The 104801-nt window shown below is 44.6% G+C and overlaps 1 protein-coding gene across 3 annotated transcripts; it reads right to left on the bottom strand.

Annotated features, from left to right (window-relative positions):
* Window positions 1–28465: 28465 nt before the first annotated feature.
* On the bottom strand, window positions 28466–83947 carry ARHGEF37 (Rho guanine nucleotide exchange factor 37). 3 transcript variants are annotated; one of them, XM_055428917.2, is made up of 13 exons: window positions 83660–83947; window positions 67389–67585; window positions 65204–65327; window positions 57900–58047; window positions 50555–50754; window positions 49035–49165; window positions 46098–46202; window positions 44144–44254; window positions 43163–43492; window positions 39114–39242; window positions 35487–35682; window positions 33845–34002; window positions 28466–30953 (listed from the first exon to the last, which is right to left on the bottom strand). In XM_055428917.2, exons 2-13 carry the CDS (start codon window positions 67572–67574, stop codon window positions 30744–30746), a joined length of 2028 nt encoding a protein of 675 aa, XP_055284892.2. In that variant the 5' UTR covers window positions 67575–67585; window positions 83660–83947; the 3' UTR covers window positions 28466–30743. The 3 variants fall into 3 exon arrangements, with proteins under 3 accessions (XP_055284892.2, XP_055284893.2, XP_055284891.2); XM_055428918.2 differs by lacking the exon at window positions 83660–83947 and adding an exon at window positions 83433–83620; XM_055428916.2 differs by lacking the exon at window positions 83660–83947 and adding an exon at window positions 83088–83186.
* Window positions 83948–104801: the final 20854 nt, after the last annotated feature.

Here is a 104801-nt window from a genome sequence, read left to right on the forward strand (position 1 = left end):
CATGAGTTCGAACTCTGGGTTGGGAAGATCCCTTGGAGTAGGAAATGGCAACCCACTCCAGTAATTTTCCCTGGAGAATGTTATGGACAGAAGAGCCTGGCAGGCTACAGTCCATGGAGCCGCAAAGAGTCAGAGAAGATTGAGCTCATGAGCATCTTGCTGCTGCTGCTGCTGCTAAGTCACTTCAGTCGTGTCCGACTCTGTGCGACCCCATAGACGGAAGCCCACCAGGCTCCCCTATCCCTGGGATTCTCCAGGCAAGAACACTGGAGTGGGTTGCCATTTCCTTCTCCAATGCATGAAAGTGAAAAGTGAAAGTGAAGTCGCTCAGTCGTGTTGGACTCTTCGCGACCCCATGGACTGTAACCTACCAGGCTCCTCTGTCCATGGGATTTTCCAGGCAAGAGTACTGGAGTGGGTTGCCATTGCCTTCTCCGCATGAGCATCTTAGGTTTGCTGTTTATCTTGACAAAAAGTCAACCAGCAGTTCCAAATGTATCTCTGCATGCAACCCCAGCAGAGAGACAACATCTCTTCTGCCATAACTCCAGCAAAAATCAAGGGTGACATTCATTAGCTTGACCTGGGTCACATGCCCATCTCTGAACCAATCACCATGAGCAGGAAAATGGAGTATTCTGATTGGCCAAGCATGAATCATACATTCAATCTGGAACCTAAACTAATGATACATGAACTGAACATAAAGGATTCCCTAAATAAAACAGGGGCCTTAATTCTGGAAGAAGGTGTCAGCCTAAAAACAAAACTCATGAGAGTTTAGTTCAGAGACAAGGTATTTAATTAGGGCCAAAGAACTGCAATTCGGGGTACACAGATTTAGATAGAAAAAAATTAATGTCCTCATGATAGGAAAGGGTCTCAGGATGTTTATGGGGAAAAAGAGAGATAGATGAGGTAAGCTTTTTTTTAAGAAGAGTTTTAAGAAGAGTTTACTGGTGCAAGTCAAGGTAATTGATCAGGTGAAGTGTTCATTGATAAAAGATGAGGTAAATCTAGATTTGTATTAATACTTCACTGGTCAGGTGAAGCAGTCACTAGGTGAAAGTTCATTGATGGATCGTTTCAACAGGACATTCTGGTTTTTCTGCTGATTTGGAATGTTGGGGGTTTTGTCCAGTTCAGAAGTACAGAAAACAAGACATGAAAGGCAGTTCCTCTGGAATGACTGCTTCAGCTTTATTTTATATGGCTCCAACTCATGTCATCTTTCATAGAGGAATGAGGACAAGAGGTGACCTTGTTTTGTCCCTGTTTGAGACACCCCTGTGGCCAGATGTCCCTGGAACTAAGGTACTCAGTCCCCTGAGCATCTGTCCAGTTCTGCTGCAGCCCCCACAGCTCGGTCCTCGGGCAGGGGATTCCAGCAGTGCTGGACAGCAGGTGGGAAGAGTCTCTCCCCCCAGACAGCTATGACACCACAGATGGCACTTGCTGAGAAAGCAGTGCTGGGGAGAATCAGGCACAGCTGGTTTGCACAAGCCCCCAGCCAGATCCCCATAGCATCCTTCAAGAGAGTCTGTAAATGACAAAAAATGGGGAATCTTATCAGGGGAGGGAAGTAGGGAGATGCTAAAATGCCTCTAGCACTCCAGAAAGCTAGGACTTCTCAACCACAGTGCCCAAAGCCCCTGGGTTGCTGGCAGCCTTGGACTGCCAGCATTCGGGACGGTGCTCCTGCTCACTCTTGCTCTTCTCCCTCCCTTCTTCCCCGGCTATCCTCCGCCCCCACCCCAGCACCTTATGAACTATGCAGGCCTGTGAGTGCACTGTTTCCCTCCTGACTTGCGTCTCCTGGGCCCTTGTATTCATTAGGCAGCTCAGCACCTGTTGTGGGCCACATTCTGCACCAACTGCTGCAGTGAGTCCCTGGATGTACCCCACAGCTTCTAGGAACACACAGTTCTAGAAAGTGTGCATTCTTTACTTTTAATTGCACAAGTTAACATGACTCTTGACTCCACCCTCCTCAGCCACTTGTCTCCACTCTCCCCAGCCAGTCACTCCCTCCAAGAAGCCTCAGTTATACATTTGAGGTCTATCTGTTGAAACATTTTTCTACATACGTATGTCATAATATGTTCACTTGCAGAAGCATAAGCTAGGCCAGAAGTTAGTATTTTTTGTTTTGGTGACTATTAAAAATTAGGTTCAGGGATGTCCCTGGTGGTCCAGTGGCTAAGACTCCACACTCCCAACGCAGGGGACCTGGGTTCAACCCCTGGTCAGGGAACTAGATTCCACACGTCACATCTAAGAGTTTGCATGCTGCAACTAAAATCCCCCACACCAAAATGAAGCTCAAAGACCCCAAGTGCCACAGCTAAAAGAAAAAAAGCTTTGGCAAAGCCAAAGAAATAAATATTAGCGGGGGGGAAAGGTTTAAAAGGGTTTACCTTGAAAAGTCTCCCTCCAACCCCATCCCCCAGCCAGGGATGAGCAATCCCTTTTCAGAGCAGCCAGCCAGGTCATCGGTTTCCAGTGCTTCCTTCCAGATAAACTAGGCCGGAAGTCAACAAATCTTGTCTGGAAAGGACCAGATGATAAATATTTTAGGTTTTGTGAGCTTATGGTTTCTGTCACAACTACCCAACTCTGCCAGTGTATTGAGAAAGCAACCATATACAATACACTAATTCATGAGCATGGCCATGTGCCAATAAAGCTTTATTTGTGAACATTGAAACTTGAATTTCATATCTTTTTTGTGTATGGTGAAATAATATTCTTCTTTTGATTGTTTTTCAACTGTTGAAAAATCTAAACATCATTCTTAGCTTGGCTGTACCAAGGTAGGCAGCAGGCTGGATTTGGCCTGTGGACTGTAGTTTGCTGCTGCTGCTGCTAAGTCACTTCAGTCGTGTCCGACTCTATGTGACCCCATAGATGGAAGCCCACCAGGCTCCCCTGCCCCTGGGATTCTCCAGGCAAGAACACTGGAGTGGGTTGCCATTTCCTTCTCCAATGTGTGAAAGTGAAAAGTGAAAGTGAAGTCGCTCAGTCGTATCTGACCCTTAGTGACCCCATGGACTGCAGCCTACCAGGCTCCTCCATCCATGGGATTTTCTAGGCAAGAGTACTGGAGTGGCTTGCCATTGCGTTCTCTGGGTAGTTTGCTAACCCTGGTCTATTCACAAAAAAACACACAAGTTCCCATAAACATTCTTTCTCCTCTTTTTTACTTAAGGGTGCATGCTATACACACTGTTACGTACATTGATTTTCTCACTTGGTGATACATCATTTTTTAAAATACAATTTTATTTATTTATTTATCAGCTGCTGGGTCTTTGTTGCTGTGAGGGCTTTTCTCTAGTTGCGAGCAGGGAGGGGCTACCGTCTAGTTACAGTACATAGGCTTCTCATTGCAGTGGCTTTTCTTTTTGCGGAGCACAGGCTCAGCAGTTGTGGCATGTGGGATCTTCCTGTATTAGGGATCAAACCCGTGGCTCCTGCACTGGCAGGCAGATTCTTTACCACTGCACTAAAGAGAAGTCCCGTTACACATCTTAAAGATCATGCCATATCAGTTCATATAGAACTTCATTTTTGCCTTTGGCATAGTATTACATTTTATTCCATGGTGGTACATTTACAGTAATTTTCTTATTGATGCATCAGTTCAGTTCAGTTCAGTCGCTCAGTCGTGTCCGACTCTCTGTGACCCCATGAATCACAGCACGCCAGGCCTCCCTGTCCATCACCGACTCCCGGAGTTCACTCAAACTCATGTCCACAGAGTCGGTGATGTCATCCAGCCATCTCATTCTCTGTCGTCCCCATCCCCTCCCGCCCCCAATCCCTCCCAGCATCAGAGACTTTTCCAGTGAGTCAACTCGTTGCATGAGGTGGCCAAAGTATTGGAGTTTCAGTTTTAGCATCAGTCCTTCCAATGAACACCCAGGATTGATCTCTAGAATGGACTGGTCGAATCTTCTTGCATATTTAGGTTATTTTCTTTTACTATTTTAGACAAAATTTCATTGAAAAAGTTTGTATTTATTTGTATGTGTGGGCATTTTGAGCTTTATTGAGATACAATCCACACATCATACAACTCATCCATTTTAAGTGTACAATTAAATGGCTTTTAGTATATTTACAGAGCTGTGCACACAGCAGTGCATTCAATTTTAGAACCTTGCCATTACCCTAAAATAAATCCCTTACTCTTTAGCTGTCATCCCCTACAAAGTCCTAGGCAACCACTTAACTACTTTTTGTCTCTCTGGATTTGCCTATTTGGAATATTTATACGGAATCATAAAATATTGATCTTTTGCAACTTAGCACAAAGTTTTCAAGGTTAATCCATGTTTTAGCATGTTATTGGTATTTCATTGCTATTTATGGCAGAATAATATTCTATTGTATGGCTATACCACATTTTACTTATCCATTCATCAGCTTTAGGGTATTTCAATTGTTTCCACTTTGGGACTATTACGAATAATGCTGCTATGAACATTTGTGTACACATTTTTTTGTGAACGTTTGCTTCCATTTGGGCTTCCCAAGTAGTGCTAGTGGTAAAAACCCATCTGCCAATGCAGGAGATGCCAGAGACACGGGTTCGATCCCTGGGTCAGGAAGATCCCCTGGAGAAGGAAATGGCAACCCACTCCAGGACGCTTGCCTGGAAAATTCCATGGACAGAGGAGCCTGGTGGGCTACCACCCATGGGAGCACCATTTTATATTCCCACCAGCAGCACCTGAAGATTTCAATTTCTCCACAGTCTTGCCAACATTTGCAACATCTGTCTTTTTTACTACAGCTATCCCCGGGGATGTGAAGCAGTATCTCATTGTATTGCTTACATTTTTTAAAGCCAAGTATATTGTTCTGAGATTTTAAAAATGTATTTCTATATCTTAAGCTTCACTCCCCCCCCATATATACGTGTAGATCTTCTTTGTGGTTGTTAAATGCTAGGTAGTATGCCAGAGAAAAACTGGAACCCAGCTCAGTCATTCCCTCCTGATGGCTATCAAGGCTGTTTCCAACTTTTTATCAGTACAAACAGCACAGCGATGCACATTCTTGTTTTACATCCTTGTGCAGAGAGTTAGCATTTCTTGAGGACAGTCTTTGAAGTGGAATTGCTGGATGAAGAAGTATGAACATGTGAATTTTTTTAAATGTTAAAAACTATCCTCTGGAAAAACTCTACCAATTAACATTCTACCAATAGTGTATGAGAGTGTTCATTTCACTACATCCATGCCAGCCCTGGATATTACCCCTTTCACTGGTGCCGCATCTAGTTTTCATTTACATTTCTCTCATCAATGTGAGGTTGACTACAGGGCCATATCCCAACTGTGGTTTTCCTCCTCTTTGGCACCAAAGTGCTGCCTGTTCATCTCTGTTTTCCATGCTGCCAGCGCAGAGTTGAATGCAGCACCTACTGATAAATGTTGGAGTCAGGCACTGTGATTTTTGCAGTCCTATCTGACAAAAATGTGTTCTGAGACCATACAAAATTTTACAGTGTTTTAGTTCGCCAAGATTTCATTGCAGATGTTAGAGCTTCTATCTGTGCTGTGCTGTCTTCTAAGCCTTAAAGAAATCAGGAATCCTTGACTCCTGGTCTAGAGTGTAATTTTTTAGTGAACAGCAGAACAACTTGAATACCTGGTCAGGCTGGAACATGGGAGTATTTCAAAACAGGTCCCAGGATCCTGAGGAACAAGAAAACTCTTTGGCTAGAAACCTCCTGATACCATCATTCAAATGGAATGAAAAAAACCTTAGGGGTCATTTAAAGCTATCTTATTTGTACAAATCAGGAGACCGAGGCTAGAGAAGTGATTTGCTCCAGGTCACATAACTAGTCAAGAACAGAGCTGTGAGTGCAGCCGAGATTCTGATTCCAGGCCAGGGCTCTTTCCTCAAAACATGTGGAATCAGAGAATTCACATCTAAACCCCTTCTGAAGCTCTTCTGCTCCTAATTAAAGAGCATGACCTTTCTCAAAGCAGCACAGAGCGGGGATTAAGGGCCCTGGTTTTTGAAACAGTTATAGATTTAAATCCCAGCACAGCCACCAAGGTCTAGTAACTTTGCTCTTTGATCCTTAGTGTCTTCTTCTTTAACAGTTAATACTACCTTCTTCAAGGATTATATTTGTAGTTATTATTATCTACCTTACAGGACCACATCAGATTTTGTTGTTCCGTTGCTCAGTTATGTCTGACTCTGTTACCCCATGGACTGCAGCATGCCAGGCTTCCCTATCCTTCTCCAACTCCCAGAGGTTGCTCAAGCTCATGTCCATAGTGTCAGTGATGTCATCCAACCATCTCATCCTCTGTCGTCCCCTTCTCCTCCTACCTTCAATCTTTCCCAGCTTTTTCTAATGAGTCAGCTCTTTGCATCACGTGGCCAAAATATTGGCGCTTCAGCTTCAGCAGCAGTCCTTCCAATGAATATTCAGGACTGATTTCTTTTAAGATTGACTGGTTTGATCTCCTTGCAGTCCAAGGGACTCTCAAGTCTTCTCCAACACCACAACTCAAAAGCATCATTTCTTCGACGCTCAGCTTTCTTTATGATCCAGCTCTCACATCCCTACATGACTTCTGGAAAAACCAAAGCTTTGACTAGACAGATCTTTGTTGGCAAAGTAATGCCTCTGTTTTTTTAATATGCTGTCTAGGTTGGTCATATATTTTCTTCCAAGGAGCAAAAATCTTTTAATTTCATGGCTGCAGTTACCATCTGCAGTGACTTTGGAGCCCCCCAAAATAAAGTCTGTCACTGTTTCCATTGTTTCCCCATCTATTTGCCATGAAGTGATGGGACCAGATGCCATGATCTTAATTTTTTGAATGTTGAGTTTTAAACCAGCTTTTTCATTCTTCTCTTTCACCTTCTTCAAGAAGCTCTTTAGTTCCTCTTCACTTTCTGCCATAAGGGTGGTGTCATCTGCATATCTGAGGTTATTGATATTTCTCCCAGAAATCTTAATTCCAGGTTGTGCTTCATCCAGCCTGGCATTTCACATGAATATAAGTTAAATAAAAAGGGTGACAAGATGCACTCCTTTCTAAATTTGGAACCAGTCCATTGTTCCATGTCCAGTTCTAACTATTGCTTCTTGATCAGGATACAGGTTTCTCGGGGGCAAGTAAGGTGGTCTGGTATTCCCATCTCTTTAATAATTTTCCACAGCTTGTTGTGATCCACACAGTCAAAGACTTTGGCATAGTCGATAAAGCAGAAGTAGATGTTTTTCTCGAATTCTCTTGCCTTTTCTATGATCCAACGGATGTTGGCAATTTGATCTCTGGTTCCTTTGTCTTTTCTAAATCCAGTTTGAACATCTGGAAGCTCTTGGTTCACATACTATTGAAGCCTGGCTTGGAGAATTTTGAGCATTACTTTGCTAGCATGAGTGCAATTTAAATGAGCCTAATTCAGTAAGCACTCATTAAACTGTGCCTTTAATTTTTCCCCTCTAACTGCCTCCTCTCTTGGGTGATTCGGCTATGAGGATATAAAGACTAATTTATCATAGCATAAGGAATTCCTGGTTCAGACTGCATGCAGTTGGGTGGATCGTGTGTCCCCACTTTGTTATTTCATCTGGGTTGGCTTGAGTTGCCACCCCCCCAAGTCATTCCTTTATTAAACCAAGGACTGTCCACATCCTTGTTTATCTCCACTGTATAAATTAGAAGGAGCTGAGAACAGTGGTTTGGTTCGGTTTTGATCTCAGTGGTTTGTCAACCTTCACTGCTGTTAGAATCATTTGGGAGCATTACAAAAGCACCAGAGATGAACCCCATTCCTTCACTTACCCCTTATCCTGATCAGACTGGGAGTAGGACCCAGGAGGCTTAAAAGTTCCCCTGATGATTCTCATTGAAGTCAGGCTGGAGAGCTACTGTTCTACATGAGTGCTTCTCAACTTTAACATCCATCTGAGTCACCTATAGAGCTGGGCCCCTCCTAGTCAGTAGGTCTGGAGTGGAGTCTATGAATTTGCGGTTCTTACAAGTTTCCACGTAATGTGGCTGCTACCAATCTGGGGAACAGTGCTTTTTATTTTCTGTTAATTATTTATTTATTTTTGGCTGTGCTCGGTGTTCACTGCTGCAAGGGCTTTTCTCTAGTCATAGTGAGCAGGGGCTACTCTTCGTTGCAGAGCATGGGCTTCTCCTTGCAGTGACTCTGGTTACACAGCACTGGCTCCAGTGCGTATGGGCTTTGGTGGATGTGGCCCATGGGCTCCGTAGTTGCACTTCTCGGGCTCGAGAGCACATGTTCAATAGTTGTGGTGCACAAGCTCAGTTGCTCCACGGCATGTCTAATCTTCTCAGAACAGGAACTGGACCCATGTCTCCTACATTGGTAAGTGGATTCTTTACCACTGAGCCACCAGGGGCGCCCTGGGGAACACTCTTTGATAACTGCTGATCTAGATGAACCTGAATGGACCTTTGGGATTTTTTTCCTTCCTAGCATCATTTTCCACTCTGGTAAGAGCTTCATGACTTGCCTTTAGTAAACTTTGCATCCTCATATCTTAGGCCACAGAGGTAAGTGGCTTCCCAACTTCAGGGGCAAGAACATGACCAAGTCTGGCCCAGTAAACAGAATCTACACCCTGGCTCCAGCGAGTGATTGGTTCAGCAATGGGCATGACAATTAACAGTCAAATGAGAGTCAGCCCTGGTACTTTTGCTGGAATCCTTGGGAAGAAGTGCTAAGCTGGTAAGATGGAAGCCTGGGGCTATTGGGGAAGAACCTGCCCAAGGATAAAGCAGGCAAAAGAGAGCAGAAGAGACCAAGTCCTGATGATAACCTTCTTATCCCCTGGATCCAGCCAAGCCTGAATTCAGACCTAAATATTTCAGTTATCTGGGTCAATAAATTCCCTTTTGGTACATCACAGGGAATATAACCAATATTTTATAATAATTTCAAGTGGAGTATAATATATAAAAATATCAAATGTTGTGTATATGAAACTAATATAACATTGTAAATCAACTACATTTCAATAAATAAATTCTCTTTTTAGCTTAGGCCAGTTTGAGGTGGGTTTTGTCATGTGCAATTCAAGAAGTGCTGGGAATTACTTGGTGGTCCAGTGGTTAGGACTCTGTGCTTTCACTGTCAAGGGCCTGGTTTTGATCCCTGGTTGGGGAACTAAGATCCCGAAAGCCATGCAGCTTAGCATAAAATAGAAGTCCTGCCTACATGGAATATCTAAAGTGCCTTCCCAGCCAGAGACTGGGTGGGACTCCAGGCTCTATCCTGGTTGCTGCTCCCATTAGGCAATGATCTTCCAAAAGCCCCCAGAAGGGAGCAGCAGAACTGGAGAGGTCATTTGGTGCCATTGTCCTCCTTGTTTCTGTGGGGAGACCTGGGGCACAAGGAGGGGTGAGGTCGTGTCCTGAGTCATGCATACAACAAAGCCGAAAGGATATCAGATCTTGGCTCTGTCAATAAATCCACCCAAACCAGTGGGTGATAACAGCCACCAGTGTGATGCCAAAACACTGACAAGTCTCCTTCTCAAGGACACCCACACAGGGACTGAGGCTCCTCCTTCAGCATGACAAACAGCGTTACTGTGTCTCAGTTTCTCTAAGTGCAATTGCATAAACACAGAGGTTAATTCTATTGTTCTTAATAAAATGGAGTTTATGGAAATAGGGAATTTTTTTTCAGGGGAAAAATATGAGCAAAAAGAGGAAAATAAAACCCCCAGTAATCTCACCACTTGTGCTAACATTGACAACAATTGGGGAACATGTTCCTTTGTGTTTGTTTGCTTTATCTATAAAGATTTACATCAGGTAAGGTGGAGACTGGCCCTGAGAGACCCAAACTACCTTCAATCAGGAATGAATTGGGGTGAGTCTTATAAGTGAAAGAGGAGGAGATTTCTTCCAGTCTTGAGGGTTGTATCAGACAGGGTTCTTCATGTAAGCACCAGAAATGAGAGAGAAGGGGATTCTTTTGGAAGACCAACGGGAGCTTACATAATTGATAAAAGACTAGGTAAGTAGACTTGGGTCAGCAGGAGTTAAGGAAACTCTGAAGGTCAAGAAGAAGAAAGTAGGAAAACCGTCATTCACTTGATAGGGACATAGGTCAGGATACTATCAGTGATCCACAATGGCGATTGCCACAAAGGGAATGACCAGAAACCATTCCTCTGTCCTTGCCAAAGTCCTGAGGAAAGAGCACTTGAGATCACATGTTCCCCGCTAGTTCACCCAGGTGAAAAGAGGAGGGACCTGATCTCTTTGACTTCAACTGGAAGAGGCCAGCAGGGGAAGGAAGGATTCAAGAAGTACTGCTCTCCCAAAATAGTCAGGGAGGGACAATTTTCCTTAATGAAACTAGGGTGTCCTTAGGTAACCAAAAGTTACCCACTAGAGAGCTAGAGAGGGCAAGAGCTTGGGGGCTGCTGCTTCTAGGGCCAGTTTATCACTGATGCTGCAAATCAGTCCCAACCCACTACCCCAGCACACTGTTGACATACCTGGGAAATAAAGCAACCATGTTTGAGTGTAGGTGGAAATAAAGAGTCATAACATTGGGTGTCCAGGCTATGTGTCATGGAGTGTGTGCAAGAAAAGTTTCTTCCTTTTCCCAAATCCCTGTGGGAAGCACCTGCAGGACCAGTGAGATGGAATTTGCCTCCATCAGTGAAGTGGTTTCCTTAGAGGGCAGTGGCTGTACCTGGTGCTGGGTATTTGTTGACTGTGTCTCCAGGCTCTGGAGATGTGTTAGAGGAGCACTGACTGTAGGCAACACAGCCTCCCGTTTTTAACAGTGTCCCATGTGGCAGAATTCAGCAACTGCAGGATACACAACTGTCAGGCTTCCAGGTTTTTCTCCTTCAGGAGATGACAACAAGAACTGCCCCTTTGGACTAAGTAACCGCTCTGAGAGTTATCCTGGAAGGGAGGACCCCATGTTGGGGAGACAGTCATTCTCAGAAGAGATGAGATGGGAACTCAAGTCATTCAGTTTTAGTAATAAAAGTCACATGACATAGCATCATCCTCCACGAAACCCAATTCACCAAGATCCTTCTGGTACTGATCTCCTACTGGCTACAACCTATCCAGCTCTCTCTGACTCTGTCTTGCAGTTTTCCATCATACATGACCACGGGGATAGCATGCATCTGCTTACCCATTGTCTTGCTCAAGTTCAGACATATGTGCTAACTTGCATCAGTTATGTCCAACTGTTTGCAGCCCCATGGACTATAGCCTACCAGGCTCCTCTGTCTGTGGGATTCTCCAGGCAAGAATACTGGAGTGGGTTGCCATTTCCTTCTTCAGGGCATCTTCCCAACCCAGGAACCAAACCTGCATCTCGTATGTCTCCTGCATTGGCAGGCAGGTTCTTTACCACTAGTGCCAGCTGGGAAACCTATGTTGCTATCATTTCCTTGTCAAAGAGGGACTTAAGGGGCTTACTGAAGGGAAGTGAAGGTACTGGACCCCTGACATTCAATGTCCCCTTTATTTCTGTGGGTGGTTTTTTGGAGACTCACATTGCACTGGAAGTTTGGCGTCTTGATCCTTGTTTCTAGCTTGGCTATTAACTTGCTGTGTGATCTTGAGCAAGTTGCTGGAGCCTTCTGAACTCTGCATCCTTTCTTAAGCAAGTAACTTTCACATTGCCCACTTCAGGGGCTGTTCATTGGTTTCGAAGAAGTTAACGTTGCAGAAACTTAGAAAAGACAAAACAAATAAGTATTAACAACAAGTGATATGGGGAGATTTTCTGCTGCAGTACTGGCTTTTCTGTGTCTGCAGAGCTAAGGAAACAGGAAATAGGATTTTGGTTCAGAAAAACAGCTGTTGAGGGATATTTCTGTGTGTTGGTGTACATGTGTTTGAATCTCTCCCTGATTCATATTTCTCTCCAGGTGCTCCTCTGTCTCTCTCTCTCCCCTTCCCCCACTCCTTCCGGACCTTTTCCCAGTCTTACACCGGCCAGAGCTGAAGTGTTATTATGAGTGATAGTCCCCTTTAAATAAGGTCTGTCCTGCCTAATGGTTGCAGTAGTCTAAATCAACCCAAGTCAAAACAGTCTCTGGGCTTTTCTGGCTCAGACTTGAAAGACAGAGCTTCTCAGTCTCTTGCAAATCCTAGTTAAACAGGACCTCAGTGGCAGATCAGGGCCGAGGAACCCCAGGCTGCTGTACTAGGCTCCTGGGGATTGGGGTGAAGAGACAGGAGGGGGAGGGGAATTTGCCAGCACTTGGAGACTGACAGCTTCAGGCCAAGGTAGACAGCACTAATGCCACCAGTCAGCTCAGTCGTGTCCGACTCTTTTCGACTTCACTTCACTTTGTCTTGATCCCAGAGGCTCTAGAGGCAGCAAGCAGGCAGAGGCCAGTGGGTGGGCAGGAGGCAGGGCTGACTGGTGGTATCAGTGCAGTCTACCTTGGCCTGAAGCTGTCAGTCTCCAAGTGCTGGCAAATTCCCCTCCCTCTCCTGTCTCTTCACCCCAATCCCCAGGAGCCTACCTGGGTGCAAATCCTGATTCCCCCCACCTACTCAGTGTGTAACCTTGGGCAAGTCATCATTAACCTCTACGAATTGGGTTTCTTTGTCTGGGAAATGAAGATGAAAAGAGGTAAGGTGTAAGGACCAGGTTGAACAATAGTATAGCATAGAGCAGGAGTCAGCCAATTATGGGCTGCCTACCAAATCTGGCTCACTCCCTATTTTTGTATGACCCTGCAAGCTAAGAATTTGTGTTTGTGTGTGTTCAGTCATTTCAGCAGTGTCCTACTCTTTGCGACCCCATGAACTATAGCCCTCCAGGCTCCTTTGTCCATGGGATTATCCAGGCAAGAATATGGGAAGGGGTTGCCATTATTTCTAAATGACTTGGTGGGGGGGGGGGACAAAAGAAAAGGTAATATTTCCTGACATTGAACATGATATGAAATGCAAACTTCAGTGTCTCTAAAGAAAGTTTTATTGGCACACAGTCACGCCCATTCATTTATGTCCAGGACAACAGAACTGAGTCACTGGAACAGGGAGTGTATGTGATACTCAATGCCTAAAGTACCATCTGGCCCTTTACAGAAGTGTGCCTTCCCTTGGCACAGGTTTAAGAGTACAAACTACCTGGGTTCAAATCTCTGTTCTGTCATTTCCTAATTTTGTAATTCTGGGAAGGTCACTTAATTCATATGTGCCACAATTTCTTCTTCTTTAAAATGCAACTAACAATTGTGATTAGAGGTTGTTTTCAGGATGAAATGAGTTAATATTTGTAAAGCCCCAGGACCAATGTCTACATGCAGTAATATGTAAACAAACATACAAGATCATGTATATGAGGAATTAAGCAATGATTTTGTGTTTTGGATTTGGTTGGAAGGAAAATCAGAATGGTGGCTTTATCCATGATACTGTCCTGGGCAACAGTTTTTTTTTTTTTCGGTCAGAAACCTCAATGAAGAGGTAAGACCGTGGAATGCATGGAGGGTATGGTTGGGAGTGAGTGGGGAAGAATGGAATTGGATTCCTAGAGACCCTGTCAGGAGCAAATGTATGGACTATACAGATAACAATTGGAGGGCAAAGCCTGTGTGTGGCTGATTACTCTACAGATACTGATGTGTGTTTTATCGTTTTTGTTTTTTGGGTTTTTTTTTTTTTTGCTGCTATTGAATATTAAAAAGAATGAGAGCTGGTTTCTTATCTGCTCCTTGATCACTTCACCTCTTCAAGAGCACAAGATTTTTTATTCATGTAGTCTTAAAAAGAAATGAAAGCGGGGAGGCAGTTCTGCCAAGATGGGAGAGGGTTTGGAAGACTTGAGGTGACTGAGGAGACATGACCTGGTAGCAGCACATATAATATCCATTTTAATACAAAGCAAAATGTGCTACACTAAAGAGAGTACAGTGTCTGGCCACATTAATAGAAGTAGGTATGGTAGAAAGAGGGGAGTTATATCCTTCTCCCTACTCTGAGCAGCCCATTTCCTACCCTGGGCAATTTAAGAGAGATTAGAATAGATGGGAATCCACCTGCCAATGCAAGGGACACAGGTTTGATCCCTGGTCCGGGAAGATTCCACATGTCACGAGGCAACTAAGGCTGTGCACCACAGATACTGAGCTCATGCTCTAGGGCCCTTGAGCCATGACTGCTGAGCCCGAGTGCTGCCACTGCTGAGGCCCGTGTGCCTGGAGCCAGTGCTCCAGTGCCCCACAACAAGAGAAGCCATTGCCATGCAAAGACCATGCGCCACAACAAAGAGTAGCCCCACTCACCACAACTAGAGAAACCCTGTGTGCAGCACAGCCAAAATAGATAAATAAACAGAAGCGCTGCCTACATTCGTTGGTATCCCCCACCGTCTTGTCAGTTGCACTGGGTTTCTCCCTACTCTCATCATCCCTGGTGCATAGGAGCAGTTGGTAAATGCCAGTAGCTCCCGTCTTCCAAACATTCTCAGTTATGTGGAACTCACCCACTCTTTCCTGTGGAAGGCAGGCCTGGAGGATGAATCCCACTGCAGATCAAGAATTCTACTTTATCAGCAGCTACAAAGACATTAACCTGATCCCCCGGGCTGGGGTGGGGATTGGCGGTGGGTGGGGGAGGCGGGGGGGCGGGGGAGGGTTGGTCAAAGTTTAGCTTGTTGGCAACTCTTGGAATCACCTGGCCTCAGGAAGTCCTGTGCTCCCCAGTGGTCTCAGAGGCTGAGTGGCCCACCTCAAAGTCTTCAATGACCTCTGCCATGTGTCTATAGCCTAATTTCCCAGCCTTATCTCCCATTACTCCCCTCTATACTTGCATGACTCAGCCAAAGGAGAGCACAGTTCAGCTTTTTCAAAAGCACATGCTATATTAGTTGCTTTTTGGTTGCGAGGGGCAGAACGCCAACTCAGACTGGGTTGACCGAGAAAGGAAGACTCATTGGCTCATGTGACCGAGATGTACAGGGCTGTCTGGCATCAGGCCCAGTTGGATCCAGCACCTTAGGATCTCTCTATCTCATTCTCTCGGCTCAGTGTGAGCTTCATTTGCATACCAACTTTCCCTTAGGAAGTTGTAAAATGGTTACTGAAAGCTCCAGGCTCAAATCTGGAACTCAACAACCCTAGTATAAATAGAATTTCACTCCCCCAAGAGTTTAAGCTCAAGGCTCAGGACGTGGCTCTCAGAAAACAGACTGGGGTTATTGTCCATCCTAAAGCAAGTCCTGTGGCAAAAGGCATTGAACAGTGATTGAACAGGCTCAAGTCACATGCCCCAGGATGAAAGGGAAAAGACCCCGTTAACAGTTGAGGGTGGACTTCCCTGGTGGTCCAATGATTAAGATTTCACCTTCCAATATAAGCATTACAGGTTCAATCCCTGGTCAGGGAGCAAAGTTCCTACACACCTCTCAGCCAAAAGTAAATAAAAAAGAGTTAGGGGTACAGTGAGAGTCAGTGTTGCTTGCACCCATGATTTGAGAGTGCGAAAGGGTGATCCTTAAAGACAGTGTGCATTCAGTGCCTCAGAGAAGGGTAAATGGGTGATGGGCAGGCAGGAGCACAGGCCCACAACCACACGTGCTGTACCACCCCTCCTGGCAACCTAGTGAGCTGGCATTAGTCTGACAGACAGCAAGGGAAGTAAAGCCAGGACGAGCACCTCTGGAAATTGGCAGGAAAGTCCTGTGTTTCTTTAGGACACCTTGCTGGCTCTGGGAGGGGACTGGAGGGGAGGATGAGGAAGCCATGGGTAGGATTTTGAAATCTGAAAGCCAACCTTCCTGCAAAGATCATGACTAATGAAAAGAAAGATGCCTCTGGAGCCTGGGCCCAGAATCAGGGAGGAAAATCCAGGGAATTGAGGAGGAATCGTGGAGAAAACACTACCCAACACACTTCCTCCCCTTCCATCCTTCTTGAAGAGCCCTCTACTGTTTAGGTGTCCACTCAGCCCAGACTCGGGTTGCACTGTGATTGGTCCAAGCCTATCACGATGCCCCACCCTTCTTGCCAACAACTGAACTAAATCTGAATGTGTGATGTAATTCTGACCAATGACCATTTTCTTTACAGACAAAAAGAAACACATAGGAAGACTCAGACCATCTCCCTGTGCTGGACATTGTCACGTTTGGAAGTGCAGCAGCTATCTTGTAACCAAGAGGAGTCAGACTGAAGGCCTTGTGACTCCTGAAGAAGACAGATAAGAGAAATGGAAAGAACCTGAACCTTTGCTTATGACACTGAGCCCCTAAATTAATCAATCCTGGAATCATCCTACTTTGAACTTCTTAGAGGGTAGTATAATAAATTATCCTTGTTGCTCAGGCCCATCACATTGGCATCCTCTCTTACTGTGGCCACAGGACACTAAGTGACTCAGATAGGCTCTGCTTATTGAAAGAGCTTCTGAAGAGAGAGGACATTTCCAACACTGGGTGTGGAGGCTCTAAGCATGTTGCACAGCTTCTCTGGGACATGTAGAGTAGTAGAAAAAGGATGTACTTCAGAGACTAATATGCCTAGACCTGTTACTTACTAGCTGTGTGCCCTTGAATACATTCATTCACCACCTCGCTAGGCCTCAGAGTTTTCATTTGTAAAATGGGAAGAATAACATCAAATTGTTGTGAGGGTCAACACCATATACAGAGTTCTGACATACAAATATAATGGCCACATATGGAAGGATCACTTCTGTCTGTACATCATTAGACAAGGATCTCAATGATGTCCACACAATAATTGATAAAGTGGTGACACTTCATCAGAACCTCCTCAGAATCTTCTTGAAGAATCCAGATTCCTGGACTCCATCAATGGGAATCAAGAGTCAATAGATCTGAGGTGGATTCTGTGTATTAGTCTGGACTCTTTCCATCACAAATATCAAAAACCCAACTCAAAGTGACTGAAGCAAAAGCAAAAAAAAAAAAAAGGAGAAAGAAAATGAAAAAAGAAAAGAGCAGTTTATTGGCTCATGCATTTGAATAGCCCAGAGGAATAAACTTCAGACATGGCTGGATCTAGGTGTTCATAACATGCTATGAGCTCACTCTCTCTCTCTTCTGTCATACCTTGTCACAATTTACCTCTGTGTTGATTTCATTGTTAGCCAGCAGTTCCAGTCTGACAGCTACGAGCCTAGAGCCTCTAAAAAAGAGCATCTTTTCCCCTACAGCTCTGCCAAAATCCTGGGGCTGCCCACTCCAGCTTAGTTAAGACCCCTAGGCGGATTACTCTGTGATTGGCCCAGCCTGGGGAACATGCTCACCCCTGGAGACCACCCAAACTCCGTGGGGCTATGGGAGGCAACAATAGCTCTCTAAGGTAACATAGGGGCTCTTTTCAGAAGAATAGGAAATGGGTGTTGAGCAGATGAACATGCTACAGACCTCACAACCTGTCTTTTTTACCAAGTCGCCTGGTTGATTCTGATGCACAGGCAGGTTTGGGAATGACTGCTGGACAGATCACTGGTTTTAGGACTCACTAGGGTCGATGGACATGAGTTTGAGTGAACTCCGCGAGTTGGTGATGGACAGGGAGGCCTGGCATGCTGTGATTCATGGGGTCGCAAAGAGTCGGACACGACTGAGCGACTGAACTGAACTGAACTGAGGGCCATGGAAGGCAAGAAGGTAGGGGGAAAAGGGGACGACAGAGGACAAGATGGTTGGATGGCATGACTGATTCAATGGACATGAGTTTGAGCAAACTCCGGGAAATAGGACTGGAAAACCTGGCATGCTGTAATCTGTGGGGTCATAAAGAGACAGACACGACTGAGCAACTGGACAACAGAGCCACGGAATCCCTCTCTTCCTAGAAAATCTTAAACAGAAGCAGATAAACAAAATAGACCCCAAAGTGGTCCTGTCCTGGTGGAAGGACAGGTTTGGGGGCCTTCTATCATTCCCTAAGCAGCCCCTAAAGCCCCCTGAAAGCTCCCTTCTTTCATTGTTCGCTGAGGTCCCTTTCACTGTATTCTCCAGTCCTGCATTTGGTGCAGTGGACCGGGTGGGGTGGGGTGAAATCTCAAAGAGCTCACCTAAGCTGTCCGTGCTTCCAGCCCCCACCTGTGCCTCAGCAGTCAGTGCCAGAGGAGTAAATAGGGCCAGGAGGGGCCAGCGGCTGACTTAGGAGGTGCGTCAGACATGCCACATCGGATGCTTCTAGCTTTGAAAGCCCATCCTGGCCCGAGGCCAAATGGCTTCCAGGGCTCTGCAGAGCGCTGGGCCCTGGGGCTGCGTGGGCGTTGATGACCCGCCTGTCTGCCAGTGACAGAGGGGATGGCGGCAGCGCTGTGTCCGCGGTGGCAGGAGGAGACGCTGCGGGGACACACTGGCTGGGGAGACGTGGCGGGGGATGAAGTCAATTTCACACTTTATTAGTCAGTCTGGGGCCAACTGAGGCCATCCTGAAACTGGGCTGAGGCCCCAATTGTCCCTCCTCCCTTTGCCAGCAAGGAAGGCCTTTATCGCCTGAAACTCTTCTTGTTGAAGGAGCAGTATATTTTTTCTCCTCAAAACCCCACAGCATGCAAACAAGGAGCTGGAATCCCTTTTGTTCTGCAAGAGACCAAGGCAGAGGGGTGAACAAATCCAGTGTGTGTGTGTGTGTGTGTGTGTGTGTGTGTGGAGAGAGAGAGAGATGTGAAGCAGGGGATGTTGAACCATGTTGTTTATTCACTTATGCAGTCATCCATTACCTATTCAACAGATTTGCATTGAGAGCCTACTATGTGCCAGCAAACTGAGGCCAGTACTCGGTACAATGAAACAGAAGGGAATCCTCACTCATTACCCAGATTTCACTGAGCACCAACCAGGTACCTGACCCCAGGCCAAGCTCTGGGGATGCAGTGCGAATAGGCAGACAGCCGTTCCCTCTTGGAGCAAAGGAGAGGCCCTCAGGTAAAAAGCCATTTCAATAGAGAGGGATAAGGACCAAATAGAGGCATCCAAAGGAAGAGCACCTAAACCAAGAAAGGAAGGCTTCCTGGAAGAATTGACACGCCACTGAGATTTGAAAGATGATTTGGTAGGAGGAGAGGGGAATGGGAAAGGGTGCACCACTCAGGCGAAGGAGTGAGTGCGAAGGGGGCCGGAGAGAGCAATGTGGATTGAGCTCAGCCAGGGCACAGAGTTCAAGGAGGAGAAGGGGTGGACGGGGGCCAGACCATGAAGCTGACTCTGGTGGTGGCTTTGTGAAGGAGGTCCCAGCCTGGGGGTTTGCTAGCAGTGGGGATGGTCAGAAGTGGGTGTCTTTGGGAAGTCTGAAGGACAACATGCTCTGGAGGGGGCGTTCTCTACAGAGGTCAGAGGTTGAGTACAGGGGACAAAGACTGCACTGGCGGTCAGATGCAGCTAAACTCAGAGCCTGTTCAGAGCACCTGTGTGACCTTCAGCAAGTACCTGTGCCTCCTTCATAAAACGGGACTCCATACCCATCCAATGAGATGGCAGTGCATGAAAAGGCAGGTACACAGGGTACCTGTCAGGGACATGAAGGCGCTTACGAAGAGAATGGGAAGAACTCAAAAGTCAGTCCACACGAAGACATCTCAGTGTGAGCCTGTCTGCTTTCTGCCTTCTTCAAAGCAATCACAGATCCAATGTTCTTCTTTATAAACCAGGGTTGAGATCCTAGCTCTGGACCTCTCTCTGTGGCTTTTCTTATAGCCTCAATTTCCTTGTCTGTAAAAACAACCAACTTAGTAGGCTGTTGTGGGGATGGCCTGAGAAGATGTGTGTAACTTGCTTAACACAATGCTTGGTACATAGTAGGTGCTGAATAAACAGTCATTAGGGTTCTCATTAATATTCTCCATTCTTATCATCACTCTCACAGGAACCATGAGGACTTCCTTTGTACCAGATCCTGTGTTGGGCATCAGAGATGAGCTGAAAATAATAAAGACGTCTGTAAATATTAATTAAATGCTTATCTGATCTAATGACTTCTTATGTGTGTGTATAGAGACATTAATTAATTAAGTCCCTATATCAACCCTATGCTGTAGCTACTATTATTGTCAACACCATTTTACAGAAGCGGAAACTGAGCTCAGGGTAACTGGGAACTTTCCCCAAAGTCACACCATGGGCGAGGAAAGTTGGATTTGAGCCTGTCTAGTTTGGCTCCTGAATCCACACATAATGCCAACCTGCCCCTTGAGGGTCAGCAGTCCAGTGAGCCACTCAGGACCCCTTTGATTATGGGTGAGAGCTGCTCCACACAGTGGTCAAGCACTGCCTGGGTTTGAAGCCCAGAGTCTGCGTGAACATGAGCACATTATTTAACTTCTCTGTTCCTCTGTAGAGCAAGCGACGGTAACACCCTCATAGAAGTGTGTGAGGTGACAGTCTAAAAGAGACAGTGCCTCCAAAGAGCTTGGCCCAGTGCCTGCGCACACGAGTGCTCGAGAATGTTGGCTATTATTTTGAAGCAAAAGGAGAATTTATGGGTACCTGTAAGCAAACAAGCGACAGGAGGGACGGGGCGGCACTGACTGGGTGGGTCGCTGTGAGACGCGCACACCATCAGAGGGTGTCTGCTGGTCTACTGTGACCCTTGTCTCTCTCGCTCCCTCATTCTCTATTGCTGTCCTGTTCTGCCTTTGTCTGGCTCTCTCCCCCTCCCCCACCCTCTCTCCTGTCTCATTTTCTCTCTTCTCTTCACATACCGGTTTCATTCTATTGGGACCATATTCCCAAGATGTGGGACCATGAGACTCAAGCAGGGTTGCCAGTTAAATTCAGGGCACCTAGTTAAATCTGAATTTCAGATAAACTATGAATAATTTTTTTAGTACAAGCATGCTCCATGTGGGACATACTAAAGACTATTTGGATTTAGGACTGAATAAGATGGATAAAAGGGCCTCCCAGGTACCTCGGGGGTAAAGAATCTGCTACCAACGCAAGAAACACAGGAGGTGCGGGTTTGGTCCCTGGGTCAAGAAGATCCCCTGGAGAAGGAAATGGCAACCCACTCCAGCATTCTTGCCTGAACAATCCCATGGACAGAGGAGCCTGGTGGGCCACCGTTCATGGGGTCACAAAGATATGAGTGAGCAACTGAGCATGCATACATGCAAGATGGATAAAATCCTTAACTTTCAGGAGCTTACTTTCTAATGAGGAAAGCAAACAACAAACAGATAAACAAGAAAATAAGAGGGAGGGGCACGATCTATTACGACAGGAAGACAGGGAGATGAATAATGAGTGTTGGGGTCAGGGTGCAGAGGGTTGGAGACTACCCAGATGGAGTGGTCAGTGAAGGCATTGCTGAGGAGCTGCCCTGTGTGGCAAGAAGCCAGCCAAGGGCAGATCTGGGACAAGAGTGTCCCAGGGAAGGGAAAGGCCAGTGCAGAGTCCCTGAGTCAGGAAGGAGCTTAGAGTAATTGAGGAATAGAAGGAAGAAAGCAAGTGTTGGCTGAATTACAGTGATCACGGTGGAGGGTGGTACATGATGCTGTGGGAGGAAGGCAGGGTCCGTTATGCAGGGCCAGTTAGGTCTGAGTAAGGAGTTTGGGTCTTGTCTGGATTTAAGCACGGGCGTGACATTCTCTAGTTTTCCGAAGGATCACTTTGTTCTATGGAGAGTGGGTGAGGGGGCAACACAGGGGTGGGGATCGAGAGAGTGTCAAGGGGCTCCTTCAGGAGCTCAGGCGAGACAGGAGGGATGGAGGGGCTGGAGAGGGGAAAAGTAGTCCGGCTGGGAAGGTTCTGGAAGTAAAGTTGACAGGCTTTGCTGAAGGACTGCATATAGAGGGCTGAGAGGAAGAGAGGAAGTGGAGTGAATCCTGGGATTTTGGCATGAACAACTGAGAGAAGACTGCAGGAAGAGTGTTTCTGGGCTCACGGTGGCAGATTAGGTATTTGTTGGCACTGTCCCTTATAGGTGCCTAGGGAAGTGTGACAGGCTGTTAGGGGAGAAACAGATACAATTCAAATTCCACAGTCAATTTTATTAAACATAATATATCACATGCATATTGTAATACACGAAGAAAGACAAAAGGCACATGGGAAAAGTGCCTTTTCACAAAACTGTGAAAAGTAAATCTGGACCAAGTGCTTTTGGTGGAAAATCCCATGGATGGAGGAGCCTGGCAGGCTATAGTCCCATGGGGTCACAGAGAGTCCGACATGACTGAGCGATTTCATTTTGTGCTTTTTCAGGTGGGGATGGGGACACATGACTCCTAAGGGGAAGTGCCATGCCTTGGAATCTCTGGCTTGGGAGGGGGTGTGGGGAGCGGGGTAGTGTAAAGGGGAAGAAGATAGATGTTAAGATTTTTCCAGTTGTGGACATGTCATTATGTTTGTTAGTTTGGTTTTTAATGTTTGCTGCTCTGCCTCATAACAGAGAAAAGAATTTGAGAAAAAAATATTTAGAAATGTGGCAGGGAACAAAAGTCAGGAGAAAGTATATTCACAAAGGCATATCAGCAAGGCTGTCTCCACTGCTCCGCCTGGGCTCTGAGGGAGCTTCCTGAGAGGGTGAAGTAATCCAAGATGTCGAGCTTTAATCACCACGGATTATCCAAGGATATGGTCACATTATGCTCCCAGGGGGACAACCTTTGGCCTCTTAAGTCATCCACTTGCTTTCAGTTTGGAAAGAGCTCACGCAGTGAAGGGGTATGTTTTAGAGCCTGAGGTGGTGAAGGGTCAGTAACACAGACGTTAGAGCAAAGGTTGAATGTACTCAGAGCGTTAGACCAGAGAAGATTCGGGTTGGGGTCACGGTGGGCAAACCTTGGGAAGAATCCTTTGGAGGGGGTGGAAGCCAGCAAAACTGGCTGTGTCTTTGAGGATCATTCAAGCAGTGTTCATATGTCACAGACACAGTGCTTGCTAACGCCTCCATGAAAGATCCCATCTCGACATTCCAACAACCCTTTGAGGTAGGACTGTTTCCTGGTTTACCACAAAGAGGAAAGTGAGGTTTTAGGGAGATGAAGTAACTTGTTCAATGAGGTCACACAGCTGGTGGGTGTGGAGTCGGGATTTGAATTTGGATGTTTTGCAAGGTGAAGTCTGGGCTCCTGACCCCCACGGCCTCTTTGTCCCATACCCTCTCCATCCCAGCCCCTTGCCCATGGCAAACCATCTTGTCCCTTAGGTTCAATCCTGTCCTCAGACAGGAGTTTCCAGCCACTCTGGCCCCTTGGGCTCCAAATGAAGTCCCTCATGCCCAGTGCTGGGTCCTGCCCCCTGCCATTTCCTGATTTTACTGGACCTGATTGCTAAGTCCCCAGGGCCGAGTACTTGAACTTCAACCCAAAGACTGGTACCCCCTCTCTGACCTGGCCTTGATATCTTTCCTGTCTGAACATGAGGTGATACTTGTCCTTAAGTGCCCCCATTGCAGTTCTGGACACCTACTATCTGTCCCCGTATCTCTGGGGCGTGTGTCCTGGGATCACAGTGATCTCCCAACCTCACAACTTGTCACCCGACTTGACCCTCTTCCTGGCTCTGGCAACTGGGACTGTGTTGCCAGCCCCAGCCCCGCTCCAGGGGAGAGGCCTGGGTTTCACTGCAAACTAGGCACCAGCCTATTCCATGGAATGCCTACAGAATAAGGTCCACAGAGGCTGGTTGCTGTTCAGATTTGTAGGAGTTATTTTTTGTTTTTTATTTTTCTTTAGTTTGCAGATCTTGAGAGCTTCCTATGTGCCAGCACTGGATTAATCATGTAAAGTGGATTCCCTCACATCACCCTCAAACAGCCCTCTGAGACATGAACAGAAGCTGTGGTGATTGCTATTACTGTACTGGCCTTTTCCCAGGCCAGAGACTCTGCTAATGTGCCCAGAATCACCGAGACCCCTGAATCAAGACAAGCAGGCTCTTCTCTGGCCAGAAGCCCCACCTCCAGTTCCTATCTCACTGCCTTTCCCGAGCCTGGGCCAGACTCGAGGCCCTGTGACTAGAAGGAGGTGACCCCCTCCTCCACGATGCAGCCTGGTTCTGCTCTCACACAGTGACCCATGGGTCTCCTCTGGACCCTGTAGGAACAGCTTCAGCTGCCCCAAACAAGGGTTGATCTGCAGATTCTCACAGACACTGACCCTGAGCCTGACCCACTCAGCTGCTGTCTACAGCTGAACACTCTTCCAAGAGCTCTGGGTGGGGAGGGCCTGACTGTTCCCTGACCCAGGGAAGGTGCAGCAGACTTGGTGATGTTCCCAATCTCCTCTGAAGGCTGGGCACCCTGAGGGGCAGAGGTACCTGGGAGCCCTAGCTCCACTATCCACCACCTCCCTGTACCCTTAGCACTAAGCCACACAAGAGTCATTGTCCAGTCAGAAAGAGAACCACTCTATGACTTGTGAACAGAGGGACATAGGAAGGGAGTTACACAGGTTAAAGAAGATCCTATAAGCACCACAGGGATTAACAATAGCAAAAAGACACTCCAGTCTCTAGGTTGGAGGAACGCAGGGAAGCGGCAATGTTACTAGTGCTGGTATCTGAAGCTATCTGACAGAAACTGGAAGCACAGCCAGGCCTTCCCAAGGCCAAGAGGGAAGGGACATCCAGCAGAGGCTGGAACCATGGAGGAGACCAGCCAAGGCAGAGATGCAGCCTGAAACTGACAGAGGGAGAAATACCCTAGACTTCTCCTCGCCTCCTTCCTGCCAGTGTCTCCCATTGGCCAAACATACCAGAAAATCAGAGGTCAGAGGAGCCTGGGAAATGTAGTTCTCTGTAGTACACAGCAGAGCTGGTCAGGGAATAAATGTGAGAGCAAGCAAGCAAATGACTTAACCTCTGGAGATGTGAGCTCATAAGGGGTGGATGCAACTCCTGAACCCGCTCTGGCCTCAATTTTTCTGAGGCTCAAGGCTGTTCCAAACCTTCAGCCACTGAGCTCCCTTCCAACGCATAGGCCTCAAGGTTGCCCAGACCCCTGATGACAGATGCATGGGTCCAAGGCAGGGAACCCAGAACCACCACCCTGAGGTGCCCTGGAAGCATGGGAGCTGCCTGAGACCTGACAGAATAGCATTCACTAGTGCTGCTGCTGCTAAGTCACTTCAGTCACATCCGACTCTGTGCGACCCCATAGACGGCAGCCCACGAGGCTCCCCCGTCCCTGGGATTCTCCAGGCAAGAACACTGGAGTGGGCCTGAGCCCAGCATAAATCAGAGCCCACAAGGACAAATCTAATCTCCCCCTCTCTTTGTTCCTGAATCTGCTGCTGGAACCTCCAGCAAGAAGCTTTGGTCCCCAAAGCTGCTGGGTCTCCTGGGAACACCCTGAGAAGATGCTTCTGGATGCAAAGGGCCCTAAGCCTATGAGCAGAGTCCTGCTTCAGTGCACCTGCATGCCTGATTATCGCCTGAATCCCTGAATCGCTGCCTGACTTGTCCTGATGCAGTGAACTGCAGAAAGTCCTATCACCGTGGAGAGACAGGAGAATCTAGGACACTCCTGCCCGTGACTGGGATTGCCCTGGATGGGAATGCTGCCCACCCTGACCCAGATGCAGCACCAGGGATCCAGAACAGGGGAAGTCCCAAGAATGCTTTTGGGGTGTAACAGCAGCCTCTGAGCGAAGGGCTGGAACCAGTCTCCACCAGGCCCATACGAGCAGGGGGCTTCATTTACATGAGGGAGTGGCCAGGCCTCGTCACCAGCCCCTATACTGAGAGAAAGACAGGCCCTGCAAACCTTCCTCCAAATGCCACATCATCTCCCCTCACGTCCCCATAATAATGATAAGTATGTTTATTGAGTGCTAATGAGCCGGGCCCTGGCTCATTTTTTCCTCAAAAGAACCCTGTGAAACAGGTCCTATGGAGATCCTCACGGATGGTCAGAAAATATGGCCCACAATCTAACAGAAGTTTGATGACAACAATAGTAACAATAGCATAAAAGAGAACGATGCTCCCCAGCGATCCAAGGAAGGAAAATTAATGTCTAATGAAGTAGTGAGTGAAGTGGAGACACATGAAGGGCTTTCACAGGAAATAGACATGAAGCTAATTCTTCAGAGGAGATTCTTCACCAGGGCAGCCAACCCACACTCTGGCAGAAGATGGACTGGGGGAGGGGGGACCTTCTGTGACCCGCATAATCTCCACACAGAAGAGTTCACATCAAAAAATAAAACCCTGGTACTTGGATTCTCTCAAAAATTCAGGATGCCTGGCATCACTCGGCCCTCATTCTGATGTGGCAACACTGGCCGAAGCAGAGCAGCTGCAAGCTCCTGTAGCTGGAGTGTGCTCGCGCTGGTCTATCATAGTTCCTGCCACCCCCTAGGGTCTTTCACCTGACCCTTCCTTCCATTTGCACCTCCTGCCCGGCAGCCTCTGTATTTCAATCTGACAGGGGGCGCTTCCAGGCCCAATCTCAGCTGATAGAGCCCTGCTGCCACCTAGTGGTCAGAGTTCACAAGTTCCCTCACTACCCAGCTGTGATCCACCACCGTTCACTAGCGTTTCATTCAATCTTCTCACTTAACCTGCAAGAAGAGGAATTGTACACACTTTACAGATGAGAAAAACATCTGGGACACTCATGCCCATGTCTAGGATTGCCCCGAATGGGAAAGGTGCCCACCCTGACTCAGAAAAAGGAAGTTCAAAAATTACTGATAAGAAAAACAGAAGACCAAGGGGCAGGCTGGGGACCCTCATCAAACTTCTTCACATGCAGAAACTTGTAGTAAATGAGTTTGCTACTTGCCTATGGCCAGGTAGGCCCTGAACTCAGGGGTTTTAAGGCCAAGTGCTGGACACTTATACCACAATACTGCTTCCCTGGGCCTGAGAAGTCTTCCCTTTCCCCTTCCCCAATCCTGTGTGCTTAATCACTCAGTTGTGTCCGACTCTTTGAGACCCTATGGACTGTAACCTGCCAGGATTCTCTGTCCATGGAATTCTCCAGGCAAGAACACTGACGTGGGTAGCCATGCCCTTCTCCAGGGGATCTTCCCAACCCAGGAATTGAACACAGGTCTCCCGCAATGCAGGCAGATTCTTTACCACTGAGGTACCAGGGAAGCCTGGTGGCTCAGACAGCTCCCCAATCCTACTTATCCACAAACCCAGCACCAGTCCCATTTCCTCCAGAAAGTCTCCCTGACCCCCTCAGCATCCCCAAAGCTCCTCCTTGTCTGAACATCTAGAAGACAGGGCCATAACAGCTTCTGGGGCTGATAGTATTCTGCCTTGTGGTGCCAGGTAACTGCTTGATGCTCATATGTCCTTTATAGCTGGATGGGAGATACCTGGAGGCAGGCTTTGGTGTTCTGATCCCATCTGGGCGTTATCTGAGCAACGTGTATTGAACATTTATAACTTGAGGCATGTGACAGATGCTTAGGGAGATCCAGGGATGAACTAGAACTTGCATCCTAAACCACAATCCCAGGTGTGTCACTCTTCTGCTTGAAACCCTTTAGAGCCCCCTGACTGCCTTCACAATAAACCCCAAAGCTCCTTACCATGCACGGCTCACTAAGCCATCTCCCACCACACCCACCACCCCTACACACACCATGTGTTAAAGCCTTACAGCATTTCAGTTCCCTGATGAGCCATACTTGCTCTTATCTCTGGACGTTTGCACATGCCCTCCCTCCCACCTTCATCTATTCCATTTCCAGTCAGCTTGGATATCACTTTTTTCAGGAAGCCCTCCTTAGCCACCAAGTCTAAGTCAGCAGCTGGCCTCCCCCTGGGCTCTGGTGGCACCTGTTATCACCTGTAACAACTAACACTGCGTAACTGTTGCCTGGCCTGCCTCCTTCATCAGACTATAGGCTTTGGGAGGGCAGGGTCCCGATCTTGGACTTCTCACTGCATCCCCAACAGCCAAGGCCGACTCCTGGAGGCACTGAAGATACGCAGTAGACACTCATTGAACGAACACAGGAATAAATGAGGTGCCATTTTTATACAAAGCAAGTGTCTAGTGAACAAAGGTCACAGTGACTGGCCCTCCAATGGTTAGAGGCACACAAATTTCAGCGACATTTCATCTTTAAGACCTTTATTCCCAGTAGTTGACATCAGTTATTCACCAAGTTAGAACTCACCACATTAACCAAGACTTTGCTCATCTTTTTGAGCATTGAGATACTGTAATCTGGTCCCCATGTTTAAAACTAGGTTGGCGCCCAAAAAGTTAAACTTCATTGCAGGGAGCAAGAGGCACCCTCATGTATCCGTCTCCAACCCTTGGAAGTGTTGTTCAAGTCACAGGCAAATACCTTTGCGAGTCTATGTGATGGCCCAGCATTGAAATAAATAAGACACAGTGCAATGGTCCTAGGCATCTGGAGGGGAAAGGCACATTACACTGAGGCCCCTGGAGAAAGTTCAGGCCGTTCTCCATATTCTCAGTTGTGCATTTCCTCACCCTTCAGTGACTTTTAATCTCATCCCCTGGTATGAAAAACCACAACCCATGTGGTACTGAATACATTTTTATTTTCCTTTTGTGAGACAGATTTGGTTCCAAGTATATTTCGGCTTTCTCCCTTATGCCTACAAGAACACCCAGTTTTGTTCAGGTCCCTTTTAATGGCACTTGATAAATATACATTCTAGGACCTGAAAGAACAGGCTGTCCTGTTTCAAACCTCCTCTCAAGCTACCTGTTTAAAGCATCTCAGCAAGTATAAAGTTCGGATGGGGCACATCCTAGGTCAGAGCTTATGACCATTTCTGACCTCAGGTCTATCTCAACCAGCACTGTGTGTCCAGGGCAGAGATCTCCAACCCCGGCCACACACTGGAAGTACTTGAGGAGCTCTCTGATTTCCTGAGGTTTGGCCACACTCCAGACAAATTGCATCAGCATCTCTGAGTGGGAACCTTGCTTCAGTCATAGTTGAAAGCCGCCCCTGTGCAAAAACTAGGCTCTCAAAAGTACTGTAGAACCACACTGGTTCTGCCACAACTGGACTTCCTATTTTATTGCCTGCTCTCCTGTGCTTCTTGTTTGCATCAGAAATCTGAGCAGGGAAGACAAAGGAAAATGAGTCGTGAGCATCTTAGTTTTGTGCTGGGTGAAAGGTTGTGGGGACTGAGTTTCTCTTGCATTATGTATGCAGCCTTCATGCTTTCACAAGCCCAGAGGAGGTAAGTTGCAGACTATCTGACACAGACATGTATACACTTATTAACAGCTCTCCAACAACCAGAACGAACAGTTTTAGGCACTACAGTTATAATACAGAGATGTTCTTGGAATTAAGTCTAAACTGCCACCTGTTTTTACACATAATTCTAAAGTGGATTTGTTCTGAAATTTGTCATTTGTTTTAAAAGGTACACTGAATCACCTTATCTCTTTCTTGTGAATCTTGCAACTTATCTGAGTCCAAAGCGACAACTTAGAAATGATGATTCAACAGCTGCTGCACCCAAATTTACCCCGGTAGTCTTCCTTGAATAGGAACTCTTTTGAGAGGCTTCAATTTCTAGGTTCTAGAAAGGGATGACAATTAATGTGATCTCACCAAGTTCAAAAGTTTGGTTACCTAGAATGCAGCATGGGGAGGGATCCTGGGTTTAAAGGAAAGAATGCCACACTGATTATTACTGTTGGTCAGGGGCATGGGCATGGAGCGTGGCCAGTTGATGCCTGGGGCCATCCTGAGGCCCTTCCTGCACACTCTGAAATTTTACATTTATGTCACACTTCATGATTCACAAGGAGCTTCCACAATTTTGGCATCTCCTCATTCTCATCACAAGCCTGAGTTAGGTCTTAACAGATGTGAAAACTGAGTTGTGTCCTGTGTCTGAGGTTCCACAGCCAACTGACATCACCTCCACTGTGACCTCCAGGCCCTCAGCACCCTCCTGAAACCACCGGGGGTTCCCCTGGCTCCCCTTCTTCCAAAAATAGGAAACCAAGTCATTACCCACCCACCAGGTTACCTGTTTCACAGTTTCCTCTGTGATTTGCATGGCCCTTTGTCCCCTAGTCCAGAGAACACAGAAGCAGTGTACAACTGCTGCCAACCTAACACACACCTCAACTGTACAACTTCACACACCCCACCTAACACACCCTCAAAAACCCCTCTCCCCTGGAGCAGCCTCTGCATGTGCCTACACACATTCCAGAATCGTGACTTGCTCACACCCACTCCAGGCCCAGCCAAAAAAGACTCTTGGGAACCTTTCTACTGCCCTGACAAGCCCTCACTCCCTGCTAGAGAGGGCTTCTGTGTGTTCACTGCCCAAGGTAATTCAGCTCCAACTGTGGAGAAATAAAAGCCAACTGGTTGGCTGTAGTGTCTCTGTATCACAGGAAGGAAGTGAGCTGTCAGGCCAGGCAGTTCTGAACTCTCCAGGGGCCCTCCATGCAACCACACAGCACACAGCTAATGCTCATCTAGGTGACCCACTCCCGCGGATAGGCCGGGGCAGGAGCACAGCTAAGACTGGCCACAAGCAAGTCCTGGCGCATCAGCTGGGAGCTGCCATCCAGGGTGCCGTGACTCAGATTGGAACGCCCTCTCCAGGCAGACATAATGAGCTGCCCTGGTTTGGCCTTTCACGCCTACCCACACCAGGCATTCCGCAAGGCTCATCTCCCTCTTCTGGCAACCTTCTCCGTGCCCTTCACCCCACCCTGACCTGATCTCCCCATTCACCCCCATGTTCTCTTTGCTTCTTTTCCTTCCCAGGGTCACAGCCTCTAACCCTCTTGAAACATGGACTTCAAGGAGGGCACCCTAAGAAAGCAAATTCCAGCCCCACGGCGCTGGACTTGGGGCCCTGGCCAGGAAGCTGGAAGGCACGTAGCCCCTCTGTCCGTTCACTTCCACGAGGCTCCATTCTGGGTTCCCCTTCTTGTCCTGGGCCTCCAGCACAGTCACCCGCTGGCCCGCCTCCAGACTCACTTCATGGCTGCTTCTGGCCACGAAGGGGTACATGGCCACCACCTGAAACACATGGGGAATGATACAGAGGTGGTCAGGGTGAGAAGACGGACAAGCCCAACCCAGAGAGGCTGTTTACCCTCTTCCCCGACACCTGACTCAGCGGCTGGGCAGTCACCGCCTCCCAAATGCATCCTTTGTCCAAAGATGTCAGCTACTTCCACTCTGCTAATACCTACTGGATGGCAGGCTCTTTGCCTGGTTTTGATTTTCACAGTTCTATAATTCTATTTCCTCCTTCTTTCAGATAAAGAAATGGAGACTCAGAGATGTCAAGGAACTAATTCAAAATCACACAGCAGTGAAGCTGACCTGTCTGACCTCAGGAGGGGTGGTCTCAGTCCACTGCTGCCATCCTACTGAGCAGAAGACTCAGAGCCCCTTCCTCACAACCCTCCTTAGATCCAAGGGTGTCATCTGTCCAGGCCAATTTCCCAGCTTGGTGTAGAGACAGGAAGGATGGTTGGGCAACTTTGTTACTTTTTAGGGAAAGGGTCCCCCAAAAAAGACAATCATGGAGGGGAGGGCACTTAGGATGATATTTTACCTCCCTGGGCCTCAGTTTCATCATCTGTAAAATGGAAGTATGATATCTTTCCCTCCAGGTAATGGTGGGAACTTAATGAATGAATGCCTGTGCCTGGTACATAGTAAGGGCTCAACAAATGCAGGCTGCTTTGTTAATAATATTACTATTATTTTGGCCATGCCATGCAGCTTAAGGGATCTCAGTTCCCTGATGAGAGATGGAACCCAGGCCTCACGAGTGAAAGTGCCGAGTTCTAACCACGGGACAACCAGGGAATTCCCTGCTTCGGTTATTTTTACCATGACTTGTTTTTTTGGCTGCACTGGGTCTTTGTTGCTGTGGTTTTCTCTAGTTGCTTTGCTTCTCTAGTTGTGGTGTGTGGGCTTCTCTTGTTGCAGAGCACGGGCTCTAGGATGTGCAGGCTTCGGTGGTGTGGCTCCCAAGCTCCAGAGCACAGGCTCAACAGCTGTGGTGCATGGGCTCAGTTACCTCATGGCACGTGGGATCTTCCCGGATCAGGGGTCAAACCCGTGTCTTCCGCATTGGCAGGCGGATTCTTTACCACTGAGCCACTAGGGAAGCCCCTAGCATGACTTTTATCACTATGGGCCAGGAACAGTCAGAGGCAACAGGGGACTGGAATGACCCCATGTGAGTCCCACTGAGCAGACCCACAAACAAAGAGGAAGCAGCTGATGTCTCTGGGCTGATGGACAGCTGAACTCTCCACATGAGCCCCTTGGTGGGGGTTCTGGGGACACCATCCACACTGGCTGGCGATGCGGTTGAGTTGGGTGGCCAGCCTCCCTTGTGGGACCCTTGTGAGTCCTTTGCCGATGGGTGGGTGTGTCCAGCTGGAAGCAGCCCTGGTGTAGCACTTCTAGCTAATTCTCCTGGCACTGGCCTGAGAACCTTCTCAGCATGTGCCAGAGCTGTACATCACAGCTTCCACGGGCTCTATGCAGCCCTCCCTCAGCCCACTCCAGGCTCCCCGGCTATTCACTGCAAGCCTCTGGGCCCCTGCCCCTGGGCCTGGGTCCTTTCTGCTGCTCATTCATCACCTGTGAAGCTCCTCCTCCATAACAGTGCGTGCTGCCTCCATTTACTTACACTCCCATGTGCCAGCCGCTAACTACCTCAATCAACTCAGCAACCCCACTAACCTTCTTCCCCCTAGGATTTGGCTCTGCAAAGCCTTCCCATCGCTTTTTTGCTTTGAGATATAATTCACATACATATATTCCACCCTTTCAAAGTGTACAATTCAGTAGTTTTTAGTATGTTCTCAAGGTTGTGCCACCACCATCACTATCTAATTCCAGAACATCTTCATTACCCCAAAAAGAGACCCTAGATCGCTTAACAGTCACTTTCCACTCCCCTTGCCCTGAGCCCCTGGCAACCACTGGTCTACTTTCTGTCCCAATGTAACTGTCTATCCTACACATTTTGAATAGAGAATCACACGTTACATGGTCTTCTGTATCGAGCTACGTGTGGTAGCATGTGCCAGAACGTCATTCTTTCTCTTGCCTGAATAATATTTGAAATTGCATGGATATGCCAGATTTTGTTTATTCTTTTATCAGTTGATAGACATAGGGTGTTTCCACTTAGGGACTGTTATGAATAATGCTGCGATGAACATGCATGCACAAGTTTCCCATGGTTTTTTGAGAAAGACCGACACCTTTGCCAAAGCCACAGGCCCCAGTGGCTGGCCCCACCTCACCTCTTCAACAGCACCTCACTGCCCCTACCTTGCTGGCTCCACTCAGTTCCTTACTAACCGTGTCCTCCCCAGCCCTGGGCCTTTGCATTTGCTGGACACGTTTCCAGAGAAGCTCTTCCCATTCACACCCCTTTATCCAATTACTTCCTATTCATCCTTTGAATCTGATCAAAAGCATGCTTCTTTTCAGAAAAACCTTCCCTCATCCTATTCCTCACTTAAGGCTCTGGCACCTATCACTAATAGAACTTTAAGATCATTGATATGATTATTTTATTAATCACTGTTTCCCCTACCTCCTAGATTATAAATTTGAGGAAGGCAAGGGCCAAGGCTGACCTCTGCTCATCACTGTATCTCTCATCCAACACAGTGCCTGGTGTATACTGAATAATTAATGCATGACTAAATGAATGAATGAAATAATCCCACGTGCTGTGCTTACTGGACAGTAAAGCTCTGCTCTTGACATGGCAGGGACGAGAGTCTCCTTTCTCCAAGTACATGCCTGGCCAGGACACTGGTGTGGCCACTGACCAAGGCCCTGGCCCCTCCACAGGGTAGTAACTCCTCCTGACAGGATGAAAATCAAAGCCCCGCTCCAGATGGCCCCCACCGCTCTCCTAGGCTCACCTGGGTCACAGTTGGGACAGAGGGGACTGGGGCTGAGGTAGGCTCTGGTGTCTGATGTTGGGAGTCTCTGTGAGGCCTCGCCTGCCCTCTGAGCTCCTCCTCACCGGAGACCACATGGTACACCTCCAGCTTTCCAGCTGGCACGTATCCTCGATGTCCTGCGGGACATACAGAATGTTATCTGGCTGTGGATCACCCCTTTCAGTGGCAGAGGAAGTCACCGCCATTCATGGATGTGACTGCCTCCAATACAGCTTCTCAGCACTACAGTGGACCTTGAAAAGTCATCTCAGAACCTCACAAAACCTCTCACCCCACCCTGCTCTCACTCTTTCTAGCTTCTGCTTGTTTACCCCAGTGACAGGATGCTCACTGCCCACAGAGGCAACCCAGCTCATTTGGAACAGCTCTGGCAGAGACAAAAAGTTCTTCCCTGGACTGGAATGAAAACTGTTTTCCTGGTATTGGCACCTCTGGTCCCCTGTCCAAGCAAGGCTACTCCTCACTGCAGGACTGCCTTCCCAGGAGGCAGAAATTGCCTTTCCCTTCTCCAAGTGCCCCCAATCCCTTCTTGTAACAGCTACCCGAGGGGTGTTCTGGCTGCTGTTACTGTGAACGGCCGTCACCTTCTGAGAGCTTGCCTGGTGCTGAACCGCACTGGACCACCTAGTCTTCACATCAGTTCTCAAGGTCAGTTTTGTTATTTCCATTTTATTGCTGAACCAACAGGGCTCAGAGAGGCTCCATAACTCCTCTGGGATCATGCAGTTAGTAAAGTGCTGAGTTGGGATCCAAACCTGGTCTTCTTGACTCCAGGGGCCTTGTTTTAATCCTCATTCAGCTCAAGTTTTTCAACTTGAGTCCAGAGTTTCCCCTTTTATGATTTTTACCAGATCTGTACCGTCTTAATTTTTTAATAAACTTACCTTTTAAAACTTAGTGTTGTACTATACATTAATAACAATGAATAAAATCATGGGTTTCTATACTAGTTATATTTTTTCTAATGTACATTAAAATACTGAATTAAAGTATCTGAAATGGGGAAAAACTGTCTGCAGACCCCCTCCCAATATCCTGTGTAACCGTCATCTGTGGATCACATGCCCCTCTGTGGAAGACACTGGACATGCTGGGGCATCTCGTCCTGGGTTCATGGTGCCCCTTGCTTCCTGTCCTGCTGCCTCCTGGGGCCCCAAATCTGAGCAGCACACCAGGGACCTGACCAGAGCAGAGGGAGCAGGATAACATCAACTTCATTCTCGATGTCAGACTTCTGTCCCCACAGTTGGGATCCAACTGTTCCTTCTCCACATATCGCCATTCTTCAAGGTGATCCACAGAACTATGTCTACACCAGTGACTTGTGAGGTCCCCCAGGCAGAGTCCTCACGAGTCTTTGCCTTTCTTACACAGCACCAAGCACAAAGCAGGTGCTTGATACGGATGTTGCAACATAAGACAACTTCTCTTTATGGCATCTCATACACCACACTAAGCTGGCTATGTCCCCAAGCCCTCCATGTTCACCTGTGTTCATTCCCATCCTGGATCACCCACAAGAGTGCCCGTGTCTCCCCACTGGCTCTCATTGGGTGGTTTTCCCAAAGGGCGGGGAAGTGCCCCCTGAAGTCCCATGTACCTCCGGTGTCCACCAGCCATCGGCTGCTGTTGCCTTTGGTGTCCTTGTTTTGAAGGAGGGCTACGATGTGGCCCCGCGGCAGGGTCAGGTCCAGAGTCCCAGCCCCGCTGATGTTGCTTGTCACCTGGTACAGCTTTCCCGGGCCATACCTGCTCAGGAGCGCCTGCACCTGGCGTTCAGCCCCTGGAAGGAGTGGCTGGGAAAGGGAGAGAGACAGACACCTGTGCTGGAGCTGGAGGATTAAAGCTAACACCAGTGCTGGCCAACATGCTGACAGCCAGGAGTCCTGGGTCAAGTCCACCTCTGCTCCCCATAGACCCATCCCAGTCAGGGCAACAGCCTCCTCAATAACAAATGGACGGATCAGATGAGAAACACATGCTGTTAGTATCCAAAGGTATTTCAGGAGAAATGCATTCAGAAGAAAAGCATTTTAGAAGAAGCTTCTAAAATCCTTCTCTGGTCTAAATTTCTTGGGATTTCTAAAATCCTAAGTTAGTTTCTGAATCTCCCAGTTACAGAACTCCAGGACTGGGCCCTAAATTCTGCCCAAAGCATTAAGCTAAGCTGTCCCACAGGAAAATGCCTTACACACATCTTTCAACACCAGTGAGCAAGGCTATGAGTATCATGTCAGCACCAGCCCTTACTCACCTGGGATCTTAAATAGCCAGCACAGGGCTGACACACGTAGACCCCTCACACATGAGTGAACAAAGGAAATTCAGTGTTTTATTCCATTGGTTTTGAGTCCACAAGCCTTTATTGAGCCCCCTACCATTTACAAGGCATGGTAAGCCTCGTGAATGACAACAGAGTTTTCCTTAATGGAAATTGCCATCTAACCAAGGAGAATGATTCAGTGCACTTTCAGAGCATCTAGAAACTTGGCACTGTCTTTGTTTTTCATTCACTGATTCCAACTAAAGCATTAACAAGAAGGGACCCAGGAGATTGTCCCCTTTTGTAAAACAAAGAAGCTAAAAATATTGAATATAGATTTATTATATATTCTCTCTCACTAGATATACATGGATGGACATATATTCACTATACTCTATATGGCTATTTCCAGGAGGAGAGGTGCTAGGTGTAGGGAGGTAGGCAGAGATGCCCTTCAGGGACACTTGGGCATGGACTCTGCCATCTCCCTTACCTCCAACAGGTTCCTGAATCAGGATCAAGAACCAGGAGAATCCCAGGTTTCTAAACAGGCCCTCAAACAAAAGTGTAGAGACAGAGTAGCTCTTTTTCAGAATGGTGATGTTAATGCAAGTATGGGGTAGCAAACGTTTGTCTTCTTTCTCAAGTCTCTGCCCCTCCCTGTGTGAAGAACAGCAGCACTCTCTGGAGGCACTGGGGAGGCCTGCAAAGATTGCACTGGTACTCTCATGTCCTGGGGGGTGACCCCACTCCTCTGGGATCTGTTCAGTTCAGTTCAGTCGCTCAGTCGTGTCCGACTCTTTGTGACCCCATGAATCACAGCACGCCAGGCCTCCCTGTCCATCACCAACTCCCGGAGTTCACTCAAACTCATGTCCATCTAGTCGGTGATGCCATCCAGCCATCTCATTCTCTGTCATCCCCTTCTCCTCCTGCCCTCAATCCTTCCCAGCATCAGTCTTTTCCAGTGAGTCAACTCGTCGCATGATCTGTACCCGGAGCCAAATAAGTCAGGAATTTATAGGAAGGTGTGTGTCTGTGTATCTGTGTGTGTATGTTGCAGGGGTACATGAGGGGAGAGATGGGGAAGCTGGGGATGGGGCTGGGGTCATGGGAGTTCCTTCTCTTCCTACCAATTTGCAGCACACCAGGACTATGATGTTCCCATTTCTTTCTATTTTTAGGTATCTTCTCTTCTTTTTCCTGCAATCACCATGGCTTGCTTTCCCAATAAGAAAAAATGTTATTTTGTCTTAAGTAGAAAAAGATAGCGGTTTCCATGGTTCATCTGAGTGGCCGCCCGGTTCTTTATTTCCTTCACCCTTCCTCCCCTCGGGTCACAGGGCCCGTATAACAACCCCAACGAGTCCTCTGCTGGGCGTCTCAGTGTGGGCAACAAAGTGGGGAGAGCTCACTCCAGAAGGAGGCCACCCCACTTGAAGTGCACACACCCCTCTGATGCTCTTTGATGTCCTCTATGCTCTGGTCAGGTGCAAAGGCCACCTGTCTCTGCCCAGGTCTTCTGGGCTCCTTTAATGTTCCCCCATGTCTCTTGGGCCCCCTTCTCCCTTTGGGGGAATCTTGGACCTGTCTCCTGACCCTCACTTCACATCTCATATGTGACTGAATACAGTTTCAGTTTTCTCAAACCCAGGTTTCATCATACTCTGAGAGCCCCTTTACCCTTCAGTTACTTCAGTTACTAAAACATACATGATATTTTATATATTCTTTTCAAAATGTTTTAAAGTTTATATATCTTTTTAAAATTGTTCAGTTCAGTTCAGTCACTTAGTCGTGTCCAACTCTTTGCGACCCCATGAACCACAGCACGCCAGGCCTCCCTGTCCATCACCAACTCCCGGAGTTCACTCAAACTCATGTCCATCGAGTCAGTGATGCCATCCAGCCATCTCATTCTCTGTCGTCCCCGTCTCCTCCTACCCCCAATCCCTCCCAGCATCAGAGTCTTTTCCAGTGAGTCAACTCGTCGCATGAGGTGGCCAAAGTATTGGAGTTTCAGCTTCAGCATCAGTCCTTCCAATGAACACCCAGGATTGATCTTTAGAACAGACTGGTTGGATTTCCTTGCAGTCGAAGGGACTCTCAAGAGCCTTCTCCAGCACCACAGTTCAAAAGCATCAATTCTTCGGCTCTCAGCTTTCTTCACAGTCCAACTCTCACATCCATACATGATTATTAGGCTGATTTTATTTTTTTTATGGTTTTGTCTTTTTGTTTAATTGGAAGATAATTGCTTGATAATTTTGTGTTGATTTTTGCCATACAAAAATGTGTATCAGCTGTAAGTCTGCATATATTCCCTCTTTCTTGAGTCTCCCTCCCACCATGCCCATCCTACTCCATTATTTTATATATTCTTGAAGAATTCTTCAAGTGGACTCCAAGATACCCTTTCATTATATCATAGAGGAAAACTATTTTACCCCCCAAAAAAGCCTTTGGCCAGCCAAAGTTCTGTCAACCACAATGCAGCTGAAACAGTCTTTTGCAGTTAAAATTTTCATAGCAAAAAGAAAATCTAAATTACTTCTAATTCAAACATTTTATTTATCCTGAATGCTCGTATTTGAAGCAAGTTCTATGAGAGAGTGGTGAAGAAACAAGATTAATTTTGCTGAAAAATCTGAAGAAGTTGGAGGTTTCAGGGTGTTATTGCTTGTCTGTTATGATGTCATTAAGAGCAAAATGCTTAGGTTATCTTCTTAACCTGCTTTTATACTTATCAACTATGAAGAGAATGTGTGTGTGTGAGAGAGACAGAGAGATTTCCACCCCACCCCCACCCCCAGGTCACAGAAAGGAGAGAGGGAAAGGCAGCGTGTTTCTGGGGTCACAGGGAACAACTGCGAAAAGAAAAGGGGAAGGAAATAGGGGGCTGACCTCACCCCACTGGCAGGTGAAGGACTGGACAGTCTTTGAGGGGGAAGGAGGGACACTTACCTGTGTGGTGGGAGGTGGCAGCACTTTCTCGAAGTTCTCTTGAAAGGAGTGAAGCTGGTGACTGGTCTGGCTTAGTGCATCCTCCACTAGCTTCCTGAAGGCCGGCTCAGACATGTGGTGGTGGGGGAGCTGCGGGGCACAGACACTGTCACCAGAGCCCTCCTTAGCAGAGAGGAGACCTCTCTGTCAGGGAGACCCTGACAGCCACACTCCTGCCCCAGCTGTGTTAGGATAGGCCTTTATGTCTTTGTCCTGGTTTGGCCTGGGTACTGCCCCACCTTCCTTTAAGAAAGCATCCCTCTACAGGGGTCCAGTGGTATTGTTCCTTCTGGTCCCTGGCCACAGGACTGGCAGTCACAGCATTCCTTTTCTTATCTACCGTGATTGGTCAAGAAGTGAACAATGGACTAGAGCAAGGCCAATCAGAATCTTCCCATCAGATTTAGTACATGAAGGCTGAGAGTGATAGGATGAGTCTTCTTTTAGATCCTGAAATGTTAAGGTAAACACTTGGAGCTGTTGAGAGCCACTCTCTCCCACCTTGCAGAAAACGCCTGCTTGACAATAAAGCCAAACCAGAGAGGGAAACAGCCAGGAGATGCAGTGAAAGCCAGAGCCTCAACAACATTGTTTGTTGGGTCTCCCAGTTATATAATTGTATAATATGTTCTTTATGTCTAAGCTGGTTTGGAGCCTAAGGAGTTCTGAATAATGCTCCATCCTGGGACCTTGGCCCTCCTGGGCAACTCTTGCATTTTCATCAGACAGTCTAGAAGTGACCAAGGCCCCACAGCTAACAGAGACATGTCCTCTCTGTTGGTCACCAAAACCACCAGGGCCTTTCTTCTGCCCCAAGGATGCAGAGGGATTGAGATTCTACCATGTGGGCCTTTCCCAGGTTCCAGAGGACTGTCCAGGAGAATGGGACATGGGACACAGACAGGAAGCTGTATTCAATCATTAACAGGCCCTAAGATTCTATATTACAAGATCAATCAAGAAATGCCCTCTTTCTGGGATTTCCATGGTGGTCCAGTGGTTAAGACTCAGTGCAGAGGACACAAGTTCAGTCTCTGTTTGGGGAACCCAAATGCCACACAGCACATAGTCAAAAAAAGAAAAAAAGAAATCCCTCTTTCTGCTCTTATGAAGCTGACCTCCTCACTACAGTATCCTAGGATACTCCCGAGCCTTTCATGCTGCTGCTGCTGCTGCTAAGTCGCTTCAGTCGTGTCCGACTCTGTGCGACCCCAAAGATGGCAGCCCACCAGCCTCCCCCGTCCCTGGGATTCTCCAGGCAAAAACAATGGAGTGGGTTGCCATTTCCTTCTCCGACGTGTGAAAGTGAAGCCGCTCAGTCGTGTCTGACTCTTCGCGACCCCATGGACTGCGGCCTACCAGGCTCCTCCGTCTATGGGATTTTCCAGGCAAGAGTACTGGAGTGGGTTGCCATTGCCTTCTCCGCCAGCCCTTCATAGAGGGTCTGGCTGCCCCAGACAGAAGACTAGAGGGTGAGAAGAGAATGAGAAGATTATCTGATCAGATTTACCCTCTGCCTTCAGGAAAGAGAAATGCTTCTTTTTGCAATGGTTTGGGCTTAATTCAAAAACAGTGTCTAAGGACAGAACTCTGTACTAAATGCTGTGAGGGCCAAAAAGAAGAGAAGCTTAATGAGGGGAAACAGCTTCATCCATCACCCCAGCAGGATGCAGGCTCTGATAAGAGCTTAGGAGAAGCATATCCTGAAGGCTGCTGGAGTACAGAGGATGGGGAGATGGGTTCTCCCCCTGGAGAAAGGGGATTCTGAGAGCTTCATGGAGAAATTCATTTGTCCCTTCTTTGTGGAGGTCCTACAACATGTCAGGCACTGTGAAAGGTATGGCGGAGACGGGGAGGGACATTCTAGGCTGAAGAAGGAATCTATGCAAAGTGGCTGTGATCATACTCAGAAGTGGTGGGAGGCTACAGCCGCCGAGTGAGACTATGGGCTGGGAAGGTAGTGGTAAGGGTTCAGTTCAGTTCAGTTGCTCAGTCGTGTCCGACTCTTTGTGACACCATGGACTGCAGCACGCCAGGATTCCCTGTCCATCACCAACTCACGAAGCTTGCTCAAAATTGTCCATCGACGGGGTGATGCCATCCAACCACCTCATCCTCTGTCATCCCCTTCTCCTGCTACCTGAAATCTTTCCCAGCATCGGGGTCTTTTCAAGTGAGTCAGTTCTTTGCATCAGGTGGCCAAAGTTATTGGAGTTTCAGCTTCAGCATCAGTCCTTCCAACAAATATTCAGGGTTGATTTTCTTTAGGATGGACTGGTTGGATCTCTTTGCAGTCCAAGGGACTGTCAAGAGTCTTCTCCAACACCACAGTTCAAAAGCATAAATTCTTCAGTGCTCAGCTTTCTTTATAGTACAACTCTCACATCCATACATGACTACTGGAAACACCACAGGCTTTGACTATATGGACCTTTGTTGACAAAGTAATGTCTCTGCTTTTTAATATGCTGTCTAGGTTGGTCATAGCTTTTCTTCCAAGGAGCAAGAGTCTTTTAATTTCATCTTTTAATTAATGGCTGAAGTCACCATCTGCACTGATTCTGGAGTCCCAGAAAATAAAGTCTATCTATCACTGTTTCCATTGTTTCCCCATCTATTTGCCATGAAGTGATGGAACCAGATGCCATGATCTTAGTTTTCTGAATGTTGAGTTTTAAGGCAGCTTTTTCACTCTCCTCTTTCCCTTTCATCAAAAGGTTCCCCAGTTCCTCTTCACTTTCTGCCATAAGGGTGGTATCATCTGCATATCTGAGGTTATTGATATTTCTCCTGGCAATCTTGATTCCAGCTTGTACTTCATCCAGTCCGGCATTTCACATGAGGTGTTCTGCACATAAGTTAAATAAGCAGGGTGACAATATACAGCCTTTACATACTCCTTTCCCAATTTGGAAGCAGTCCATTGTTCCATGTTTGGTTTTAACTGTTGCTGCTTCTTGACAGATTTCTCAGGAGGCAGGTAAGGTAGTCTGGTATTTCCATCTCTTTAAGAATTTTCCACAGTTTGTTGTGATCCACACAGTCAAAGTGGTATCACACTGTGATAAGGGTAGGGGGTGGAAAATTTCAGCGGGATTTTTATGCAATAAACTGGATGGAGAAAGCTGAGCTGGGGTACAGGAGGCACAGGAAGCACCATGTGGAACCAGCAACACTGACACTTCTGCAGAGCTTAGATCCACAGGCCACTGAGCTCTGATGTTGATATCAGAGAGAAACTGAAGAACAGTTGAGTGTTCTTTCCTATACCAACCCCAGTCTTCAAAATTCTAAAATCAAAGTTTACACTTGGAGATTTGTTTAAACCTCTCTGTGCCCTATTTATGCTTTCAGCAGATGGCTGTTTTTAACAGCCTGTCGGGCACTGTGGTTCAGGCTCTAGAGTTCACCTGCCAGGATTTAAATTTAGCCATGAGCTATACGGCTTGGGCAAGCTGCTTAACATCTGTGGTCCCAGCTTCCTTTTGAAATGAGAATAATAACAAGACCTACTCTGTGGAGTTATAGTGAGGATTAAGTGAGACAATATATGGAAAGTGTTCCAAACCCAGTGCACAGTAAGGGCTCACAGGGAGGCAGCTGCTAGAAGTAGTAGCAGGGGCAGGTACACCAGCTTGAAGCATTTGCTCCTGACTAATGTAGAAGGGGCCCTGTCTCTTGCCACCTGCTTCTAATACACTCCAGAGAATGGCCCCAAGGCCTGTTATTTTCCCAGGCGAGCCTCCTGTGTTTCTGAGTCCCAGAGCCTACAAGTGGCCTAGAGTCCCAGTTCTAAACTACCCTTGCTTCCATGGTCTGACTCTAATAATGGAGGGAGAATAGGCATGAGAGAGATCCACAAGGTCCCCATGGCCTCCTCCTGAGCACCTGGTAGCCTGTTTGGGAAGCCCAATTTCACTCCACCCCTGCCCCTTCAAACAACCCGCTGAAGGGATGAGAAGGCCCAGCCAGGCAATTTCCCAGACTCACCCCAGTCCCAGAGGCCTTACCTGGGCCAAGCTGTCCTCTGCCCTCTGCAGCACTTGCTTTGCAAGGTCCCGCTGGAGAGTTACAAATGTGCATAGGATCTGGCTGAGCCACCGCATGGCTAGCTGGTTAAACTGTGGGAGTTCAGCCACGAGCAGGGAGTTGAGTGCCTGGTACGTGTGCCGGGCTGCCTCCTCCTCGTAGGTCACGCTGCCCACATCCAACAGCTTCTCTTCCACCCTCTCAAAGTCCAGTAGTTTGTCCAGACGCTTCTTGATCAGGTTCTGAGGGCCTGCCAAGGCTTTGGCCAGGCTGCACAATGGCTGCCACACCTGGGCTTCCAGTTGCTGCTTCTGTGGGGAGAGGTGAGCTTGGGAGTTGAAGAAGGAAGTGACAGAGGGTGGCCACAGGAAGAAGGAGCTTTGGAAGGAGGCTCCAGGGCCACTCTCACCGAACAGCTGTGACCTCTAGCACTATATCTAACCTTTCTGGACCTCACGATGCCCACCTGAGAAATGGGGACAATGCATGTAACAAGCTTAGCAGAGTGCCCACAATAAGTATTCAATATATGTCATTTCTTAATATGGTTACTGTGCAGAGATGTTTAAAAAATTTTGTATAGGGTGGTGATCAAAACCATAGTCCTTGGGGCTAAGATCCTAGCTTGCCATTGATCATCTGAATAACCTGGGAGGTCACCCTCTCTTAGCCTCATCTGAAGAATGGAGTTATTAACAGTATTTACCCTGTAAGCTATGTTGTGAGGATTAAATGAGTAAAGAATGTAAAGACTTTAGCACAGTGCCTGGCAGATAACATGGCTCCATAAACATTAGCTGGCCCTATTTTTATCAGGAAAATGCACTAATAATAATCTCCACCCTACTGACTACCCAGGACAGTTAAGGATGTAACCATTGAGGAAAGGGCCTCACTTCTAAATATTATTCTTATAGATTCTGCCACCTGCCTGAAAAAAAGAAGGGAGAAGTTCCACTCACAAACTCTGGGAAGACCTGGAGCTGCAGGTCTGTTGCCAGGTAACAGTACTGTACCACAGGTCCCCCGGGGATTTCCAGATTGCAGTCCTGGGGCCGGAAGCGGAGGAAAGCCTAGATGGGGGTCAAAGGAGAGCCAATCACAGCCCACTGAGGGCATCTCACACCTGAAAGCCCCTCCACGGCATCCCGGAAGAAGTTGCCCAGGCTGTTGGCACACTCTCCAAGAGTCTGCACACAGCTAATCTATCCTTGCACAGTTTGGGCGATCAGAACGCTCTTTCTCCAGGCCCACATCTTTCTCCCTATTCCAATGTCGCCTCCAGTTCACACACTTCTCATTATCACCTTTGTGAATTTTTTTTCTGCCATGTCTCCTCCTCGTGTTCTAATAATACTTTTCCTTAAATCAACCTAGCATCCCTATGTAAATCAGTGCATTAAAACAAACAAAAAACAACTTATGGGAAATTCCCTGGTAGTCTAGTGGTTAGGAGTCCGTGCTTTCACTGCTGAGGGCCCAGGTTCAATCCTTGATCAGGAAACTAAGATCCCACAAGCTGCATGGCATGGCCAAAAAAATAACACTTTATGAAACTTCCATAAAGGAAAAGCCAGTAATAATTGCCATAAATAAGCATGTTAAGAATAACTGCTATAAAAACAATGCTATTAAATTCTGTCTGGGCGTCATGGCCAGCTGAAGGCTTCCAGCCTGAGACTGGTTCTGCTGGTTTATTTACATGCCAGCAAAAGAGGCTTTTCCTGGACTCTGAAGATTAAAAGACAGAGTCAATTTCTTGCTATGGGATTTCATGTCAACACTGTATCTGTCATGTAAATCCTGCATTCAGGGCAACGCAGCCTTAATGCTTCTAAGTATCTGTTCTTCTCTGCAAAGCCAGAAGTGTCTCTTGGGGGCTTCTGGTTTCTCTCTCTCAAGGCCCCTCCATTCTTTCTCTGAGGGCCTTCCCCTTCTCACTCACTGTGCTGTTATCTTTCTGTGGGGGCTGGGGCAAGATGGAGCAGGAATAAGCAGGGAGTGTGCCCCACACAGTAAAGCACAGAGCTACAACCTCTCTCCTACACACTTCCAATAATGCCACCCCAAATCCTATTATCCAAAGAGCCTGTTCTCATCTGACTGAGCTGGTCTGTGCAAATGGATGTGACTGAGAACAAAACCATCCAAAAGGGACAGAGTGGATGGAATGAGTCAGCAGCGATGACAAGAACGAAGTGGGAATTTGGGTGCAAGGAAAGTGATGTGCTGGTTGGGAATGCAAACTGGTGTCCCCGTGGGCTGAATCTGGCTTGCAAAAATGTATTTTCTTGGGCCCACATAACATTTAGATTTTTATTTAATTAGTTGCTCACGTGGACACATCATGAGATTTCACCTAAAGGTCTCAATTTTCAGTTTTCTTCTTCCTTAAAATCAGAACTGGCAGCATTGGGTCCACACTCCCATGCAGCAACAACTCCCGTGAGACAGGGCATTTAATTTAATTTTATTCATTTATGCATTTGTTCAGTCATTCAAACTCCAAATATTATTACATATTGAATTTGACCATAAAAGTCTCATAAACAGACAATAGGGCTATACACCTATACACTTCAGTCAATAATATTACCTGTCTGGTCCCCTTGAGCACCTGTGTTTGTCACTCGTGCTCTAGCACCGGTCTAGCAGGGTCCTTCCAGAGGACTCTGTTTCCAGTGAATTTGACTCTGCCCAGTGGGAACCCCAGTCCCTGAACACTCAATGAACTCAGAAGTCGCCCCAGCCAGATAACCTCTGGATTAAGGAGTGCTTGCCCATGGCCCTTCCCTGGCCTCCAACCAGCAACTGTTATGGTCTCTTCCATGGTCTCGGGGGTTTGTTCAATGGGCCCTACGTACCTGCCCAGGTATCCCAGCCCCCTTCCCCCATTATTTACCACAGGGCCCTCACCTCCAAATTATCCAGGTAAGCAGCCACATTGCTCTTCAGCTCGGTCACACACAGCGACACCCAGTGGAACCTCTCTTCCAAGTCATCAAATTCCTTGTCTTCCATCTGAGAGTAAAGTTATGCTTATAAGGGCGGAGAACATCCACGTGGGGGCAGTGTACACCTCTGTCCCAAGTGCTTGCTAGGAACCACACACAGACACACTTTTCCACAGACCCACGCATCAGAGCCATTCTCCAGTTCCCAAACTGAGTGGGATGGTTACAGGCAGTGAGTGCGGCTTAGTGGTTTTGTATTCAGACCATGGACTCAGACACATGAGCCCTGGTTCACTTGCTTCCTGTCTGTGTGAACTTAGGCAATTGTTTTGCCCTCTTGGAGCCTGTTTCCACATCTGCAACATGGGGATAATATGAACATTTACTTTATTGTGTGGAACCATTAATGCCTGGTTCAGAGTAAGTACTCAGTCAAACTAAGTTTCTGCTGCTGCTACTGCTGCTAAGTCACTTCAGTCGTGTCCGACTCTGTGTGACCCCATAGACGGAAGCCCACCAGGCTCCCCCGTCCCTGGGATTCTCCAGGCAAGAACACTGGAGTGGGTTGCCATTTCCTTCTCCAATGTGTGGAAGTGGAAAGTGAAAAGTGAAAGTGAAGTCGCTCAGTCGTGTCCGACCCTTAGCGACCCCACGGACTGCAGCCTACCAGGCTCCTCCATCCATGGGATTTTCTAGGCAATAGTACTGGAGTGGCTTGCCATTGCCTAGTAGCTATTTAAGGCTGGTTCCTTGCCCAGGCCCAGACATAAGTTCTCCTATCTGTATCTAGGGGCTTTGCTGGTGGCTCTGAGGTAACGAATCTGCCTGCAGGGCAGGAGACATAGGAGATTCAGGTTTGATTCCTGGGTCAGGAAGATCCCTTGGAGGAGGAAATGGCAATCCATTCTATAATTCTTGCCCGGAGAATCCCACTGACAGAGAAGCCTGGTGGGCTACAGTCCATAAGGTCGAAAAGATAAAACTAAGTGACTGAAAACACACACACACCTGTATCAAGAGGCCCCGGAGGAAGAGCAGCACAAGGTGCAGAGGAGAAAGCCCCACCCTGGCTCTTCAGAACCAAGTGGAGGGACTGCCCTGACTTCCAGTGCAGGGGTGTGGGTTTGATTCCTGATTAGGAAGCATCACTACGAACAAAGCTAGTGGAGGCGATGGAATTCCAGTTTAGCTATTTCAAATCCTAAAAGATGACACTGTTAAAGTGCTGCACTCAATATGCCAGCACATTTGGAAAACAGCAGTGGCCACAGGACTGGAAAAGGTCAGTTGTCATTCCAATCCCAAAGAAAGGTAATGCCAAAGAATGTTCAAACTACCATACAATTGCACTCATCTTACAGGCTAGCAAAGTAATGCTCAAAATTCTCCAAGCCAGGCTTCAACAGTACATGAACCGTGAACTTCCAGATGTTCAAGTTGGATTTAGAAAAGGCAGAGGAACCAGAGACCAAATTGCCAACATCTGTTGGATTATCGAAAAAGCAAGAGAGTTTCAGAAAAACATCTACTTCTGCTTTATTGACTACGCCAAAGCCTTCAACTGTGTGGATCACAACAAACTGTGGAAAATTCTTAAAGAAAAAGGAATAGCAGACCACTTGACCTGCCTCCTGAGAAATCTGTATGCAGTTAAAGAAGCAACAGTTAGAACTGGACATGGAACAACAGACTGGTTCCAAATTGGGAAAGGAATACATCAAGGCTGTATATTGTCACCCTGCTTATTTAACTTATATGCAGAGTACATCATGAGGAACGCTGGGCTGGAGGAAGCACAAGCTGGAATCAAGATCGTCGGGAGAAATATCAATAACCTCAGATATGCAGATGACACCACCCTTATGCCAGAAAGTGAAGAAGAACTAAAGAGCCTCTTGATGAAAGTGAAAGAGGAGAGTGAAAAAGCTGGCTTAAAACTCAACATTCAGAAAACTAAGATCATGGCATCCGGTCCCATTACTTCATGGCAAATAGATGGGGAAACAATGGAAATAGGGACAGACTTTATTTTGGGGGCTCCAAAATCACTGCAGATGGTGATTGCAGCCATGAAATTAAAAGATACTTGCTCTTTGGAAGAAAAGTTATGACCAACCTAGACAGCATATTAAAAAGCAGAGACATTACTTTGCCAACAAAGGTCCATCTAGTCAAAGCTATGGTTTTTCCAGTAGCCATGTATGGATGTGAGAGTTGGACTATAAAGAAAGCTGAGCACTGAAGAATTTATGCTTTTGAACTGTGATGCTGGAGAAGACTCTAGAGAGTCCCTTGAACTGCAAGGAGATCCAACCAGTCCATCCTAAAGATCAGTCCTGGGTGTTCATTGGAAGGACTGATGTTGAAGCTGAAACTCCAATACTTCGGCCACCTGATGCAAATAACTGACTCATTTGAAAAGACCCTGATGCTGGGAAAGATTGAAAGAGGGAGGAGAAAGGGACGACAGAGGATGAGACGGTTGGATAGCATCACTGACTCAATGGGCATGAGTTTGAGTAAACTCCGGAAGTTAGTGATGGACAGGAAGGCCTGGTGTGCTGCAGTCCATGCAGTTGCAAAGAGTCAGACACAACTGAGCGACTGAACTAAACTGAACAGGAAGCTAAGATCCCACATGCCTTGTGGCCAAAATGCCAGGACATAAAACATAAACAATATTGAAACAAATTCAAAGACTTTAAAAATGGTCCAAAGCAAAAAATATTTAAAAAACCAGCAAACCTTAAACAAAAGAATCAAGTGAGGGTGCCTACTCTGCCCCTTCCTGGCCTCAAGTCTCCTCATCTCTGAAAGCAATCTAAGACTCCGCCTCACCACCACAGTCTTGCCCCTTGGGATGGCTGGCATGCAACCCTTCCTCCAGTCCACTGCTCACCCTGGGAACAAGCCCCGCCTCCTGCTTCAGCAGCTGGCTCAGCCGGGTGGTCTTCTTGGAGAGGGTGTGTGTATTGATGCGAGCCAGTCGCTCCCGGAGGCTCAGCGGCTCCACCTTGGTGTACTTGGAGGCTGCACCAACAGAGGAAAAGGAGGGCACAGGGACCAGAGCCGACCCGGGAGAGTAAGAGACCCTGACATCCCAGCTGGGCACCTCTTGGGCCCTTTTCTCAAGCATCAGGGTCTCACCGATTAGAATGGCAAATCTTGGAGGTAAAACACAGGGTTCAGAGACCAGCTTGATTTCTTGCGCCTCAGTTTCCTCATTCGTAAATGAGGCCAGCCACTTCCCAGGATTGCTGGGAGACCAAGATGATGGAAATGAAGCAAATGACTTAAGCTCTCATTTTACCCAACTGTGAAATGAGACTAACAGTGCCAACCTCAGGACTATTGTAAGGATCAAACAAAATAATAAGTGAAAAAAACAAGTCATAGCTAGCCCTCAGTAAACATTAGCTAAATTATCGTTACTATACTGTCTTGGGGCTTCCCTGGTGGCTCAGAGGCTGAAGCCTCTGCCTCCAATGCAGGAGACCTGGGTTCGATCCCTGGGTCGGGAAGATCCCCTGGAGGAGGAAATGGTAACCCACTCCAGTATTCTTGCCTGGAGAATCCCATGGACAGAGAAGCCTGGTAGGCTACAGTCCACGGGGTCGCAAAGAGTCGGACACGACTGAGCGACTGAACGGAACGGAACGGAACGGATACTGTCTTAGTTGTGGAAGTTTTTCCTCTACCTAGGACACCGTGACACTCTGCAGACCTTTCTGTTTTAGCAACTTGAGAGGCAACAAGCTCCGCACTTTCTCCTCCTACCCTCATCCCTGAAACCTACACAGCTCTTTGCCTCCCAGTCTCCTTAGTATAGTAGCCATGTGGTTTGGATAAGAATGATTTCACTTTAGTTCAGGGAGTGGTTGCTGACTGTTATAAGCCAATTCACACGATCCCCACTCCTCTACCACACTGACAGGTTCAAAGAAAGGCTTACAACCCAGGCATAAGCCCATCAGTTCATGGCATACCCCTAACCATGGCAATTGGTTCAGAGTGAGCATATGACTCAAATAAATTCTATTAGAATGAAGCTCCAATTTAGTGTTTACAGCTAAGCGGAGAAAGGGTCCATGTTCTCCTGGAAGGTGTGGTGTTCAGATGTGAGTCTTAGGACAGCAATAGCCCCTTACTGTTATGAGGGAGGCCGGTTTAAAGATGCAAGTGACACATAGTGAAGGTCAGAGACAAGAGAATTATAGGGAAATGACACCAGCTCCCAGACTAAATTCTACTTAAAGCCCACATTACCTCTGGACTCGTAGGTTACTTAAAGCCCACATTACCTCTGGACTCGTAGGTTACTTAAACCTTCACTTTACTAGTGAAGCCAGTTTGAGGTGAGTGTTTTGTTAACTAGAAGCATTCTCACTAATGTATTGACTAAATGCCCCAAGTCCTTACCCAGTTCTTTGCGCCTCTTGTACTCATTGATGTTGGTGACCACATCCTGGAGGGCAGAGGTAGCCCTCTGAAGGACAGCGTAGGCACTGGCATCAGGGAATGTGTTCTCCAGAATTTTCTGCAGCAGCAGTGGGTATTTGGTAATCCTCTGCAGAGGAATTACCAGCAAGAAACTGAGGCCTGAAGGTCCAGCTTGCGGCCTGGGGGAGAAGGCTGGTGTTAAGTAGGTTAAGTCCACCCTTGGGGGCACCAAGGGGCCTGGGGTCTAGTCCCAGCTCTGCTATTTAACTCGCTGTGTGATCTCAGGCAAGTCGCCCTCTTTCGGGGGTCCTCAGTTTCCTCATCGGGTGCTGCCAGTTCTCATTTTACTCTTTTCCTCGGCTTTCCATATGTACTAAATCCAAAGGTCAGTTCTCTGTCCTCAGCTTACTCGGTCTCTCAACAGCAGACAGCAGACCATTCCCTCTTTCTCAAAACACTTTCTTCTTTTGGCCCCGGAGATGCCCTTTGTCCTGCTTCTCTCACCCCACAGGCCACTCTCCTGGCCTCCTCTGCTGGCTTCTCTCCAATGCTGGAGTGCCCCAGGGCTTCCTCTCTCCACTCACTCTCTTCCTGAGCTCCTTTAGTCCTATGGCTTTAAACACATGGCAACCCCAGATCTCCACTTCTTTCTTCTGTCCAGAGCTCCAGACTCACAGAGTCAACTAGCCTACTTGAGATCTCCACTTGGGTATGTCTCAAGCACAACTCCATCTGCTGGACATGCACATGGTATTTCATTTTAAAAAATGGTCCTGCTGCTTCAAAAAAGAAGCACTTTTAAAATCACAGGAACTTGGGAAATCCCTGGTGGTTTGATGGTCAGGATTCAGCGCTTCCACTGCTGTAGGCCCAGGTTTAATCCCCAGGGGAAGAACTAAGATCTCAAAAGCCTTGGGGCACAGCCCCCTCCAAACTTTTTTTAATCATGGGAATTTAATCTTTAGAGAGGCATGTAAAGTATTTAAGGGTAAAGACTCATAGTATCTGTAATTTCCTTTAAATTACTTGGTATAAAATTAGATGCAGCAAACAGAAGGCATTTATACTTGCTCACTTCACGTGCTGGGTATGTGTGTTCATTACATTATTCTATTTTTCCATAGGGCTTGAAAATTTTAATTTGAAAAAGGAAAATACAAAACATAGGAACGAATAGTGTCAAGGTCCCTTCCAGATGTACCATTTGATGCATAAATGATTATTTCTAGCCCCCTTTCTGATGATGTCTGGAAGTTGCAGAAAGAGTGCCCAAGGCAATGGCATCTGGGACAAGGCTCCAACAGTCTTTCTTTGATCATGACCAGTAGCCCTCAGACCCATCTTCTGAGAAACACACGAGGGTTTCAAACATCAATGTCTAAGCATGACTCCTCCACGAAGACTCACAAATACCTCTCATGACTATTATCTGACCTCCTCTCTACAGTACCTTTGCCTCTTGCTCTTCTTCCTATTGAAAAAACCTCCAGACTAAATGTCCAGGAAAGATCAGCCATAAGGCCTGGAACAGACAGAGCAGGTGGAAACTACCTCCTCCCTCCCATTAACTGCAGGCGGTTGGAACGCAGGGGTTGAACTATCTGTCAGAATATGCCTGTGCTGACCATCTGCTCTCACTAAGGGTTTCCTAGCGCCTGGCTGACTGTGGGCAGGAGAGGTGGAAACAGTGGTCAGATATTTGCAAAACTCTGTCCTCTGGGCTTACTTTTCATGGGAAAAGGACAATTACCTCATGGGGACAACTATTGCCTCACAAATCAGAGATGACAGAAGGCAGGGAGCCTTCAAAGAGATGATTACATCTCTTCTCCACAATCATCAAGAACTACAGAATTACAGCAACCTCTTTCTTTACAGCCTTTCTAAAGTAATTTGGAGAAAACTCTTTATGTAGCCTATCAGATGGGCAATAAAAATTAAAAGACTTGGGACTTCCCTGGTAGTTTAGTGGTTAAGACTATGTGTTCCCAATGCAGGGGGTATGGGTGCAGTCCTGACTGAAGAACTAAGATCTTGCACGCTACAAGGTGTGGCAAAAAAAAAAAAAATTGGAAGACTCACCCAGAGTTGGATGAATATGGGGAAACCAGCCCTCCTACATTCTCTTGGTGGAAGTATCAGTTGGTGGGATCTTTTTAGAGAGTAATTTAGCAATTTGTGAAATATACAATTCCCTCAATCCTACTACAGAAATCTACCCACAGAAATATTAACTCAAGTGAGCAGGGATAAAGGCAGAAGTTATTCAGCAACTCTGTGACAGTAAAATTTGGGAAACAACTCAAATATCCATCAACAGGGGATGAGCTGACTATAAGCTGCCCTGGAAAAGAACCCTATGTAGCCATTAAAGAACAACATGGTTAAAAAAAAAAAAAGGAATATGGTAAAATAATTTGTGGCTATGGTTAAGTGAAAAAACAAGTCCTAGAATGTAGGGTAGGAGTCCCTTAAAAATTCATTAATTAATTCATTCTTTATATTTATCTGTCCATCCATCCAACATCTAGACTTTCCCATGGAAAGTCTATTTCTTACCTGTCTGTAAATATAAAGAATCAAATTTGGATGGAACATGTTAACTACTGGGGGAGGCATGGGAAACAGGAAAGCAAGGGGAATGGACTTATACTTTTTACTTTATATAATCTGTGTATTGTTTGAAATTTCCTTTTTTCAATAAGTATGTCACTTTCATACTTAAATAAAAAATGCCAATAAAGCAAAACAGATTATGTGTCTTCTCCCAACACTCTACCTAAGTTGTTGTGGAACGGTGGACTGATCCACCTCTCCTCCCCACTGAAAGCCGTGCCATTAAACTGGCCTCCCTAAGGCAAAGCTTCCTGTGACTGCAACGACAAGCCTCTGATTTCAGTGGCCGCCAGGTGAGAAGCGCTGCCTTAAGATCTAGGATAAACTAAACACCTCACCAACTCACCCACCCAAATAAAAAGTGGGAGGTAGCCTATATTTTGGAATCACAAAGATCTAATGAGATGGTGCCATTTATCGTCTCTGGATATCCAGCTGGTGTGATCCTAGTCAGCTAGGCTCCAGAAAGAGCCCCATGATCATCAGCACAGAAAGCCAGGATGACTGTTTCAGGAGGGAGGTGATTAATAGTTCCAGAGCAGCATACATAGTAGGAGCCCCTTAAAATTCATTCTATCCATCCACCCACCCACCATCCAATGTCTATACTTTCCCGTAGGAAGTCTATTTTCTGTCTTCCTATAAATACACAGAGTAAAACTGGGATGACCGAAAGGATGTCACTCCTGCTGCAACATTAGACCAGAGGATTTCATTGAGGGCAATCTTAAAACCTGCAGGCTATGGGGTGCTGCAGGCATTTAGTGGACAGGCTCCCAGGGAAGCAGAATATCCTGCAAGGACAGTCTTGCATTATGAAAAATTGTTCTACGTTTCATATGCCCCTCTCAACATTCAGAGACTAAACGAATGCCTTGAAACAGGCTGCAATTTCAAGAACTGAGATATTTTTGTGACACCTGGACTCCATCCAGTCACATATCTTCACAATCGGAATTACTATGATACTACCTTTTGTAAATACGACACAGGCCATCTGTAAGAACATCATTCATTTTCTCTGCCTCCCAGTATATAATATTATCCCTACTTCAATTATGTTGTTTCCTTCTTTCTCTTATCATACACAAGGAAGTTAAGTTTGTGTCATTCCAGGGTACACATATTCTCTGCTCTTTTGGTTTTCTGTACTTTGTGTACAGAATGTCTTCTGACTCTTTTTCGCTTATAAGCATGTGATTGCTAGTGTAGCGGTGCCCAAGCATTTGCATACATTGCATTATACATATTACATATGTAATACATATTACATTATTAGAAATTATTTTCCTTTTATTTCTCCTTTAATTATAGCTAAGCCATTATGTTTGCTAAGTCACTTCAGTCGTGTCCGACTCTGTGTGACCCCATAGACGGAAGAACACCAGGCTCCCCCATCCCTGGGATTCTCCAGGCAAGAACACCGGAGTGGGTTGCCATTTCCTTCTCCAATGTGTGAAAGTGAAAAGTGAAAGTGAAGTCGCTCAGTGGTGTCCGACCCTTAGAGACCCCACGGACTGCAGCCGACCAGGCTCCTCCATCCATGGGATTTTCTAGCAAGAGTACTGGAGTGGCTTGCCATTGCCTTCTCCAAAGCCATTATGTTTATTTTTTTCAATTATGTATATGGGCAGGAGAATCTTTCTCAGAATGTAACTCAGGATAATAAATTTATTATAAAAAGAGAGCACTGGGACTGAAGGAGCAGAGAACCACAGTGTGGTCTCAGGGAAGCATAATCCCTTCCTAACCAAGATAACTACCATAGCTGGGAATTACTGACTATTACCTGTATACAATAAGTCTACATCCCCATGAGCTGTTGCTTTTACTCCCACTCTACGTGTAGGGAAACTAGGTTCTGAGACACTAAATGGCAAATAAAGAGCAGAGAGCTCAATTCGTTGCCAGGCTGCCTGGCACCAAAGCCCATGAGAAATGCCTGGCCTAGTTGGGAAAGACCGGAGTGCAGAAGATGTGACAAAGAGCAGCCTCTGTGCCAACTAGGGCCCCCTACACAGTGCTTCTAACATATCTGAACTAGATGCCAATATTTAACACTGGGGAGACTTACATCAAAGCTTCTGGTTTCTCTTGAAAGATCAGAGGATCTGGCCACAGTGGAATCATAGTTCTACACAGCAACTGAGGTTTACAAAAAAATGGCTGCAATTACTTTACTCTCTGTATCTATACCCTTTGAATATGACTTTGAAGCTTCTCCCACCAAGAAGTGGGGACTATTTTTTCACCTCCAGAGCCTGGCACAGCATGCCAATTCTAAGCCAAGATCTCAAAAGGCAGAGCTGAGTCAGCTCATGTGTCCCACGTTCATAGGAAAGTCCAGCCAACATCAGCAAAGCTGACCTATGGTTGATCACAGACATGTGAGGGAGTTCAGGAAAGACTAGAAAAATCATTTACTGAGTCCAGCTAAATTGTTAACATGCATAAATGTGACCTTGAAAAATATTTGCTTTAAACAAATTTTGGAGATGATTTATATTTTAAACCACTATATTTGGGGTGATATGCTATAGCAAAAGCTACTTGATACAACAGTGATCTGCTGAGGCTGGGCTGCAGCTGCACTCTATACAGGGACTGCTGGCTCCCTTTTGTCTCACAGCTGGCGTCCTGCTTCCCTCATTTCTGTTACTTGCCTCACTCCTGTAGAAATGTATTTAGTGACCCTTACAAAGGAGATGGCAACCCACTCCAGTACTCTTGCCTGGAAAATCCCATCGACGGAGGAGCTTGGTTAAGCTACAGTGTGTGGGGTCGCAAAGAGTCGGACATGACTGAGCGACTTCACCTCCAAAGCCTAAGTTTGTAAGATCCATGAAGGGATCAAAGGAATCAAAGAAGAAAATGAAAGTAGGCTTTTTTGAAGGCTGGGAGGGGCTAGGACATGGCTACTTCAAAAGAAGGCTTCAAGGAGCACAAGGGTTAAGGATAAGATAAGGGAGAGAAGGAAAAGAGATAGGAGGAAGCTCCACATGAGATAATGCTAGCTTTAAAGACCAAAATCTACACTCTTTCTCTTGGGTGTAAACAGGAAATGCCTAAGTAAGATGAAATGACAATAATAACCTCTGTTCCTCCTACACTATTCTGATTTCCAGAAGATGGCCTTCATCTATCTTCATTTGGTAAGCTTGGGGAAGATATAAGTTTTTTTTTTTTTTTGACCATGCTGTATGGCATGTAGCTTCTTAATTCTCCAACCAGGAATTGAACCTGTGCCCCCTGCATTGGGAACACGAAGTCTTAACCACCAGACCGCCAAGGAAGTCCTAAGATAAGTCTTTTTAAATATATGATGATCCGCTTTAATCATAAGAAGATAAATACAAAATGAAACATTACTGAGATGCCATTTTTCACCTATCTCAGTCATAAATACTCTGAAGTTTCACAATGTACTCTGGGGGGAAACACCCTTATATTTGTTCACGGGAATATCAACTGGTATTACCTTTACAGTAAGAAATTTTGCCATATTATCAAAATTATTAACACATACTTCCTTTAATCTAGCAATTTCATATCTGGAATTTTAACTTGTAGACGCTTTTATTTGCACCTCAGTAAAATAACATATGTTCGTGAATAATCACATAGCATTATCTATAATGCTACAAAGAATAGAAACAAACAAATATCCATCAATAGAGAGCAGTTAAATAAACTGTGGAACAACCACATGGTAGAGGAATACATAGCCATTCAAAGGGTCATACGTATATGTATTGAATTGGAAAGACCTCCAAGATATAAGTGAAAAAAATGATAAACTTTTATAAGATGGGAAAATAAGAGTATATATTTATATTTACTTGTATAGGTATACAGGAACTCTACAAAGATCCATAAGGAATTTAAAAGTGGTTACCTTGACTTTTCAGGTAGTAGCAGGAATTGGATGGATGAAGGGACAGGGTGGGGGAGATTTTTTGCTTTTACTGTTTAAATTCGGATGTTTTAAAGCTTTTAAACTGTGTAACTGCTACCTGTTCAAAATTTTAATTTAAAAAAGTTATTCTCTACATATCTCTACCCCGAGCTCCCATTCACTGGTGCCATATCTGGGCTGCGAGCCCTCCCAAGGCAGTTCTGATCCTTTACTCCAGCCATCTGTAGAGAGGTCTCCTCAGATGATACAAGCCTGCTTCCTGCCACTGCTGCTTACAGCACATGGTTCCCACCATCTCACTGCCCTCCCTATGGTGGGCACAAGTGCTCTTCACCAAATGTTTCTGCTTTTCCACCTCTGAACACATGGCTAGAAGGCATGCCCTGGCCTCCTGGTAATGGATAAAGTCAGGTGATTAGTTCTGGACTCTGAATTATAAGAAGCAATGGATATTACTTCTGGCCTGGAACATTTAGTAACCAGTGTGAGACCCTCCAGAGTTCTTTGTTCCTTGCCAAGTTACCGGCCATGTTCCAGACAGTGGCTGGTGTCAGCTTGAGTTCCAGAGTGAGCATGACACTGGGAAGAAGCCCAAGTTAGCCCACATTGGAGCATAAGGAAGGTGGAAACCTCATTGGTTGAAACCACTAAAAGAGTTGGGGGTTGTTTGTCTCTGCAGCATAGCCTAGCCTAGCCTGACTAGGACACTCCTGAAACAGTGTGAGCAGCCCCAAGCCAGGGTGAGACTTTAACAGCCCCTGACCTCGGCATCGTAGGGATCATTCTACTCACAGCACTGCCTCAATGATGCCCTGGATCTCCCGCTGCAGCTCTGGCTCCTTCCGGTAGGTCTCTACCAGCAGCAAGGCCTGTTCGTAGCTGGCACAGTACACCTTATAGACTTGCTCCAACTCCTCTTGGAATTCCAGGAATGCATTACCTGACAGTGAAAAGGCAACAAGTTCTCAAAAGCATTTCTGCATGTCCTCTTGCTGAGAACAGGGAGGCCTTGAGTGACACAGCTAAGCACTTTAGCTCTGACATAAGACTGCCTGGCTTAACCAGCACTGTAACCTTGAGCAAGTCATCTCATCTTCCTCAGCTCCCATTTTTTAGCTCACTTTCAAAAGGCTGCTGTAGGATTAAGTGACAGAATGATGTTGTGTGTGTGCTTAATAAACAGTATCTATAATTACAGCACTAATATTGATAATTCTCACATTTAGACAATGCTTTATAATTTACAGAATACATTCATGTTATATCTTAATAATTACCATGTATGGCAAGTACAACTCCAAACCCTGTTTACAAAGACACCCTACAGCACAGCATGTGTGACCACAGTCACAAATGTGGGCTTTGGAGTCAGAGAGAAGTAAGGCCAGATCTCCAGCCAACCCTTTCCCAGTAATACAGTCTAGGGTGAGCATCTGATCCCCCTGACCCTCCATATTTTCATCTATAGATGGGAATACAAATAGTACTCACCTCCAAGTGTTCACTGGGATGATTAATTTTAAAAATGCATATAAAGCACCTGACACAAACTTCATCTCCCAAAAACTTACCAACTACTTATGTATTGACTGACTATGAGGTACTCTTCTAAGTTCTTTGAATGAAATAATGACCCTGCCTCACGGGGCTCATGGGGAAGACAGACAATAAATAAATATATTTGTTTATATATTACATATGCAAGGCAATCCAACCAATCCATCCTAAAAGAGATCAGTCCTGAGTATTCATTGGAAGGGCTGATGTTGAAGCTGAAACTCCAATACTTTGGCCACCTGATGCGAAGAGCTGACTCATTTGAAAAAACCCTGATGCTGGGAAAGATTTAGGGCAGGAAGAGAAGGGGACAACAGAGGATGAGATGGTTGGATGGCATCACCGACTCAATGGACATGAGTTTGGGTAAACTCCAGGAGTTGGTGATGGACAGGGAGTCCTGGCATGCTGCGGTTTATGGGGTCACAAAGAGTCGGACACGACTGAGTGATTGAACTGAACTGAACTGATGCCAGGTAGTGATGAGTACCAGAGATTAAACAAAGCCAGATAAAGAGTTAGAGGTGTCACAGTGGTCAAGAATCTGCCTGCCAATGCAGGAGACACAAGAGACGTGGGTTCGATCCCTGGGTTGGGAAGATCCCTTGGAGTAGGAAATGGCAACCCACTCCAGTTTATTCTTGCCTGGAAAATTCCATGGGATAGAGGAGCCTGGAAGGCTACAGTCCATGGGGTCACAAAGAGTCAGACAGGACTGAGCAACTAAGCACATACACACAGGAGATCTATTTAGGAGAGACCTCCATAAAGATGTGGATGTTTATCACAGTCCAAAAGAATCCATCCCTGGGAAGGTCTGAGGGAAGAGCAGCGCCAGGCTTAGGGAAGGACAAATACAAAGGCCTTAAGGCAAGTGAATGCTTGACATGCAGGTGACACAAGAAGGCAGGTGTGGTTGGAACACAGTGAGCAAGGGCACAAAGTAGAGAAAATAAACAGGAAACTGAAGCCAGATTATGTAGGGCCTTGAAGTAAGTATGGTGTGGTAAGGTGTTCAGGCTTCATCCTAATGATGGCAGGAAGCAACTGGAGGGTTTTGAGCAGGGGCGACAATGATCTAATTTTTGTTTTAAAAGGATCACGCCCATGCTCAATTTCAATAGCACTTACATTAAAGTTATAACAATACAAGAAAGACTGGCAGTCCCCTGCACATGAGTGACATGCCAAGTTGTGACATTCTTCATTAAAAAAAAAACAGAAACTTATGAAATTAGTTACTTATTGGGAAGACAAAATGGGATGGAAAGAACAGGGAATGGGATAGGATAGTAGGGATGAGAGGGGAACAATGCTTTACTGAATACACCTTCTTATATAGCTCTGATCTTGGAACCATGGTAATATTTTACATACTCCCAAAATAAATATACAGCTAAGAACAACCAGGATGTGGAAGGGGAACCCCAAATAGAAAACAAAAAATAAGGAATGAACCTAATTCTATTATAAATGAATAACATAACCACACTGAAGGGTGATGAAAAAATTAACATAAGTATTTTCCACAAATGTACAGGCTAGTAATTCTGATTAAAATATAACATAACCAAAAAAAAAAAACAAACTGCTTGTCAACTGCTTGGTGACAAATAAAAACTAAATTTTCAGTTGTGGGCACACTGTAGTATATATAAAATCAAATGAAATGCTGTACACATGAAACTATTAATATATATTAAGAATATTTGAATCAATTTTAATGCCATTAATCAAGCAATATATGTAGAAGAAAAATAGAGTCCTAACCACTGGGAATTCCCTCTACTTAATTTTTCTGTAAATCTAAAAGTGCTCTTTGAAAAAAAGTCTATTGGAGCTATGCTACATTGGGACTAAATCAGGAGTAAAACATGGAAAGAGGAAGAGCTATTAAAAGGCTACTACAGGACTTCCCTGATGGTCCAGTGGATAAGAATCCTCCTTGCAATTTGGGGGACACGGGTTTGATCCCCAGTCTGAGAAGATCCCACGTGTCTTGGGACAACTAAGCCCATGAGCTGCAACAACTGAAGCCCATGTGCCCTCGAGACTGTGCTCCACAAGTGAAGCCGTGGCAATGAGAAGCCTGTGCACAGCAAGTGGACAGCAGGCCCCACTCTCTACAACTCGAGAAAGCCCACGCAGCAACAAAGACCCAGCGCAGCCAATAATAAATAAATACATGTTTAAAAAAAAGCAAGACTATTGGTGGTCTATCTAAGGGGATAGTGGTGAGGGTAAAGAGAAACGTATTAGTTACAAAAGGGCAAGTAAGCCACAGACCACAGGAAGCCCAGCTAAGCCTAGAGCCTGCTGACGACGTGTGTTGTACCTGTGATATGCACCAGGTCCCCCTTGAGACAGGGAATAATTGGACCAGCATGGTCCAGCTCTCAGCAAAGGCTCCCACAGCGAGACTACCAACCCAGGAACCAAAACCCCTCCCCAGTGCTGGTCAAGACAATCCTCAGAAAGAACTCCCCCAGAAGAAGCCCCCAGAACAAGGGAGAACGTGACGAAGAAAGACTATGCAAAACTGCAGTTAGGGAGAAGGCCTAGGATAGGGAGGTCAGTTAGCTGCAGAGATGACTTCACTAGCAGAGAGCTTGGGTGTAGCCCTGAAACCTGGGGCAGTTCCCACATTCTTCTCTACTTAGGCTATTCTGCAGGAATGTGACTTTTGCCAAAGAAACTTCATCACACTGGCATGGCCAGGGGCAGGGGTGTTTCCATAACTGAAGGTGGAGGAAAGCAAACTTCCCTAGAGCAGAGAGTAGAGCTGTCCAACAGGCAGGAATGCAGGGGCACCAAAGACTTATTTCTTCTCCTCTTGTCCTCCTTAGTCACAGATTGGAAAGAAATCACAGCAGCTAAGAGTTACTCTCAGTATCGAAAGGCCACTCTACCTGGAGAAACGAGAAAGGGACGCAGGATGTTGTCTGAAGGAGCTGCTCAAATCTTGACTCTGCCTTGTCAAGCTGTTTGACCTTAGGAAAGTTACTTAACCTTTCTGAGTCTTGGGTTTTTCTTCAATAAAATGGGGATGATAATGCTGTTGTTCAGTCACTAAGTTGTGCCCAATTCTTTGGGACCCCATGGACTGCATGCCGCATACCAGGATCCTCTGTTGTCCACTAGTAATAATAATCAATAAGTAACAAGGTCATGAGAATAAAAAGGGCTATTTCATGTTCAGTTCAGTTGAGTTGTTCAGCCGTGTCTGACTCTTTGCGACCCCATGCACTGCAGCACGCCAGGATTCCCTGTCCATCACCAACTCCTGGAGCTTACTCAAACTCATGTCCATCAAGTGGGAGATGCCATCCAACCATCTCATACTCTGTTGTCCCCTTCTCCTCCTGCCTTCAGTCTTTCCCAGCAGCAGGGTCTTTTCAAATGAGTCAGTTCTTTGCATCAGATGGCCAAAGTATTGGAGTTTCAGCTTCAGCATCAGTCCTTCCAGTGAATATTCAGAACTGATTTAGATACTGGCACTAAAATGGGTACTATTTTCATACAGATGGCATGAAACTGAGGCTCAGAGACATGAATGAGATGTGGTGACAGAACCTTGCAAGTCAGATTCCAAAGCCCCTGCTCTAAACCATTTGACCTATAAGCCACGAGCCATATATGACTCCTGGGAACTTGAAATATGGAGAATCCCAATTAAGATGTGCTGTCAATGTAAACGACACTGGACTGCAAAGACTTTGTACAAAAAAAAAATAAAGTAGAATGTATCATGAATAAGTTTTATACTAATTACATGTTGAAATATTATTTTGGATATATTGGGTTAAATGAGATATATCATTAAAATTCATTTCACTGCTTTAGTTTTTTTAATGGAGCTACTCAAAAGTCTTAAATTCATGGCTCACACTGCATTTCTTTTAGATAAGACTGAACTAGAACATGATGACTCCAGTGACAGAAGCCCGTGGGGGAACTCCACAGGGAGCTGCATTTGAAATCATTCGTAAGGACACAGAACCTGACTCATTTGGGAGGTTCATGCCTGATGTCCAAAAATCTTTTAAAATGTTGTGGTATGGAACTGGGATAAGGGCCTCCCTTGCACAGCAGGGCCTGGGGGCTGAGAGAGGAATACGGAAGAGCTGGTAGAAACCAGCTCAGCCTTGATCAAGCACAAAGTTGCACCTAGGAAAAGAAAAGCCCATGCGGATTCTTTGTACTTCTTTTTGGCTAACCACAGGGGCAGAGGGTGAGAAGGCTATTTTCTGTACACTGCTAAAGGCCAGGGGACAGGCTTGCCAAAATGCAGGGGAGGAGGGCGGGGGATGGGATATAAGATGTTCAGTTAAATTTGAACTTCAGTTAAATAATGAAAGTTTTAATATAAGTATGTCCCAAGTATTCCATGGGATAAACTTAGTATAAGTTTAGTAAACTTAGTATAATTTTCATTGTTTATATGAAATTCAAATGTAATTGGGCATCCTGTATTTTATGTGGCAAATCTATCAGGGAAACAGGGAAGCCAGGGAATGGAGATGTCACCAGGCTTGGACAAAGTAGCATCTTAACTTTTTGCAAGTTAAGCTGGAAGGCAGAGATGAACAGGTAAGGACCCTTAGCAAGGAATTAGTTGAATCTCAAACCCATAGCAATAGAAGATGCTGACCTCAGAGTCCCCAGATCCCTGGAGCATCTTCAACCTGAGGCTGTAACAATTTCTACTCAAGGGACTTCCCTGGTGGTCCAGCGACTAAGACTCTGTATTCCCAGTGCAGGGGACCCGGATTTGATCTCTGGTCGGGGAAGGAGATCCCACATACCTCAACTAAGAGTTCACATGCTGCAACTAAAATCCAGTGCAAATAAAATGTAATAAAAAATTTCACTCAAATAAATGGTCATCATTAACAGAAATATAGATAAAGTGATAAAATGTAAAAATATTACCTGCTGCTGCTGCTGCGTCACTTCAGTCGTGTCCGACTCTGTGTGACCCCCAAGACGGAAGCCCACCAGGCTCCCCCGTCCCTGGGATTCTCCAGGCAAGAACACGGGAGTGGGTTGCCATTGCCTTCTCCGAAAATATTACCTAGATACTGTCAAAAAAATCTCATTCCTTAATTCTGTATTCCTCTATCATTTACAGGAAATAGTCAGGCTTTCCTGGTGGCTCAGTGATAAAGGATTCACCTGTCAATGTAGGAGACATGGATTCAATCTCTGGTCTAGGAAGATCCCACAGGCCATGGAGCAACTAAGCCTATGCCTCACAACTCCTGAGCCTGCGCCCATCTGCCTTTCTGAGCCCATCCACCTTTGTCCTCTGACTCCACCTGAAAACCTCTGACCATAGAAGTTTTGTCAAGTAGCCCCAGAACAGGAGACGGGAGGGGACTGCAGAAGTTTGAAGTTTACACCTACTCATTCCTCCTCCTTTATGTCTGGTCGTCCTAACTATTTCAGAATCAGGAGTCCACCTCCATCTCTCACCTGCTGCTGCTAAGTCACTTCAGTCGTGTCCGACTCTGTCTGACCCCATAGACGGAAGCCCACCAGGCTCCCCCATCCCTGGGATTCTCCAGGCAAGAACACTGGAGTGGGTTGCCATTTCCTTCTCCAATGTGATCTCTCACCTAGGTGAAGGTAAAACCACCAGCTGATCTCATTACTTCCACTCTTGCTACTCTTTCACAATCCGCTGTACACAACTACCAAAAGGATCTTTGAAAAAGAAATCTGACCATATCACTCCCCTGCTCAAAATTGTCCAGTGATGTCTCATCACACTTAGGAGAAAATCCACACTTCTAGAAGGCCTTGCAGGATCTGGTCCTTCTCTGCCTCTTCTATCCTATCTCCTATACTCTCCCCCTACTCATTGCCCTGGAGCCTCACCAGCCTTGTCCATCAAATATCCCAGGCTCATCTCTGCCAAAGAATAGGGCCTCTGCATACCTATTTTCTCTATTCTTTGTCCAGATCATCTCATAGCTGGCTCCTCCCTAACAGGTCTCAGTTCAAATATCCTCTCCTCAGGAGGCCTTCTCTTTTCTCAAAAGTTACCATATTTGTTATTCTTTAAATTACAAATTACTACTTAAAATTCTCCTGTTTATCTGTGTATCTTCTGTCTCTCTCACTCACTAACCCAAAAGAACAGAAGATCAGACCCTCTGGTTGACTGGACCCTTCTGTTACCTCAGCACACAGCACAGTGAATGGCACACTGCAGGTGATCACTAAGTACCTATTGAGTGAATGACTGTGAAAAAACCCTGGGATAGAGTCTCAGCCACACCACACACTAATTATGTGTCTATCAGTATGTCCTCTCTGTCTTGAGGCTTCAGTCTCTTCGTCTGTAGTGATGGGGTTGAGCTGGATATCATTTGAGGGTCCTGCCAACTCTGATGTGCTGTATTTCAGGGACTCCCAAAACAGCCTCTCATTGAGTTTCATCTCCCTGGAATGCTGGGGAAAGTACAGCAATGACCACATGCCTAGAACAATTCCATGGGAATCTCAGGCTGCCAACTGCCCGTTTTTTTGCTCACCAATCAGCTGCACTTGTTCTTCTTCCCTGGAGGCTGTCTCCTGCAGATCATGAAGCAGTCTGCTGTTCACCTTGATGATGTCATCGATGTTTGAGAACAGGACATCCAGATCTCCCTGTGGCAGCTAAAAGGAACAAAGACTCCATGGAAGGTCGCTCAGGAGTTCGGTAAGAGTGATTTTTTTGTAGGTTTTGGACAGTAGTCCAGAATAGTCATGCCATAGGGGTTCCATCTCTCTTGGGAAGACTGTTCCAGAGGAATGTTTGACAGGACTTTGAAATTTTATAAATCAGGTATTTTTATTGCTCTAAGAGAGGAAGAGATGGAGCACTCAGCATGAAAGGAAAGCTGAACAGCATTATCCTAGGTCTGCTGCCAACTATAATTTTTATTCTCTCATTTCTCCATCTGTCATATGAGTGTGGGAAGTTGGACTTCTTTCCAGCTCTGACACACTTGGCACCTAACACTATTACCTTTAGATATATTCTGAACTCCAGCCCCTATGAACTAAACTGCTGCTGCTGCTGCCAAGTCACTTCAGTCGTGTCCAACTCTGTGCGACCCCATAGACAGCAGCCCACCAGGCTCCACCATCCCTGGGATTCTCCAGGCAAGAACACTGGAGTGGGTTGCCATTTCCTTCTCCCACTGTTAAAAGGATGCAGGATATCTACATATGTTGACTGTGCTCAGTTGCTTCAGTCGTGTCCGACTCTTTGCAACCCTATGGACTATATCCCACCAAGCTCCTTTTTATAGACAGGAATACTGGAGTGGGTTGCCATGCTCTCATCCAGGGGATCTTCCTAACCCAGGGATTGAACCCACATCTCCTGTGTCTCCTGCACTGCAGGCAGATTCTTTACTTCTGAGCTGCCAGGGAAGCCCTATCTAGGATATATATACAGATAGAAGCCCTGGATGCACAATCAAGTGGGAAAAGCTAACTGTAGAAAAATATCTAGAGTATGCTTTATTTTTGCTAAAATAAGTAACAATCTATATTTGTTTGTTTTAATGCCTCCAGAGGAAAAATCCCTATTTCTGGAGGGTGAAATAAGGGAGGGTTTTTGTTAGGTAGGTAAAATAGGGAAAAGGAGTCCAAAATGGCAGTGGCCCATAGGGTTCCAAAGAGTGGGACATGACTGAGCGACTGAACTGAACTGAACTGAAAAGACAAGAAAGGGAAAAGCCCATGAAAATAGAACAAAGGAAGGTCCGAGGACTGGAGTGAGGACCTCAGGTAAAACAAACAACACTCCTGGCTGGCCCAATTTACATAGGGCAGGCCCAAGGGAAAAACATAAAAAGAGGAGCCAAAGGGCTCTCTCTCCCACGCGCTGGGCGCTCTTCTCTTCGCGTCTTTGGATCGATGTGCCCTCACGCCTTGAAGATGGATTTTCCTGCTATCTTCTAAATAAAATAGAGCTGTAACACTGAGCTGTAACACTGATTTGTCTAAAGAGCTATAACACGGTCTGTCTAAGACTCAAGAGCTATGACACGCCGAGGGGGCTTTAATGTCCGTCACTCCAAATCTTTGTTGTGATGAGACAAAAACCGAGGAGCATACACTCGCCTGACCTTTTCATCAACATTATCTGCTTATTTCATTTATTCAATAAATACTAATTGAAGTCCATTATTTATATGTCAAGAACTGGAATACATTGAACTATTAATAAACAGCCTTTCCCTTTATGGACCTTACATACTAGGGGATGGTTGAAATTTTAGAAAGACAGCCCGTGTTATTTCTGATATTGGGGTGAAAAAGATGTAAAAAATGAATACTAAACTAGAAACCCAAGTAATGATAACTTTTTCATGTTACCACCCTCTAAAGGAGACAATTACAAATAGGTCACTTAAAACAATCCGTTCTAAATTTAATAAAGGGCTATTTTATCCATTAGTTCATTTAATTCTCTGAGGTGACTCTTCTCTGCTCATTTAGCAGAAGAATATACTAAGACTGAGCAACTAACACTTTTTATACTAAGGCTCCAAGGTGTCAAAAGCCTTGCTGAAGGTTGCAGGGCCAGTAGTAGAAGTACCATGACTTCACATTGACCACTTCCCCCTCCATCAAGCCTGCCCCAGGAACACATGTGAGGTCTCAGAAGCTGGGATCCATGTTTGTCTCTATGAAGGCAAGCTGCGTGTGACCCCAGCCAGGCACCTGCTGCAGGCGGCTCCTAATGTCAGAGGCACAGAGCTGGAGCAGGTGTAAGTAGGAGACCTCGGTGTCGACGAGTTCCCTGACAGCCAGCCTCTGCTGGAGCAAGGGTCTGTCCTCAGAGAGTCCATCATCCCCATCTGGAGCACCAGTTCTGGAGGACAGCGCATCGTCCCCATGACTCGTCATGTCAGCAGATTCTGGAAAGACAGACACATCCAGATTCACTTCTGGGAGCTCTACTGGAACATGCTGCCTTTAGTCCAGAGACAACTATTCACCGAGTGGCCTAAAAACATCTTTAGCTGCCTACAGAGTCAAGATGAACTGTTTATTAGTATCTGAACAAATCTTAAAAGGTAGAACGCAGCTCAGACAATTGTTGACATTTTTCATTCATTTCCCAGGATTCAGACAATGTGCTTGCTTGGCTTTTTCTCCTTTTTTGCCCCCAGCTCTCAACCCAGATTTCTTTATCTGGTTCACTGACTCTCACCCTCTTTCTCCCAATGGTTCCCTCCTTTTCACCTGCCACTACCCCATGCAGGCCACACTACCTATCACCTTGACTATTTCCACAGCCTCCAGAATCATTTTTTCAAATCCAAACCCCTCTCCCACCTGCTGCCACCCACACCCATTCATCTTGGATATTGGCCTCATTTTTCCTCTTCCCTGACACACTCCAGTGAAAGAAAGTCCTGTGCCTGTCTCCATTACTGCACAGTCATTTCCTGCCTCTGTGCTTTTGCACCTGCTGTGACGCCTCCCATGCCTCTAGGCTCTGACATTCATCTCTAAGGCCTTTCTTGATCCTCCCAGTCAGATGTTCTTTTCTCTTCCATCTCTAGGTTTAAAAAGTACAAATGGCAATACTATGGACAAGAAAACTCTCCCTACTACAAAACACCTAGAAATGCAAGACCAGTTATAACAAACTTCCTTTTCACTGGATGGCAAGTATTGCAAGAAAGTAAAGGAAATCAGCAGGGATCCCCGACCAGAGGGAATGGAAAATCAGAGCAGGAACAGCTAAGCTGATGCAGCTGTAGCCAAAGTGGACAGGGTGGGCAAAGAAGAGAGAACTGCCCAGCTCAATGATTCAGAGACTTGGGCATCAGTGCCCAGGGAGAATCAGGAAACAAGCTCCTCTCCTCAAGCACGCTGGAGAAATGGGGGAGTAGAAAAGAAATGCCCCCCTACCTATGCAGAAAATGACAAAGATGTTTTTTCATCTTGACTTGGGTCCCAAGTAAAGGAAAAGTCCTTTCTGAAAACTCCTAACAGGCCTGCTTTCACTGGATCCCAGGTTCAAATATACACTACACATGTGTTCCAAGGAACTCAATGCTGAGAAATATGCCACAACAAAAGAGACGTCCTGGACTAATGTTAGTATTAATACCCACAGAAAAAATAAAATGTCTGCAGGAGGACACATTCTTAATCTAGGCCACATGGTACTCCAAGAGATAACCCTGTCCTGAAGATGAGTTTAAAATCCAAAATTACAAGAACTCCAGTGTAAGTGAGCATCATCAGAGACAGCAAGAGCAAGATTAGATCCCCAGAACATCAGACAATCAAACTGTCAGAAAGAAACTATAAAATAAGCAGGAAAAGAAAAGACATACAAAAAATAAAGACCTGTACGATTTTTTAAAGCACCAAGTAGAACTTACAGATGTAAAAAATTTAGTCTTTGAAATTAAAAACTAAATGGACACTTTAAAAATTTAGGAAAGAGAAATAGGAAAGGAGCAGATAGATAGGAAGAAATTATCCAGACTGCTAAAAAGAAAGTGAAAATCATGCAAAATATGAAAGATAATTAAGGGATCTGGATACTGAAATAAGGTCATGTACCAACTCTGTGTTCCAGGGGACAAGAATAAAGAGAGTGAGAAGAGGCAATATATGAAGAGATGAAACTAATAACTGTCCAGAATTTATAAAAGATATTATTGCTTAGATCTTGGAAGTACAAGTCCCAAGCACGGTAAGTTTTTTTAAAAAATCAAATCTAAACACACTAGGAGGAAATTTCAGAATCCTGAAGGCCTGGAGAATTTACCTTATAGTTTCCTTGTCGGGAAACTAAGTTCTACCAAAATAAAGAAATAAATCACACACAAAAAAGACACGAGATACAGGAAACTGGTAACCTAATATGTGAAAGAGCCCAAGGAAATTCCCAATATAGATAAAAGGAAATCTAAGTTTGACTGTTGGTGACAGACAGAAAACAGTCTGGGCTAGATACTAGAATGTCTTGAGGACAAATTTACTGAAAAAGCAGAAAATATGGTCTTTATTTAGGCAATTACACACACAACACTTGTGAAACTAAGAAATAAACCAACAAACAAAAAAATTGTTATAACAATTTTTATAATAAGATTGTGCAGAAAAGATAAAAGTAATTATGCGTCACTACCTGATTCAACTATAAACAGAATCTACACAGGTAATAATGCAAGTGATCTAATTCATATTATGTACTGAGAGGACAGGGTGTTGGAGAAGGGGTCAAAAAGAACTAAAGCCTAATCGTCCATAGTGGAAATCAAACAACAATGCCTAAACTGTACTGCTCAAGAAGGGAACAGTACATGTGTGCAATCAGCTAAAATCAACAGAAGGAACTGCCTGGTAGTGCCTGGAGCAGGCAAGAGAAGAGGACAGGGTGCTTTTTATAACAAACACTGTACAACAGAATTACCTGTTTCTCCTTCTCATCACAAATGTAGAACTATACATCTCTTTAAATTATATGCTTTCATAGCTTTGAAGGGGCTTCCCAGGTGGTGCTAATGGAAAAGAATCTGCCTGCCAATGCAGGAGAAAAAAGTGATGTGGATTAGATCTCTGGGTTTGGAAGAGCTGCTATAGTAGGAAATGGCATCCCATTCCAGTATTCTTGCCTGGAAAATTCCATGGGCAGAGGAGCCTTGCAGGCTACAATCCATAGGACTGCAAAGAGTTGGACACAACTGAGCACACGCGCGCGCACGCGTGCACACACACACACACACACACACACTGCTGCGAAGTGAACTAAAAATTAAATAATGAAGGACATAAGTGGTATGCACCTAACAGAAGAAGGAAAGTTATGACCAACTTAGACAGCATATTAAAAAGCAGAGACATTACTTTGCCAACAAAGGTCCATCTATTCAAGGCTATGGTTTTTCCAGTAGTCACGTATGGATGTGAGAGTTGGATTACAGAGAAAGCTGAGCACCAAAGAATTGATGCTCTTGAACTGTGGTGATGGAGAAGACTCTTGAGAATCCCTTGGACTGCAAGGAGATCAAACCAGTCCATCCTAAAGGAGATCAGTCCTGAGTGTTCACTGGAAGGACTGATGTTGAAACTGAAACTCCAATGCTTTGACCATCTGATGCAAAGAGCTGACTCATTTGAAAAGGCCCTGATGCTGGGAAAGATTGAAGGCGGGAGGAGAATGGGATGACAGAGGATGAGGTAGTTGTTGGATGGCATCTCCAACTTGATGGACATGAGTTTGAGTAAGCTCTGGGAGTTGGTCATAGACAGGGAAGCTTGGCATGCTACAGTCCATGGGGTTGCAAAGAGTTGGACATGACTGAGTGACTGAACTGAACTAAACTGACCAATTAAATGTAAGAAAAAGTGAGAATTTCTCAATTTTGCCGGAGATCAATATTTCCAAATAAATTATATTCCTGTGCAAACCAACAACAATTTTCAAGAGTTCATTTAAGGAAAAATAGCAGCATAAAAGATTCAATAACAACATGTTATTTATTCCTTCCTAAATATCTTAATTTAACAAAAGATGAGGAATTCCCTGGCGGCCTAGTGCTTAGGATTCCAGGTTTTCACTGACATGGCCTGAATTCAGTCCTCGGTCTGAGAACTGAGATCTCACAAGCCACACCTACAATTAAAGAAGAGAAAAAAAAAAGGTGTACAAAATCTTTATGGAGAAAATGATAAAGCTTTATCTGAATATATTTAAGAACTAACTCTGGGAGTTCAGCAGCTAGGACTCTGAGCTTCCACTGCTGAGGGCCCAGGTTCAATCCTTGGTTACGGAACCAAGATCCCACAAGCCATGCAGTGCAGCCAAAAAAAAAAAAAAAATCAAGCAAACAGAAACATAATGAGATACCATTCCATGTCAAAGAGATCAGCTAAATATGAAAATAAAATGCTGGTGACACTGTATGAATGGGAAATCTCATATACTGATATGATGATATAAATTGTTGTAACCACCCTAAAGAGCAACTTGGCAATATTTAGAAAAGTTGAAAATTCACACACTATCAGGCCAAGGAGTGCTACTCCTGGATATACCCCCACCTCTGAGAAACTTCTCCATATACACACATAGATGGGAATGTTCACTGCAGTACTGATGAAATAACAAAAAATCAGAAAAAACATAAATGTCTCAATGAAAGTGAATAAATAACTTGTGGTATAATCATATAATAGAATTCTGAACAGTAAAAAAAATTATAGATTCATGTATCAACATGGATATCCTCACAGATGTTGTAAACAGGAAAATATATATATAAGCAAGTCCCAGAAGGATATACAGTGTATGTGTTAGTTGCTTAGTCATGTCCGACTCTTTGCAACCCTATGGACTATAGCCTGCCAGACTCCTCTGTACATAGGATTTCCCAGGCAAGAATACTGGAGTTAAAAAAAAAAAAGAAAGAATACTGGAATAGGTTGCTATTACCTTTTCCAGGGGACCTTCCTGACCCAGGAATCTTACCTGGGTCTCCCACACTGTGGGCAGATTCTTTACCCTCTTTACCTGGGGAGCCAGTATGATACTATTTCTCAAAGTTTAAAATGTAAAAGGAAAAAAAAAATTAAAAAGTTTTTAATATGTGAAACAATGCTAGATTTTGTTTAGGGACAAATGCATGTAGCATAGGTATTAAATATTTTGTAGATGTAATTAGCAATAAATCCAGGTAATTAAAGAAATTTTCCCATATTGAGGTACAGGGAAATCATTATGGCTTGTACATGATTTAACTTGATCTTCTGCTACCTAAAATGGCCTGTTTGTGACTTATCAGACATACACTGTCATATCTGCTTTAATTATTAAAGAACATGGCACAATGACCACAAGTAAAGAATGTCTATGTTAAGGATTAAATACCTTCTTTCCTGGAATACCAATATTGTTTTGCCTTTGATGGTAAGACTCCCTCCCCAGGAGCCAAGGTCATACTGACTTACTGTGAACATGCTGATCTGTTGGACTTTTTTCTTTAATAATTTATTTATTTTTTACTGTGCTGGGTCTTCACTGTGAGGGGCATTTCTCCAGTTGTGGCAAGTGGGGGCTACTCTCTAGTTGCAGTGCTCTGCTTCTCACTGCAGTGGCTTGTCTTGTTGCAGAGCAGGGCTCTGGGGCATGTGGGCCTCACTAGTTGTGGTACCCAGGCTCTAGAGCACAAGCTCAGTAGTTACAGTACACAGGCGTAGTTGCTCTGCAGCATGTGGGATCTTCCCAGATCAGGGATCAAACCTGTGTCTCCTGCACTGGCAGTTGGATTCTTTCCCACTGAGCCATCAGGGAAGCCCCTGATCTGTTTTTTCTGTAACCTTGAAGGAGTATATTCCTGACCTTTTTGATGTTCTTTATTCTGACATAATAATTTATAACTGTGCTGAAAACCATGCTTCTCTGCAGCAGCTCCTCAGAGTTATCTGAGGGGCTGTCTCCTAGGCTAAAGTCCTCAGTTTGGCTCAAATAAAACTTCTTCTTATTCCTATTACATTGTGTTTGTTAATTTATTTCCATCAACATAGGATAAAAGTAACCTCTGGAAGGGAGCTAGAGCAATGGAATTGGGAAGAGTATCAAAAAGGACTTAATAGTATCTGAGGGGCTTTTTAAGTTAAAGTTTTAATTTTGAGATAATCAGAGATTCACACACAGTTGTAAGAAATAATGCTGAGGTTCTATGTACACTTTACCCAACTTCCCCAATGACATCATCAGGGAAAACTACAGTACATTGTCACAGCCAAGATGTTGACACCAATATAGCCAAGATGCAGAACAGTCCTTTCTTAAGGATCTTTCCTTCATGTTGTCTTTTACCCACTTGGTTGCAGCCCCATCTCATCCTTAATACCCAGCAAATAAGAATTTGTTTTCCATTTCTGTACTCTCATCAGTTCAAGAATGTATGCAGTGTTGATATATGGCAAAAGTCATCACAATATTGTAAAGTAATTATCCTCCAATTAAAACAGATAAATAAAATTTTTAAATAAAGAAAAAAAAAAGAATGTATGTAAGGAGTTCCCTGGTGGTCTAGTGGTTAGGAACTGGTGCTTTCACTGCCTGGCAGGAGTTTAATCCCTGGTCAGGGACTGAAATCCCACAAGCTGTGCAGTATGGCCAAAATAAATGAATAAATAAAATTTCATTAAAAAAAAAGAATGTATGTAAATCACACAGTATCTATATGTGAATTACATAATATATAACCGTTTTGGACTCACTTTATTCACTCAGCATAATTCCCAGGAGATTGATGTAAGCTGTTGTATGTTATTAATAGGTCCTTCCTTTTCATTGCTGAATATCTAAGATGTTCTATTTAAAAAAAAAAAACTAAAGCAAATATGACAAAAATGCCAAAATTAAATAAAGCTAGGTAGTAAGAACATGAGCATTTGTTATTTTGTTCTTTGCTGTTTTCTGAACAGATGAAATAGTTACTGATATTTAAAGTGGCCTGCGTCCCATTCAGCCTTGTACTCGGGTTACCTGGGGCTATGCCTCATCTTCCTGGCTAGACACTAAGCTCTTGGAGACAAGATGAGCACCCATTTATTGTGTCTTCCTCTCTGTCTCACAATGCTGATACATATATGAACATGTATTTGCATACATGAATGCTCCTTTTCATGTATTAGTAGCAGAAGTTTCTGTCCTGACACTGGCCCATAGATCAGATAATTTATACAGGCGCTTGGCAAGAGCAAGGTTGTTTAGAAGGCAGAAGGCCCAGAAACAGCCTGGAACACATCTGTCTGATGCAGAGCTCTAGTCCAGCTCCTGAATGCTGACTGTGGCCCGCTGACCTGTCCCTGGCCTGAATCACTGACATTTATCACCCAGAGCATTGCTTCTCTAGAAAGATTCCGACAGAATTTCAGGAGAGCTATTAAGGCTACTCTGAACTGTTGCTAAATTAACAAAAGCCATAAGTAATACTTCAGAGAGAACTGCTTAATATTTATTAAGCACTTGCAGTGATTGCAATCTAGACCTCCCACCAGGCCTGGGAGATTCTCTCAGAGCAGCACTTTGTTGTTCTCTTAGTTTATCCCATGTAATGGAAAGAAGCACATTTTTATTTCTTTAAAAATATTATATATTATTTGGCAATGAAAAGGAATAATGTACTAATGTGTGCTGTAACTACAATAAATGAATCTTAAAGACATTATGCTAAATAAAAGAAGTCAGTCACAAAGGACCACATATTTGATGATTCTGTTTCTATGAAATATCCAGAATAGGCAGATCTATAGACATGGAAAAGGGATTAGTAGCTTACAGGGCTGAAAGGATAATGATTTGGAGTGTAGTGGCTGGATTTCTTCTGGGGATGGTGAAATGTACTAAATTTATTAGTGGAGATGGTTGCACAACTCGGCAAATATACTAAAAGCCATTGATTTGTACACTTTAAATGGATGAATTATATGATGTGAATTACAACTCAATAAAACTGTTACCTACCCCATCAAATTAGGAAACTCTGGCAAGGATGTGGAGAAACTGCATCTCTCATACATTGCTGATGGGATATAAAATGGTGCAGCTACTTTGGAAAATAATTTGTCTGTTTCTTTAAAAGCTAAAACATACACTTAATAGCAGTCGCATCCCAGGGCATCTATTCCAGAGGATGAAAACTTAAGCCTATACAAAAACCTGTCTACAAGTGTTTGAGGAAGTTTTATTTGTAAAAACTAAGAACAAAACAACCAAAATGTTGCTTTAATAGAGGGATTTAATAGGTGGATATCTAAAAAAAAGAAAAAATAAGTGGTATATCCAGTATCATAGAATACTCAGAAACAAAAAGGGATGAACTACTGATAGACTGCAACAACTGGATGGTTCTTGAAGGTATCATACTGCCTGAAAAGAACCAACCTGAAAAGCTTACTGTGTGATTTCATTTATAAAACATCTAAAATGATAGAGAGAGAAAACAGAGTAGAGATCACCTGGTTAGGGATGATGGTGGAGGGGAGGTGGGTGTAACTATAAAAGAACGGCACAGGGAGAATTTCCTGGTGATAGAATAGATCTGTATTATTGAAGTGGTGGTTACAGAAATCTACACGTCATAAAAGGACATCTAAAATCAAACACACGAATTATATCAAAGCCAACTTCCTGGTTTTGACATTATGTTACATTGAAATAAGATGTAACCATTGGAGGAACCTGGTGAGGATATACCTAACCCCATACTATCCTTGGAACTTCACTCTTGACCTATAATTATTTCAAAATAAAAAGTTAAATAAACAAAGTATTAGATAGCTTAGTTCAGTTCAGTTCAGTTCAGTAGCTCAGTCGTGTCCGACTCTTTGCAGCCCCATGAATCACAGCACGCCAGGCCTCCCTGTCCATCACCAATCCCAGAGTTCACTCAAACTCATGTCCATCGAGTCGGTGATGCCATCCAGCCATCTCATTCTCTGTCGTCCCCGTCTCCTCCCACCCCCAATCCTTCCGAGCATCAGACTCTTTTCCAGTGAGTCAACTGGTCGCATAAGGTGGCCAAAGTATCCACTATCTTTGCAAATGCAGCTTAAAAGCCTTGGAGAGCAGGATGGGTGCCTCTGTTCTACTTCTTGGTCTGGTCTGATAAAGAGCCTTATCCTGGAGAATACATTTGGGAAAATATGCCTTTCAATAAAGTCTAGTCTATGCTCAGTTCTGAGATCTCCTTGATGTCCTGTGATAGACAATTAAGAACTAAAGATAAAATCACTCTAGTACATGAAGTAAAGTGAAGTGAAAGTTGCTCAGTTATGCCGGACTCTTTGTCCATGGAATTCTCCAGGCCAGAATACTGGAGTGTGTAGCCTTTCCCTTCTCCAGGGGATCTTCCCAAACCAGGGATCAAACCCAGGTCTTCCGCATTGCAGGAGGATTCTTTACCAGCTAAGCCACAAGGGAAGCCCAAGAATACTGGAGTGGGTAGCCTATCCCTTCTCCAGCGGATCTTCCCAACTCAGGAATCAAACTGGGGTCTTCAGCATTGCAGGCAGATTCTTTACCAATTGAGCTATGAGGAAAGCCCCAGTAGGTACCAAAGCACACAGGAAAGCACACAGTAGGTACCAAAAGAAAAATATTTGTTGAATGTTACGCAGTGATGGCTTCTGAGTCTAGGATAGGATAAAACAGTTAATTCTCTTCTCTTCTCTTCTCTCCTCCTCTGTACACACTGGCACAGAAAATTTGGGCTTTCACACATTCATTCAACAAATATTTGGAGCAGCTATTTCCAAAAATCCTATTGCTAAGGATTTTTCTGGATTGTGAGGATACAAATGAAGGGGGGAAAGGGGGTTCTACAATAAGGGTAGGGCATTTAAAATATCCGGTTATTTGCTCCAAGTTTCATTCCACTAAAAGCAGAGGGACTGAGTAAACGGACATCCTGGTCATTTCACCCCTTTAAAGATAGAAGTACCAGGGGAAACGAGGGACTTCACTTGCGGTCCGGTGGTTGGACTCTAAGCCCTTATTGCAAGGGGCCCAGGTTCAATCCCTGGCCAGGGAACTAGATCCCCATGCCATAACTAAGAAGTTCACACACTGCAACTAAGACCCAGCACAGCCAAATAAACAAATATTAAAACAAAACAAACAAGGGAAATGATACTCTGAACCTAATTCTGACCAGTCAGAGGTGAATGGAGAAATGGAAGTAAGCAGGTCCCAGAAGAAAGTCCACCTTAAAAGTTCCTTCAGAAGGTAAAAATGTCATGGCAGGAAAAGATGAACATCCATCAGCCTTCCACCCCAAGTTATAGAGGGAGGTCAATTTAAACATTCAAGGGGGAAAAAATGGATATAAAACCTCTAGGGATTAGGGCTCATGGGCAGACTGTCAAAGATAAAGTTAAACACCACACTAACAAAAGACTGTTGAAGAATAAAGGGAGGAAATACCTATAGAAATGAGAATGGCAACACAGGGATCCTGGCTAATGAGCCTTGTTTATACGAGAGTCAGAGTGGAGGGTCCTGTACAAAGAACTTCCAGAACTCTAAAACCCAGAAGGATCTAGAATTAACAAAATGGTTAATTCTGTAATTCCAAAGTTCTGCCCCTACTATGACTGCCAACTAAATTTTAACATTCATGTTCAGAAAAAGAAAAAACTAGGCACATGTTTTGATGACTTTGTTTTCCTCTTCTTAGCCCTAAAGAGTGACTGCAGGGGTCACTCTTTAAAGGTTAGGAGCCCAGACCCTGGAGCTAAAAAACCTGATTTCAAATTCTGATTCTGCAATCAATCAGTTGGCCTTCCTAGGATAACTATATAACCTTCCTTATAGGGTTGTTATAAGATTTCGTAAGAAGCCACGTAAAGTGTTTAGCAGAGTGCTTGTTATGTAATAAGCTTTCAATATCCTGGATGTTCATTGGAGGGACTGATGCTAAAGCTGAAACTGCAATACTTTGGCCACCTCATGCGACGAGTTGACTCACTGGAAAAGACTCTGATGCTGGGAAAGGTTGGGGGCGGGAGGAGAAGGGGACGACGGAGAATGAGATGGCTGGATGGCATCACCGACTCTGTGGACATGAGTTTGAGTGTACTCCGGGAGTTGGTGATGGACAGGGAGGCCTGGCGTGCTGTGATTCATGGGGTCGCGGAGAGTCGGACACGACTGAGCGACTGAACTGAACTGAACTGAACTGAACAGTAGCTGCTGTTTTTGTTACTATTATTGTTAAAAAGGAAAGAGTAACATGACCATGGATCAGAGGAATGACGTGTAAGGACACTTGGCTGATCACACAGAATCAGATGGTGAAAACACCTAATCATGATGGTTATAAGTAATAAGAACTACATAGCAGAGTATGACTGACAATGCAGCTAATACCAGTGAAATGGAGCTGAGAGATGGAGAGACCATGAGACTAAAGCCCTGAGAGCATTGCTTAATCCAGCCATAATGGAGAATGACTCCCTTTGGTTTTTTTTTTTTTTTTTTTATGAGCTAACACATTTTCCGGAGAAGGCAATGGCAAGCCACTCCAGTACTCTTGCTTAGAAAATCCCATGGATGGAGGAGCCTGGTAGGCTGCAGTCCATGGGGTCTCTAAGGGTCGGACATGACTGAGCGACTTCACTTTCACTTTCATGCATTGGAGAAGGAAATGGCAGTCCCCTCTGATGTTCTTGCCTGGAGAATCGCAGGGATGGGGGAGCCTGGTGGGCTTCCATCTATGGGGTCACACAGAGTCGAACACGACTGAAGTGACTAGCAGCAGCAACACATTTTCATTCCCCACCCCACTTTGGCCTAAGCCACTCAGAGTTGGGTTTCTGCCACTCGAATAAAACAGACAGTCTATCAGCCCTTGGAAAGGGAAACAGAGATCACTTGGAGCCACCACAGGTTAACAGAAAAAAGACAAACAGGTCATGCCAGACTATCCTCATTCCTTTCACGAAAGTCGACTAGATCAGTAGAGCAAAGGAATACCATAAGCTAGTGTAACTGGACTAGGAAGTTATTGCTGATCTCTGATGAAATCCTTATAAATAAGGAATAAGAGGAGATAATGGAATAAGATGTGGTGATGGCAGCTGGGGGAGAAGGGGAGGCAACAGGACTGTAATATGGACTAAAAAGAGATAAAATACCAAATTCAAAGAGTGTTGATCAGTGTCAACCTCTGGGATCTTCCTTGCTTTATTAAGGATATCTGTTATTTCTTTTAGATGCTTCCCATCTCTGAGACCACCTGAATCTAAACCTCCACCACCTTTCTCCTGGATCAGTACAACCGCCTCCTGACCAATGCATAGCACCAGAGCGCAGTGGTCATTCTTTATGTTTTTCATAAAAGTGACTGCTTTACTTCTATATTGAAACCAAGACAAGTCTCTGACTCCCATCCCCCTTCCAAGGAACCACTCCTTTCGCCAATAGATGCTCTAGGTGCTCAATTAATTGAATTAACGAATGAATGACCTGGATGAACACTGGCAGAACAGTGATCAAATTGCCAATGACACTGTTACAGTGAAGTTAGACACACTACTCTTAGAAACCACCACAAAGTTTGAGGTAAGGTAAAAGAACTCCCCTTGAATTTTATATTGTAATTATATGATACATATGCTTTTTTTATCTGGCTTTTTCCTTTCAGCAAAATTATTTTGACATCCATCCATGTTATAGCATGTATCAATAGGTCATTACTTTCTCCTGCAAGTAGTATAACATATAAATATACCATAGTTATCTATGCACTGAATAAAAAATTGGTTGCTTCTTGCTTCTCTATTACAATAAAGCTGGACCTAGGAATGCAACACTTATTTTTCACTTTTTTGGGGGGGAATGCAATGTTTAGATCACAAGATAGGTGTATTTTTTTTACTATTTATTTATTCGGCTGTGCCAGGTCTTAGTTGGGGCATGTGGGATCTAGTTCCCTGACCAGGGACTGAACCCTGGCCCCCTGAATTAGGAGCATGGAGTCTTAGCCCCTGGACCACCAGGGAAGTCCCGATGTATATTTTTAAAAGATGCCATGTTTTTAAAAAAGTGGTTATACCATTTTATATTCCCACCAGCAGTGTATGAGTTCTATAACCTCAACAACACTTGGCGTAGCCAGTCTTTGCGTGAAGGGTTATCTGCTTGTGGTTTTAATGTGCATTTCCCTAATGATTAATGATTTTTAGCATCTTTCCAAGAGTTTATCTGCCACCAATATATGTTCTTTGGACATCATGAATTTGTTTGTTTAAATTGCAAAAGACTTCCTTGGTAGTCTAGTGGTTAAGACTCTGAGCTTCCATGGCAAGAGGCACGGGTTTGATCCCTGGTTGGGGAAATAAAATCCCACATGCCACGCTACATGACCAAAAAAAAAAAAATTACAAAAGAGGTTCTCACTCATTACATAACTAGACAAACAATACAGATGTGTATAAATAATTAATAGTCTCCACTTCCAACCCACACAAAAGCAACCAGAGATGCACTTACTAAGCATGCAAATTTTTTTTTGTTGTTGTATATTTCTTTTTTTAAAACTTTCATTTTGTACTAGGGTATAGCTGACTAACAATGTGATAGTTTCAGATGAACATCAAAGGGACTCAGCAATGCATATACAAGTATCCATTCTCCCCCCGCCACACCCCTCCCATCCATGCTGCCACGTAACATTGAGAAGAGTTTCACGAACTATACAGTAGGTCCTCGCTGGTTATCATCCATTTTAAACATAGCAGTGTGTACATGTCCATCCCAAATTCTCTAACTATCCCTTCCCCTCATTCTTCTCTGCAGCAACCATAAGTTCTTTCTTTAAGAGGCAAGCAAATTCTTGCTCAACTCTTGACAACTGTGATTCAGCAGGTCACAGATGGGGCATTTTGACAAGTCCCTATAGGGGTAATTCTGATGCAAGTGAGCTATAGTTTCTTGAGAAGGTCTGCTCTTACTCTTGTCCTCCTAAGGAATAGTTGAAGGAAGGAAGTCAGCAGGTCTGAAGACGTACATCCGTTCTGTACAGGGTGAGTCCATGCACACTGTACAGAAGGTCTACACGGACTGCCTTCAAATAAGAAACTTTGTCAATGTGAATGAGTATGTGTGCTCTGTTGTCCCACAGAGCACCAAGAGTTTGGAACCTAAAGATCAAATTAAAAAAAAAAAAAAACAAACCTTTCTAAGAGAGTTACTTTGAAACAAAATTCGGCAACAGAGCCAGCAAGGTAAGGAACTTGCCAAAGTCACCAAGCTTGCAGAAAAAGGGTTTCTCTGGGTTGAGAAATGGCTGACTGGGGATGAAGAAGAGAGTGGGCAAGAGACAGTCCAGGCATACACATACACATTCTCCCTTTCCTTCTCTCTCCCTGAGGAAAAACTGCCCTTTATAAATAACAGTGAGGAATGTAACCACTAGACAGGTAGTGTGTGCCTTAACCCAAATTAAATAACAGCTATTTGCCCTAAGCCATACTTCCCTGCCTCTATTTGCAAGGCCTAAAACGGTAGAGAAAGGAAACAACACAGTATTTGGAAAGGGCTGTTCGTTTTATAGACAAATTGCCCAGGCCCTGCCCTCATAATTTTGGATCCATAGATTTTAAACAGCTTAAGCCTTGTCAATAGGCTTTGGACAATCAAGCTCAACAAAAGCCATTTTGCTTCAGTTACAGCACCCAAACAACCACCCTCCCTGATCAGTTAAATAAAAAGCCATTTATCTGTTCTAGAGCAGAATCAACCAAGGCACTGTTTTCCACAGCAAGCTACTGATCCACGAGGGATCTGAGCCAACTGCCAAGTAACTCCTGTACCCTGGCAGAAACTCAGCTGAGCCTCCATTGGTGGGCAAGATGAGGTGGGAGCCCCGCTTCCCATGTATGTCCTCCTCTTTTCTCATTTAAAAACAATTATACAGATGCTGGCTCCATTCAAAAGGGGCGTGAGGCCCAATAAACAGTCCTTGTTAGAATGTCTGCTGGTTTCTACCTTCAGCATTTGACCTTGGGTCAAATACTGAGTGTAGTACATTATTCTAAATTTTTTGTTTAGTTGTTAAGTCCTGTCTGATCTTTTGTGGCCCCATGGACTGTAGCCTGACAAGCCCTTCTGTCCATGTGATCTTCCAGGCAAGAATACTGGTGTGGGTTGCCATTTCCTTCTCCAGGGATCTTTCTGACCCAGGGATCAAACCTGTATCTCCTGCATTGCAGGCAGATTCTTTACCACTGAGCCAGCTACCAGGGAAGCACTATTCTAAATAGATGCATTCTAATTTAGGTTACCATCACCAAGGTATGTGCAGTCATTTGTAAGCCACTATAGGGCTGGTTTTACATTTGCAAATTTTTAACTTTTCACTTTTGTTTTTTCTTTTACTTCAGATACAGCCCATGTTTCCTCAGTTCATCACCCTTTCTTAAAGGGCGTGGCTTTGACTCACTGGGTTGTGTGCACCAGCCCTTTTATTGATCATCCACTACTACCAGGCACTGGACTTAATATTCATCTGTAGTCTGACAACAATAGGAAAGATGAAGCAATCTTTCCTCCAGTTTACAAAGAAAACAGGGCCTTGGAATGGTTAAACAAGAGTGTCCAAGATCAGGCAGCGAGGGGCCTCAGGACTGTCTCAACTCAGAGCAGGAACTCACTCCTTCACTAGCTGCCTCCCTTTAAAGCAATAAACTGCTCTGAAACAGGGAAGCCTGAGGGCCAGCCTTCAGTCATTCCTCACAGCAGGAATGCTTCATTCTGCCGTCAAATCTGAAACTGTGTGCAAGGCTATGTGTGAAACCGGGGAAGGAGACTCAGACTTTTAAGGAGTCGGTGATCCTAAGAAGGTCAGGAGCCACTGCCTGGGCAGGTGGTCAACTTACCCATTCTCTTAAGTTCGTGGTGCTTGCTGTCCAGGGAGCACTGCAGCCGGAGCCAGAAGTTCTGGCTTCCAGTCCCAGCCTTAGCACTGTTTCTCTGAGGGCTCTTGGCCCAGGCAGCTCACCTATGGACCACAGATTTCCGTTCTCTTTTCCCCTGGCCTTGATTCCCTATTTATAACTATACTTTCCTTGTCAAGAATTTTTTTTTTTAAACCATCGTTTGTATTATTCCATTGTTTTAACGTATATGGAGTCTCATTAAAAGTCTCCCCCAATTTTACACTGAAGCAGGGAGGAATAAACAGACATAAGGAACAATAATTAGTTTTTACCAAGTCAGCTTACCTCTCTGGGCCTCAGTTTTCCACCTGTAAACTGACCCGATTGGGTCAGACGTATCAGATTGCTCGCATTCCCACTAGGCTCAAGACACAAAGCTAACTACCCAGCAACCCGCAACCCGGACCGGCTCGCGCGCTCCCCCACCTCCCTTTCAGGATCTCAGCAGCAGCTGTTTTCCCGAAAGCCTCCCTGGCCCTATCCTGCCGTCCCAATCGCCCGAGTGGACTCACCGCGCTCGCAAGGTGCCAGCTCCCACGGGGAGCTTGGCTGCCCTGGGGATTGCGCAGCCAGGGTGGGAAAGGCGCAGGACTCCCGGACCCGCGCAGCGCTGGAGCCTGCGCGCACTGTTCCCACAGGAGGCCCGGGCGGGCGCGGCTCTGCCCACTGCTTACGTGCGCGCGCCAAGAGGAGGCGGCCCTGGCTCCTGCCTTTGTTAATTGTCCATATGCAGGCAGGTTGTTTTCCACTGGGTGCTCCCTAGAGCGGGCCCCAGCTGGGGTGACCGGGCGACAGCAGCAACAGCCGTGCGCTGGCCTGCAGCCAGAAGGAAGCCATGTAAGTGGATGTCAGTGCTGCACCCGGTGACCCGCCCACCCGCGGCTTCTGTTAAAGCACCTACTCTTCCCTCAGGCTGCTGCTGCTGCTAAGTCACTTACTTCAGTCGTGTCCGACTCTGTGTGACCCCATAGACGGAAGCCCGTCAGCCTCAAAACAGGGCCATCTGGTAGCAGTAGTGACCCCAAGATCACTGAGTATCTGTGCTCGCGCCGAAATCACCAAATTTCAGGGCTGGACCTTTATTTAATTTTCAGTGTTGGCTGCCCAGGACTTCTGGGTTCCTATCCTAGCTCTCCTGGGAGCCCTTTGCACAAACTTAGATAAATCTGCCAGTCTCCTGAGAGGGTAACAGGCAGGAAGACCAGAGGTCTCCAAACAGAGGAAATAGGCTGCAAGTGTCTTAAACTTCTGTGTTGCTATGAGGACACCTGGTTCCACCTGACCTTAACTTTTCTCAATCCTTGAGCTAACCAATGTGTTTTTCTTATGGAAATGTTTTTCTTAAGCTATGAAACTATGTATTTGCTTTGGAATTGCCTTTCTTCAAAATGGTTCCACCTAAGACTAACTTTTGGCTGATAATAACTCAACAAACCAGTATTCATATCAATTGTTTTAAGGCTGGGGGATGACACACCTCATGCCATCCTATCTCAAAACTGCATATTGTGGGAGAGGGACCTGGTGAAACTCCATCAGCCTTGAGGTGTCTCTCTTATCTGATTAATAGCTTTCTAACAGACATAAAACAGCTTGCTAAAACTAGCAGGCAGGTATATTCTCCGTCCTTCTGATGTCTGTGTCAGAAGGTTCTCTGTCCCTTTTTCACTTTAATAAAATTCTGCTATACAGAAGTTCTTGAGTGATGAAGTCTGGTCCCTGTCCCCAAGCTAAATCTTCTTCAGAGATCACAAATCCAACATGTTCACCGTAAGGTATCACTCCCGGCACCCCAGTTTCCTTTTCTGTGACTCATAGTAGTGAGCGGGACACTGAATGCACCAAGTATTCAGCAGTCAACACCACAGACAAGGTCCCTGCCCTCTTGGGGTGAGCCGGATGATGAACACACGCTTGAAAGTGATCATTACATGAAAAGTACGGAAAGTTTCATGTCAGGGCAACTAAGTCTTGTTTATGGAGTCATGAAAGGACTAGATTAACTTTTCTAAATCCTCCGATTCTAATATTCTTTCTTATTCTCACGTAAATTTTATCATTATTATTAATGACAGCGCTAGTAATATTACTTATTCAGTGCCAGGTACTATACTAAACATTTTATTTGTATTTCCTCATCTATCAGATTCAAAACTTCTCTAAGAGAAAGGTATACTTTTATCATCCTCATTTAGAGAGAAAAATTGAAGCTAAAGAAAGTATAATAACTTGTCTGCTATCACACAGGACCAGTACTCAAATTCGGACTGTCTGAGGCCTCAGGTTGCTTAAGCACTACTCTACACCCACAAAAATATGAAGACTAAAACGGTGTTGCATCTTGAACGTGATGGGTGAGAATAGAAGAGGAGGAGGTGGTTTTAGTCTGTAGAGGAGAAAAGCAAAGTTGAGAGCTTTCTAAAAGAGTTTTCCATGGATCAGACTTCACCTGTATGACCTCAGACATCACTAGCCTGGGGAATGCTGTTAGGGAGACAAACTGCAAATATGTGAGGAAGAACTTACCTACCAATCAGAGTGTTTCAAAAATGACATCAGTTTCATGGGGAGAGTGGGCATCCTGTCATTAAAAGTCAGAATTCAACCAGAGAGGCTTACTGGGGATGCTTCAAAGAAGAATACAAAAGTTAAAGACTAGTTTAGGTGATCTCTAAGTTTCCTTCCAATTCAGAAGGAAATCTGAAGAGAATTTGAGTCCTAGAGTGGTTAAGTGACTTTTTCAAAGTCACCCAGGGAGTGAAGACGTGATTCCCCAAAACTAGTCTGGCAGCTAGATCAGACTTCCAGTTTGTGAGTGAGGGTCTTGTGAGTGTTCATCACCTCACTTTATGCTCCTGTGTGTGTATGAGAGAGACCACTTATCCCAGGTGTCTGGAATCATCTGATTTGCCTGTTTTACTTTCCATTACTAATATATGCTCTTCTTCCTTGCTTGTGTTGAATTTTCTGATTTAAGATAGAAGTGTCAAACCTTCTGGACAGATTACTATAATACAGGGGTTCAAGAGGTAGTGGGGTTCCTGCTTCCCTGGATTACTATTTATTTCGTAATTTAAGGAAAAGGAGAGAAGCTGGATGGTATTTTTATTTGATTTTTTAAAATTCTATTTTAGGACTCAGAGTTATCTTGAGTTAAATTTCTAATGCACTGGCACTAATTCCCCATCTTTCATCCTAGTCACAAATATTCTGATGAGCAGAAATCTAGCTGTCAGCTTCAGAAGAGGTATTCTTTTCTCAGAACTTTTGAGAGCTACTTTTTTTTTTTACTGGAAACCTCTAACAAAGGAATCCAATTGCCTTTTTGGATTGATTTCTAGAACATTTACAAAGAAATGGACATCACCTTATCCCCAGGGATACTAACTCAAAGATAAAGAGTTCCCTTCACTTCTACCCTCAACAGAGTGATAGATTTTTAAAATTTATTTATTTAAGAAAATATATTAACCTGGTTCAAAATTTCAAAGTATACTGTCAGGGCTATAGCTTGTTGATCTTTGGATTCTTCTCAGTGCCTGGCATATTGCCTTGTATGTAGTAGGCACTGAATAAGTGATTGTTGACTGGGTGAGTGAACACGTGTGAGTTAAGAAGTTTTAGGAGATAGAGGGAACTTCCCCGTGGACCACTGGTAAAGAATCTACCCACTAATGCAGGGGACATGGTTCAATTCCTGGTCCAAGAAAATCCATATGTATGAGGCAACTAAGCACATGAGCCATGACTACTGCGCCTACACTCTAAAGCCTGTCCTCCCAAAGAGAATCCACCACAAATAGAGGCCCACTCATAGCAGTGAAGACTCAGTGTGGCCATGAATAAATAAATTAATTAAAATTTTAAAAAGATGTCAGGGGAGGTAGAGAATAGGTGGTTTATGGTGGGGCAGCAGATATTTTCCCTGAGGTGCATGGGCTTTTAAAAGGAACCAAGACAGAACTCCCAGAACAGTTGCATATTTGACCATGACTTTATCCAGAGATCTGTAGTAAAAGCAGCAGCATCGGACTCTTTGAGCTTGAACATTACCTAAAGACAATGTACTAGCCAGAGTCTTTTGGTTGTACACAACAAAAACAAATTCACTTTAAGTGAAGCAGAAAAGGAATTTACTTTGGAGGTAAATTGGGGAATATGGGGGAGGTCAAAGAATCAATGGAAAGATTGATTCAAGAAAACCAAGCTAAGAATACAGGAGGCACCGAAGGAGGCTGGGTGGCCAGACCCACAGAAGAAACCAGGCCATAGGGAGGATGCTGATGCTGGACTCTGGCAATGCCCTGGGGACTGGGTGCCATAACTGACCCAGCTGCCCTCGCTGCATGATACTGAATGTTGCCACTACCAGAGTAACTTTTACACTCTGCCTGCTTCTCTTGATTGCTATCTCCAGAATCACAATCCTGGAAGGATGGGCTACTCAGTCATGCTTGGTTCCCAAGCAGATAACAATCAGGGAGAACTGAGACCAGAGCCTTTTGGCTTCCATGAGTGAGAGGTGGGGGCCTGCCCCCCACTGTAGCATGTTCCTCAAACTTCTAAAGGCAATTTGGAGGCTGAACAGCCAGGAATGTGACAAATATTCACTATTCAGTCTTCTAACATTTTGTAGGTCAGAATGGAAAGAAGCAAAGAGTATAATCTCTACAAAATGCTTAATACAGCACCTGAACTGAACTCTCAAGACCAGAAGAAGTGGCTGTCTTTTAGAGTTTCAGTCTCCTATATATATATATATATATATATATATTTTTTTACCTATGTATATTTTTATTTAATTCTATAAAATTTACCACTCTAATTTCTACAGTAATAATAAAAATAGATGCTACTTGGACTTCCCTGGTGGTCCAGTGGTTAAGAATCTACCTTGCAATGCAGAAGACACAAATTCAATCCCTGGTTTGGGAAGAACCCACGTGCCACGGGGCAACTAAGCCCATGAGCCACAACTACTGAGCTGCCTAGACCTGTGCTCTCCAGCAAGAGAAGCCACTGCAATGAGAAGTCAGTGCACTTCAACTAAAGAGTGGCCCCCACTTGACAAAACTAGAGAAAGCCCACACGCAGCAATAAAGATTCAGTGCAGCCAAATAAAGTAAAAAAAACAAAAAAGGTGCTACTTACTGAATGCCTAATACATGCTAGAAATTTTTCATGGATTATTTATAATCCTGACATTCTATATGATAGATATTGTTTGCATTTTACAGATGAGGAAACTGAAGCTCAGAGAGATAAAGTAACTGGTTCACAGGTGATGAGCACATAGCCAAGACTACTCCTACTCCATACTTTCTCTCATCTGGTTGCTTTCTCCAAAGATTCCCATCACCATTCTAAAAAAAATTCTACTAAATCCAAATGTATGTTTCTTGAATCATTTCTTCTATCTTCTGAGATATTTTCAGAAAGACAAGTCAAGAAATGATTGGTTGCTGGGTCTTTAGCAGGATTAAACTTTTATCAAATAGCAGGTTAGTGAATTAACCTCATTATTAACATATAAAATATTTTATAACAAGAGTGTCTGCTTTATTGAGCCCTTATTGTAGGCCAGATACTCTGCTCAAGACTCAAGTGTGCACACTCAGTTGTGTTCGACTCTTTGTGATGCTATGGACCATGGCCCACCAGGCTCCTCCATCCATGGAATTTTCCAGGCAAGAATACTAGAGTGGGTTGCTATGCCCTTTTCCAGGGGATCTTCCCAACCCAGGGATTGAACCCATCTCTCTTTCATCTCCTGTATTGGCAGGCAGGTTCTTTACCACTAGCACCGCTTGGGATGCCCAGATACTCTGCTGCTGCTGCTGCTGCTGCTAAGTCACTTCAGTCATGTCCGACTCTATGAGACCCCATAGACGGCAGCCCACCAGGCTCCCGTCCCTGGGATTCTTCAGCAAGAACACTGGAGTGGGTTGCCATTTCCTTCTCCAATGCATGAAAGTGAAAAGTGAAAGTGAAGTCGCTCAGTCGTGTCCGACTCTTAGCGACCCCATGGACTGCAGCCTACCAGGCTCCTGCGTCCATGGGATTTTCCAGGCAAGAGTACTGGAGTGAGGTGCCATTGCCTTCTCCAAGATACTCTGCTAGTCAGCCCTAAAAGAAGAGTATTACCAACTTTTTTTTTTTTTAACAAACGAGAATCCTGAGGTTTAGAGTGATTCAGAAACTTGCCAGAGGCCTTGCTGCTAGAAGCGGTAGAATTGGGACTGCAACCTCAGCAGTATGACTTCAAAGCCTGCATTTCTTCCAGTGTGTCATACCCTGGGCCAGTTTGCTGATTGTACTGAGAAACACTACTCAGTACCTCTTCTGTTTCTCACTCTTCCTTGTTTCCAATGGCTTCCCTGTGGGTTCCTGGCTCTTTGCCGGTATAATAACCCTTCTAAGGACAGAGCTGTTCTCGCTTCCCTTCCAGTTTTTCCAGCTCCCTCTTCCCATGGGTAAGATTATAACTTCTCTACACAGACCCACTCTTGAGCTCTGGAATAGTCCTGTTCTTAATCTGTAGAAGAGTCCCTCTAAATCTACTTTGCTGGAGCTCTATAATTGATTATGTGCCTTAGTTCCAGCAATTGATTTTAACCCATTACCATCATGATTTGTTAGCCCAATTTGGAGGAACATACTTTGCTTCTACTGTATTCTGTATATTAGTCAGTACTTTTTTGGTTTTAGTATCATAAATCCAATTCATCGACAAAGTATAATATGCATCAGAAGAAAAGACCATCTCTGCCTGTGTGTCTCTTCAAGAGCTCAAGCACTCCAAAAAGATCTCCAGCAGACTTCATCTACATCATTGACTAGGATAGAATGTCCACAACTAACCATAACCTAAACCAATCACTATCTGGCTTACAGGAATGAAGATTCAACATTGAACCATCTCCCTTCTGAAACATTAGTCATGTACCCTTGACAAAATTGGAGTCTTACTGGAAAAGAGGAAAATTAAGAAGGAATGTTCTTGGGTAGGCTACCAACAATATACGCTGCAGGAGGGAGACAGCAATGCTACAGGGAGCCTGGGGAGCCAAAGATAAGGTGACCCTTCCTGCTGAGTCTTTAAGGAGAATTCTTACCAAGCAGATGAACATATAAAGTTACGCCAGGTAGAAAGGACTACATGCAAGTCATAACAATATGCAACTACCTTGTGCTTTTCAGAAACTGCAATCACTTCATTGTAACTGGACTGAATGACACATATTCGGATGTGCAGTTACAGACAGAATTGGCAAGATAGGCAGGTACCAGATCATGCAAGGCATGTATGCAACGCCAAGGAATTTATATTTCACCTGTAGGCAATGGAGGAGTCACTGAGGAATAGGGATAGCGTGATATTACTAGAATTTTAGGGGACTTCCTTGGTGGTCCAGTGGCTAAGACTCTGCACTCCCAATTCAGGGGGCCTGGGTTTGATCTCTGACCCGGAAACTGGATTACACATGCCACAACTAAGAATTCACATGCTTCAACTAAAGATCCTGCATGTCGCAAATAAGACCCATCACGGCCAAATGAATAAAAATAAAAAATAAAAAAAAATTTTTTTAAAGAATTAAAAAAAAAAAAAGGTTGGTAGCCTCCACTAAAGAAAAACCATCCTAGAGAAGGAACAGGCTTGGAACAAAGGTTTAGGGGCAAGTAATACAACCAGTTTGGAACTAGCTGACCCCTGTGGCTTAACCTAGTGAGGGTGTCCAGTGGGAAGATGGATATAAGTTTCCAGAAAAGAGAAGTTTGACTTACTTAGCAATATAGATTTGGAGGTCACTGGCATGTCTACTGTATAGGAAACTGCAAGAATGAATGAGATCACACTAGGAAAATAGGAAGGACATTAAAAAAAAAAAAAAAAAGGCTAAGGACAAAGACCTGGTGAAAACAGCCAAGGGGCAGGCAGAGAAAAGGGAGCCAGCAAAAAAGACAGAAGGAGCAGTCAGATAAAGCTGGGAGGAGAGCTGGACTTTTATTAAACTTCCTTACAAACTACTTCCTTCAATTGCTGAGTTTCACCTGGTGTGTTTCACACTGCCAAGTAAAACTACAGTTGAAATATCCGACCAGTACCATTTCAAACATTGTTTCAATTATTGGAGTATTAGATTTTTATTCATAGGTTTCTAACAGGAGGTCCCTTCAGTCAGGTCAAAGCAATGCTTTCCTGAAAATTGCATGAGAAAGAAATCTAGGGAGAAAAGGAAACTCCCTCTCCTGCAGTATGCACCCATGGCCCTAGAGTACAGCCTCAAGAGCTTGGTGCCACGTATTTAAGAATCAGCAAGGGTAAGGATATAACCACATTGCAAGAGTGTGAGTTGACAAAACCTATCTGACTCAGAAATCTCACTTCTATTAATTTATCCTATAGAAAACCACACACAACTGCACAAAGATATATGCATATAGTAGTGGTTTATGACTTAAAAAAACTCAAAGTGAAGAGCCAGAAACCGCTCAAAAACTATCAGTAGAAGATAGTTAAATAAATTCCAGCATGTCCACACCATGGAATAAATACAACCAATTAAAAGAACAAGGTCCATGTGGAGAAGGCCATGTTATAGATATATTGTTAACTGAAAAAAGGCAGGTTTCAGTCATAGGAAGAATATGTATACATGTAAACCTACATTATATATACATATATTCCACTCAAGAATTCAACAACTATTATTGAGGTAGGCACTGAACTAGGAATACGTTAGTGAACAATACAGAAAGAGTTCCTGTCTCATTGAGCAAGTGTTCTAGTAAAGGAAACAAGTCAGTAAAAGAGGTGCTTGTGTGTCAGTAGCTTAGTTGTGTCTGCTTCTTTGCAACCCCATGGACTATAGCCCCCAGACTCCTCTGTCCATGGATTTCTCCAGGCAAGAATACTGGAGTGGGTTGCCATTTCCTTTTCCAGGGGATCTCTCCAACCCAGGGATCAAATCTAGGTCACCTGCATTGCAGGCAGATTCTTTCCCATCTGAGCTACTAGGGATATATTTTACACTCATGCTAAGTCACTTCAGTCGTGTCCAACTCTGTGACCCTTATGGTTTGCAGCCTGCCAGGCTCCTCTGTCCACGGGATTCTCCAGGCAAGAGTACTGGAGTAGGTTGCCATGCCCTCATCCAGGGGATCTTCCCAACCCAGAGATCGAAACTGTGTCTCTTATGTCTCCATGTCTCTTGCATTGGCAGACAGGTTCTTTACCACTAGCAGCCACTATCTTGTGGCTCAGATGGTAAAGAATCTGCCTGCAATGCAGGAGACCCAGGTTCTTTCTCTGGGTTGGGAATATTCCCTGGAGGAGGAAATGAGGTTCCTCCTCAAGGAGGAAAGAATCCAGTATTCTTGCCTGAAGAATTATACAGACAGAGGAGCCTGGTGGGTCACAAAGAGTCAGACATGACTGAGCAATTAACACTTTCACACTTTCTTCCATATATATATGTATATATATATAATTTTAGAGACTAGTAAATGCTTGAAAGAAAATAAAGAGTTGAAAAGTAACGAGGTATGGCAAGGGGGTATGTGTAAAGGTCTATTTTAAATAATTTGGTTATGAAAAGTGTTTCTAAGAAGAGAACATTTTAGCAGTGACCTGAATAAAGTGAAGGAATGCATTACAGAAAAAGAACCAACAGGATGGGGTGGTGGGGTGGGGGCATGACAAAGAGAGAGATTTATTTTAATGAATTAGCTCATGTGATTGTGAAAACTTGATAAATTCAAAATCTGCAGGGTAGACCAGCAGATTGAGACCCAGGGAAGGGTTGCAAGGAGTTCCAAAGGCTGTCTTCTGTAACTCCTTCTTGCTTGGGAGATGTCAATCTTTGTTCTATGAAGACCTTCAAATGACCGGATGCAGCCCATTCATATTATGGTGGGTATTTTGCTTTACTCAAAGTCCACCTACTTAAACGTTAATTTAATCCCCCCAAAATACCTTCATGTAAACATCCAAAATAATGTTTGAGCAAATATCTGGGTACTTTGCCTGGAGAATCCCAGGGACGGGGGAGCCTGGTGGGCTGCCGTCTATGGGGTCACACAGAGTCGGACACGATTGAGGTGACTTAGCAGCAGCAGCAGCAACATGGCCCAGCTGAGATAACAAATAAAATTTATTATCACAAGTTCATCCCTTGTCAACTTGGCACACACATGCATCTCCTTAAATCATGCTGCTGCTGATGCTAAATCACTTCAGTCGTGTCCAACTCTGTGTGACCCCATAGACGGCAGTCCACCAGGCTCCCCTGTCCCTGGGATTCTCCAGGCAAGAACACTGGAGTGGGTTGCCATTTCCTTCTCCAAAGCATGAAAGTGAAAAGGGAAAGTGAAGCCGCTCAGTCGTCTCCGACTCTTAGTGACCCCAAGGACTGCAGCCTACCAGGCTTCTCCATCCATGGGATTTTCCAGGCAAGAGTACTTGAGTGGGTTGCCATTGCCTTCTCCACTTAAACCATACTTATCTCCAAATAAAGACAATATCAAGGTCATACTTCCACCTACCATGATGTATACCATGTCGTATACAATTGCAAACATAACTCTTTCCTCAGAGAGGAAGCAAAGTCCTTGTGTGATGTTTCCTTTTCTTGAAAATCTGTAACTGCTTTCTGCCATGTGAAAATATAAGTATGCCAACTTGGAAGAAGGCCTTCACCAGAAGCTGACCTTGCTGGAACCCGGATCTCAGACTTTCAGCCTCCAGATCTGTGAGAGCCGCCAGATCTGGTCCTTCTACGGTATTTTGTTATAGCATCTCAAACTAAGACAAGAAGAAAGTTTTTCAACCAGTGATGCAAGAATAACTAGTTATCCATACGAAAAAGATATACCTTTGTTTTCTTTTCTCTCTTATCCCCTTAACAGGTAATATAGGATGCACTGACTTTATATCATATGTGTTCAGTCGTGTCTATAGCATTCAAATACTAACAATGCTTAATCTTGTTCAGAAAGTACAATGTGTATGTGTGTTTAGTCATGTCTGATTCTTTGCGACTCCACAGACTGTTGCCCACAGGCTCCTCTGTCCATGGGATTTCTCAGGCAGGAATACAGCAGTGGGTTGCCATTTCCTCCTCCAGGGGATCCTTCCAACCCAGGGATCAAACCCACTGAGTCATAGAGGAAGCCCCTGGTATTGTGCAGAAAGCACAATAGGTTTGCTCAAACTCCTAACACTTACTTAGCCCCTCAAATGTTATTCTAAGTTCTTCAACTCCAGCCCTTTACTGGGCATTTAACACTTGAATGCTCAGATCCAACTGGCTGATTCTGGGCCATAGAAGCCAGCATATCCACAAGATGGCAGCATTGTATAATTATTGAAAACCATTATCTGGTGTGGATACTTGAACATAGCTTTCTGAGGCATATTATGTGATCTGTTAAGTGGATATCTGCTTTTATATCTTCACTTAATCTTGAAATAAATGAGCAGTTTCCTTCCCAGGATGTTTTACAGTTCTGAGATGCATGGGCTAGAGAAATAAAAAAAGCAGATTCTTTAGAGTGAGAATAAAAATCTGAGTTCAAGTATAAAATGCACTCTTAAGTCATTCAGTGCACTTCAGTTCAGTTCAGTTCAGTTCAGTCGCTCAGTCGTGTCCGACTCTCCGCGACCCCATGAATCACAGCACGCCAGGCCTCCCTGTCCATCACCAACTCCCGGAGTTCACTCAAACTCATGTCCACAGAGTCGGTGATGCCATCCAGCCATCTCATTCTGGGTCGTCCCCTTCTCCTCCCGCCCCCAACCTTTCCCAGCATCAGAGTCTTTTCCAGTGAGTCAACTCGTCACATGAGGTGGCCAAAGTATTGCAGTTTCAACTTTAGCATCAGTCCTTCCAATGAACACCCAGGATCGATCTCCCTTAGAATGGACTGGTTGGATCTCCTTGCAGTCCAAGGGACTCTCAAGAGTCTTCTTCAACACCACAGTTCAAAAGCATCAATTCTTTGGCAATCAGCTTTCTTCACAGTCCAACTCTCATATCCATACATGACCACGGGAAAAACCATAGCCTTGACTAGACGGACCTTCGTTGGCAAAGTAATGTCTCTGCTTTTTAATATATTATCAAGGTTGGTCATAACTTTCCTTCCAAGGGGTAAGCGTCTTTTAATTTCATGGCTGCAATCAGTGCACTTAGGCAAGTTAATTAAAATCTCTGGGCCTCAGTCACACCACCTAAAAATTTATAATAATGGAATTATTTTCTCCAGGAAATCTTTTTTTTTTTTTTTTGGCAGAAGATAAGGTGGGTAAGAACAAGACTGTATACAATGTTGGATAAACATTGAAAGTAATTATTACCTTGGCATAGGAAAGTCAATCAGAGTAGGTGCCATCTGCTAACTCAATATCTTCAGGTTGATTAAAGGAAAGGTTCTGAGACCTTTAGAATAGCCTAGAATATTTTATTTCTGTTTCCTATGACACATCTGAAATGCCTGTGTTGGTGACCTTGTCAGAAAGAATCAACTACATAAAGAATTCAGTTGGGGTAATGTCATAGTTGCTGCACTTGTCTTATTTTTGGTTGGAAAACTGTTAAGTTCCTATTTCAGCTGACAGCCTGTCTTCCTCCACCAGGTTAGAAACACCTCTGACTTGAATTGCCTCATAACAACAGCAGGGTACATTTATATGAGGTTTATGGCTTAAACACAGTGGTTTTACATATCCCATTTCAACTAAGCAGAAGGTATGGTAACCAGTGACAAAGTGTGGGCCAAGAAAATATAAGCTAAGAAGGTCAAGAATTTTAAATTCTAAGCAACAAAAGAAAATATTAAAAATACAAGTTTCATATAGGTTAGAAGGGGCTAACATTTGCCGAGCCTAGAAGAACATGGATAAGAAGCAGTCTTAGGAGTTCAGATCAGGTTCAGGGTCTGAGAAAAAGTAAGGAGGGTCTGGAAAGTCTGATTGGGAACTAACATTTAAATAAGTCAGTTGGCTTTAGATCTGAAAGGGGGAGAGGCAGAAGTAATTAACACTAGTGAGGTAAAAGTATGCAGCACTGTCAAGGGGGGATGACTAGATCTAAATAATTGAGGTCAGGTAGCCAGGGTCAATGAACCAGTTATACAGCCAAAGACTACAGGATTTGAGCTGTCAGCTGGTTCACTGATCCTCGCTACTTAACATCAGACATGGAGGAGATGGGTGTCAGCCCTCAAAAGTGTAGTTCAGACACAGATGGAAGTCAGGACCCGGATCCTGCTTGAGCACCAAGTGACAGAACTTTGACGCTGAGAGGTCAGTTGAGCTGCAGATGGGCTGGGTCAACCAGCTGGAGGGGGATGATTTAAGTTAACTGTACATCCACTGAGGTAGTGACTGCTAATATATTCCCTATCCATATCTAGAGCAGGCACCAGGGTCTGAACAGGACACGCTAAGTGTGGGAAAGAACAGGGATTATTATGTATCTTAGGGAGTTCACAAAAGCTAGAGCTGTTGGGTAAAAGTCACCAAACCTCTCCAGAGCTTACAGCTTTCTCAGACACAAGATGAACATGTTACTGAAAGCTCAGTCTCTCTGTATGGTGCCAAATCTAATCTTGGAGACAGCTTTGGGTGAAGTAGAAAAGGACAGCTTTATTGATTTAGCAGGCAAAGGGAGACACTCTGAGCTTCTACCTCAAAAATCTATGTCTCAACCTGGGGAGGATATGATAAAGGTTTTATAACAATGGTTTAAAGGTGAGGTCTCTTGACAAGATTAGGATGACAGTAGGGTTTGCACTCCCTTAATCTCATCTCAGGCGGTTCAGTCTCTAATCTTGATGAGATTCTCTGGTCCCTTTAATCTTGATTCAGATAGTTTCTTGGCTGCTCCTCCCTTAATTGGCAACTGGTTTGAATCTGCACTTTGGAACTCAGGGAAGGTCATGGAGCATATACAAAATAGGGGACAAAAGGTCCTTCATGCCTGGAAGCTCCACAGGGCCTTCCTCGGTTTCAAATATAACAAAGGATGATTTACCTATCTCTAAAACTGGTCATGAAAAGTACAATTTCGTGTATGACAAATTACTTTATGAACTTTATGAGCCCTTTCTGCTGCTGCTAAGTCACTTCAGTCGTGTCCGACTCTGTGTGACCCTATAGACGGAAGCCCACCAGGCTCCCCTGTCCCTGGGATTCTCCAGGCAAGAACACTGGAGTGGGTTGCCATTTCCTTCTCCAATGTGTGAAAGTGAAAAGTAAAAGTGAAGTCGCTCAGTCGTGTCCGACCCTTAGCGACCCCATGGACTGTAGCCTACCAGGCTCCTCCGTCCATGGGATTTTCTAGGCAAGAGTACTGGAGTGGCTTGCCATTGCCTTCTCCAATGAGCCCTTTCTAGGGCCCTATAAATACAATTTTATTTCCTTTGCTTTGTGGATTGCTGCTGCTGCTGCTGCTGCTGAGTCACTTCAGTCGTGTCCGACTCTGTGTGACCCCATATACGGAAGCTCACCAGGCTCCCCTGTCCCTGGGATTCTCCAGGCAAGAACACTGGAGTGGGTTGCCGTTTCCTTCTCCAATGTGTGAAAGTGAAGTCGCTCAGTCATGTCCGACCCTCAGCGACCCCACGGACTGCAGCCTACCAGGCTCCTCCATCCATGGGATTTTCTAGGCAATAGTACTGGAGTGGCTTGCCATTGCCTTCTCCGGCTTTGTGGATTAGGAGCCTACAATCCAGAGGTTTTGTTTTTCCCCCCAATCAGACCCTGGTCTCTGCTTACTGCAGAAAGTCTTTTGGCAGTGGTGTCAGGCTTGGCCAAGATCAAATGAAGCAGCTGTTCCACTTTCTGTGATCAGTATCAGTGCTTCTTGGCATTAGCATGGAGAGGTGAGAATTAACAGGATGTGCTCTTAGGACCTGTCCTCAGGAATGGCAACTCAAGTATCTTCCAAACTGAGCTTCACAAAGAAAAGTAGATTATTATAGTGAGTAATAATGAGTCATTGGGAGCAGGGTTTCATGCCCTTGCTAATGAACAATGAAAGGGAAAAGAAAAGAGGCTGAGAAAAGGGACAGAGCAACCTCAGAAACCCCAAAACGCTGAGGAAATTCTTACAAATAAAAGGTAGCTACACAAATATCCCCAAATGCCATGCATGACAGTGCGTGTCCAGGAGTTAATGGTTTGCATTATTAAAATAGAAATTATAAAATATAATTTGATAGGTAAATACTGCTAGGTCAGATAGACTGACCAGAACAAGATAAATGGGGGTGAAGTGGGGAACTCAGGGGGAACCTAGGCATTTCAACTTTTACAGTGCCTTTCATGGCCTGGCCTTGGTAAGGTCTTTAACCGGTGCACTGAACATCAATGATTTGAATTTCCTGTCAGGACACATCTCTGGCATTCAATTATTACACTGCAGAATGTTCATTGCAGAAAAATGAGTTAAAGCCTCAGGCATTATTTCAAAGCAACTCTGAGAGGGAAGGGTTGGGCTAGTGCAAACAGTCTTGAAGAGAATATGAAACAAGTTTTCCTTGATTTTCACTGTTGAATTTCAACCTTGCCAAGAATAAGGCTGTGTTAAAGAGTTAAATCATTTTGTGCTTTCCCTGATGAGAATCTAAGTGGGGATTTTTTTAGACTAAAAGGGACCTACAGAGGTCATTTAAGTAAGACTCCTCCTCCACCTCCAGGGACAGACAATTATTTAATTAGTTTTCTTAAATATTTCAAATGAAAGATATTTCCCAAACTCTTCTAATTTGGGGATCTCTTCTAGTTTCTATCTATCCATTGTCATGTGTTTCACTGTTAGAGAATTTTGTTTTTCTGACAAATATTAAGGAAAAGGGGTAAGGACCTGCCCATCAGAATGTTACATATTATCTGGATTTTAAGAAGCTATGACAGGAGACGAGCATGCTAATTTCTTCCTTCTACTTCAAAATACCAGTGGTCATGTATGGATGTGAAAGTTGGACTGTGAAGAAAGCTGATTGCCGAAGAATTGATGCTTTTGAACTGTGGTGTTGGAGAAGACTCTTGAGAGTCCCTTATACTGCAAGGAGATCCAACCAGTCCATTCTAAAGGAGATCAGTCCTGGGTGTTCATTGGAAGGACTGATGCTAAAGCTGAAACTGCAATACTTTGGCCACCTCATGCGATGAGTTGACTCACTGGAAAAGACTCTGATGCTGGGAGGGATTGGGAGCAGGAGGAGAAGGGGACGACAGAGAATGAGATGGCTGGATGGCATCACCGGCTCTGTGGACATGAGTTTGAGTGAACTCCGGGAATTGGTGATGAACAGGGAGGCCTGGCATGCTGTAATTCATGGGGTCGCAAAGAGTCGGACACGACTGAGCGGCTGAACTGAACTGAACTTCAAAATACAGAAGTCATCTTTAGTAAATGGTACAACGTTTCTTAAACCTATAAAGAACTTTAGCATCTGACTTCTCTTTTTAGAAACTACAACATCGAAGCCTCAGAAAACATTTAAGGTAAAATCACAACTAAGATTCAGTTCTTCTGAATACTTAGGTCAGATCAGTATACATTTCCTTAAACTATTGAACCCAGCCCTTCAAAAGCCAAATAAGGATATTCAATCTGGCTTCTCCTGTCCCACCCCAGATTACTTTTTAATAATAAAATAAGGGTCCACTACTCTAGCATTGTTTCCAGGGTCTCTTGTTAAAGTTAGGAAAACTTCAGGTTCCTGGCTACTCTGAAATGTAGATGGCAACATTTTACTCATAATACGTGGCAAAGGAGGCATTCTCTTCCAAGGAAGCATAGTGAAATGCCTAACTCAGGCATTTAAAATACTTTAGTACTAAAGTCTGGGTTAATTTTACTTTTGGAACAGTGACAGTTTAAGTTCTTCCCCATCGCTAAGACCTTGAATATTTATTTTTGTGAGAATAATTTTACATCTGTGGGAATACCTGAGCTCATGCAAAATATGAGAGATTTGAATATATATGAGATTATTCTGTTTTTCATTGGATTCTCCAGGCAAGAATACGGGAGTGGGTCGCCATGCCCTCCTCCAGGGGATCTTCCCAACCCAGGGATGGAACCCACGCCTCCCACATTACAGGTGGATTCTTCACTGTCTGAGCCACCACGGAAGCACAACTCAAGCATTTAAAATACCTCTGCACTAAAGTCTGGGTTAATATCACTTTTGGAACAGTAACAATTTGAATTCTTCCCCATCTCTAAGACCTGCATATTCACTTTTGCAAGAATACACTTTTACATCTGTGGGAATACTTGAACTTATGCAAAATATTAGAGATTTGAATATATATGAGATTATCCTGTTTTTCATACTTAGTTAACTATATTCTTGATTTTGAGGATCCTTTGATCTCCATTATCTCTAAATTCAGTTCCATCACATCATGGCAAATAGATGGGGAAAAGTGGAAACAAGGACAGATTTTATTTTCTTGGGCTTCAAAATCACCGCAGACGGTGACTGCAGCCACAAAATTAATAGATGCTTGCTCATTGGAAGAAAAGCTATGACAAACCTAGATAGCGTATTAGAAAGCAGAGACATCACTTTGCTGACAAAGTCCGTGTAGTTAAAGCTATGGTGTTTCCAGTAGTCATGTATGGGGCGTCCCTGGCAGCTCAGATGGTAAAGAATCTGCCTGCATTTCAGGGGACCCAGGTTTGATCCCTGGGTCAGAAAGACCCCCTGGAGAAGGGAGTAGCAACCCACTCCAGGATTCTTGCCTGGAAAATCCCATGGACAGAAGAACCTGCAGGCTACAGTCCACAGGATCATAAAGAGTCGGACACAACTGAGTGACTAACACTCATACTTGGTTTTTCCAGTAGTCAGTACAGATGTGTGTTAGACCGTAAGAATTGATGGTTTTCAAACTGTGGTGCTGGAGAAGACTCTTGAGAGTCCTTTGGACAGCAAGGAGATCAAAACCAGTCACTCCCAAGGGAAATCAACCCTGAATATTCACTGGAGGAATGTTGATGCTGAAGCTCCAACACTTTGGCCATCTGATGCAAAGAGGTGACTTACTGGAAAAGACCCTGATGCTGGGAAAGATTGAGGGCAGGAGAAGGGGGGCGACAGAGGATGAGACAGTTGAATAGCATCACCAACTCAATGGACATGAGTTTGGGCAAGCTCCAGGAGACAGTGAAGGACAGGGAAACCTGGCGTGCTACAGTCCATGGGGTTGCAAAGGGTCGGACACGACTTAGCCACTCTTACAGGAAACTAATTTGCCCCCTTCCTTCAAATGAATCTACATAGCTAAAGAAAGCAATTGCTTCACCAATTGGGAACAAATGTGTCTTGCTGGCTGTGTCCATAAAAGGGACATTTTCAATCTTATGAGCACAGACTTGTAAACCACAGATTTACAAAATTGTTGAGATTTTGAAATGGATGGGGAAGGGAGTAGGGGAGTTGCAAAAAAAAAAAAAAAGATCTAATTAATAACAATAACTGATCAGAAAATATAATCTTACAACCTCTTTCAGGGACAGAATGAAATGACAAGGATTTAAACGGACATGACTGAGCGACTGAACTGACTAATGAAAAGATAGGATAGCCCACAAATACTTCAGTTCAGTTCAGTCGCTCAGTCGTCTCTGACTCTCCGCAACCCCATGAATCACAGCACACCAGGCCTCCCTGTCCATCACCAACTCCCGGAGTTCACTCAAACTCATGTCCACAGAGTCGGTGATGCCATCCAGCATTCATTACTTATTCATCACAAATGACCACAACAGAATGAGGACTTGTTGTTTATGATATAAGGGATTTTAAGACTTTAGCCTAAAAACAAACTCTAACCAATTAATTCTGGATGTGGGCAAAGATTTAGCTATGGGAATATTCACTGAAATTGTTTATACTAGCAAGATTTTGGAAATAACCAAAATACTCCATAAGGGTTGGTAAATGCAGTTCTATCAATATGATACATATTTAATATGCAGGCCCTAAAAATCATATTTTAGGGGACATATGTATACCTATGGCTGATTCATGTTGATGTATGGCAGAAACCTATACAATATTGTAAAGCAATTATCCTCCAATTAAAAATTTTACAAAGTTTTTACAAAATCATATTTTGGAAAACTAGTTATAGAGAAATATGTCTCCAACAAATCATTAGGTGAAAATCCCATCTGCAAACTGAATGTGCTTGTTGCAAATTTTTTAGAAATAAAATATAACGTATGTACACGTGTTGTTGTTGTTTAGTTGCTAAGTCGTGTCTGATTCTCTGGGACTCCACAGACTACATCATGCCAGGCCTCCCTGTCCTTCACTACCTCCCAGTGTTTGCTCAAACCCATGTCTGTTGAGTTGATGACGCCATCCAACTATTTTATCCTCTGTTGCCCCCTTTTCCTCCTGCCCTCACTCTTTCCCAGCATCAAGGTCCCTTTCAATGAGTCAGCTCTTCACATCAGGTGGCCAAAGTATTGGAGCTTCAGCTTCAGCATCAATTCTTCCCAATGAATATTCAGGGCTGATTTCCTTCAGGATTGATAGGTTGATCTCCTTGCAATCTAAGGGGATCTTGAGTCTTCTCCAGCACCACAATTCGAAAGCATCAATTCTTCAGTGCTACATATGTGTATCGATAAATGTACACACATTCAAGATACATATAAATAGACACAGAACACACATAGAAAAAAATACTGGCCATATATATACAGCAAATTAACATTTCATCATTATCTCTATAAATTTTTCTTTTCTGATTTATCTAAATTTTTCAAATGAATACTTGCCACTTTTATAAGGAAAAGAGAATTCAACATTTGATATGTGTAAAAGTTCATAGGGTAGCATATATATGGAAGATACCAACTTTAGAATCTTGAAGCCATATGGGTCAAAAGCACAGATATGTTCAAAGAATTAAGTTAATAGAAATAAATTTATGGTTAATAACGCCATAAAAAGAGATGTTTGCAGAAAGTCTCAAAAGTGTTTGAGGTTGCTATCATAGATGCAGCTATACACTTTCACAAAAGCTTGTGAATAATGAAGAAGGGGAGAATAGGAACTGAGACCAGAAGGAAGACAGAAATTCCTGCCATTGTCAAAGACTATAAAAAAGACTGAATAGATCCAATAGGACATTCTAATGTTCTCAAGTTTCCAGTCACCTCATTAACTCCCTTATCTGATACTGATTATGCACAAAGCTGTGTAACAGTTAAACACCTGAAACAGCATTTGATATATTCAAAGCCATTCCATTTTTCTACTTATTGGTACCAAACAACCCTAGAGATGGGCAGGTCGCCCTTTTTTTTTTTTAATATTTATTTATTTGGCTGTTCAGTAGTCTTAGTCGTGGCATGCAGGATCTTTAGTTGTGGCATGTGGATTCTAGTTCTCTGACCAGGGATTGAATTTGGGCCCCCTGCATTAGGAGTACAGAGTCTTAACCACTGGACCACCAGGAAGTCCTCGCCCTTATGTTTTAATTTTCTTTCTTACTGCAGCATTCTATACCTCTTATGCTTATCTTTATCACTTTACTTAAAACATACCCTGGTTACCAGTGACCTTTCCTTGCATAAACTTTGTGGTTTTAAAAAGTTTTCAATTTATCTGGACTTTTCTCTGAAAAAAGAAGTAAATCACCAGGGCATGATTGTCCCAATTCACCTTCTACCCTTTCAATTATTTTCTTTCAGTTAGAGGTTGGGGTTCTAATCCTTCCTTTGCCACTAAGATCTGTATGACTTGGGGCAAGCCACTTTATCTTAGTTGGGCACAATTAATATGTGTGAAAGCACTGTGTCGATTGCAAAACATTTAAAAATATTATTGGGAATTAGCTGGTTGTCCAGTGGCTAGGACTTCATGCTTCCACTGTAGGAGGCACAGGTTTGATCCCTCTTCAGGGAACTAAGGTCCCACTCATGGCACGGCCAAAAAAGATTATTGAAATAGGTGATCTCAAAAATTTCATTCACGGTCTTAAATAAATTATGAAAGCGTGAAAGTGATAAGTCACTTAGTGGTGTCTGACTCTTTGTGACCACATGGATGGCAGCCCACCAGGTTCCTCTGACCATGAAATTCTCCAGGCAAGAATACTGGAGTGGGTTGCCATTCCCTTCGCCAGGGGATCTTCCCAACCCAGGGATTGACCTGGGTCTCCTGCATTGCAGGCAAATTCTTTACTGTCTGAGCCACCAAGGAAGCCCACTTTACACTATATTTTTGGTGAATTCAGTTGACCCAGGAGTTAGGAATTACATTTTGCCACATTGTAGAAGACTTCCTCCATTACACTAAAACTGCTGCTGATTCAAAACAACAGAATGATTTATTTGTAACTAAAATAGCACCCAAACAGGTAATCCTTCAATTACTGAGGCTGAAAGTTACCACAAACAACACTTAATTTTAGGAGAAGGCTGAATTCGTAGCCAACACCTAAAACTTCCATTTCTATATTAAAAACCTCCAAATTTTGCCCTTCTTAATCTAATAAATTTAAATCTTCAGATTTTCAATTGAAATCACATCTGAAAAGGCTATAACCACTGGCGATATTTTAGTACATTTTGCTGGATAGTATCAATGTTGGAACAGTGATTACAGCAGGCA

Source organism: Moschus berezovskii, chromosome 8 (assembly GCF_049115385.1).
Source record: "Moschus berezovskii isolate FMDL1 chromosome 8, NW_MosBer_1.0, whole genome shotgun sequence".
NCBI classification, from domain to species: domain Eukaryota; kingdom Metazoa; phylum Chordata; class Mammalia; order Artiodactyla; family Moschidae; genus Moschus; species Moschus berezovskii.

What these genes read in the sequence shown, in the direction of transcription:
- ARHGEF37 (XM_055428916.2), bottom strand. An exon ending in ATGGCTGGTGGACACCGGAG is followed by an intron (nt 34,003 to 35,486) that starts GTACATGGGACT and finishes TATGTCCCGCAG; the next exon opens with GACATCGAGGATACGTGCCA. An exon ending in CTGTCCCAACTGTGACCCAG is followed by an intron (nt 30,954 to 33,844) that starts GTGAGCCTAGGA and finishes CATGTGTTTCAG; the next exon opens with GTGGTGGCCATGTACCCCTT.